Source organism: Amblyomma maculatum, chromosome 2 (assembly GCF_055883805.1).
Source record: "Amblyomma maculatum isolate TAMU_Amacu chromosome 2, ASM5588380v1, whole genome shotgun sequence".
Lineage (NCBI taxonomy): Eukaryota > Metazoa > Arthropoda > Arachnida > Ixodida > Ixodidae > Amblyomma > Amblyomma maculatum.
The window spans coordinates 86,338,171-86,482,349 of record NC_139345.1 but is presented as its reverse complement, the minus strand read 5'-3'; the positions used below and the strand labels follow the sequence as shown (position 1 = coordinate 86,482,349).

The following is a 144,179-nucleotide window of genomic DNA, read 5'->3' as shown; positions in this document are numbered from 1 at the left end:
CCGCGAAGCAGCCACTACATCACAAATAGTGCGGTGAAGCTCTCGAGATGCGGCGCGTTTCGGTGTTTATAGCCAAATTAAGCTTCTCAGGCACGCAGTTTCTTCCCCCGTTGGAATGCAGCTCGAATATCAGTGAATGTAACCTGCTCTTTGGTTAGTTTTGCGCCTTCTCTGTTCGCAAAAAGGAGTGTCGTAACCTCACCCTAACTTTAATTGCTGAAATAATTAGTTTTAATTAGTGCGAAAGTCAAAGCTTTGATTGACATTGACAAATTTACCATGTTTGTGACACTATCCATAGAGCATTCAAACGTGCTGCCGTGAGGAAACATGATTTAATACTTGAAAGCACCCAAAATATGTGAGCATTCCAGCGCCTACACGCGCAGCCCGACATCTGCAAATATTTATGTTTCTTTTCAAGAAAATAAGCTAAGAAATGTAGACTCCGTATAACGGAACACGCGAAACAAGTATCAACCCACAACGTTCAGACCAGGCACGCAAACTGAGATATATGACCCGCGTTGAATGGTCGGGAGCATGCCTCCGCGGGGCACACACGGAGAGTTCGTTGAACAGGCTCTCGCCCGCCACACGAACACGTGCTTGTAATGCCGCAGCGATAATGGGCGGCTTCGAGAAATATGCTCGCGTCAATTGTCCGCTAGTCTTGTCAAGAAGACGCATCTTCTTTTCTCCGCGAAGGGATGGCGTGGTTTCTCTCTTTCCACCTCGTCTTCCTCCTTCCCTTCTTCCTCGTCCTCACCGGTTCCGTGCCGTCACACCCTCTTCTCGGCTACGGCGTACACGCGCGCTCTCCGTTCGCGCTTTTGCGCCGCTCCAGAATGTCTCATCGACACAACTCTTTTTATAACTCCTGTGTAATTGTAATCGCTCGTTCCAGATCTGCGCACGCCTTCATTGTGCGAGCGACACGACTGCCCTGCGCTTTTTATTCCGAAGGTTATTATTTTTGTTATTCCCCTCGAGGAACCTCCTTACAACAGGACACCGCAATGTGTCAGTCAGCCTTGTGATTGAAACTTTCTCTTAGAGCCTGTCTCGCGCCATTGTCCGCAATTTCTTTCTCGCTAGAAAGAAGCCTCGAGCGTTTGTCCGTGCCCTTTCGAGAGTGTCACTCGGAGTATTTCGTTTCTTTATTGCCGCTTTGATTCGGCTGAATAAGCGCTTATACGCGCACGCACGAAGTATTTGCATGCGTCGCATGCTGGATAGAAAGAAAGGGGGGAGGATGCGCCACTTCGTCGACGCTACTCATAGACGCCTCGCGGAGCGCTCGTCCCAATTCTCGACCGGCGAGTGGAGGGCGCGCATCCTTTTACAGATTGTGTTAAGCGTCGCGCACGTGTTTTGGACCCGTTTGTTCGCGGAACAGCTCCCGCGCATCAGATGCGCAGGCGGTTCCGACAAGAGATATATCATCTCGCGCCGCTTTTCAATGGCTTCGAAATGCGAGCGACGTTATTGGTTTCACTTCGTTTGAGCTGCGCCCGAAGTGACGTCGCATCCCATGTTTAATAAACCGATGTATTATAGATATGGGTTGTACGGGGTATTTGTATAGACGAGGCTCTAAGAATAGACAGTTCCGTTTTCTTTTGTTATTGTTGTTGTAGTTGTAGATGCGCAGAAAGTTTTTCTTTCACGCATACGTGCTTGATGCTTTCACACGTGCCATAAATATGCAGCTTCTGAATATGTTCCTCACAAGATTAACCGCGCAACTTGCAAGAACTGCAATTGACTAAAGCTATCTGGCCTAACAATCATGTTGACCACCGCAAAGTGGAACACCTAATATTAAAGTATGTAAAAATTGACGTGCTTATACTTTCAACAAAACGGCTGTAAATTCAATGCCATTTCTGTGCATTTTCCATTTCATTATCGTTTGTTAGCGCCGTTGAACAGTTATAAATCGTTACCAACTTGAATAATCTGCTACCCTTCTTCACTTCTCTTCTTTAAGAATTATTCAATCGTTGCGAAAGTTTCTTCTAGAGTTTCTACGATAACAAATTGTAGTTATGTGCTTACGTTCTGCAGAACACGCGCCTAGCTTTCGGAAGACGAGGAATACTTAAGAGGGATTTCACAAAGCATTTTCAGATTTCAGAGAATAAACTCTGAAGTCGTTGATCTCCACTGGCTTCGTGCGTACTTAAGTGAACTATAATCATGAAAGGTCTTTCAAAGTTGTGAAATTCAAAATGCTTGCAGGCGTGTGATGGGCGCGTGTGGACGGGGTGGGGCAGTTAACAGCTGTCAGCCAGATTTGAGTTGTCATCCTGAACTAGCTATTGGCTTGGAAGAGAGGAGGAGGGGGGGGGGGGGAAATGACAGATGAGCTGGTGGTGCTGGAAATCATTAGCTCTAGTTTAGCGTGTACATAAACTGGATGCTGATAGTCCAACACTGCTTTTGGAAGCTTTCTCACTTATCGCGAAGACTAAAATTCATTCTCAACGTTAGTAAATTACCGTGCTCTGAGAAACACTTCTTTTTTTTCATAAATTTAGTTCTTCTCACATGATGCCTATTCATTATGAAATGGCAGCTTGTATGCAAAAATGATTTTAATGCAGGACAGTTTTAGGCGAATGTGTTTGTCCGGGTTGCGCAGCGCATAAAAGCTTCATGGCGATCAAACAGTGTGCACTCAGAAATCTGAGCCAGACCAGATGATGCTTAGCTTGGAAGAACGAGTAAGAAAGCATGAGCCTCTAACGAGCACACGAAGGGATGCTCTTAAAGCCAGAAATACTTAATTAGAAATTTAGTGCAAGAAAGCTGAAGCACAATTGTCGTAGATGCCAGATGCGGCCGCATGGCATTTGCGATGCTGGGTGGTGGGGCCACTGTACATTCGCAGCAGGCATGTGCGACAGTCCGGTGCAAGTTGCCGCTATATAAATGCTTGGGAAATTGGGGCGGGTGAGATGAAGAGAAAGCCATCGGCTTCATTTATATGGCAAGAATATTATTACGCTGCGTAGCGGCTTACTGAGGAGTTCGAGGAAGAAGAGGCGCGCGCAGACTGATCTGGGCTCCAAACCGTTTGCGACCAGCATTCATCCGTCGAGCTTCCACCTGTATTAAAACCATTTCATCCGCTACGTTTGGTGGAAGTGTTGAGTAGCCAACTCCTCGCCTACAATCCTCCTGACCATAGAAACGATGTCTTCGGGCTGTGGGATGTCAATGCTGGCGACGGTCGTCACATTCTAAAGGCGACCGAATTTGGGCGCTATCCGGCGTACGTTAAGCGCCTCAAAAATGGACTGCTTTATGACATCTACAGCCGTAGCAAGGGTGTCTCGCGAAATAAGAACGTTGCACACGCCCTTGATAAGGTGTCCTATTGGTCAAATATTTAGGGGAATCCCCCAAAGCTGAGTAGATTTGTAATAAGGAAGTAAGTACTTATTGACATCCACCCAATTGCACCCATACGTCAACAAAGGAATGATATACAGCTTTCTCAGAAAATTTGTAGTTAAAGAAATATTTGTCGTGGCCCGTGGATCGAACCCGGGATCCCCTCCTTTCCGGAGCAGTCGCTCTACCAACTGAGCTAACCAGGACGGTAAGCAGAACAGATGGTAAGGCGAGAGCGAATTGAACTACAACTCGAAGTGGAAATGGTGTTGGTCACAAATTCAGAGCGTCCTATCTTAATTGTCATCAAGCATCTTCCGGTTGACAAAGTTTCAATACTTCCTCGGTGTATCGCTTTTGTGTCCCATCGGGCAGCTGCAGAGCACTCTAGGAAAGCGGATGCTCAGCACGTTGCTTCTTCGCGAGAGTATCTCCAAAGGACTTATTGACTTCTTAAGCAAGCAGGTTCAAGGTCGTAAGGATTTTCTTGTGGTTTTTAATCCAAGCCAGAGTCGTGTCATCAAGGAAGAAAACAACTTTGTACAAGCGAACGATAGACTTCATACAGCTGTACTTGGTACACCTTTCATATTGTAGGAACAATTAATCAACGTCTTTTTCGGGCTCGCCATGAAATGTACGCAGCTTTTGCTGATAGAGCAAGGTCGTCTCTCCTTCAGCTCGCTGTTCTTGGGTCTGTGCCGCTTCGTTGGTAACCATTGGAAGGAACTGTTGAAGTCCTATGACAACCTGCTACATGGCGGGTGTGACGGAGTACTGAATATGCTTTTACCGAGCCCCTAGCACCAAACGAGGCATAACAATATAATCACGCATAATAAATCTCCTCTCACTAAAGAAACTGCTGTTTTCTTTCATTTTTTTTTTTTTTTTCGAGCGAACATGTCCTTCCTTTTTTGTTATCGCCGCTCGCACAGCTACGAATTAACCGCACAATGAGTGTTGTGCCGATGGGTGTCTCATAACAGAAAAAGAAAACAGTGAAGCCCGCATGGCTATCCGCACACAAATGCATAGTGACCATGTGTTTCCCTGCAACCTGAGACTGAGCAACAGTCGTGGTGCTTTGTGCAAAGCTTACGCAATTCGTTTCAAAAGACCTGACATATATGTTATGACGATGCCAAAAGTCGCAAATGACATCCGCCTAGGCCGCGATTTCAATGATGAAGCCAAATAAAGGTGGTGTGTAGGAAAATAAGCCTAAAGAAACATGTAAAATGAATAACATTTCAGTTCTGTTCGCAGTGAAGTTTGAAGGACGCAGGACGTCGGCGCCAAAGCTGGCGTAAGTAATAGCACATATCTGTTTCTTTGTTTGTTTGTTTTTTGCTCTGTTGTACAGACTAAATGGTACTGGAAGTGGCGATAGTTCTGACTGTGCTCCTATGGGTCGCTAAATGTCTAAGAATTGTGCAGTAGTGTACGCGGGCACCTGAATTGAGTAACCACCAAAGTTGGTTTGTCTACACACTTGCACTGCTTCTAGTGGCCAAACAACTCAGCGTTTCTCGCACATCCCGCTTTTATTCACAATTTTGACGACAAATAACTTTTGTGCAGTGACCTAAAGGCGTTGGTGTATGTTTTTTAAGACGTATAGATCGCACAGAAATATCACAGGGAAATAACTCGTTGTCGTAAGGTGCGATTTCTTCAGCCTGTTCATGAGAACATCCGAGCTTAATATATATATATATGGTTTTATGAGAATATTAAGGCCCGCTTTTTTGACCTAGCTAAACCACGCCATAGCAATGTCGCGCGCGCGCCCTGCCTATCCGCTTACTTGCATATGTTTGCGCGTACTCCTCAAACAGCGGTCGAGACACGCGGGAGGCTGAAAAGGACACGAAGGAAGGGAGAAGCCCAGCGGGGGAAGCCCCCCGTGCTCTTGCCCGCTTAATTTGACGTGACCCGACGACCCGGTGCTGTCTACAAGTTGTTTACGTGCGTCGGCTGGACGGCTTCGGTCGCCGGCGTGTCACCGGGGGGTCTTTCCCCCCGCAGAAAAGAGAGCTGCCGGCCACAGTGAGCGGTGGCGAGTCTGGAGACATGAAGATACCCGCCGCGTGGCTCACGTCTCTCTTGGGTCGGGGTAGTGCGGTTCTGCTTGGTTTGTTTTTTTGGGGTTTAACGTCCCAAAACAGTGTGTTATACTTGGAAGCAGTACGAGAGTGTGCGTTGCTAGCAGGGTTGCTCAACGACAATTGGGCGTGCTGTAAAAATGAGATGGAGAGGATCTTAAGTTCCAGAATTCAGAGTCACACACACACACACACACACACACACACACACACACACACACACACACACACACACACACACACACACACACACACACACACACACACACACACACACACACACACACACACACACACACACACACACACACACACACACACACACACACACACACACACACACACACACACACACACACACACACACACACACACACACACACACACACACACACACACACACACACACACACACACACACACACACACACACACACACACACACACACACACACACACACACACACACACACACACACACACACACACACACACACACACACACACACACACACACACACACACACACACACACACACACACACACACACACACACACACACACACACACACACACACACACACACACACACACACACACACACACACACACACACACGCGCACACACACACACACACACACACGCACACACACACACACACACACACACACACGCACACACGCACACACGCACACACGCACACACACACACACACACGCACACACGCACACACGCGCACACACACACACACACACACACACACACACACACACACACACACACACACACACACACGCACACACACACACACACACACACACACACGCACACACACACACACGCACACACGCACACACGCACACACACACACACACACACACACACACACACACACACACACGCACACACGCACACACGCACACACACACACACACACACACACACGCGCGCGCGCGCACGCGCGCGCACGCGCGTACACATGAGGAGAGGAAGACTAGATCACGACCTTTGGTAGTTAAAAAGTTCGTGTACGAATTCATAATGTAAACAGAGCAAAATAGGAGAGATCAGAGAAAAAGACAACACAGGACGAGTGCCGACTCGGAAGACTTACTGGCGTACGAAGCCAGTAGAGTAAGTATGGATAAAAGTGCTTGCTCTCAGCTCGAGGCTGATGCAATAGGTAATATGCTCACGCAGTGTGGGATTACGCTTCTTAATAGTTATCAGCTTTACAGGGCTAAAGCGATCTTATGAAGACCAAGGTGTAAGACGTAGCTTACAGAGATAAGGAATAGGAAGGAATGTGAAGGATACTGCAGTGAAGGGAGGCACAGGGTCGCAAAACGCGCCAACTTTCTACGCTCCGGCACGTCTGGGTTTGCACTGGGTCCTCCCAGCGCTGCATCGAACTCGCCGGCGATGGCGGGAGTTCCGCGACGACCACCGGGCCGCTTTTAATTATGCCTGTTAGCCGGCCGGCCGCAAGGGGAGAAGACGCCAGGCGCGCATCACGGGGAAGCAGGGCGTCTAGATCGAGCTGTTCCTTTGATTGATCCGACGAGTTCAATGGCCGCCAAAAAAACAACGGGAACTTCTCTACATCTTTCAAGAGTGCACAACTTTCATGTTTTGCAACGTGTCTTGCTGGTTGTAAACGTTTATTTACTGCCATTCCGCATAGCAGAAATGTTTTAGCGTGTACGCATGCTCAGGAAGCCGGGTGTCTTTTGCTTATGTGCTGTGGTAGATAAACGTTTTCACTGCTGCACTGCTCCACTGCTCATACGGAGCAGGTAACGTTATGATCTTGTTCACGTGTAGACTAGTATGTCTCCGACATGCCAATACTCTCAAATGACGAAGTCTCATTGAGTGAACGCCGGCGCATTGAAAAAAGTAACAAGCTTGTTTGATACCATGCATCACAGATTAATGCAATAAAGTTTGCAAGAATTAGAAGCATGTCTTAGGCGAAAGAAACCAATTGAAGTCTTTGAAAACTGTTAAGTAGAGAACAAGTGCGTTGATACAGTTATTAGTTCTTCAAGGAGAAACCGCTGCTGTTTCATAATAATAACTCCAGAAGTGCACCAGCCACATACCTGTACACACTCACCATGCTTTGGGAGACTAAGTAGTGTGCATCTGTCTCAGTTCGTTTTGGCTTAATATCTGCATTTAAGATTAAAACATCACTTGGCAATTGTCGGCAGATTTGTACCCATAGATGCACTTTTGCGACCAACGACCGCTGTCCTTGACGCAAGATAACACTTCACTGCAGTCATATGGGCCCAATTAAAGGAAAGCTGAAACTCTTTTTCGAGAATTTAACCAGATGCAAGGATCATAGGTTAAGCTCAGCAAGTAGTTTTGCAGTGCCATTTAAAGATGTCATGTAATCCACTACTGAAGTCGCGACAAGCTTCAGGCTTCTCACAGCAGAAAAGTGATGCGGAGAACCTTAGTAATGACGTCATTATTTGTGAGGTTTTAAATTTCAACTGCTTCACCGAATTCCTTTTGTGAGTCGCCCAATGCGGCCAAACAACGCCTCGTGGCCTTTACCTTCGTTGGCGTTGGTTTTCCTCAATGTAGGCAATTATGCCTTGGAAATGCGTCACCTCCCCAGATGACGTCCTCATCGATGTGCCTACTCCACACCATGTGCAGCGGAGCAACCTGAACGTGCAAACAAATTTATTTAATGATTACAGCGTCAATTTAAATGCTAGCGCAAGACGACTTTGCATGATTTAACATGTCTTCACAGATTTCACTCCTTTGACTTAGCTCTAAAACTGCTTCAGCTATCTTGCTCCTGCCGAAAGGAAAGAGAAAAACATGGCGCTTAGTTTCGAGGTGCAAATTTATAATGAAAATTAGCCAATATAAGTGTCATGAACTGCACTCGAATATTCATAGGAGGACAAACAAAGGAGGGCATTTAAGGCCGCTTACCTGATGTGAAGGGGGAAGCATGAATGTCTAATTGTGAACTTGCATGTTGTCGGTTGTAATCCCTTTTCCGAGCAAGCCATAACTTGGCTAGCCGCGCTGTATCCTATATGTTCAACGAGAAGTCGTTTGGCGCCGCCTAGAACGCACTGCGACGAACGAGGTTGCGTCAAAGTTGTGGGTGGTACGAAAGTCGGGAAAAGGTGCATATAGCCTCGGTTGAAATCGTTATCGCGAACTAGCCTACAATTTGAAAAAGAGACGCATGCTATGCGCAACGATAAATCCTATGACGCAACACTTTATGACGAACTTGTGCGTCTTAATTTTGTTACATAGGTCAGGAAATTAGTCCCACTACACATACATATCTGTTATATATACACATACTTTCAGGGGTTATGACTCTAATTAGAAATAACATGTGTAATAGTGTATTAATAAATGACAATGTAGTGAGATATCGTAAAAAACGGACTATCACACTAACTTTTAGGCCTATTTTTCAGTGTTCGTTGCAAAGTATCGCAGATGATTATTGCTTCTTTGCAACTGAACAAACGGCATTTGAAAGGCATCCGTCTAGCGAAGAAACAGAATGTCCCTTTCTTCTCTGGCCCTATGTCATAACAGTGAACGTTTTTGGTGTTGAAGCGCATAGAAAAAGGCGCTTGTACACGGTGAGAAAGACATTCTTATATTCTTAGGGGTACGTGTTGTCTGGGCAAACTAAAATAGACAGAGGGGCACATGAGCGGAGGGAACATGCTAATTAAAGTATTTTACGACTGTTTCCTCGACACTGAGAACAGGAACTAAGGGAAGAACCGTGCAACCAGAAAATGAACAGCCAAATACATCTTTTCTATTACCTTGCATGAACAAGGATGACCGGAAGTATTATACGACATAATTAGGATTGCTATAACATTATCTGAGCAGGCTTGTGGAAATACACGTACTGCCGAGAACAAAATTTTAAGAGCCAACACAAAAGGTGAAACAACCTGTCGGAGATACTGGTGGAATGTGCCGAAGGCTGGCACAGCACTAACAAGCGGAACAAATCACTATATACGCCTCATATACCATTAAAGAAACCCGCACAAAAAGCAGTGAAAACTCTGGAAATGCTTTATATATTGTTTAATTCGATTTAATCGAATTAGTAATTTGGTGTATAACTTTTAGGCTGGCGGGGGGAAGGGGGGGGGGGGGGGTTGATTAAGAGAATTTTACTCGCAGTCAACCTGCCGGAAACGAAGGAAGCACAGGGACCAAAGTCTGAGCGTAAAGAAATGTATTTTCTTCTTAAAGGCACTGAAAGGGACTACAAACTACTTCGGTTGCCTGTTTGCCTATGCCACACTAGCATATTCAGCAGGTGTTATGTACAAACCGAAAACAACTCTTTGAACGATTGATCAGAACACAACACACGACCGATGTCCGCCGTTAAAAAAATAATATCATCGATGCTTGACGCGTTAATACCATCAGTTTGTTACCTGTAATACAATAAGCAGGTACAGATCTAGCGCCTAAAACAGGTAAGCACAGTAGCTCCAAGTTGAAGCAAACAGGAGCGGGAATCGTGAACAGCCGTGTTTTACAAAGGGCTGAATATGGACTGCCTATGAGAAACAGCCATTATACAACCGTGTGGAAGAGATTCTGTGATAAGGGCAACACGAGTTAAAAGGGTTGAAACAAGATTGACGTCGTTAAAAAAAAATGTATAAATGACATGCTCGGTCAGATAACTTCGCAAGATCATTTTGCAGGATGGCTAACTGCTCATGATTGTCATTGCAATACTGCAAAGCTTACGCACGCTAGGCGCCACGTGCCGGTGGGCAAATTTTAGATTAGGTCTAAGCCTCAGGGACAGAGAGCGGGTGCAAGCTGTAGCCGATTTGAGAAAACTTCAGCTCAATTCCTATAATCAAGATTAAAAGCGTTGTAGTTTTCTAGCCATCGACAAATCGGAGTTTTTCTCGTCATCAATGCGACACTATATTCTTTGGTAAACTGCTGTGGTAAAAACCCAACATCAGCAATGATCTAAAAGTTTAAAGTAGGACGGGAGCAAAATAATTTGCCATGGTTTACCTCTGGTTAACCCTAGTTGAATTACGAAAGCAATGGAAGCTTCTTTTGCCTGGTATACATCATTTCCCTGTCACGCCCTATCAGTGTAAGGTGCTACATTATTGAGGACCCTTGAGCTCATACTTTAAGGGTATGACGCGACAGTGCAAGCTACCAGCCCACATATGAAGTCACGCTTCAACCAAGCCGTATGGACGTGCCTGCGTTTCGTAGGGGTAACGAGAATGCAAACGGTTCTGGTAGGCTGATTCTGATACCATCGTCCGCACATGAAAGGAGCGACCCGAGTTGGCAGCTTCTGTCCGTGGCATAGGGGTAACGTGAATTCAAATGTCATGGCGGGCTGATTTTTTTATGAGGGTACCGTAGTTACGCCTCTTCACGGCGTAACTGCGGCCACCCAAGGTCTCGCTTTGGCAGTCGTAGTATTGCTTTCGCTACAAAACAGACTTAAATCTCTTATAAAGTGCCTTTGAGAGGCCATTATGTCCCGGGGTTTTCAAATCCGCCAATTTATTGCTTGTGTCATCCAATTCATTAAGGTTAACTGACCGCTCAAGACCATGCACTCCTCCTCGAAAGAGCACCTGCCAACGTTGCTTGACGGAATATTCTAATGCAAGAAATCCATAGAGGTGGTCTTTACGAATATTCAAACGAAATTTAAAATCTTTGCGAGGAACTGTAAAAAAAAAAAAAAAAAAAAAACACACAATTTTAAAAAGTGCTCCTTGCGGTTGGTCGTAACCGATTTGGGCGGTACATCTCCGCCCTCAAAGGTCCCCGATGATGTCATCGGGGTCCCACGCGGATGGGACCGGATGTTGTGGGGCACCGTTGCGACATGTTCTCTTTATTTGTGTGTGTATGTGCGTGCCGACGTGTGCTGAATGTACAGCGGAGAGAAAAAGCAGCATTTTCGATTGCCTATATGACCGGTGCTAATAAAGTTATCTTAAAATTTGCCGTTTGGGAAAGGGCTGATGATACTAATTGCTCGTGCGAGGTTTTTTTTTTTTTTTTCGTTTTAGTTTGAGTAAATAGCTTTCCTTAAGACATTTTGCTCAAAGCGTGCTACATGAACAGCAACAGCGGTGCATAAGTGGCACCAAAAAGATCGATGCAGTGCACGGTTTGTAAACTCGGTAACTATTGCACCTCTATTTGTTACCAGGACACGACCCACGTAGAGCTCAGAGACTAGCTTCACAGCCACGTGGCAACATTAATCATGCAAAACCTTTCGATCTGGTTTCTTATAGTGCACATTACGACTGCTGAGAGATCGTCTTTTCTTATGAATCTTGTTATTAATTCGGCTCGGTTCTCCTTCCTGGGACGGAACTAACACTGTGAACGATCCGTGTTATTACACGTCTCTAGAACTCTGTTGCGTGTGAACCTCTCGCACAGGGCAGGCTTTGGTCTTTGAAATTCCAGCATTGAACTACCTATAAGTCTGTCCACAGGGTAACATTCCTAAGGCCCGGACTATAGCCTCGAGGCGGAGCTCTGTATCTACTGCACCAGAGCTCCTCGAACCCAGTAGTCCCGACATGGTTTCTTGTTCCGGCAGCATTTCTGTCTCTGGGAACGGTTGATCCTGATATTCTGCTATCTGGAGGCCTTTCTGTGTGTACGCTGATGCTGGGATAAGTGGCTTCGATCTGGTCGCCATCACAGTTCTCCCAACGCTTCTTACAAGATGCCGTCAAGATGAATGCGAAGGCTTTGTATCTCCATGTCCAATTTCTCGGTCTCCGCTACCTTAGTTTCGACCAAGCGACTTGCGTTGAGAAAGCAGTATGATTTGAAGTAAAGGCGCGTATAATGTTAGAAAAATTATTTATGAAACATTGCATCTGTCTGTTAATGTCCTACTGCGATGTCAACGAACGGAAACGGTCATGTCATCGCAAAGCACGTTGGTAGAAGAAAAGTACACACGAATACCGTGAACGCCTTAATTAAGCACGCTCTTTTCTTTAGCGTATGTATAAGTACTTGTTAATTGAGAATATTCTTCATTTCGTATAACAAGCTCTCAGCATAGCGCCACAGCCCCTGTATATTGAAAGACTACATGGCAGTATCAGTTGTAAATGAATGATACAAGCTTCCAATAATGATTCCGAGAAATCAGAACCGCGAGTCTATTGGAACCCCTTTGCAGCCATAGTTCTGGGAAAAGAGAGACTCTGAACAAAAGAGTAACAGAGAGAGAAATCTGTCCGTGCAAGCGAGCTCTCGCCCCGTACCAGCCGTCCTTCGAACAAAAGGGGCGTGGAACCAAGCGAAAGAGCAATTACGGCCGTGTCAATCGCCCTGTCACTCGCTCCTTTGTGCTCGCCCTTTCAAGCATTAACAGCTGTTATTCGCTGCCCTGGCTTATTTCCCCGAGATAAAGGCCGCGACACGTTTCGTTCCGTGTTCCAACACCGTGGGGTTTCTTCGTAACGATGAAATGACAGCTTTGAGAGTTTTATAGTATACTTGCGAGGGCCGTGGACTTAACCCGGAAGGAGGCCGCGGTTTCAGGCGTACGCTATGGCACTTGCGTTTCACCCCGGCATGCTTGCTTCCGGTCTGATGCCTTTGCGGACATGAAGGGGATGTCCAGCATCAGGCGCATTTAGGCCGTCTGAAGGGCTTAACCTGATTACGTCACAACGAAAAGTACTCCACCGTCAAAGCCTGGAATTCGGTGCTAGGTTAGCAACTGGGTTTAGTGCCCGTAACACTGTAGACGTGTCGTTGTTCAGTAGCGAAATCGGCCGATAGTGGCAGCCCCTCCATTTCACCTTTGGCTCTTTCCAATTAGAAAAACTCTGTTTTCAGGAAAGGTAGTCTAGTTGTCGTTGAACGTGGCAATCATCTTAGTTGCAAAGTTTGGTTCCTCCTCAATGTCCTTTAAGTGCCTATAGTGTTTGTTACTGCTCTCTCCTGCAATGGAAGCCGATTCCTCGTAAGACTTCAAGCCTCTTTTTTCTGCTTCATGCTCTCTTCGGAACAGAAGCGAACTGCACGAATGCAACTTTGAAATGCTAGGCGCAAAAAAAAAAAAATTAAAAAATTGCTTGTATATATTTCTTCAGCTCACACTGTTCTCCAGCAGTCGGCATGTGTAAGGGTGCGTGAAAAAACAAAGCAGAATCATTGATATATGCGCTACGCGAAAATGCTAATTAAACCAGGGCGCGTTTTCGAGAAAGAAAACAATGAGTTCATAAGCACCTAATGGGTCAGACACGGCTGATAAACGAATGAGAGCACAACTGTTTCCAATAACCAGAGCAGATATTTATTGGAACCAGCCTCGACGACATTATTGTTGAGTTCGATAACCCGTCCCTTCAGCTATGGCACAGTTTCCCTCAATAGTAGTCATGCATGGGGACACCACTTACAGATCACACATGTCATTTCGCAAGCATGGTTCGGGCGAGAAGCAAAAAGAACGGTTACCACGTATCGAGGCCAGAAATGAACTGCCCTATATGTATACCGTAGCACTAAGCACGGCCTGGCGCCTTATTATTATTATTATTATTTTTTTCTCTTCTTCATTCGGTCATGCTTTCGACGCAGCTTAAGGAGCCGAGCATTGCATATATATTGCTCACGGGCACTGCTTAGAATGAATAGTTTAGAAACTGCGTGAATGAACACTCCTCGCTGGCGGCATGGGTTATTTTTTTTTTTTTCTCGTGGATGTCGGGATTATTATATCACCAAAATGTTTGTCACGTTTTAGTTGCATGTCGGACGAATATGCATTTTTCTAATGTCTGAGGTTGATTCTGACTGATACCTCTTTCAAAGTTCGCCAGTCTACAAAGTGCGAAGGCACTAATTAAGCACGCAGAAACATCCGTGCAATTAGGTCACATTTAGAGCGCTACATGCGGTTGATACCTTGCAGTCACACGCGTTATGGATGACTGTTAATGTGGTGCCCGGCAATTCAGGGCAACTTGATGGATGGATGCTAAATGCTTCCCCTTTTGTTGCAGCAGTGTAGAGGGCCGCCTTGCCTTCTGCCTTAAAGTGATCATTTTATTTACATCGTACATTTTAAATGAGATTTTAGACCTATGTTGGTTCCTTCTCATTCTAAGCTATTTTTTCATATGCTCCAATAAGCTATATCAACTCGGCAGACAACAAGGATAACCAAACTTCTGACCTCAAAAATCTAAACCTGTGCACACGTCGAACGCGGGCGGAAGCACAGGCCACTTTGCGTCATGGAGACGTGCAGAGAAATGCGTCCAGCGTCTGGAAACTGAAGCAGGCTGTCGTGAGTAACAACTCACCCATAAAAGGTGGAATGTCTGCTGCCATCGTTTCGGCACAGGGACCAACTAGGTAGGGCCTCTGTCTGACTTCCAAAGGTCTGGAAATGGGGCGGTAGATCGAAGATCGTAGAGAGATTATTCAGCTCGTATTATGAAGGAATTTGCAGAACAGGCAGCAGTCATTTCCTTCACCACTCATGCGTAACCATGAAAAAAGGTGCATTTCACAAAACGGTGATAACGTCGGTTTTTAGCAAAGTGAAGTTGCGGTTTGCTTTAGAAGAAACCACGAAAGAACAACCCAAGGACACGAGAATGTATCACATGCGGTCTTTATAATTTCTGTCGCCTCTAACCGTTTGAATATAGGAACTGGCTTCTCTTCCGTCTTTGTACATACTTCTATAACACTGTCATACAGAGAACGACTGGACTCGTTCCATGCTTTCCTCTTTATAGAGGCGAGCCTCTTTACCCATGCATATCATGCTTCCCTATCACCCTGATATATTTGAGCCCACGAAGCATTCTCAAGCAGCCGCGTACGCTGAAGAACGCTGCCAGGTTTTCCAATCTTTGACGCATGGGCTAGTGCCACCAGAGGTATACTTTCACATTCCCGCAAATCCTACTCTGTGCTGTACCCCAGACTGATAAGGGTGGCTTTGGGTTCCTTCAATGAGCTCCGGACTCTCCAAGAAATCCAGCTCACATATCACGGCCCTATGATCTTGCCCACCAGACCTCTCCTATACGTTACTGTACCGCTTTCTCTGCCCCAGGATATGCGTTTTTTTTTTTTTTTTTTTTGGGGGGGGGGGGGGGGGGGGGGGTGAAACAGAGCACGTCAACCGTCTCAGTGTGCACTACGATACTCCTGTTACATTCATTCTATAACTGCAGAAAACTTCCTATTTCACCAGGAGATAAGGCCCACTCGAGCTGTAACGCTCGTTGGGAGAAAACGATGACACCGACGCACAAGGATCGCTTGCAGATTGAAAGCGCTGTCTGAACGTTTCAGACGTCACAAGACCCGTATATCCGTAACAGCCAAAACTTGCTGATACAAATTATACTAATTGTGCACTAAAAAACACTTACATACACAACTGGATGTTTCCGAATAAAATCCGAACTTTCTGCATATCATGAACATTTTAAAGGTAGCATTGACAAATGTGTCGAGAATCTGTGAACACTACAATTCTTATTCGCACTAAATAAAACAAAAACTAAGGCGCTGTGCTTGAACGCGCATGCCCTTAATCTTGCTCTTGCAGGGAGCTGGGCGCGGTACAATCGCTTCAATGTTTCTTTTTCCAATTTCGAATCTAAAGCCTAACTTATCTCTCTTGCTGACTGAAATGCGTAATATGAGTGTTGAAGCATTTTTCAGGTTTCATTCAGAGATTGCCTGTTGCTGATATGCTCACAAAATACGACTGAACACACCGCATGCGGATCTCGACTTTCTATATCTGTAAGAAAAACTGGCAGCGGAATAACTAAATGTAACGAAAAAGCGAGTTAGATGAACGCCCTGTTTCGAAACACCGCAGCTCTGCTATGTAGTGCGAGGCTCGATGCATATAAGCTAAGTAATCGCGTTAAAGGATGATACCGCCAAGCACGCAGAACGGCCTAATCTCTCAGGAACGACGTCTGCCAAGCCTGAGGCGAGCGACGAGAAAACACCGATCGCAGCACGCGCATAAATTGAGCAGTCATAAAGAGAGAGCATCTCGTCCATTTTAAGGGTTTAGCACGTCTCCCGAGCATGATGCAGCCACGCACGCTCGTCTTAGACGTCGCGACAGTGCCATGAGGAAGAACGAGGGAGAAACACGAGAAACAGAAAGGAGGAGATGTGAAAGAGGAGCGCCACGAGCAACCGCAAGAAATTCGTGCGGACAGACATTAACCCCGGGCTCGTCAAAGAACCACGCTGCGAAGCAAATCCGCACCTTTGACCCCGGAGACACGGAATCGAAGACGGGCCGTCGTGCCTGTGAGCACGCGAAGGCGTGCGCGCCGAAGGGAACCGGCAGCGGAGGGGCACGTGAGCAGCTCAGCGTGAGCGCTCTCGTCCGGCATGTCTTCGGAAGACGCACTATGGGAGGGTTGGTTGCGCACAGCTTGGTAAGTTGCGTGCATTGGTGTTAAGCGTTCACACGATCCGGATCAGATAGCAAAACAAGAAACACTGTATCACTCCGTGTCTTGCCCTATCTGGCTTCCTGTTCATCGCCGAAGTTTTGGCTTCGAAGCGGTTTGTACTTTGGTTCTAATATGCCAGTTATCTATCTCAATGCTGCACCTGAATGTAGGTGCTACCCCCTTCATACCAAAGGAGCAGCAGATATGAAAAGAAATAAATTAGGAACGGAAGCGAGGTGGACATCTAACTGTCCTGATACTTTCATCCATTTACGCTGTTTCACTGAGTAGGCCTCCACTTTCCATCTTTCCAATCTCATTGACGCGAAAAGAAAAATGTGGACATTGTAGTACCTTATTTTCTCTCTCTCAGGAGAGAAAGATAAATAGCTAAAGCCCGTTCACAGGGCTCACACCTATACGCCACTATCGAGATCAATTTCGAATACCTGCTTTGGCTCAGTAGCATTGCAGCACCAAAATGGCACTTCATTATGTTGAATACAGTCGATGAACATAACACTGATTCAAGGCAGTCTACACGCACTGAATTTCGCTTGTGCGCTATCTAGCATGCGCACGTTTTCACGGTCCGACAACCTGTCTACAACTGCTGCGAGGAAATCCAGCATGGTAGTAGACCCTTGCTGAGATGAGCATTCGCTTGTGGTTATTTTTCCGGTGATACGCGCCTATGCCCCGACAGACTGCTCCCCTCCCCCTCCTTTTCTCTCTCAATTTACGACGTAAAATCTCTCCGAGACGGAACAATCGACAAGCCTGCGTGTGCGCAGTGACCGGCACCTGCAGTGAAAGGCGCGCAGAAAAGAGCAGCAGCAGGACTCCGCGGAACGGCGCCGGCGGTATTCGTGACCTGTTACTTAGTCGAGCGAAGGAAACGAGGCTGCTAATTGGACTTTAATTTATCGAGCCAGACCCGAGGAACGACATTCGCGTGTGCTTTCCGCAGTGTATCGAGGGGGCCCTGTTTCACCCTGCACTGGTCCGGTGATTGATCGATCGATTTTCGATGACCCCCTCCGCTCTTCCTCAACAACCTTTCTTTCGTTTCTCTTTTGTTTTTCTCTGCTGCTTGTAGACTGCGCGTATACATCAGGACTGAGGATGAGGGAGCTGCCTTTCTGCCTTCCTTCCGTGATCAAGGCCCTGCGGGCATAGATGGGAGGAACGGTTAAACGACCTCACGAATGACACGCTGCACTCGACACACGGCCAAAAGAAAGTGGATAGGACCCACCGCGGCGATGTTTTCTCCTTTGCCTCAACGGAGTAGGAGGGCATGTTTCTTGTCAGTTTTGGAACCCTGCAAAAAAATAACACGGGGGATTTCTAAAAATCATGGTATTTAAAGAGCTTAACTTTGCTTTAGAGCAGTGAATGATCGACGCTTGACTGATTTGTTTTCACTATGAAAACAACAGCTTTAGTAGCAAGATTTTATTTGATTAAGGTAGCGTAGGTATTATTTAATCAGCGTTCATTGAAAATAATATCAACCAAGTGTTACATACTATTCAGAATGATTGCTGTCAAGCTCTTCAGTTTCTGTTAAAAGCCTCGGTTCAGTTTGTGGGGTTTAACATCCCAAAGCGTCTCGGGCTATAAGAGACGCCTTAGTGGAGGGCTCCGGAAATTTTGACCACCCGGCATTCTTTAACGTGTACTAACATCGCAAAGCAGACGGGCGTCCAGCTTTTCGCCCCCATCGAAAAAGGGCCGCTGAGGCCAGTATTGGATCCCGCATCCTTGGGCACAGTAGTCGAGCGCCCTAATCACTGTGCCACCCCAATACCAATGGAGTTCTGATTTTATTTCATTCGCACTAAAAACAAGATTAGCGCTGTGAAGCTAGTTTAGAATTTGAGAAGTCATTAGGCCTTTGTCAGGGCTTCAGCACGTGATGGCACGATTGTATAGCAATGTGTCATGTACTGGACGCCTGTTTAACATTGATCAGAGAATGAAGCTTTCTAAAATAATATAACCACGCGAATGGAAATGTTTCCGTAAACATAATATTCGTCGTGGACTTCGCATGTAGCTGTTCATGGCTTAATATATTATTGGAGTACCAAACCATTTTTTTGACAGATCTTTTCACCTTACTGTATTTGTACACATGGTATTATTACACCACCGGGATTATTTTTGTAGTGGGCACACTTAATAGAATGGTCGATGTCACAAATGCGTCTGTTTCGCATTGCGTTAAAAATTAGTTTTTCGTGTACTTGTTACCTAGTTCCGATGACAAAAGTCTCCACTTTTTACTCATCCCTATTTGTCGTTTCCCTAGAAAATCCCTTGAACACTGGACCTTTCGTATAAAGCTGCCGGTCCACAGAAATTTTAAAAACCTCAGTAAGTTACTTTGCCTCATCTAAAACCGCAAATGGGATGTACTACAAATTCGTGGGACCATGTTATTTTTATTTTCGCAGTAGTCTTAAGGAGACACAATTTCGTTTCACAATATATGTGTGCGGCCCGTGGAGTCGTCATAAACTGATATGCATACAGCTTTGATGTAAAGTAAACAGTTATGATCCTGAACAACTCTGGGCATTTCTTGTCACCTTTTCTTTTCCATTCTTGCGTATGTCTGGGCTTGGATGACCCGTCTGTGAGGCCTGAGACCGACCATGTTGTGATAGCTAGCAGCAAGCAGCAAAACAAGAAACAGGAAATTTAATCGCTGTAATCTGTTTCCTAGTTTTTATTCAACACATACTTAATGAATTACTACTTCTGCATTCCCCATTGATCTGACCTTATCGCAAGAAGTCTGTTCATTTTCAATGACTTGAGCATTTTCCTAAATGAGTTAATAGCTATGAAGAATGTATGCTTCCATATGAGCATGAATTGGGTTGGGCTAATGCTTGGTTTGGTTTGTGGTGTTTAACATCCCAAAGGGACTCAGGCTATGAGAGACGCCGTAGTGGAGGACTCCGGAAATTTCGACCACCTGGAGGTATTTAACGTGCACTGATCGACATCGCATAGCACACGGGCGCCTTACTGTTAATGCTTACCTGGACGCATTTAACCTGTATCTAGTGCTGTGTCACCGGAGAAAAGTGAAACGAAAGGTGCAAAAGAAACTCACACAACAGAATGGGGAAGTATTACTTGTGGGAAATAAAATACATGACATTTTAGTGTTAAGAGCGCGTTGTGACTATTTCTAGAAAGTCTTAACAAACACCGGTTATACGTATTTTTTTTATATATATGTATACTTCCCTTTTTGCATTTGTCTTTCTCTTTGAAAGGTAGCGTTTGATTATCTTCTATCTTTCTTGTATAAGCTTGGCGTCCCCAAAACATACTGACCACCCACCAGCATTCAGGCGTACCCAAATGCTGATCGCCAAAGTAAAGCCATATTCTCACTGCTAACGTATGCGCATATTTTGCTAAACTACAAGACAAGCAGCAAGGTTTTGGCAAATAAATATTTATTGTTCTGTAAGCGATGAATAATGTGCACTGACTTAAAACTAAAACCAAAGAAGCCTGCTTTAACAAAAAAGAATAGTGAGGAGGCTGTGAACAAAGAAGTCCAGCATTCTTCTACGTAGTATTTAGTGATGAGGCGACTGTGGAGTATTACAAGCTATTGTTACGAACATTTTGATGATAATGGTTTAGTTCTCCACGGAATGCGTACAGCAAAATATTTCTTTTTAAAGTTTAAATTGCCCCGCGCTCGTTCCGAGGGTAGTGAAGAATGTCGTAGAAAATCTATGAATGATGCTTTTGACTGTACTCGCGACGCAGGTGTGAGGTATTTTAAGACACTGAAATTAACATATACTGTTTCCCCATAGAAAACTAAACTAACGGGGAGTGTTTCTGACAACCGCAAGAAACCTGAAGCAGTCGACCAGATGGTATCAGCCCGATAGCATCAGACCTTCTGTTTAAAAGGAAACCAGGACGACAATTTTCAGTGGCTGAAATCGTCCCCAACGTCACGCCCCTCGATGCCCGCACCAACAGAACATTGCGACATACAGGGAAATAATATAAATTACCGCGCTATAAAGAAAATTGGTTAATTGGTGAAAGGAGGAGATCAAATTTTCTGTCCCTTATATCCCGAAGTGAGTGCTTCAGCTCTACATAACGTTGGTACATGGTTGCAGCAGCGATTAAGGAAAATAGTGGGGTTGCCGGCCCAACGAATTTAACGAAAAATGAATATCTTCGCTTCTGGCGAAGCGCCTGCGCCGCGCTACTGCAATAAGAGGAAATGACATGTCACTGGGAGGGTAAGAGGCTCCAGAGGATGGCTCGCAAACGCTCACCGCTAGAATTTTCAGTCAGAGGGATTCCTGAGTGATGTGGCGTTCAGTTTTCATTTTCATTTGAGTTAGCAATGTATTCTCATTTTGTTTTTTGTTTTTATAATGCAGTCGTACAATACACACAGAAAATGGGTCCATAGATTTACCCGTTGAAAAAATGCCCTTTTCTAGAATTTCTGAATATAAACTGACGAACAAACAAACAAGCAAACAAAAATCATGCGTCTGTATCGACCCCGGCACAGTCCTTCTGCCTTGAAAATATTGAGAAACATGGCGACTGACCTGAAGTTTTAGTTTTCCACATATGGTGGGCCTGAACACGACGAGCTTACTTGCTGAAAATCCGCTAGTGCTCCCAGGTCACTCTCTATGCGCACTGCACTTGTACTTGGCTACTTCACCGCGTCTTTCGTAATTCTGCTAATCCGCTAAGGCGACAAATGGCACTGAGGGGCATCTACAATTTCTTTTGTAACATAGAAGTCACGAAAGGACTGAATTTCCTCGCTGCTTTGAGGCGTGGCCTGATACTGAGTGGCGCACTAGGTTGGCCACGCAAAAGAGTGAAGAATACATACTTCATTCAAGGTCTGCATCCCTAGGTTGTTAGGCATTTCTTTTCTACTGCCTTATCACCAAAGTTTTTTGAGTATACCTACACGTTTTAACACTCCTCAACACATTATAGGCCGTCCTATTGAAGCAACATAAATCTGCCAAGTGCGAACTTATTGACGACGATGTTAAACCTAACAGCAAGACTGCAGGGACTTCTGCATTTGGGGGCCAGATTTAAAAACATTTCTGCGAGCAAACTACCGGCCTATTCAAAAGCAAATGTCACTCACAATGTAGCATATTATGGTACACGATCTTTGAGAATCGATTTAACTTTCGCACTCTTCTAAATTTTCTCTAATTAGCGAAAAGCTTGTAGTTGCCCCCCAGTGCATTTTCCCTAAAGAATGAGTGAGCAGCCAAAACAATGGGCCGCGCCCACTGCTTATCGGAGATGTTACCGACAGCTTGGCTCGACGGATGGGTAGGTTGTGCAATTCTTTCAATATTTTATTTCACTTTTTAGTTAAAATTGAACGCAAGGGAAAGAGTCATTCCTCCTCTATTTAAAACACAGCAAAAATATGACATTATCCTTCAAAAGATGCTCCCAACTCAGTTCTTTTCTTGGTTCTTCATCAGATAACTGGGGCAGCCTGTCAAATTCTGCTTGGCTCAGGTCTGTGGCAACTGTATCCGGCGGTGGCAGCGTTTCTCTTCAATTCTAGACAATGCAGGCAAGTACTTGTATTAAGTTACCTCAGCAATATGATGGGCTATGGTGTTCTACCCTGCGAGCGATGTGTGCGCGCTGCGCTAAGCCGGTAGTTTACACGCAGGAAGTTTTTAAAGTTGGGCCCCCAAATTCGGAAGTACCTGTACATTCAGTTTGTCAACGTAAAACTGCTGAGCAGGATTACATTTCTTAAAGAACAGTCTTATTATTTCACATGTGTCCGCAAATATTGCAAGAGCGCTGCTCGATCACAGGCGTCTTTTATTTCGATATGCACGCGCAGCGCACCTTTCATTTCTTTGCTTAATAAATACGCATAGTTCACTGCTGTTTCCCAAACGGAGGATGAGCACTCTACCTAACCTAACAATTCTTATGCGGTCCTTTCGAATTTATTTGTTTCTGGGGAAAACATGCGAAGCTAAGCTAGTGCTACAGTAGCCCTAACTAAGCATTCTAGCACTACCTGCTATCATATAAAATCGCGCCTTAGACATTTCTCAGTTACAACGCCTGTGGTGCCATCTTTTGAGCTGTGTAGAAACTCAATCACCCTCTTTGAGATCCACGGCGCACCGCGTGGCTTGTTTACACCAGCGCCCTCCCTATAAGAAAAATGAAAGTTCACTAGCTGCTCTTTAATCCACGAGATGGCAGAACCATACATGTGCGTCTAGAAAAGCGCGGGCATGGTGGTGGTACAGTGAACTAGAATTTATTGCGGGAACCAGGGTACAATCATTAGAAGGTTTGAGGTGGTTCCTGATCCCGGCTGGTGTCTGTCAGGCTGTGCCTGGCAGCGACCGCTTCAGCACAGTCAACCAGCATCTTTTGCGCTGCTGGGTCCGAGATGGAGACCGCGATCTCCCAACCCTCTTGGTCCGTGAGGCCCCATTGGGGCGGTGGCTTCAAATCTTCGCATAGAAACATTATGTGATTGAAGGTGGCTCTAGGTGCGCCACATAGAGAGCATGTGGTGAGAGAGCACACCGGCCCGGGTGTGCTCTCTCATTACACCTAATGAGAGAGCAGATATTTTAGCAAATCCGCCCTTGGTGCACCTATTCTCGTGCATCCCAAATAGTGTCTACTGAACTATAGCACGCTTTCAATGTCTCCACTACCTGAGCCATAAGCCTCTCCTTGATGCAGTGGATTACCAGCACCTAAATGTCCGTGGAGTGTGCGGATGTGTAGTTCAAGGCAATGTGAGGGGTATGTGACCCTCTTGCACTGCAGAATACCGCAACTAAAGCTTTATTTATGTCGTTCAGGCCTTTTGCCAACCATTGTGAGTCTTATGGCGAAATTGAGTTCATAGATTTTTTTTGCTTCTTTTGCCGGCGGTTCGATTCTCTCCATAGAATTTACTTGGAGACACTCCTCTTTATATTAGGACTTCCTCTAACTATTCATATTCTTCTTTCCTTCGGGGCAAGCGCCAAAGAATAAACTTTGAAACCAGAGTGCGATTCTTTTCACAACTAATAACTTCATCAGGTAGATTCCTCTGCTCGAAAGAGAATTCATAGCTTTTTCTTTTCCTTTTGATTTTGTTTAAATTCTAGTTTATCACTCATAGTTATCCGAATACTCCACTCCTTGTGCACAAATCTTTGGTATCTGCAATTCACCCTGGCCATTTCCCCGCCGTGGGTATGTGTGTCATGATGATTCAGGATATCATCATCATCATCACTAGACGAAATCGGCTGCCGAGATGGCGCAGGAAAAAAAGACGAAAACTGAGTTTCGATTGGCCGCATTTTGATGTTCTCCGCTGAAACGGACTAATGAGCCATGTGCCGAAGTATTCTAGCGGGGCTTGCTGCCAGTAATGCCTGCCATACTGTTGCGAACGACAGCTCATTTCGACAAACGGAGACGCCAGGCTTTGCTTGTGAAACGTCTTATTTTCTGCATCAAATGTATAGAAAACAAGGCAAATGAGGCAGGGTCTCCAACCCGAGCCACCTGAAAGCGCAGAGAGCGATGAAGAGAGAATATGAGGAGTACGCGCGCCCGCGCACTGGACCAGAACACAGGACACATGGTGTACGTCGGACACGGACGAGGTAAGATCGTCTGTTTTCTTGCTAACAGTTCTTTTTAATCATAAGTGCAATAAGCACGGTTTAATTTGTTTTTGCCCAACACTGTCCTTTTCTGTCTGCCAGCTAGCAGACCCGATTTCGGAACGCAGCTTTCAGGCGACAGTTCTAGCTTGAGCGACAACGCCGTCGTTGTGAGGGTAACCATTGTGCAGCACCAGGGCGGCGTCATGTCACAGTTTGCTCTGGCTAAATTAGGGCGCAATATTCTGTTCGGTGAACTGCTACTCGCCATTATCGCCCTGAACACAGACGTGTCTCGGGCAGACTCGTGCATGACGGCGTTGCGATCCTGAGGTACCGCTTAAAGCTATCACTTCCATCACTTTAAGGGGAATCTTAAGCGTGCCCGTGTTGGGTTGTCACGTGTGGCCACCCTATTGCAAGTGGCAAAGGCCAAAGTTTCCGTTCAGCCTAGAGCAAATTTCCATGGTTGCACCTGCCAGCCATGACAGCTAACAGCAGAGCGACACACCAGCAGTCACTTGTCATCTTCTATCGGCTAGCAGCTGTAAAAATGGAGAGTTGAAAATCTCTTCCCCCAATTTAGGCGAGAGGGAGAGAGTTTGTGAGGCAACAGGTAGCTTTGCTATGGTACGGCGCAAACGGAGGCATACGCCACTGGAGGGTGGCTGCCACGCGAGAAGCGCCTGTAGAGCGGCTACGGTGAAAAGAAGAGAATGTGATAGCGAATAGAGCGTAACCTCAAGATGAAATGGGAGGGAACAAAAGGGGAGAGTCACGTAAAAGAAGACGTTTATGATGAGAACGGAGGACTGGCACAGTACGAGGGAGAAAATGAAAGGCAGGGGAAGGGGTGCGTCTGGAGAGAGATGAGAGCAGTGGCGGAAGAGGGAAAGATCGACGCGTAAGGTGTAAAGAGGAGAAAAGGAGCACGGCGAGCCAGGAGGAAGGAAGCGCGCTCAGTTTTCGCCGTCTGGTGCCTAATAGTAATAAGCCGTGGCTAATATGGGGGCGCTGAAGGGAAGCGTACTCACGCCGTCCAGAAGTCTCTTGAGACGAGGTCGAACAGGCGCGCAGACTCCTCCCACTGCCATGAAGACATGGATTAACTATTGGATAGACCTGGCCTTTCATAAAGGGCGTTGGTCCAACAATCTGAAAAGCGTCTGCCACTACTCAGATCAGAGCCCCGCTTTTGCAACTATCCAGAACTAAAACATAAGTGCCAGCTGAAGGATGATTACTTGTGGGAAACTGAATGAAAGTACTTAAGAGCGCACATATTGCATATCTATCTCAAATTTTTTTCCCTCAGAATATGACGAAACCTAAACACTTGGAAATGCACTCAAATTTTGCATTACCGAATAACGTAATCGTCGTTCAAATTGTAACTCCGTTTTTTTATAATCCGTCCTTGCCAGCGTCCCTATGTGACGGAATCGACGTTAGCGAAAACAGTTCCACCAGACTGTTCCCATCTGTTCCCATCAGACTGATTTCCCATGTGTGGATGGTAACATATGCAAAACATCGTAAGATAAAGACGAGCTCGTGCGCTCCGAAGAGCTATAAGGTTGATAGTCATCGGTGTCTTGTTATTGACCAGGAAATCAAGATTAGAACTGAAGCTTATTTGGCTTGACGGACGTATAGAAGATTCTTACGTCCGTGATGCCTTTCCTGTTTGTGCGAAAGGTGCCTCCATCACAGTGAAGCACTGCAATTTTGAAAATGGAGGGGATAGGTACTTAGAATCTAGACATTACTCTGGCTCTTGCACACGGCGTCACTGTCAACGACGTCGCCCATCTCCTGACAGTTCGTGGTCCGCAGCGTCTGAATTTAGGTCCAGGAAGGGCATATATGTTGGCACTGCCATAACCCTCGGTATGATGAATGCCAGCGATTCGACCATACTACGAAGAGTTTGTAGTGTCGTATGCTGGTGAACTGCGCAGTGGCAGCCATGTAATGGAAGACACTTTGAAGCACTTTGAGCATTTGAAGGATGCAGCAGAAGTTGTGGATGGTGCTGGTGGCATGTGAGCAGGGCAATCTACTGGATCAGCGACTACCGACTTAGCACCACTTGATGAAATACCAGCGTGTGCTGCCGTTACAGCTGTGCAGCATGAGCCCGCCCAGCCTTCACAAATAGGTCAGCTCTCAGCAGATGTCGAGTGTCAGATGCTGGTGAACCGGACGCAAGTAATACACTGCGATAATACAATAATCGCACAGTAATACATACACAGTAATACACAAAGTAATACATTACAATCTTGGTGCCCGCCTGCACTGCGCACGAGCCGGAAGAAAACAAGAGTGAGGTTATGGCTGCAGCGTCGAGTTCCTGCACTGCTGTAATTCCTGATGTCACCATCAGGTGTGCAATACAGGCACCTAGCGGCCAGCCTGGCAGATCAGTTCTTGCCGGCAGCTGCGGCTCGGATGTACTAAGTCCTAGTGTGGCCTCGAAGTGCGGCGTATCGCCCAGTTCCGCCTCATCGGAGAGCACCGGCTCTGCCAAACACAAATCCCACCGTCGGAAGTCGAAGGGTAAGAAATCTCCTCCTCCTCAAGATCGAAGAGAAAATCTGCCAGCTCCAGGGAAGCCTTCCCTTGCGTATGAGCGTCAGACATCGCGAAATTTATATTAATCATAAATTATGGAGGATACTGAAGCTCCGATTTTAAGGGTATGGCGCGATAGCGTAGGTTACTAGCACGAACATAAAGCCCCGCTTTAACCACGTGGCCTTATAGGGGTAACGTGCATGCATGAGTTCTGGCAGGCTGATTCTTCGGAAGGTTTAAACCATTCAGAAGGTTTAAACAGTCCCTTTGTTTCTTACTGTGCGCCAGGTTGACACAAAGGGCATCTTATATGTTTGGACTTTCGAGTACATGGCGAATTGTGGAGTTTCATCACGCCATTTTGCAGTTTCATCAATGTGCGGACTTCGAAAATGTTAAAGCATAAAATGTGTGCCATCGAGATCAGCCACATATAGGCTCTTATATTAAACATGTTCAGGGAAAGCAGTTGCTTCCGATTCTTAATAATTTACACAGGCTTGAAAGTGATGATCCAGGTTTGCATTCGGATGAAGTCGATGCCATAAGGACCATCTTCAAATGACTGACGTAAAACGCTATCGGGCGGTTCGTGTGCGATCCCGCAGTAATCGTATTTTCCACTTTGAGAAGCCAAGTAGATGGGCCTTGTTTAATCAGCGTCACCACGTGACTGCCAAGAGGGTCTCTGCGCTGTACTGTGGTGATGTCCTGGTGACAAGATACAGATGCAAAAGTTTCCGAGTGTGCAAACCACGGCACCTCCTTTTTCTTGCTGGCACTCTAAGTACTACTGATGCTACTAATATAGCGTGCGTTGCGTCTCTAATTAAGCCGCATTCCTACGATAAGTTAATCGTAATAAGTAGCTTCCTTAACCATACGTGAATTAGATGACAGAATTGATCAACTGCTGCTTTCAAAAAATTTGCTGAGGTTTAGCTTTAGTTAAACCCGGTACGTTGCGTAAGAAAAACCGACGTAGCTTCTCTTTCGGTTCTTTCTGCTTCTTCTTCTTATGCGGCACGGCGCGGCTACCGACCGGGTTTACCCGACGGATTGAAGAGGGGCCCCACCTGCGGTCGCTCTGAAGGTCAAACGTGGCTACCGGCCGGGTTTACGCGACTGGCTGAAACCTGGCGTAGTATTGCTCAGGAAATAAAACTCTGGGACCTGACGCGTCGTCTCAAGGGAACTTCAAAAGACATTTTACCCTATCTTCTCCATGTCCTTCTCCAAGTTCTTGAAGCCAGTATTGAATGTATCAGCGCCATTTACAAAACGACCTATTTTTTTAATACCAATACTGATAAGAAAAACGTTCAATCTGTATGCGGCTACTAGGCCTATCACGCTTTCTGATATTATCAGATTTTCATAAAGTCCTGCCAAATTTGATACAGCTTGCAATGCCTACTTTGATAGGTCTCGCCAAGGAGGCGGTTAATACAGTATAATCTACATGTGGCGTGCACAGGTTTACAGTGTTGTAGTGACGCTCACGAGCAACTGGCACTGTTACAAACTGACCTGACAGAGACGGTTGAATGGGTGTCGCATTCCCATTTTTTTTTCTCTTATATAATGTGCATCTTGGTTCAATTCTTTCTACTGAGATATGCCTTTCTTACAAAGGCTTCTACAAAGCTTCATTATTATTGGCTGTCGCTCTGGGCTCTTTATAAACACCCTGCTGTGCCACCGGCGCTCAAGCACTTTAATCCTTCTTTTGATAGCCACTGCTCGTCCTGTGGAGAGGTGGCCGACACCTAGCTTCCACTTTTCTTGGGCATGCAGAGAAATCGTTCTCTCAACACCATCCCCCCTTACCCTACCCGAGAGGACTGGGAGGCGGCCCTGCTCGGCGGCCAGGAAATATCGGCGCAACAGGCCTTGGGGTCGGCGGACTTGCGCAGCGGTCAAGATAACGAGATCCCGGAATGAGGGACTCCGCCTGGTATTGTAAGGAGGCGAGACCCACGTAGTGACCTTGCTCCGAGCACCTCTCTCTAAACAGACGCATACATGATTTTCAACACTACCAACAAAAACGGTCACCATACACGTGTCTGTGAATCAAGGGTGCCCACGGTCCTCGCTCCTTTTCCTCTGTACTTGGAGCCACTTTACACAAGTTTTATAACGAGCAGATAAGTTCGTGATTTTAATGTTAAGGGTCACGAGCTGAAGGTATTAACTTACACACATAAAATCACTTTTTTTCTGCGCTGACAAGACGGGGTTATTCGTTTAAAGGAAAACTTTGGCTCAATACCCCGTGCTGGCATTAATCTATATAAGAGCTGCGCTCTCAGGGTTTGGTTTGCAAGGTCGACATCAGTAACGTATACGTACGTGGCATGGACATAGTGTGTATTACTTGAAAGCCCACGTGCCATATCTTCACCACTACGCTGAAGCATTGGTTTCCTATGGTCTCTTTTAATTTTCTTTTTGGCGGACCAATCTTTTTCACGCCCATAAATTTTATTATATAATCGAAATGATTCATTGACGCAAGACTTTGTAACTGCGTTTTGTAAATTTTCACATCTTTTGTTTTGGAGGGGGGATTCGTCATTTCAATGTATGAAACGCGTTAAACATCTCCGGGGTGTCAGCGCTGGCGGCCTTGCTTTAGTCCACCTGTATGTCCAACAGACAGTCTCCCGTTTCATGTTTTATTGCTAAAGCAATACTGCTCGCAGTTTGAGCCGTCAGCGTGGCCCGGCGGTGACCACCAAGTTGGCTGGAGCTGCCAACTTGTGTCTCTCGTGGCATTCACGTTACTCCTACAGCCCAATAAGGCACGTTCATACGGCTTGGTTAAAGAGGGGCTTTATATATGGGCTGGCAGGAGCTGCCAGCCCATATATAAAGCCCCTCACTCTTAGTGGTGTGCTCTGCATTGTCACTTGTCTTGAGCTTTGTTACCTATATATTTGTGCCGTATCAAGCAACGTGTTGATGTGAAAAGTATTTCCAAATTATCGGTGGGTGGTTTATGTACATAGAACACTGTTTCACTGTAATAAATACCACGTTAACAAAAAATCTAGAATTTCTTTTTTCTTAACGTGTATTTAGTACACGCACTAGCCAGAAAGCGCGGTCTCTTTGCCTCGGCCTACGTTCGGAAACCAGAGGCGTCAATTTCTTTCTTTTTTAATTTTTTTTTCGAGCGGTTGCTGGAAGCAGGCTTCATAGCTAACCAGGCAAAATTCAAGAATGAGAGTAATAATGCTTCGCCATTGAAAGAAGAACGAAAATAATACAGCAATAAAATTTACAGTTTTCCACGGTAACTTCAACCTGACTTCACGCTTAATAATTTGTTAATGTTTGCGCTACCTTGCATCGCGCATATCTGACCATGCGCCACACATCTCGTATGCCCTTGATTGTTATGCCTCGTTTACCTCTTGCTGACCTGCATTCGGCGGCATTTGGGAGAAGGCCACAAACAAACAAACAAATAAGTAAACAGATCAACATCAACAAGGGAAAGAAGGAAGCTTGCAACGAAAGCATGAGACCTGAATGCTCACGAATGACCAGAACACTAAAGCTGTGGCGAACAACATAAGCAACCGACAGCTCACTCGAGGCACGGAAAGGAATTTCGGCCGAGAAACTGACCCCAAAGCGCCTTTATTTGCCGAAAACGATGCTGGAAACGTACCGGCGCCCCACTCCCTTGCATTACGCGTACAGCCACCCCGGATCCCTTGGAAAGCGTTTCTTGTCACCCTTCGCTATGCTCTCGGGGCGGTGGCGGTAGAAGCTAAAGCAGCATCGCGCTACGTTGAGAGCCACGCCAAAATTGAAGCGCGCGCCGTGGACACGTTCTTCTCCGGTGGTTATGTGACCGATAGCGGGTGCGGGTGAAACGCGCGTTCCGCAGTCACCTCAGCGTGGCGGTAACACGAAGGTGCCATGGCGTCACATCCCTCCCACCTCTCCCTTGCCTTCTTATTCAGATCTCATGAAAATGGAGACGCACGGCTTGTTGCTGGTGCCCGGTTGGAAGGAGAAGCGCAGTGCGCACAATGCGCTTGCTCGGCAGCATCAGGACGCCCCCGATAACTGCCTCCAGCGGAGCAGCACGCGCGTGAGCGGATGCGAGAGTTGATCCGCAACGGTTGAGCCCTCGACGGCGACTGCCGCCAGCGTTACGCTCTCGCAGGCGTCTTTCCCTCCGAGAGTAGCCCGCGACTGCTTCTCGGTGCCAGTCTCGTGAGTGCTCGGTGACGAATGCGTGTGCGCGGGCGCGCGCGCTTCTGTTTGTTCTGCATGGGGCGACTTCCTCGTGGCAGCCTGGTCCTCTGGCTGGCGACGCTCCTGGAAACGACAGCCGTCTTTGCCATGGTGATGCCGGGAACCTGCCCGACGCTTAAAGAGAAGGACGAATTTAATCTCCACAGGGTGAGGCCCAATTAGCTTTTGACCGGTAACCTCTGCTATTCGACACCTTTTGATGTAATTACAGCAGCACTGCACATTTGCTTCGCTATTTTTAGCAATGATGTCCCTTAAGGGCACCTCTTTTGCAACGTATGCGGCGAATTAGATGTTTAGAATATGTCGTTTGCCCTGCAGATACTTTGCTAATGCTACAGGTGTGATCATAAACGAAAATGTATGACACTAGATTCTGCTTCACTCGTGGTTTTCGGTTACCACTGAGTGATTCGTTGGCCGATGAGCTTGGCGACTGGGCGCAACAGTGAGTGAATAAACTGCACGTTTAATAATAATGGCGGAGGAATTTCGAAGGCGAAGGAAAAAGAAATGAGTACAAGAACCACATGACGAAGGAAAAACATGCAATTATACCGTTTTTGTGTTGTGACGACAACGTTTTGCGAATTTGCACGAGTGACAGCGTCGAATGGGTGATTCATTGGACTCATCATCATCCACGGCTACAAATGGCGCATTTGACTTTTGTAGCGTACCTTTCTGGGTACTTAGGTGCTTGAAATAAAAGAAGAAGAAGAAGGAGGCGCTAAAAAGCAATCCGAAGTTGTCCACAGAATAAGTGTGAGAGATACTCTAGAGATACTGCGCCTTTCCTTTCCTTGAACCAATTATTAAGTTGAGCTAGATGCCGGGTCGCGTATAGCTAAAGCGCATAAAGGCGTCTGTGAGAAAGAACGACGCAACAACTCCCGTATCAGAGGTCTTTTTTTTTTTTCCAAACACTCAAGTATTTTACTACCCGTAGCAGCATATAGGGACTTCAATTAGAGCGAGAAAACCGTTTTTTTTTCTTTTTTTTCATCGTCTCAAGTCAGAATGTGCACAGGCGCAGCGCGAGCGGTGGGGGCCGGAACGCGCGCGTCGGCATGGCACCCGAGATGAGCAGTTTTTGCCAAACTAATGCACCTGAATCTTCTTGAATGCGACCCTGAGCTCGGAATTGCCAGTGGTTCAATCTGTCGTTCCTTTAGCTGCTTCGCACGTCGCCGGCACTGAGTTTCGGCAAGCCCATGATTAAATGGAAGTTTCTCATCCGGCGAGCGAACACGCTACGCCGGTAGAATCCTGTGTATTGCTTTTCATCAACTCGTGCACTGGGCTTTGTTTTGTTTGTTATTGTATGACGATGATGATGATGATGATGATGGAAAACATTTATTTCAGCCATAAGACGTTTGCCCATTTCGGGAAGGGCCCTCAGCCCAGGGACCATGCATACTGCTGTCCTTAAATGAACCTGATCATGTCCCGGCTTGTTACATTGCGCATAGCTTATTCAGCTCGTTCGGTCGAAAAGACATCGTCGTAATCCAGAGTTGAAAAAAAAAAAAAACTATCGGAGAAACTACTACGTACCTGATTTCGCATCGATATTGTGACGCAACCGTACTTTGTGCGGCATTCAGGGAGACGTCATACAATTTTGCTTCCTATTTAATACCCATCTATTCCATTAAGTTGAAGTAGGAGCTATCGCGTCTACTCGCAAGGCGAAGGTTGAGCTCTATAGTTGAGCTTTACTCTAACCTTTATTTTTTTATAACGGCCCAAAGAAAAACTCCACCTTGATGAACACAATATCTGAACTCTTTATCATGGATAACGCCAGCAAGCTGGCCAAACCATTAGTGAATTTACGCCAAATTGCTGGGCTCCTGCGAATTAGGACAGAGAAAACACGTGGAAAAGTAGATTAAGCATGAACTCACGGAGCCCGAATGCTTAGATATGGTCTTGCAGTAAGCTTGCCTTTTTTATTGTTCTGCCAGGCGCAGGAGCACAAAATGGTGGTCATCGCTCAAGCTAGGTATAGAGATTCAGCCCGCTGTAAATTGATCTACTAAGAAATCAAGGAATCATTGCAACAATTCAATTTTCCGATACAAACACCGTTTTTATGGCTCACCATAAGCGCACGTCGCCGTGACAGAAAAACGTAATTTATTGTTTTTGCCCTCTGTTACCTCAAGATAAATTATAAGCAACCTTCTCTGTATACGATTTCTCTGAGAAGAACTTCCGCTTCGTCATCTGCTAAAAGCTGTCTAAAACACACCCAGCAGGTTATGCCAGGAAATTGTGGCACATTGGATTCTTTAAAGCAATCAAAATTTCACACCTCCCTCGAATTCATCTTAAATAATCTTCTGCGTTTGGTGCAGACACAGGGTAAAGGGTTCGAACTTGACTATAGTTTTGATTTGTGAATATGACGCAGATTACAGTACCATAGAAGCAGGGAGCTATATTTATAGGAATTATATTAACAAAACGAATTGATCCTATAATATATAAAGTTTATTGGTTTGTTCTTTGTAATAAAATTTCATCGGGATAAACCCACTCCAATTAAAAAAATAATCTGTATTAATTCGCCTACCTAGTAAATCTTTTCCTGTATTCTATTCACACTAGCTTTTAAATTTCTAAGAAAGTTCTGCTTCTCTCTTTGGGGCTTTATTTCATGTTCCAGACTCTAGAAAGCATGCCTAAGTTTATAGTGGTGTATTCGGGTAGTGTTTACAGGGAATTTTTTCTTGCGCTCTGTAACGCTCGCTTACGATGGCCATACACTTTGATGTTTGCTCCTATTTGTTCATCTTTTCGTCTGACTCTCATGATATTAAAGAAATTACCTAACGCAGCATACTGATTGCAGCGAAAGTACTGATTCCTTAACTAACATGTAATCAGTACCGATTTGATTCTGTAACTGACTATTCTTCCCTATTGCAGTTTATGGGGACGTGGTACGAGGTCCTACGAACACCTTTTATCATTGAATACATGGTGAAATGCGTTAGGTTCCATTGTCTAGACAAAGGCGAAGAAAACAGCGTGGGGCTCAAGGTACTTGGAGAAAGGTCGCCGTAAGTTGTCTTTCATTCTTCGCAGCTGAGCACTCATCACGCGTAGTATGCTGCTGGGTGACTGACCTTAGATTTGTGATGTCTCTCATTTAACAGGGTAGCCGCAGTGTTTACAAGTGGCGACAGGTAAGGAAGGAGAAAAACGTTTGCTGAGGGTTGATTTATGGTATTTGATATCAATGCAAATTAGATGTAACGAACAAGGGGCACCAAAACATTCTTTTTTTATTCGCATGTGATGAGCATGTTAGAATAAATCGGCATGGCCGGAGGTGGAGAAGTTGTATAAGCACTTTTAGGTTTATCAAGAATATGCAAGAGAAGTAACAATTTCATAATAAATGGCACTCTGTGGCTTAGCTTATTTCGTATGTACGCATGATATTTCTGCAGTGTTACTACAGGGCTTAATTCCTGATGACAACATTGAGTCAGCAAAGGCTGCGCCTCATAGGCAAGGTGTAAATTTAAATCCGTATAAAGAGTCTTTTAGGGCGTGCTTTCGCACCTGAGTTTTGAATACTTGTTCCTTAACCTATTTTGTGGGTGTTTAGGGCGGACGGCCTTTCTATTGATGGAGAAATCCTCACAAGGGATGCCAACAGTCCATATGGAATCAGGTTGAAGGGCGGTACGTACACTTCCTTTACAAGCATTTGTTGAAATATGACTGCAAGCATATCGTGTTTGCTGTGTGGAAGTTGGAATTGACAAGCCAGAGAAAAAAAAAAAAAAAACTGCTCGTTCAAGAGTTCACCATCATCTTTGCTTTAGAAGTGAACGCCTACTTGATGTTGGGATTGAGTGCACTGTGCTGACAGAAGAAACAGAATCAAGCACTAAATGGCCGTTGTAGAATGACGAGCCAAGCTCGATTTTGAATTTTAGAGGCAGTTTAAGAACGGCTTTATTGGTTGGTTTTAAAACCTTTTCCAAACATTTCGCTATCATCCAAACGAAATCACTATGAGCATTCACATTATTGACGTTCGATTTGAGACGCAGGCTCATTTCTCACGCTTCATATTGATTCGCACAGCACCTATTGCTGATTTTGTTTTTTTTTTTTTTTTCTGATTGCGCAGCATCGTTCCAGTACTCTTCTCCAATGATGGTTCTTGACTCAGACTACGATACGTATGCCGTGCTCTGGGCTTGCGAGAACAATATCATCAGTGGAATCGTCAGGAGAGGTATGCTGCACTGCATTATGCACTCTGCGCAAAAAGACGCTGTGTATGATATGCTAGCGTGGTAACGCATTCACGTAATCTATTCCGTACAGCACCTTAGCTCCATTAATATCAGTGAGAGAGAGGGTGACGCATAAGCATCCAATGAGGCTGCGCAGACAACTGCGTCGCTCGATGGCAGTGATGAATCTCGGAGTTGTGCTGTTGAATTAAGCAATTAACAAATAATGTCGTGCAGTGAACACCTTTTGTTCTTGTTTTTGGTGGGAAAACGTCCTATCTGGCCCGAAGGAACATTACCTCATTCTTGTTTGGTTTTAACAAATGTCCTATGCAGCTCTGCCTCTGCGCTTTTAAGATTGTGCATGTACCAACGAGTACAGCTCACGAACTGAAGGCTCTAAAATGCGCAAAATTTTAGTGGTCAGGAGCCACTGCTACTTGAGATGCGTTCCAACAATCTGATGGACGGTCTAGAAAGAAATCGTTGGGAGGAGGTAACTTAGATGACCAAAATAGAAGCCTGGGCGAGTTGGTATGTATACATTCTAAAACAGCGCAAAAGAACAGGGACGAGAGAACAGCGCTCGTGTTGTACGTTTCGTTCTCTCGTCCCTGTTCTTTTGCGCTGTTTTAGAATGTTTAGATGACCAGCCTGATACTTGAAATAGAGATCCGTACCATCCGTATTTTAACAAGGTGCCTCGGTGAAACATTGCCAGAGAAAATAGCTAAATCCCCTACTTGTAATTCACCACTTCAGCTGGCTTCTCTAGCTAAATGCCACTGAAATCTTGTACATCAGTGAGTTATCCTCTTTATGACAGGTGTGGCCACGTGAGAAATTTTTGTAAACTAGGGAAAAGGAGGTTGTGTTGGCGGTTGCTCGTTATGCATGTTTTAATAAAAGAAAAAAACATAAGATTACTATATCTGTCAACGCATAGTTTCTCCCTCAGAAAGAAAGAGGGAGGCTGCCCCACCCCCCCTCCCCGCACCCCCTTTAAATACGCGTTCCCCACAAATATGCACTTTCAGCACCATATCTATAATCTCAGTATACCCTGTTTTGGCTTCATGTTCTGTGGACCCTGCCTGCAGCGCTTCTTTGCTTACTGAAATTCGGGTAACGAAGACCATTTAGTGCAACACTCAGATTTGATACTAGCGGAGGAGGTACGTCGTATTTTGTGGTTTGTATAATCAGCGTGAAACTCTCACGTTAGAAAAGCCGTAAGACGAGGAGCGCACAAGAGTCGACTTAAGTAAAATGATTATATGTATCATACGTATTGCTCGAAGTCTTTGAATTACTTATCGATGATCAGATTTTTTGTCCAATTTAGTATTACGTAATGAAATTGTCTAAAAGGAATGAATGCGCAACTATCTGCGTATTCCGCGTATAGTTAATAAATGAGAAAAACTATGCAGGGTGCGATGTTCTAACTAAAATTTGCTCAAAAGCAGAGTCGTGAACTCCATGTCTATTCATATCTTTTGCAGAAAATATATGGGTTCTTTCGAGGACGCCGGCGTTGAATACAACCATGCAGAACTTGATCATGGACCACCTGAAGAAGTTGACCTACAGTTCTTATTTTCTGATGCCGACCGATCAAAAGGCATGTAAAGGCCACCCTCTTCAGAAGGACGCTACTCCCAAAAGAGCCAAAAAAGAATAAACTGTGACACGCGTGTAATTGAAAGATTTATTTTTTAACATCTCAGACCATAATTCGATAATTTATGCTTGGTCTGCCTCGCCGTGGTGGTGCAGTGGTTAGATGCCCGACTACTGTGCCGGAGTACCCGGGTTCGATCCCGACCGCCGGCGGCTACGTTTCGATGGAGGCGAAACGAGGAGGCGTCCGTGTTGTTGTGGCTGTAGGAAGAAGGAAAAGAAAATTCACCTGCTGTGCGATGTCACTGCACGTCAAAGATCCTCAGGTGGTCGAAATTACTCCGGAGCTCTCCACTACGGCACCCTTTTCTCTCTTTCTCCTTCCGCTCTCACCTTCATCCCTTCGCTCACGGCGTGGTGCAGGGGTCTAGAGAAAAAAGTGCGACAGATACTGCTCCTTTCCTTTCCTTAAATTATTCGTCTCTGAACAGTCGTACGGGGTCTCCTATACTCCGTTTCATACATCAGGTGCAACGCAGCGAAAGCTACGCAAATAGTCCGCAAGAAAAAAAACAGGAGGCGTATCACTACGCGCTCGTTCTGTAGGCGAGTGGTTCCTGCCGAAATGGGCTCTATTCCGAGCATACACGTTTGCAATAACATGCCTCGCATGCTTAGACATCTTCACAGAGCGGATCTTATAGAAAAATGCGCACCAAAGAACCATTTTCTCAAAAAGAGATGCGCAGCGCGGAGGGCACAGCCAGCGCCATCTGGTGGCACAGCTGGCAAGGTTGCGGGGCAGCAAAACGCGGCACGAACAAAAACGACATAAAAAAACATACAAATTACCCGAATCCGACCTTTTCTCCTCAAAAAAGGTGCTTTTTATGAAGTTAATGGCAAATGTAAAATGTATTAAGCTTGCAGACAAAGCAACTATTATTTTCTCTCGTCAAGAGCAGGCACTATTTTTTATCGCGGATGCGGAGAGCGCAAACAAGAGCTGTAGCTTTGGTAGTGTTGCACTTGATGTATGAAACGGAGTATAGCAAGCAGTAGAGGAGCAAATTGAAAATAATGATTTTTAAAGCATGGAATGATTATAACCGCCGTTGTCAGAAGCCCTGGTGTGTCTTGGAGCCGGGCACTGAAACGGGAACATCCGGAAACCGAACGAGATTTAACAAGACCAGTTCTCCACCCTCATACAGGACTTGCATACAAACGATGTAGCTGCCTAATCGGGTTACAAGAATCATTGCTTCCAATCTCTTCTCACTGGTCGTTACTCAAGCTATCAAGCTCACTTAAACTATGAATTCAAAAGCATTAAATTTTAATTGGTCGCATCTAATAATGCCATACAGAAAGTAGGTTCGTGACACCATATGCACAATTTTAATCCGTTGGTTGTGAGGGCTTTTTAGAAATGACCGCTCCAGGGTAAAAGGGGAGCTCCAGGTTGGGAGGGGCGCTGCGCTACGTGGCTTCGTGCCGTCCAGGATATCGCCACGGTCCCATGTCCATAACAATTTCATACTTACATCTATCCCAATTTGCCTCCAGAGGCACTAACTTTTGTATCCTCCTTAGTACCAAAAATAATTTCATTCACGTTTGGTGTTAAGGCATTTTTGGGCACCTGTTTACCAAGCTTGTGAATTACATTTTTGTGCTCATTACTAAGAATAGATAACTTTTAGTTTAGCTCTACCGCTTACCCCTACTGCCTATCGCTACCGCGCGAGCGTCAGTACGCATGCGCAGGTCACCCCAATGGCGACAGATGACGCCAAATTCCTGTCAAATTAAATTTCGGCGGACGCCGCACGTGGGGACTAATAAGCGCGTGCTGTTCTGACGGTGCGCGGTAGCGGTAGACTGCCGCGGTAAGCGGCAGCGCTAAACTAAAAGTCTCTAATAACTTCAAAGGCAGTTGCGGTTTTAGTAATTTTCGGGCGTTATCCATTTACAAGGTTGGTGGATGACGATCTCAGAAGTGCGAACAAGAAAGGTCTGCGTTCTACATCCTTGAAGTCACCGTAATTGACTGCCTTAATTAACTACTTTAGGCTTTGGTACCTCCAAATTGCGCGCCAATCACTTCCTATGCCATTTTTTGGCTCGCCTTCAGGTTGCGTGACGTCGCATCCTTGGCTGCATCTTAATTGGCTGATTTAATTAACTATTTTAGTATTTGATACACTCAAATGTGGCGCCAAGCCACTGACTAATAAGACTATTTTCGCTTTTTGTGCATTTTTCTGCCTCTAAATTATTACTTAATTAACTTATTGGCCTAATTATATTTTCGGACACAACATTACGTCACCTTCTATCGATTAACACCACTCATTAACCTCTACCACTTCTGAATTACTCGAAACTGCTGCGGATACGATTTTGCGCGTTTTGCTTCTAATTAATTAGCTTATTAACTTACCGGCCTAATTATTTTTTCGGACACAACATTATGTCACCTCCTATTGATTGACACCACTCATTAACCTTTATCACTTCTCAAATATTCACAACTGCTGCGGACACGATTTTGCGGACGCGTTCTGCGGACAGAAACATGTGAACATAACTAATGCTTTCGAATTAAAAAAATAAGCTCCTACAGCGACCACCACCTTCTGACGTTTCCGATGCCTCTAAACCAAAACAAGCAAGCATCCCTTACATCCCACAGATCAGTGAAGCGCTTGGTAGGGTATTTCGAAAGTACGGCGTGCAAGTTGCCCACGTTCCAAAAAGCAAGCTTAGACACGAGTTCGTCAATGTGAAAGACCCGCTTCCCCTTGAAGGCCCACGGTCCATCCTCCGGTCGAAAATATTTTCTTCCCGGGTGACTGTGAGGCTTCGCCCCCAGAACGCAAGGGCGCAAAATGTTCTTGAAAATAATAATTAATAACGCAGTTACAGCCACCGCAATCACCCGAGTCTGTCGTGCTTCTCTCCTCCCGTTCTCTCGCAAAGGTTTTTTACTCTCTTACCCGGTCGTCTAGCCTCCGCAAGAGAAATTTACCTTCCTCCTCCGCGTTTGGTGGGAGGTGTGGCGTGGTACTCCGCGTGCGAGAAAACGAAACGGGCGAGGGAGCGCGCACTGCTGCATTTACTGCATTCAGTCCGGCCGTGGCGAGGAAAAAGCGCGCGTAGAGCTGCGCACACAATTAGTTGTGTGCGCCCATCCTTCACCCGTAAGTTAGCAAGACGGAGCGTTGGTGGTAGTCGCTACTCTGACGTCAGCCTAGCGGCTCGTAGAGAACGGGGAAGCTGGTTTCCCGGAGGGGAGGATGAGAGAGCTTTGATTCTTATTTTTGCTGCTTTGCAGCGCGCGTATCGCTGTAGTATTTTGCACAGACTATCTCCGGTACCTGATCGAAACATTGCTCTCCTTTTCTTAAAAAGTCATACCCTGGGCAGTGGCCCTTTAACAGATATCCAGGGGTCGTGTACAAGATTCTGTGCGCAGATTGCAACAGCAGTTATGTCGGAGAATCTGGAAACTGGTAAAAACGGATCCAGCAGCACAAAATTGACGTGGCTAAAAGACACAGTGCTGCTAACGCTCTGGCCGAAGACGCGCGAGAAACTGGACACGCCAACTGGGACGGGGCACGTTTGCTGGCAAGAGAACGGATCACTTCTAAACACTTGTATCTAGGGTCTTTGTTGATTCAGACCACTCCCGGCACAAAAAATCGGACGCAAGGAAATCTGCCATCTGATTATGCAAGGTAATTACGATGCATTTTGAAGAAGCTATGAACCCATGCTTTTTGTCTGGTTCCAACATTGTGAACAAGGAAGCCGTAGGGCTTCCGAAACATCAGTACGTTTTTCAGTAAAATTTGTCTTGGACAGAGACCCTATATTATTTTTCTTTATACAATTCTTTTTGTGCGTATCCAAGAAGTTGACGTATAGGAGGTATTCAAGAGACATCATAGGCGGCATTTTGTGGCGCGAAGCACAGCTTCAGCCGTGCAAGCCGGAGCCGGCGATGATATGGCGATTAGATATGATTAGACATGCACCACAAAATGGCCGCCACTGTGAAGTAGGTGCATGATCCTTAAAGTAGCGATTGACTTGCAAACAGGGATTGCGGAGTATTTTCCGATTTTGACGTCACGAGTTAAATCAAGTTGCGGGAATTTTTAATTCTAATTTTCTAGGCAATATTCATGCAGGACAAAATCGAGTGGAGCTCGTCTTGGTGTTCCTTTAATGAAGACAGTGGCAACAGTTTTAAATGCTGCCGCGAAATAATATTCGACAGACAGACATACATATGATAAATTTGGCGTTATGTACCTTTTTTGTCAATAGCCGGCAGTGAGATGCAAATTGTTAAGTTTGAACATATGCAGAGCAAGAGCCAGAAAGTGCAAGAAAGATCAGATATAAAAAAAATGCACATGACTCGTCAACCGTGAAAGAAATACGTTAACTTTATTTAGCGATGCGCGCTCGCGAACAGATGAGAACTTATGGGGCGACACATCACAATTACATTTGAGTTGAGGCCCGTGCCATACAGGCTCAACCCCATGCACAGGCTAAAATAAAAGCACAAATTGACTAGCACACCAACCTAGAAACGAGGCTTCACAAGATGCTTTCAACTCTTCTCACATCACGGACTTGTCAGTCACAAAGCAAAATGGGGCGCTTACAACATTTTCACTTCAGTACACTGACCAACGTTTACAAAAAGAAATGACCGTAATAGAGAACACACGTTTACTCAAACAATGCGAAATGTCGAGCCCTGACTAGCGTTGCATCGAAAGTGAACGGACGCCGTGAGCCACGGAGGGTTTTAAGGAACTAAGAAGGTCGCTGAACGTTTGCTCTTAACTTCTCTCGAAATCCGCCTTTTTCACAAAATGTGGCGCCCTCTGGGAGTGGTTGAAAATTCGTCCGCTACTGGTTGAAAACGTCCTTGGGAGATGATGCAGCCGCCAGTGAAATGACGGTGTTCTTGACAGCTATCGCCATCTATCGCATACGCCTGTCACGAATAGTAACTGCACGTGGCCTCCGAGATCAGCTATGACTGCGCTGATCGCGGAGGCCAAGAACTGCGCATGCGCAGCTGGGATTGGTGGTTTGTTTTCAACCAGGGCAGAAGCGCGCATGCGTAGAGCGGTCTTGTGAAAAAGGCGTATTGCTACGCCTGCCAAAAAGATGGAACGCATTTTACTTGACGCAGGGACACAAAAAAGATCTGCTGAACAATGAATCACTCAGCATCGTAGAAAATACTATCATTCATTTTCAAAGCATCACATTCACTGTTACTAAAAGTGGTTTGTCCAGCATGCACGCTTTCACGGGAATCTTTGGAACACCATTTTATATGGATCGAGGATGGATGTTTTCGCAACGTCCACATATGCTACGTAAGGTGAAAAACAAAAACAAAATACATAAGCCATGCGATAACTAGAAAGCAGGACTCATTGAACAAGCATGACTCCACAGAGTAAAATAATTAGGTTTCATTTGATCGAGGCTCACACGTATGCAATGTGTTGTAGGAACATAACGAGGGGAAACGACGCTTTGAACCTCGTCTCATACCCTGAATGTGCGTCTGGGGGTCATCGTCCACGCCTGTAGTAGCTGCGCTCCCGTTTACTGTAGAAACAAGTCACTTGGCTGCTCATTATTTTTTTTTTTTTTTGCGCTTCATTCCTCGCTCAACACTGAAGTCATCAAAGTCAACAAGACCACAATGTAAACATTTGAAGAATTTTCCAAGCCAAATCTACCACGCCGCCGCCACTACTACCGCCGCTGTAACATTCATTGAGACACATTAACGTAGGTAAATGGCACATTAAAGTTGAATATTTTTATGCCTGTTTGCTGCCGCGCGCGCTTAAAACATCGCCTCTCTGCGAACGAAGAGCGCGAAGGAGCCAGTGCTGCGGATGAAACAAAATCGCCTCTAGAAATTTAGGTGCAATACTGCAAGTGATCCCGAACCCAAGCATGGAGTTGCAATAATATGACCAATTAGTTATATTCGATACTCTTCAAGATTAGCTCTGCGGCGGCCTCATTGTCTACACCACCGAGGAGTACCTACAGCATGAGAAGTCAGAGAATACAGGAATGAATGTAGCCAATCGAAGTAATGCTTAACTGTTATAACAATTACAGAGAAGCCGTTTCTCTTGTCACCCTGAGTTGTTATTATGCGTAATCTGACATCTGAATTCTGAGATGGTAATCCGTTCGGCACTTTTCCTTGCGGGCACATATTGCTCTGCAAAAGCATTACATCCCCGATGTCAACAGAGGCAACAACGGTGTCTGTAGGCGTCAAATGATCACCAGGCCGCCAAAACTAAAATGATGCGCACTCTAACTTCTTGCTCATTTTGAATTTATCACAGAATGTTTGCTGCACCACGTGCTACTTTAAATTCAGGTACGATGTCCATGCCGGATATCTTTCCCTCAAAAATTGCGTTTTAAGTAATGTCTCTCCCTTTACCGCTTTCAAGGTTGTCAGTGGCAGTGAAGGCAAGCCAAAAAGTGTCCTCCATATCTTAATCAAGCATAACTTAATCTTATCTTAAATTTAGCTAGATCACCAGTGTGTGTGGTTCAAATTTGAGAGAAGTTCACAGTAGGACCAATTTAAAGCTTCTCGCGCACAGCGTCTGGCTGACACTTTCGCTGCAAAAAGACATGTCTCTTGAGATTTAATAGGAGGCGAGAAGGTAGGCTTTGCAAAGTGCTCCATCGTAGAGCCTTTCATTTACTTTAGTCAAATTGTTCTTGCTTGGTTCAAACCGAAGAAATCTGAGCACCATACCCCCAGTCAGACAGAAGACTGACAAGAACGACGTGTAACGAGCTAGCGCGCACATCAATATCGTGGGTGGTGGCGGCTGAACATCAAGCGACGTTGATAATGGATTACCGTTTTAAAAAATCTTATGCGCGCCTCATGTAATGCTATATTCTCAATAATGGTTTCAGACGCGCAGCACAAGAATAGGGTGGAGTAACGATTGGATGAGCATGTGCAGATGAATGAGGCTTTTTTCGCTCGGCAGCAGTAGGTCAAAGGTCTTACATGATCTTGAGTGAAAAAATTTGCTATTGTCTTGAGTATACTAGCTTTTAACATTGTGATTTAGACGCAGCATGGAAATCTTAACACAGATGGTCACTTAATGTAGATGGCGTCGCAATGAACGGCGACTAAACTGGAAACCCGTGGTCACTACCAAGTTCAAGGAAACAACAGGCGTCTGGCTTCAGCACGTGTCCAAGAAATCAGTCACGCAAGATCCACTAGACACATCAGTGGAGCTCCAGTAAGCAGGTCACATGCAGTAGGACAGGCAGCCGCAACATCAACAGGGCAGGAACGGCTCCCCAGAGGGCGCTGTGCGGCGTCCGTCACTCAGCGATGCTTCTGATTCTGCGGAACGTTGGGAGGGTCGGCTGGGCATCCGCGTCTGAGTCGGCCAGCAGAGCTCCGCTTCGCGTCGGCCTGGCGCCACCGTCCTCGTTCAGCCGCAGGTTGTACCTGAAGCGGGTTCCGGGCCACCACTGGAGGCTCGTACACGACGTGCTTTCAAGGTCGAACGACTGCGAGTGTTGTTGGGCATCGGTTGAGGGGATGCCCTTCGAGGAGGACGAGGAGTGGGAGGTAGAGTTCGATGATAAGGAGATTGGGTACCAGGTGGTCTTGGTGGAAGAGGATCCGGAGCCTGATGGACGCGACGACATCTGCAGATGGGCGCAGGTATTAGGGAAAGTCATTATGCATCGCACTAGAGAAACAAAGGCGCCGCGCATGCACATCCACCACACCCGTAAAGTGAAACCTTGTCTTACGTGTTTGTGTTTCCAGTTGTCCGCTGCGTGCGTTGAGAGAGAAACAGAGCACATTTTCGTGCGTAGAGAGGGGGCACATCTTTGTGAACACACTGCCAATGTTAAAATCACTCGCGCCATCAATTGAGTGGGCAGCGGCCATCGCACTCGTCAAGAGTTCCCGTGAAGCAAAAGTCAGATTAGTAGTCAAACGCCTAACTGGCCAGAGTATGCAGGTTCCATTGTGAAACCAACGTATTCTATATGGGCTCGGATATGGCAGTTTCTTTTTCTTATGAAATTAAATATCACGATGCACAGACAATCTGGAACAAGTCAGAGGAATATCTACAATAAGTGTCTTTCTGACATAACACCTAAATGTAGGAAAGAAATAATCGGAAAAATATTGGTCTCCCACTCTAACTTTGCTTAATCTTGCAAGCAGTGACGGATGAGGCTTGGTTTCTCTCTGAACTCCGACATTGAACATACATAGGTCAGATCGGTAGGAATAAAACATGTTCAGGTTTTGAAAGGCTTGTTCGTCGTTCTGGCGTAATAAACAAAAAAAAAATATTTTTCTTCGTCAGTCACCGAGTTTAACTGTAAGCAGTCAAATGAAAAGCTGCCTGACAATATGATTTGTAGCCCAGCATCTATTTGTCACGTGCCATTCGATTTAGGCATTTCGGAGTCAACTTTTTTCAGTGATCATAGCTTTGAAGTTACTGTAACAGTCGCAGTCCCACCCCATATGACAAAACAGAATAAACACATAGAAATTACCTTTTTTAGATATTTACAGCCCTATTCAGACTAAAATGATTTCCGATGGGACCGTTCAGTTCTTTTTTCTCCTTTCGTCAGTGTTCTTTTTTTACATCAAGAGGCAGGCTGCATTCAGTCATCCTATCTTTTACTCTAAAATGTGATCACACATTAATTATCTACAGTCGTAAACAGTTGGTTTAACGATGTAAAGAAGTGCGTGCTGAAAAAAAAAAAAAAAAAAAAACAACGGTTTCTTACCGAGCCTTTCACCAGGCTGCCCGTGGAAACCACGCTCCTGAATATAGCTTCTCTCGTTTTCTTGCTCATGAACACATGGCAAATAAATATTCCTAAGCCCTGCAAAGAAACAAAAGAAGTTCATGTGAAATTTTTTTTTAACGTATATGAAGCAAATAAATATTCTCAAAAGCAGCAATAAAAGGGAGGAGGGGGGGGGGGGAGGACTGCATATCGCAACTTTGCCCGCTGTGTCTGAGGTAAAACTGAACACTGACAAATTAAAATGTTCTATAACCGAATAATGTCTGTCTGCGCAGTTGGACCGATTACAGAAATACGCAATATCCCAATAAAAAAATATACCACATGGCGCATGGTATAGGCGGATCACAATGCCTTAAACACTCGTTGAAATGGGTTCTTACACCCGCCAAAACCTTAAAGAGCAGCTGCATCACTTTTCGAGAATTTCGCGATATTCAAGGATTCATCTCTACATTGGTCGTAGGTAATGCATGCAAAATGTTTTTGCGCTAGCATTCAAACTGATGGAGATATCGACGATTAAACCTCGAACTTCTCTTCACAGCACTAAAGTTTTGCGGAGAAGCTCGGTGATGACGTCACGGACGGTACTATTTCTAATGTTCGTTGCCTTCGCCCACGTCCTGCTGCGTCTTTTCTGGCAGTGCTAATCAACGTTTCTAGGGCTTTGTTTTCAGTAGCCTTGTTTTTATTTATTTAAACCAAGTGTGACTGTGCAGAACACGTACCGTTACCGTCAATGACGTCATCATGCGTCCCCCACCCGTCGCTGTGCAGTGAGGTGAAGCCTGATAGCCGTCGCGGTTTCAATCGCTAATCGTGGCATTTTTTCAAATGCTAGAGCCAAGATATTTCGCATGCTTTAGGTGGAAGCTATAATCATTCAACCGCTGGACACTCAACGAAATCTAAAACCGGTGCAGCTTTCCTTTAATGATAAGACTGAAAGCAAGGTCTTGGTGGCAAGCGTATGTATAAAACTTTCGAGCAAACAGGTGGCTTCGACCACTTAGGATGACAAAACTTACGGATCATGCGTTAGCGTATCGTTCTGTTAAATTTATCTTTGGTCTGTAGCAGACCACGTTTATTTTGTCCCATTACTATACTGCCGAGCACACTATAGCCTTGTAGTTCTTTCACAATAGGCTTGAATCACGTAATACATTAAGTGCCCTTGATGTCTCTCTGGCAGGTGTTCACTTTTCTCTACCGGCGTTGAGCGCGCCATATATGCATCTAATTTGTTTCTTTTTAAAATAAGTTAAAAAGCTTAAAACTGTACACGTTCGTTTGCAAAAGCCGTAAATGCTACCTAGTTGCAGCTATTGTACGCCAGTGGGCCTACCTGCTACAGTGTATAGCGAACACAGTTTGACCAGTGTTTAGTGGGACACCAAAATGCGTTGTGGAAGCTTTAGGCACGCGCACAGAATGTCCAGTATGATATAAACGAAAATCATCCGAAAATGCGAGCCTTGCGAACGCGTGTCAGCGTCTTCCACAGCCTACATGATCATCACAGACTAGAAAACGAGTTATGGAGATATAATGGCGTAGAGGACCGAAAAAAACCCAATTTAGAATATTTTCCACCGTTTCCTGGGTGCTTTAACGGTCGTAAGTAACTGTAAAAGAGGGCGCTCTAAACAGAACGATTTCTGAGCGAGTGTCTATTTGGGTAGGTTCTGCCACCCAGCTCGCGAGCGCGCGGGTAATTGCGGTTCTTCACATGAATGAACTGTATCGTGGAAAAGGTACTCCATGGTAAAGGTACGCCATGCCAAATGCTTCGATAAGAACCGCTTTCTAGTCGTTGGAAGTTGTGGAATCGGAATCCTGGTAGACCGTCTGCCTCGCATTCGGGACGTTTTTAAATAGGTGAAAGATTTCCCCCGACCTGGTGCGCGGCTTTTCTGGGATGAAATGCTTGCGAAAAAGGGTCGCGTACCCAAACGTTCCGCTTCGGCTTTTCGTAATTCGGACCCATGAAACCAGCTTGACGCCCATACTACCAAGCACATGAAATGCGCTCCAAAGCATTTTATATAAGCCATGCGCCCATGCTGAAATTACGGCAAATGAACTGCACCAAATAAGCTGAGGGCGACCGCAATGCTGTGTCCAGCAAGGAGGTTTGAGAACGGGCGAGCTTCTGGTTGCTACAGCGGATTGGTATTGCAGTGTTGGCCACTATTACAAACTGGCATGCACAACAAATGCATACATAATTGGCATAATGTCCATTGGAGTTAATTGAGGGTTCGTTACGTCTCGTTGTAGGAAAATATCATTTTGTACAAGCGGGATATCAAGCTTCGTGGGCCTCTACGACAGCTTTCAATAGTAATGACTATTTGTTTTTCAATATCTCTATTATTTCCTTATAAACCATTTCGTAATCGTAGGAATGGATTACATATTTCTGTTTAAAGGGGAGAAAAGACAGAGATATTAGAGCGTCCGCTATATGATTTCGCGTGGGGTGTATACGACAAGAAAAATTTAAGAAACAAAAAACAAAAGCAAAGCAAGGAAAGCGGTGGCTTTGAAAACCAATGAAGTAAGAACGAAACAAACTAATCGATATGCGACGTTGTGGTGTTAAGCATCGAAACAAGCAGAATATTTGCCGTTTAGTAAGCGGAAGATGTTATCTAGATAATATCTATCTGCGATCGCAGTGCACTGCCTACCAAAAACAGGAATCAGCTACCTTTAAACATGGTGTTCTTTCAATTTGTCTGCGTGGTGCGCAAGATAGAACTGTTTTCTATTCGCCTTGAGAGACAACGTTTCCACTTTGAAAACGCGAACCAATGCCAGGTTACTTGTCGCAGACACGCTAAGCAATGTCGTGGCAATCGAATGGGTTGATCTTGACTTCGCAAGAAGCAATAATAAGCGCAAAAATGATAATAAATAAAATAATAAGCACGACAATATGATTTTACATTTTGGACTTCGGGTTTGAGTTTACATGCAACACGAGTGATTTTTTATACGTTTAAAAGTTCACAATATCAGAAAGCTCGCTATAAAGCAGCGACGTATCCTTAATTGTTCAACCAGCGTCGCTGAGCCACGATGGCACAAGGCGAAAGCGAATTACACTTTTGATTTGGAGTGAAACAAGAAAATAGGGAGAATGACTTGGACGACTTCTTTCGAGCTCTCCCGTGAAAGAGCGCCATCATATTCCTCCCGCAAAGGAATTTCTATGCAGCAAGGTATATCCTTCCTTTATTACGATACTGAGCAAAACGGTGGTGTTACGTCATGCACATAAGCACTGTTTGCTGAGGAAAGCCATGTATTCACGATAGTAAACTAGATTCATCACGAAGAACTTCGTCGGCAGGTTGGTAATACACTGGGCCCAAGAATGAATAGCGCTATCATCATTCAAGTATGTTATTCTTCTTTGTAATTTTCGACTATGCAGTCTTCTCGCGCACGTACTTCAGCCTCATGGGCACAGAAATTGCAAAGAGACTGACTCTGTTCCCTAGCTAAAGAACTGGCGCAATCGTTTTTTTTTTTTTTTTTTTTTTTTTTTTTTTTGTTGTCAGGCACATCCTGAATACTCCATATTCTGATTTCAGCTTTCATTTCGAAGCGTAATTTAAGGCTACCTGGTATTATTGGGAGCTCAAAAGTAAGTGCGGTTGTTACCTGAAGGCAATTGAAGATTGTGAATAAATAAGCTCCGGTCTTGCGCAAATTCATATCTCCAAGCATGAGGAAGCCGAACAGCCAAGTCACGCCAAGAATAGGCAGTAAGATTAGCGTTCCTCTAATCCAGTTCCTGAAAAAAACAAATGAAAACGAATGAAATTCGCATATATTTTGACAAACTTTGACAATGATCTAAATTCAAGCGTTGATACTCACTGCACCTTATCTGCCGTTGACTTTTCAACCACGAGACGCACGTGTGACATCTTCCACAGGACGAGACAAAGTGCGCCCAAATTGAGCTGCAAATAATCGTAGCACATGGAGCCAGCTTGTCAAACATTGCAAAGCGCTATACCCGTGAAAAAGCAAGCAAAAAAATTAACCAGATTACAAATGTGTTTCTCCTCTTGAACAGTTCATATTGACAAGACGAAAAAGAGAGACGTGATTAGTATTGCCCTTAATACAAACATCACTACAAAAGTTGCGTAGACGGACTGACCGATGAATTTTTTTTTTCTCACAGTACAGCAACGTTATGTCATAAATTAAAGCTTAGTGTTTCGATGAGTCAATGCTGGGTGCCGCAGCAACTGTAACCTCACGGGGGTCTGTAACAAGCGTCAAAGTCAAAGCACCTTACCGCTTTTATATTTCTTGTCTACGCAAGTGGAGCTGCCTCGGCCTGTCTCTCAGTAGCGGCACTGACGAAAGATGCCGAACGCTTTAGTGATTGAGCCAATGAAGGAGGATGAAACAGTAAAGACCGCCGGAAATGTAAATAGTTTATAACTACTGGTACTCAACTTGTACTCACCACAAATAAGCTATACTTCCACCATAAAAACTGCGCTTAAAAATGTCCTTGTTTCAGCTGTGTTTTATACCTGCTCAGGCCTGCTTCGACTGATGCATGTTAATGAGTTTTGCGTTATTTATTCTATCGATTCTTCAATTATGTCTGTGAGTATATTGTTATCAAATACAAACCAGGATGACAGAAATGGCCCAGCTGTAGATAGCAGTATTTCTAACCTGTGCAGGCAATGGCTGGCTCAAGTCACCAAGACATACGAATGCAGGTATATGCTCCTGTCTCTCGATCTAAGGCGTAAGAAAGCTTTGATTGCAAACTAAGGACCGGCCACAGTCTTCCTTTTAGTAGAATTTTCCTAAAGAGGTTTCAGACTTATTTCTGTCATTTAAATTGCATAAATAGAGTATCCTGTTAACAACTTAAGGGAGCAATATCTACAGAAAAGGGATTATAGAACGTATTGTATACTCACGGCTATAACCGCTGCAACAGGTCCGATAAAGCTGTACCGGACGCCCTTATTAATGGGAAGCCAACAACTGTTGGAGAAGGCAGAAAATTATTATTTTGCCTACAAAATGATTTGCGGAAAAAAAGAAAGACGCACTTTCTTGATATATTTGACAGACACCGCCACATTAATACTTACAACTCTATTTTTGGCTCCTCTTCCTCAAGCGTCATGGCGTCAGTTGAGTTGCTCATGCTGTTTTTTTCTGGGGCATAGTATTCGTGACGACAAGCAAGTGTGATGCCTGCGATTATAAGTGGAATGCCTGCGAGGAAAATCGAAGGTTTTTTCCAGTTAAATGTAGTTAGAAGGGCAAAATTCTAGGGAACACAACGCCACTTAACACTTCATAATAAACACCTTGGTTTTCTTGGATGGACGTTGAAGAGCCGTGCCATACACTACGTAGCAGACGAGTAGGTAGGGTAAGTTAGTGTGCCGGTATCACAAAACAAGTCATTATTAGCACTATATTTGTAGATGTCATTGCACACTTCCATTACTGTTGCCAATGTATAGAAGGTCTGGACCGATTTTCTCGAATAAATTAGACCACCTCTTGCTGCCTCGGATGAACTGGACTCGTTCTCTTGTTTACTGGCGAGAATACAGTGTCCGATTTTTTTCAAACGACTTTTAAAGCTCAAGCAAAAATGTAGGAAGCCATGACAGCGTTCTCAGCATTTAAGATCTCGATTACCCTGCACATTCTCTGCCAGTTAAGAAACTTCAGACTTTACGTTGACTGAGCCCATTTGGTTAGATAAAGTCGGATGTGTTTCGGTACTTCTTCTAAACACAATTCGGATTTTATGAGGCATATTTTTGCGATAGAGCGCAAGAACTTGGCACATTAATGTAAACAGCGACCAATGATCCAGCAAATGTAGTGCCTATGCGTGCTTCATGCCTGAAAATTGTCCCCCCAAGGCAGATGAATTCGCTTGAATGCCTCACAGACTCTGGGTAACAGTTTGATCTATGCTGTGTTCTCTGTGTGCTGGAAGGGAAGATCATATCTATACAGCTCCCCCGAAGTAACCTTTTGTACTCCGAGCACGTGAACCGTTCCACCGGCGCTCACCGTATCCGGCGAAGTAGTACCTCTCGTAGTAAGTGCGCTTCTGGTTGAACACTTTCCAGAGGAGGACGATGATGTGGCATCCTTCGAGCGCCATCCACGCGAAAGCAGCCAGGAAAAAATAGTGCAGGCAGAACGCCACCGCGATGCAGGAAACCTGTAGCGCAACACGCATCACGTATACAAAAAAGTATTACTCACAGTAGCAGAAGTTCCTGTTTAAAATAACAGCCGGATCTAGAACAGGAAAAGTGTTCTGCAGACTTTTGTGCACGGCCGTGCTCGCTACTTTGCGCCTGCAGAGCTCAAGCCCCGCAGGAGTGGAAAATAATACTTGCTGCGGCTGAATAACCGCAGCTCTGATGGCGTCCGCATTATTAAAATGAAAGCGCACCGTAAATGTCACCTATGATGCGTATAATTGGAGCAATGCATTGCTGAAACGAGTAATATCTTGATCCGTCTCTGCTCGTATCCGCACGCTTAGCATAGACGCTAAGCTCACCTCAACCTTCGCGATTTCCGCTGTAATACAAAGGAAGGAACAGAATCTACCCAAATAGTAATGTGATCTGTAACTTGAAAAGCTTGGAGAGCTGCTACTATGGCAACGGGCTGTCAGCGGCGTGGGACGATAGCGATGCTTGCAAGGCGTGCTGCTCAAAACACTCATTGGTGCACATTTCACATCATTTGGTCGTTATGCACATTTGAAGAAACCCATAAATATTAACGTCATCACACGTCATAGCTGAAGAACGAACCTACAAGTATTACAAAGCCCTTTTTTTTTTGGTACTATTCGTCACCTAACATTTTCCTACCACCTTGGAACTTCACTACAGAAAACTTTTGCAATGTTTTTACAGCAAGCCATTCGCTTTAACTGCGAAGTTTACTACAAGCGATTCGACTTAGAGTTTATTAAAAAAAAAAGCAATTCATTTCTAGGTACAACGATATTTGAAGCAGAATTGTTTTGGTCTTTATCCGTACTCTTACGCATCTGAATTCAGTGCGAAAGCATTCAGACGGCCGTCTGAACCGAAGAACGAAATTTGATCTCGTGTCACCTAGTTGCGATAACAACAGCGTCGTTGTTATAACACTGTCATCACAACAATGCGGTTGCCATAGCAATGGGCGACAACTGAAGCACATGACCAACGAGAAGACGCTGCGACACGAAGACGTGTAGCTTCTGAGCCCGAGGAACAGCATGAAGCGAGACTTGCGGCTGAGCGCGTACGAAATCAAGCGGCTAAGGAGAGGCATTTCGCTGAGGCGGCGACCCGAGCACCGACTGAGCTGCAGGGCGCCCTCGTTAGTAGCGATGCGAGCCGAGGTGTTCGCTCAGAGAGTGGCGGTTGCAGGGTCTGCTACAGCTTCGGCATATACCTAACGTCTGGCTTAGTTGTTTAAGGTACATGACAAACGAAAACTGGCACTTTCAAACACTAACTTCCTTAAAAATAAATCTATAATTACTGCATATTTTTTTGTTAAGTACTTATTTGGCTAGTAGAAGGGACAGAAACGGCTGGAAACTTACGCGACTTTGGTCATTTCTCTCCATTCCGGCCAAGAGGAGAATTTCAGCGATGAGGAGACACAAACATAGATTTCGATGAATGGTATTCCTTATGCCTCTGAGTTGCCTGATATGGAGAGAGAAACGAACGCATTTGTCATAAGAATACGACTAGTATGCCGGCCACGTAGTACATGTATTCGCGCATCTTGTTGCCTTGAATGACGATTTTCTCCGTTTTTATATGTTAGCGCTTGTGAATAACTTGGTCTAAACCGAATTCTGCAAAAACAGATTATATCTGCTGCTGAATAAATGATCATTCAAAGGTCAAGCAACTCTTAGCGTACGATAGCTTTAGTTGCTTATGCGCCATAAAAAAAAAGAAAGAAAAAAAGACATACGAAGCACACGACACAAAAGTCAAGTAACAGAATCTCGAGAGCGAACCGAACACTTCAAAAAAAAAGAATCAAGTGTGAATCCGATTGTTTGTATTACAGCGGGAGCGCCGGTGTTTTCCAATTCTATCGTAATTTGTCTACCTGTGCCTTCGAAAGTCGAACAATATATACGCTAGGGTAGTGCTTCTGACCGCTACTTCCCATCGTGCAAGTTCGCGCGTTTCTTTCCACGGATTCATGTTTTCGAGACCTGGCGGTTTTGATCCCCACTGGAAAATTTGCATAGAGACTTTAATTGTGCGGTGAGAGACAATATCCAGTACGTGTCTTTCGCCGCAGCATGCACTATGGACCACATTGAAAACAAATTGTACTGCTGAGAGAGAGCACACGCTCGTCTCATTTAATCTAAACTAGGACGCTGCAAATCTGGGGGAGTGGAAATTAAACGAGCATTTTAATGCATCTCCGGTCATGCAGCGCAACACAAGGAAAATTGCGACGGCTGCGTGATGTATCTCGGGCAGTCATATTGAAGTATCAGTGGCGTACCCCTATAGCCCCATGCAATTTACAAATAGCAGAAGCTGCGATAAAACTAGCCACACTTTGGGGATGAACTGAGCGAGCAGGGCGTCTTTACCTGTACACAGAGAATATGATGATGCAGGCAATGAGGCAGACGATTGAGATGCCGCATCCAATTTTAGTGATCCACTCGAGTGGAATGATATCAGAATCGGCGATGTCCACGGGACTCATGAGGATGGCAAAGATTGTCAGGTGATCACAAGAGCATATGATCTTGTCTTTGGTGTCGTTCACTAGGGTACAACCTTTGCTGCTCCAGTCGTTGCCACTGCCGTTCCTGCAAATCGGCAATTGGATCAAGATAAGGCGAACCAAGCAATGCACATTGTTTCGCCGAGGCACATAGTAGGAGAGTGAAAGGTGATGCAGGCATCGATGGAATTATTGTGTAGCTGTGTTTCACTGAATGCGTTCATTAAGTTAAAATGTATAATGCTCATGAGAACAAGGAGGCCTTCACTTCATTTTTCTATTGCTTTGATCTTCTGCTAGTCCTCGTCATTACTAATATGCAAATAAAAATCTCTGGAATCATTCAGGTACTGAAGCACTTTATATCGGAAACAGCGGCAGCCAGCACATCATGCATTGATTACGGTGAACTTACAGAAGTGGATGCTCGGCACATAACTGGCATAAAAAATGAGAGTTAAACTGCAAAGACTTATAGTTTGTAGGAATTACCATACTTTACCATGAATTACCATGGGGCCTTTAGGGGTAACCTGAATAAATAAACTTGCCATCGCACATCGCTACAGAAACTAGCATAAAAAAATTCCAAGAGCTACTTCGCTGTGACGGAAATGTGTAGAATATTTTGGTGTTGTTTTTCTTTCCTCTTTTGATGTTATATTTAATGGTTCTTATTGTAATTGTTGATAATTGCATTGTGTTTTTTTACAATTGTATCCCCCCCCCCCCCCACCCACTCTATGTAATACCCCCCTTTGGAGGGCCTTTAAGGGAAACCTGAATAAAAAAAAATTGAAAAAAAAATAAACTAACGTGAACAACACTCTCTGGACAAAAATGTCTAACAATAAGGGAACAAGTATTTAGGCAGCCAATAAATGTTTTAAAATGTTACCGCGTAGCTTACATTGTGTCAATGAAAGAGCAGCTGGGCTTTAAGGCATGACATTTGTAGTCGAAGGAAAGTGTCACATTGCCGTTGATACTAGCAGTACGATTGCCGTCCACCACAACCGAAGCAGTGAGAAACGATGTGACTGGAATGCGGGAACTGAGAGACCTGCACGGGGAGAGAATTCACTATTAAAGCGAAGCAAGCACGCAGTATTCTAATGTGGGTAGCAAGTCACAAAATACACTGTAGCCGGGCAGCAATTCATAGAAAACAACTGAGCATAAAGAGCGTTTCACATTACTTGAACCAGGGCAATAAAAAAAACAAACTACTACGGCTCTAGCGGTACTTGAACCAAATGAGATAGCGTTCTCCGTAATATGACAATTTCAGATGATTACTTTCTAAAATCTGCTCAACCAGATATTAAACCATAATTATGACAATTGTGAAACATTCAATTTAGGCCCGATCGTGTTTCTTTATGTTTGAAAAGAGTTCAGGAACCGTGGCATCAGTATTCTAGCGCAACGCAGATTTGCACGGCCATTTTACCAGAATTTGAAGAGAGCTCACCAGATGTGAAAGACACACAACACGATGAACATGCCGAAGTGGCCAGCCGACGCCACTGTCAGCATCAGTCTGAAGTGCTTCAGGAGCTTCATCTCAAATCCATGAAAGTTCGCGCCGCTGTCTCCGACTAGAGCTAGGCATGGTGCCAAAAGCCATTGGAGAAGGACTTTTTAATCTCTATCATCAAATCTCTATCTCCTCTCACGTGTTTAAATGCAGGATTCGTTTTTATTTATGTTCCGCGAATATTTTATTACACTGAAGGCAGTGTTGGCCACTCTGGTGCAGCCAATACATATATTTCTAACAAAACTAGACTCCACAATACCGCAGCGGGGTATCTTTAAACTCCAGAAAAGGAAAAAAATACAGTTCACTCTGAAATAGCGCACATGCATCGTTCAAAACCACGGTGTTCAAAACTATTCTCCACAATACCAGCGCGGGTGTTCTTTAAACGCTAAAAACAAAATTCGTCCCAGACGAAAAAAAAAATACTTATTTGGTTGTTACTGGATCACCGCTGCAACTAAACCAAAATACTTCACACTCAAATTATCTACCTCGGAGCTAGCGCAGTTTTACGTGTGTAATTAGCTAACTAGGCAGAATTTTTAACCAGTATGAGTTGCACCACATGATTCCAAACAATATATAGCTTGTTTCACGCGCATGCTACGCACCACTTTGTTCAGAGCCCATACACTCAATTTACGTTGAGCACTCGTTGAATAAACACCAAAGCAAGTCAACGTTTCCACCGCAGCAACTGTGAGTCCGTTTTGTGCGTCTGTAATTTATTTTTATACAACCATCCCTGCTGACTGGCGTTCCGAACGACACCAATTTTAACAGTGTGTATAGCGAACTACCATTGAAGTAGATAGTGGTAGTAGAAGTGGGGTTTAAAGTGAGGTTTTAAATCTCTCTTTAAGAGCGCTGGGGCATTTTGAACCGCTGTAATTTTGAGTACACCACTTAAATGTATCAAGCGGTGCAGAATTTGAAATTATGGCAGAAACCATCAGTTAATTTTGCACCATGGTTGGCTGGTTGGTTCATAGGAAGGGAAAGGCGCAGTATCTGTCACACTTGCTCTGTGGACACCTGAACCACGGCGTAAGGGAAGGGATGAAGGTGGGAGTGAAAGTGGATAGAGAAAAAGGGGAGCCGTAGTGGAGGGCTACGAAGTAATTTCGACCACCTGGGGATCTTTAACGTGCGCTGACATCGCACAGCACACGGACGCCACTTCGTTTCGCCTCCATCGAAACGAAGTGGCGTCCGTGTGCTGTGCGATGTCAGCGCACGTTAATTTTGCACCATAAAACGCAATGTCTATTCGAACCAATATAACAATATATATATATATATATATATATATATATATATATATATATATTGTAGTGAACTCTGCGAAGATATTATGAAGACGAGGATGAACTAGGCGAGGATATCACGAAGACGAGGAGAAGAACGACGAAGTGCAGCTGCGCTCTAGGTGCGTGGCGAAGTCGGTAGAAAAGACAACAATGTCGTCCAGGTAGCAGAGGCAGATGTGCCACTTGAACTTCCGCAAGATGTTATCCATCATCCTTTCGAATGTGGCGGGCGCGTTGCGCAAACCGAAGGGCATTACATTAAATTCATAGAGGCCATCCGGGGTCACAAATGCGGTCTTCTGTCACAGGCGGCCATTGGTACTTGCCAGTAACCGGAACGTAAATCAAGAGACGAAAAGTACTCGGCACCTTGGAGGCAATCAAGAGCGTCGTCTATACGCGGCAGGGGGTAATTGTCCTTGTGGGTAATTTTGTTCAGGCGCCGCTAATCAACACAAAAGCGAACTGAGCCATCTTTTTTCTTTACTAGCACCACTGGTGAAGACCAGGGGCTTTGAGATGGACTGATCACACCACGTTTTAGCATGTCCTCAACTTGCTCATTGATCACGCGACGCTCTGCCGCTGACACACGACAGGGGCGCTGTCGAAAAGGCGTGTTAGAGCCGATCTGAATGTGATGCGCGACTGTGGAAGTGCGGCCGAGAGGTGTGTGGGCGGCGTCGAACGCGGAGCGAAACGTCTGTAAAAGGGCCACAAGCTGCGTCCGGTAGGTGGAAGGAAGGGCGTCATCGATGGCGGTTCGGAAGAAGTAGTCTGGCAACGAATCAGGCGTCGGATCGGACTGCAGAGCATCGATGTAGTTACCACGGTTGGTCTCGGAGGCATCCAGGTCAGAGAGAAGGTGGGCTGGTTCAATAGAACCGGGAGATTCCCCACGTAGTAAAGTAATCGGGCGCGGAGACGGATTGTAGAAGAGTAGCTTCGTGAAGCCACCGTGAACATCGAGAACAGCAGACGGCAGCGGCAGGTGCTTGCGGTGGATGAAGGATGCAGACGGCGTAAATAGAACACTAACGGCTGACACGGCAGGACACGAAAGAGGCACAAGGGCACAAGCTTCTGGAGCTACGTCGACATCTTCAGCGATGGTGAGCTTTTGAGGACAGTCTGAACGGTTGTCGTCGTGCAGTACGTCGCACAGTGCAGAAAATTCCACTTCAGCTCGGGCGCAATCGATCACGGCGTTATTTTTAGACAAGAAGTCCCATCCAAGGATCACATCGTAAGAACAAGACGACAAAACTACGAACTCTACACTGTATAAAAGACCTTCAATGACGACACGGGCTGTACATGCTGCTAAAGGTGCAATCCTCTCTTCGCTGGCAGTGCGGAGCGAGAAACCGTTAAATGGCGTTGTAACTTTTCGTAATCGTCGGCAAAGTCGCTCATGAATCACAGACACTGCAGCACCTGTATCGACCAGCGCTTGTACAGACAGACCATCGATGGAGATTACTATAACGTTCGTGGGCAAAATATGAGGCCTTGAGCTTTTCGCAGAGCACGCAGTTCTCGCCTCATGAACCGCGGAACTTAGTTTCCCTCATCAGCAGGGGGTGGTCGCCGGCGCATTGGTGACAGTGACCTGCGACGTGGAGAAGGAGAACGATTGGTCGTGTACGAACGCTGTTCGGTGGCGTATGCAGGCGAAGACGGAGCAGAATGAAGCAGCGGTGGGGAGTACTCCGAAGACGCAGGCTCGGGACGCGCAGCCATGCGGCGACGGCACCGACGGGCCACGTGTCCAGGGCAACCACAGTAGTAACAAACTGGGCGATTGTCAAAAGTGCGCCACGGGTTGTAATAGCGCGGAGTCGCAGGATGAAGCGGAGCCGTTTGAGGAAGCGGTGCATGGCGTAGGAGAGGCTGCACGGGTGGTAACGGCTCAGGCGGAGGCCGCGCAGCCACTGCCCCGTAGGTCAAAGGGGCTGGGACAGATGGTTGGCTATATTGCAGTGGTGCTCCGACGTATGTCAACGGAGCGACGGCAGGAGCTTCAGGAAGCGTGGGAAGTGCTTCTGCGACTTGTTCGCGGATGACTTGCTGACCCTTTGGCGCCAAAGGAGAGGAAGCGTCAGGACGATGGGTAACGAGGGACAGTTGACGGGCAACTTCTTCTCGAACGAACTGCTTGATTTGTTGCAGCAAGGGGGACTGTTCTGCGTCAGCTGTTAAAGCTGCAAGAGGCTCCTGGTGTGAGAGCGAAGAACGAGTGATTTGACGGCGCTTGCGTAATTCCTCAAAGTTTTGGCATGCATTGATGACGTCGACCACGGTTGCTGGGTTTCTGGCCAGAAGCATCTGGCACGCGTCATCGTCGATTCCTTGTAAAATATGACCAATCTTGGCTTGTTCTGTCATTGAAGAGTCCACGCGCTTGCACAGGTCTACAACATCTTCAATATAACTCGTAAAATTTTCGCCGGGTAGCTGTGCACGGCGGCGCAAGCGTTGCTCAGCGCGCAGCTTGTGCACTGCAGGCCTTCCGAAGATATCGGAAAAAGTAGTCTTGAAAGCAGACCACGAGGAGATATCGGCCTCGTGGTTGCGGAACCACAGGTTGGCAACGTCCGTCAGGTAGAATATCACGTTATTTAATTTGAGACCGTCGCTCCATTTGTTGTGCGTATTGACCCGCTCATATGATGACAGCCAATCTTCCACGTCTTGGTCGCCGGTTCCGCTGAAGATAGGAGGGTCCCGTTGGCGCAAAGCTCCAGCGCAGAAGACGGGGGACGAGGAGGCGGTTGAACTAGGAGTGGTAGCATCGGTCATAGCTGTTGTCGGGAGTGTGCGGCTTCGAAGCTCCAGGACGGCAGGAAATCCTGACCTCCACCTTTCAATATATATATATATATATATATATATTCGCCTACTACTTCCAGTGCTTCGCTACCTAACGTAAACTGCTGTTCCTTCCCGAGGCTGTTGAACATAACCTTAGTCTTCTGCAAATTGATGTTTAAGCCTACCTTTCTACTTTTCCTGTTTAGGTCACCAATCATTCTTTGCAGTTCATCTCCTGAGTTGCTTAGCAAGTCAATGTCATCAGCAAATCACAGGTTACTGAAGTATTCTCCATCTACCCTTATCGCTAACTGGTCCCATGAGGTTAAGAAGTTCGCAGGGGTCAAGTGGATGGAGCTAGCACAAAAACGGGTTAATTGGAGAAATATGAGAGAGGCCTTCGCTCTGCAGTGGGCATAGTCAGACTGATGATGATGACGATTATATATATATATATATATATATATATATATATATATATATATATATATATATATATATATATATATATATATATATATATTGCAAGCGGACTATCGCTGTGATTCATTCTTAGCCCTAATTAGGGTGCCAGGAAACACAGCACCGAGGCCACCACGCTTCATTATTCCTCGAAATTACCTGTCGCAGGCGGAAAGTACCGCAATAAAGCGAATACCTTTTTTGTATAACTTTAAAGAAAACACTGTTTTAATTATTCGTCTAAAGACCTGCGCGTGAGGCCCTGAGTAGTCCACGGTGGCGGCGGAGGAGGAGGAGGAGGAGGAGGAAGATGAGAAGGAAAGGCAGGGAAGTTAACCGGTAAAGAACTGGTTTGCACGTGGCGGAGATAGCAGTTTGCAAGGAGGTCAGTGGCTCTCTTCTTGCGTACTTACTTTTTCCATGAAGGGCCGACAGGGCAGCTGAATATCTCCTTTACGAGTGAGTTTTCTGAGAATATTACGCTTGCATTCTTGGCTCCATTCGGCAGGAAGTTAGGAGGAAGCTGAACGGCAGTAGATGAGGGGTCTCCAAACGTGGTGGAGTTACCCAAACTTTCTTCCGTCACTGGCTTCACGGTGATGACTATGGAAAGAGTAAGAGAGGCAACTTTTATATGACTACCGTAACTAAAGCGTTAAACAAGTGTTTCAGATTAGCTGCCCTACTGGTTCACGCGATACACGCCGAGTACAGGATGCCCACATTTGAACACACTACAGCCTATGAGGAAGTTCGATTAGCAAAGTATTGTACAAAAGCTACATTAGTAGGACTATCACACCTGGTAAAATTTAGATGCCATGACAGCTTTGCACCCTTGCATGAATCTGTTGGTTAGTTTGCAGATACAGAACGCATGGCGTATACGTGCCTACACTATAAGCGGATGGCCGCGCACATATCAGGTAAAATATCTCCTCCGACGAAAACATTTGGAAACCTTTTTATTACATTATTGAGAAGACTCAAACATTTGTCAGGAGGAGGAGGAGGAAGATGAGGAGGAAAGGCAGGGAGGTTAACCCGTAAGAGAAACCGGTTTGCTACCCTGCAATGGGGGAAAGGGGTGAGTGGATATAAAAGTTGTGAGAGAGGGATGGGTGAAGTTAGTGCAGTCACATTACAGACATGTCACATCACATCACGTCACAGTCATATCACGTAACATAACAGCAAAATCATAGTGTTTTGATTAGGCCTGTGCTTTTCATAAAGCGCAGCAGTGCCCGAAAGGCCTTCACCGCAGACGATCGCCGTGGCCAGGGACTTAAAATCTTAATTTCAGTCAATGGGCGTCCATCTAGATGCTCCAGCGCACGGCACATAGACACTGTCTATCCTCACTGTATATGGGGCACTCCAAAAGAATGTGGCCTATAGACTCGTCGCACCCGCAGTTTCTACATGCAGGGCTGTTTGCCACACCTATCACAAAAGAATACGAGTTTGTGAATGCTGCACCGACCCACAGGCGGCGCAGCAAAGTTTCTTCGCGTCGGGGTAGGCCAGGTGGAAGCCGGAGCTTCAGGTCAGGGTCCAGGGATTTTAAGAGGCAGTTCAATATTTCATAATAGGCTAATACACCTTACAGCAGCACATCCTGAGAGAAATTATGGGCACAATTAAGCTCCGCATTCAGAGCTATGACATGATAGCGTGGGCTGCCAGCAGGCATATAAGTCCCGCTTTAACCCAGCCGCATAAATATGCCAACGTGGCCTAGGGGTAACCGTGTGTGTTTCAGAATACAAGGCTCCTGGCAAGCTGATTCTAATATTATCCTCCCGTATGAAAGGAGAGACCAGAGTTGACAGCTCGCAACGACAGGCACGTCAACTGTGAGCGGCCATGTCAGCTGTTAGCTACGCCTGGCAGCGCCATGCTCGTAACGTTTCACTCACAACGCACACGCCGGCGCCGACGTCTGATTTTCAATGATAATGATATTGCGCTAACTAAATAACAGCTTTGGCACCGGCGCCGGATGAAACGTTATGCCATGCAAAGTAGGTTGACAGGTATAGTGAAATTATAGGAAATGACCCCGAAATTTGCTTAGGTGCCACTGTTTTGCTCATAGTTATATAGATCAGTTCAGATGACAGCTCTGCGAAGCTGACGTCATGATATACGCTTAAGTCGAGTATATCAGCACTGGGCATGAAAACATAACACGGTAATTGCACGAAAACTTTGCCAGCGCTGCGACAGGGAACAAAGAAGAGAAGGAAGGACAAGCGCTACTAACAACTGAAGTTTATTTGAAAAATACGCAGATAAAAATATACTCACAAAATACAACCAAAAGCACATGCGCTCTGCTCAACTTAAAGAAAAAAGAAAAAAAACTGGAGTTAAAGTTTAATCCAGATGCGAAATTTCGCAGTCATGTATATTTACTGAATGGGTGCTTACGCAGGTGTTGCTGTTCTTGTGAATGTAATAGGTTTCATACAATTGACTTGTCAATTGATCTTGATGTCTGAACATAACTTTTGCCCTATTAAAAAGAAGAGTACATGTTTTTTTTTTATTTGACATATTAGACACACTTGGATTGTTAAGATGACAGTCTGCGTAATTTAGGGTCAACACAAACCGTCTTTGTGTTTCGTTTTGGCCCTACTTTATAGCGACTGTCGTCTCAACAATCAAGTGCGTCTAATATGTCAAATAAAAAAGAACGCACTCGCCTTGTTAATAATAATAATAATAATAATAATAATAATAATAATAATAATAATAATAATAATAATAATAATAATAATAATAATAATAATAATAATAATAATAATAATAATAATTCGTTCACAGGAAAGGAAAGAGCACTGACACGCGTGCAAGCGCCCCTTCAGTAAATATACATTACTGTGGAATTTCGTATCTGGATTCCTAACATCAGTTTTTCTTTAAAAGAGGGAGGGAAAGGGAGCGCGCTTGTGGTTGTCTTTTGTGAGTATATTACCTGTGTATTTTTAAAATAAACTGCAGTCGTTAGTAGCGCTTGTCCTTCCTTCTCTTCTTTGTTACCTATAGAGCGCTGGTAAAGGTTTCTAAGATGTACAAATTAGCTCAAATATCTGTTTTGCTACAGGTCATTCTGCGCAGTGATTTATTTATTTTGGAAACGTGGGCGAACATGAATACCAAAGTCAAATTTGGAGAAGTTTACGGGGAATGTGCATCAGTGCCAACGACAACTCATCTTGCATTTAAGGAATGAAAACCTCCGAGAATAATCGCCCAAGATAATCCATGCACTTCCGCTTTCCAGCTGAGGTCACCGCTACGGAGATCACGAAGAAAAACGTCAATGCAGTATTGCTACAGATTGCCTTCGAATGAAAGGGCGTACACTGTTGACGCAGAGAACATTCTGCGATCGTAATCCTGCAGCCTTAACCATGTCAGCTTCATTTTCCTCCGAAGCATTTAAATATTTTGTTACGACCTGATAATTACACAACAGAAGTGGATCTTCAAAATCTTTTCACCGCTTGACAAAATGTCCGTCGATAAAATAAGAAGTTTAAAATAAAAAGGCGATAACTCACTCAGTTTATCAGTGCCCAATGTGTAGCCGTCAGTGTTATGAGGTTGGTATTGAATCATCTTCGTAACAAAACTTTCGACTTTGGTCGTCAAATCTGCCGCAGTGCGAAGTCTGTCGTCCTGAAGTATAGATACTACGTCATTTCCGTGTTTGAGGAGCACAAGCAAATATTGAATGGCTTCAAAATTTCACTCCAAGAGGCTTACCTGCGGTATAAGCGCCCAAACACGTCCATTGTTCATAGCCGCGCTGGTAAGATCGACGACTGTCGTTGTGACATACAGTGTTACGTTTGCCTTTTCGGCGTCGCTTAGGTTTCCGATCAGAGCATCAAAATTGCTGAGTATGCTTTGTATGGCACCAGGTAGGCTCCTGACGTTATCAGGCTGCTGAACGTTCCCTTTCAAACCCTCTAAGCCCTGAGCAATCTTCCCCCAGTCTCCACTCTGATAAAAAATAAAAATCGTAAAGGCAGTACAATATTAGTTCAATGCGAGACACAAAGAAAAAAAAATGCTTGAAGCAACTAGGATCTTTCACTCACTTTGAGTTTTTCAACACATTTATTGAACTCCTGGGACACACAACGGCTACTGTCGATTTCCTTTGACCACTGCCCATTCATCTTGCACTTCCTTGTCATTTCTGTACAAGCCAGTACAAGAAAAGAAAAGAAATGAATAGGACTCACAATGAGCAGGTTTCGCTCGTTAACAAAATAAATTTAGTAGTATGCGCGGGCTCAGGCAGTAAAGTATTTAGCCATCTCAAATTTCTATGAAGAGTTAATGTATCGTATGTTTTCGGCTCATTAACTTCGTGAAATAACCGTTTGGTATGAAACAAATACCCTTCATTGAGAAGAAAACAGCTTAAAATGATGTAGGAAACTGAACACTATTTTAATTTGCATGGGTATAGATTTTGAATGGTACATAACAAGAGCGTTAGCAAAATATAATAAAACTCCTTAGTATATTGGCTCGGTTTTCTCTCCCCCAGCTCTAAGGACTCCATAAGGGTCTCCATGACCACGTTTACATAATCCTGAAAAAAAAATAATAATAAAACAGTCTTTTTAATGTGGGAAGTTGGGCGTGTTGGTACGTAGTTGTCAGAAAATTGCAGCTCGAAAAAGACGGGGACAAGGTGCGAGATGACAACGACGGGAGCGCCCGTCCTTGTCATCTCGTCCTTGTTCCCGTCTGTTTTTTTTTTTTTTTTTTTGCGCTGCTATTTTCTGAGAAGAGTCTATAGTTTGAGCCATTTTCCTCTGCTGATACTAACAGGGAACATACGTTACTATCAAATATTTACAGATTTAATTTGTCACGCAATATCCATTACACATTTCATTTTTTTTTCCGGTATTGGGGACCTAAGTGACGAGCATAACTTTACAAGTAGCTTCACGTCACCTTTATCCCTGCGCTGAAGACAGGGCCTATTTGCTATTGACCCTGCAGCAGTTCGAGGCCAGCCTTCAGAATATTCACACTGATGCGCAGGAACAGCAGTTGACCAGACAGCTGAGGCAGTGGAAGATGTTGGATGACGTGTTCGAGGATCAACTGAAAGAGAATACCTTCAATCACGACAAGTAGAAACGGAGTAACTCAGTAATCTTTTTCTGTTTCTGTTTGGTGTTAGCCCCCACTAAAGAAAGTATACCATGATGGCTAGTATAGAACTCATTGAAAATAAGAAATGATAGAAAGAGAATTCTGCTTTAGGCGACAAAAGCAATTCAAATTCGCTCCTGGGAGCACTAATGACGCCTCCCGGAGGCGAACGAATAATTTGCGCGACCAAAATAAGCCTTTAATGGTTCCAGTAACTAATCATCTACATCAGTGAAATGCGTCTCTCAGTTACATCTTATTAGCATGCTATCTTAAATAATTATGAATCTGCAGTGTTTCCAGATCGTTTTAAGAGAGTTTTCAAGCAATCATTTTAAACAGATTTTCTTTAGGTAGGTGAAAGCATAGCGCTGACCGGCAACCTATTTCAGCTCTCATGGCCATGTCCAAACTTCTCGACAAAGCCAGCCAGCTGTTCAGCCTCTTTCGGTTCTGGCGGCTTTGTCCAAACTTCTGGATGAATCGATCAGCGCCTGATTTCAGAAGCTTTTTTTTTTCTTAACCAATTCGGTGATAGACAACAAGCATTCAGCTTAATTCACAGAATTAGTATTAGCATAAGTAGCAAGGTAGCAGATTCTAACGGAAGGTTGTGCATTTGCACTATTTTTGAGTCTATTAGAACTTTTCCGTTTGAGTGTTATGATTTCCTCCTCGTAAATGTGAAAATGCATGGTACCCACAGAATTAAATAGCAAAAAACTGTTTATCAAACGATTCCAGAATTCTAGTGCCGAGAATTACGCATTCCAAATTAAAGTAAACATATCTCCCAAGAGAATTTTTTTCTTGCACTTCTGTTGCTACTAACATAGACAAGTAACCTCTAGGGTTCTCGAAACAACGGGAAAATATCAATGTCAATGACACCAAAAACTTCCGCCCGTGTTGTCTTGTTTGTGTTCCTTCGCCTATTGTCGCGTTTTTTTCGCGCAGTTTACATTTTGATTTGCAATGAACCAACTCGCCCGCAAAAATATTCTAATACCAAAAACTTTTCTATGGGACAACTGCCAATAATTATCAACTATACCTGCCCATCGGTTTCATGCAATATGGTTACTGTTGAATGCTAGTAAAAGAAAATCCGTATTTTTCGCGCCAATAATTAACGCCTCATCGAAGAAATTTTGTTCGATGATAAAAAGCTATCTTAAGTTATCAAATAACGTTAGAGAAGTAATAAAATGCATCTGTGCTTTGAAATATTGATGTCAACGTGGAGCCTCTCAAATGGCGTAAGTTAGAGTGTTACATTTTTAAACATTGTTCACTCGGCGATTCTGAAGTGCCTTTTGGTACTTACTTTTCGATTCATAGCTTTCCCATATTACATTCATGCGCGTCTTCAAAAATGCAAAGTCAGAACTCAGTTATCTAAAAAAAGCGTGCTAAGAATATTGGAGCAGTATCATGGCCAAATACAAAAACTGCCGATTTTTCATGATGTATTCAGTTTCGAATGTCGATGAAACATTAAATACAATATGCTTTACAGTAAATTATACAAAATCCCATTATCGCGCCATGCACAGATACTGCACATAAACTAAAGGACCACTGAAAACAAGAATTATGAACGGGAACATGTTCAATAATGGATACCTTGCTTTCTTAACCGCATACACGGTATAATGGACGCCGCTTCGAATTTGTACCGCAGAGCTATAGAGCAGTGCTGACAAGTGTACCATGCAATAAATTTAGGTTTGTTACAGGCACTCCCTTAATTCGTGCGTTTATTTTGAGTGTGCAGGTTACGAACATATTTCCTTCAGCTGATCTCTGCTTTCTTTTGAATTCTGTCTGTCTCGGTCTCCGGTGCTATGTCGCTGGTAAATTAATAGCCATCCTGACCAGGCATGGCGGATTTTTTAAGATAGTACATATTGTTTATCGTGTGGCATTTCACTGCTTCCTTTCCCCTTGAGGGGTTCATTTTCTGGAATCATGAGCCTTCACTTCTATTTTTCCTTCCTGCGGTGTGTTGTATCAACTCCTAGTGTGGATAATCATGTGCACCTATAAGGAAATGATTATTTGTCCAACTGTGAACAGGACAAATATAATCGCCGCCAGCCACAATACCTTTGCTTTCGTTTCTATTTTTGCCATGAAAAAAACAACGAAGGATTGAACTTAAATACGATATCCACTCAAGCCACCAGGCAGCGAAGTCCTTTGTATTCACTTTTCATTTCGTTCTTCATTTCATTCTTCATTTCATTCTTCATTTCTTTACTTCATTCTAACATTTTCCATCTAAACGACAATTTGCGCATGCGCTATTCATGCGTTTGTTTGTGCTACTGAGAAGATGGTCGTCCAAAATATGTAGAGCCAAAGCGACCCGTGCTCAGGAGTCTTCTTTGTAACTTTAGGCATTTCTACTTAACTTCTTACAGTAAAAGCGTTGGATAAAACGTACCACCTTGTTCTCGTATCAATTGTGCAGGATGTGTATGCCGGTGACACAACGCATTTATGTATAACTAAATAGTTTTCCAGTGACTGCACAGAAATCATACTTCTCTAAAAACAAAGCAATAAAATTTCCATAAAGAATGGTGTTGAGCACGGAGACACGATCTCCCCAGTACTATTCACAGTTCGATTAGAGTAAGCATTCAGACTTGGAATGGGAACAGTTAGGGATAAGGGTTGATGGAGAATACAACACCAATCTGCGCTTCGCTGATGACATTGCCTCGCTAAGTAATTCAGGAAACGTATTGCAAATTATAATCGACGACCTAGACAGAAAAAGAAGAAAAGTAAATCTAACATTTAATTTGCAGAAGTCTAAAGTACTTTTCAATACCCTCGGACAGGAACAGCAGTTTACAGTACGCAACGAAGCACTGGAAGTGGTAGGAGAATATGTCTACTTAGGACAGGTAGTGATCGCAAATCCAGACTATGAAAGGGAAATAACTACGAAGATCAGATCGGGATTGAGCGCATTTGGCAAGTGCTTACATCTTATGATTAGCAGGTTACCGATATCGTTCAAGAGGAAAGTATATAACATTTGCATCTTGCCAGTGCTCACCTAAGGGGCTGGAACGTGGAGGCTAACGAAAAGGATTCAACTTAAGCTGAGGGCAACGCAGAAAACCTTGGAAAGGAAAATGGTAGGTGTAACGTTAAGATATAGGACGCGTGCAGAATGGGCCAGGGAAATAGTTTGAATTAAGCATTCTAGTGGAAATCAAGAAGACGCAATGGGCATGGGCAGGACATGTAGCTCGAAGAGAGGGTAATCGATGGTCGCTTATGGTAACAAACTGGATACCAAGGGAAGGAAAGCGTAGCAAGGGGGCGACAGAAATTCAGCTGGACGGATGAGGTTAGGAAGGTAGCAGGGGTAAAAAGGATGTAGTTAGTACAGGACCGGGTTCATTATAAATGATTATGGGAGAGGCATTCGCCCTGCAGTGGTTATAGTCCGGCTGATGCTGCTGTTGCTGCTGCTGACGAAACAAATATTTTTCTCATGCGAGCTCACACTCATTAAACTGGCAAAAGATTACTTAGAGCTTTACATGTTCTGACGTAGAAAAGCGTATACAAGAGCCCTTCGACCTAGATGTTGATATTTTTAAATATCACATTCGGAGGTTATGGAAAGCGGGGCGAAGGAGAGGCAAAAATTGGACTCATAATTCTTAACATGTTTGGCGTGTCTGCTACTTGCCTACAATTCGATTTTCAGGCTACATTTGCAATGGAGAAAAATAATCATAGACAACTGTTTTGTGGCAACGGTGGCAGTTTTCTTGGAGTCTCATGAGAGTTGTTGCGCACGCCATCTGTGCGACAAGTATTTATGTACCTTTTCGACGACTTATATAAAACTGTTTTCTTCCTCCACACCGACTGTACTGTCCGTCTATCACTGCATGCGCTGGAAAATCTGTCTGTTATGATGTCAGCCTTCAGATTATGCTTGGAGCAAAGAAAAAAAAAATGAAAAGAGCCGCGATTAATCCCCTGAGACCTCATTGTGAGCAAACTTGTCAGGAGAAGAAAGTCAGCTGTGGCTGCAAGCAATCCAGCTTAGAGGCCAATTTTATTGTTGCTTCATTTTGTGGTCGGCTTCTTTACGGGCAGGAAAAGGGAAAAGCGACGGGGTGCCCCGCCATTGTGAGCGCGCAGGAGCTCTTGCCTAGCAAGCAGAGCGATGTGCGCTTGCCAAGCGATGAAAACCCGCAATGCCTGGAAAGAGCTGTATTTGGGAGCGCAGTGAGCTCAAACCGTGAATACTGCCAAGAAGTTGTAACTTGTAAAGCCTTCAGGCGATTGGCGTAGGTGACGGACCGGTGTACTGAGCGCAGGTTGTTTTTACTGCTTTCGAGTGCGTGTACAGGGCGTGATGTACAGGGTAACTGAGTCGAGACAATATGTAATAGCCTGCTGTTCAGTTTGCGTGTTATAGACCGCATAGGAATTAATGTTGTGGTGACAACCTTGCAGACCAGTGGTTTGGTTGAGCCAGGTCGTGGTCTAACTCTTAATAAAATGTTCCTAGCTAGTGTTGAAAACAAAGAGTGCGCCGTGGAAGTGGGGATATAGGCTCGTGGATTAATGCCTAAGACGGCCGTGGGTGCCTCAATTAATCTATCTAGAGCGAAGCCACCCTTATTACACGAGTCGATGAGCCTCAGCAAGACCAGAAAAATAGGTGAAGTCGCAGCCATTGAACCCCTTGCGATGAGGAAAACGAGGGAAGCTTGCGATTGGGTGACGTGGTTTTTGGAGCCCTCGTTCGAGAGCACGTGTTCCGGTGTAACTTACATAATTATAGTAGTTACATAAAGCACGGGGACAGATGGCTAGTGCGCATCATGACATACCTTCTAGGCTGACCTCTAACTTTTAATAAAATGTTCTTCCCAGAACATAAAGAATTTTTAAATGACGTAATAGCCGTCAATAAAAACCAAGTGGTGGCGGGGCGATCTTATCCACTGTATGTCTAGCATACTGCGGGGCCAATTTTGTTTCGATTTGTAGGCGGTAAGCTTGCATCAGCTTCTTCTGCTGGAGTGTTTACGACATACAGTCTCGAATTCACCCTGAAACATGACACACTGAACTCCAGACTTGACCAGAAAGCGGGGCTCCGGGGCGCATGTGCACAACCTTTCGTTCGTTTTGCAGTGGCTGCGAGTGCTGGAATCTCGATGCTGCAACCTGTGACAGTGTTAGGTTATATATGGGCTTTTGCGAATCATGGGCTTCAAAGTGATCGCAATCGAGGGCTCCGCTCCTGTCTTTGAAAGTTGCTTAAAGAGAAGCTTTTAAATGTAACATACATTTGAAAGCTTCTCTTTGTTCTCACTCTAAGGGAGCGGCTTAAATTGTAGCCGCGAAGATGGAGTTTCCATCCTTGCTTGTGTGGACAAGGTGCTGCAAAGCAACCATTAAGCGAACTCAAATGCTATTACTGGAAACTTTACGGCTTTATTATGCGCTTAAAGTATACGCACGCGTCGTCTCTGTATTGTTCTTTCTGAGTCGCTGAGTCAAACAGTCACATGACTTCAAACAGTTGTTCCAAAATAATAAGTTGGCCCTTCATCGTTTAGTGCGCACGGCCATAGAAGACTAACTTGGCGTCGAATACGCAAAAGCAGCAAGCATGAGAGCAGTATCAAGTGGATGCAACAGGAGATAATTGCGTTGACTTAGGAAAAAGCCATATTTTACTTCTGCGCTGCCTGTATAGTGGCACAACCTGAGGCAGGCTGCCTAGCTGCGGTGTTATAGACATGCGCTCGGGTGAGCAGCTGTCGCGTTCCACCAGCCGTTACCACAATTACCGACCTTCGCGGCCGCGCTCAGACGTTGAAGTCCTCGTTTGTCACTCACATCGTAGCAGCACAAAATGGGTGGCCTCGTTTAAAAGCCGCCACGTTCGCGAAGTTGCGGCTGTCTGAAGAAATTTTCTCACAGTGGACAATTTCAATTCCAACACGCTCCGATGTGCGGAGTAGAAGGGCGCAACAAAGGTCAATTATGAATTGGAGCTGAGCTTGATCTTAGTCAAATAGGCTTGATTAACCCAGTGGTTCAAATCCTGTTGAATTTTTCTATGAACACTGACATTATGCGCCAGTGTTACATGAACTTTGATTTTAATAGGCGGGTCATACAGAATAATCGGCAACAGACAACCAAGGCTTACCCTTAGAACTTTAAAAACGCCGCCACTTAGCCCCGCGGCAGCCTAGCCGGCAACGAGCATAAAATATTCGCATATATGCTTGAAAGATATTTTCTTGTGATAACGATTGCGAAGGCAGTACTGGATATTTTGACCAGCATTCTTATTTTGAACAGCTACAGGAAACCGTACAAGGGTGAGCAATGGAAGCTCCCAATTATGTTAAAACTTTATGATTCTAGCGCTCGTTCGGCAACGCTGGTTCTAGTTAATACACTAACACTTAATGACGAGGGCTCGATGCTGCGGGAGGTGGTCAGTTCGAAACCCGCCGCCGGACACCCACCGGTAAAATTGGGTACAAGCGTCCCCCGGCCCGGCGCCCGGCTCTTTCAGGGGTGTGCGTTTGGGAGAGGCTCTGCTAACCCTGCTGTGCTCCTTCGGGGGCTTAGTTTCGAACAACCATGGTCTGCAAAGGCCGTGCCATATCGTAATTTTTGCTAGAACCAGTCCAGCTTTTTTTTTAACATCCGTTTTAATCGTTGGGAAATGGTAGGATATGACACGATATTGCTGTAAATGTTTCGAAGGCGATGATCCAGTGTTTCCAGGCGCAGCCAGGATATACAAAGCGAAAGCAGTAGTAGTCGGGGATGAGACGGAATTGTTTCTCTGTTGTTCTTGTCGCACCTTCACCGCCGCCTTGCGTCGTCACTTTGCAGGTCCCTCTTCTCGCTCTTCGAGAGCTTCCATCACTCGTTGATCTCTCTCAGCTTCAGTTTTTCTACGTGCCGCTGCTTCAAGGCGAGTGATGTCGGCAAGATGAGTAGGTTCGGCTTGTAATCGAACGTAGCGAGCGCTCGCACTAAGCGTTGATGCCTCGTTCATGACGTAGCAGCTACAGACTCGCCGAAATTCTCAGCGTATATATACACCCTCGAAAGCGAGCGGCTGCTCCACGTCTTATATCCCCCGATGCGGCGCAGCAGCTGAAAAGCACCGCGCATGTGCAATGAGGGTGCCAGGTGTGCAGTGCCAGGCGTGCAGAGAAGAAGCAGGTGTGCGATGTAGAAGAACAAGCGAAGCAGCAGCCGAAGAAGAATGGAGTGCCTTGCACCACACGTGCGAAGAAGCGGACGGCGAGCAAACCGCGCGCCGCTATGCACGCGGCTCAAGGTCGTCTGAAGGTCAAACTGCGGCACATGCGAAAGGCGCCCTAGCTAACACACTGAAAATTTCGCTTCAAAATCTTTCTTTTAAAGTTTGTTCTTGTACTTCGCTCACACCGAGGTGTTTGGCTGCCATAGAAAACGAATGAAGAACGTTTTGACGATAGCAGAAAAGTCGATAAAAAAGATATACGAGCCTCTCGAATTCCACCGAATAAAAGCAAGATCACCATGTCATATGGATTCCCGGACACCAAGAATTCGAGGGAAATAAAGTGGCGGGCGACCTAGCCCGAGAATCAGCAGGGGCACCACCATGCAGCCTCACACAAACCGCATTTCTCTACCCAATGTAGGCTATACGGGGATCATCTCGAGCATCCGAGTCTGGAGAGACATAAGTCAATATCTAGCTCCACTGCACAAGTACCGGGAACAGCCGAGATCATTTTTACTGGCACCTCATCCAAATTAATACATATCCCAACTTACATGTCATGGGTAAGACATACCCCACCCACTGAAGTTCTTTTTTCCCCTGGCGTGGCACCTGCCCCAATCTATTCCACATATTCCGGGGATGTACAGTAATACATCGAACTTGCCTCATATAGTACACACATACGAGCAGAGGCACGCGGTGCTGTCATGTGAGGCCTTGGACGTCCAGCTAATGACAGTTCACCTGGTTTGTGAAACAGCAAAAGCCAGTGTAGCCCGCGACTGAGGGAGCTGACCAGCCTGCTTGTCACTTCCCCATTTCCCATCCCCTTTCCCTTCATCCCCTTCTCCCTTCACCTCACCTCCCGAAGGGACGTCTGCGGATTTAATAATTGTTATAGCAGAATTCCATGATATGCGAAAAAATTGAGTTGATAAACATCCCATTGAATAATGTGCTTGTCCCAAATGTTTATGGAAGACAACTCCGACGCCTTAATTTTTACCTCTATACATAGTCACCGTTTCTGGCATGATTTAGCTACGGTTCTTCATCATATCGCTCAATGTTTCCAGAAAGATCGACTGATACTATATGCTACCATCGGCATCAAGGCTCTCGTCAAAGCAGTTGCGGGTACCTGCGATAAATATCACCAGTCTTACTGAAACTATTTTTAGCGCTACCTTAGGACCCTCAAATTTAGTTTTAATAAAACGTACGCATCTCAGTTTCTGTCTCGATTATTGTTGCCACTGCATGATGCCGCGTTTCAGTCATCGAGACCAGGAGCCAGCTACCACGAGAAAGACAAATTAAAATTAAAAAAGACAAATATTTCTAATGTGTTTTCCTGTCTCACAGATGGTTTTTAGGTTATTTAAGAAGGGCCATTTGATTTGCAAAGAAAGAAATATAGCCGATTAGCAGACGATTCTTCCTTTGAAAGTGTACGTTCTCTTCCACACATCATTAGACCATTGGACATGCTTCAGAATGCAGTCGTGTAGATAACGCTTTCTGCACTTTGCGTAATCGCCAGTAAGTGAGACGCACTAATGTGAGTGCTTGACACTTAGCGAATTATGTGCTGCGGTGGTTGGTAACAATAAAAGACGATTGTCTTAAAGCCGCCTCAAGAAACACCACGCAACACGTAATTGCCGCTGTATACACTTACATCACTGCGTTTTACTTGCCAGCTACTGCGCCTGAAGCCCATAAAGCTTCTCATTTATTTCCAGTCAAGACCTATGACTGAGATGATGAAGACTATTTCAAATGTCTTTGTTGTCATAAAAATAAATGGTAAGAATAGAAACTAAGTGTATAAAAATTCAATTAAACTGAGTGTCCTGGTGGTGCTGCCGACCGATTTGGGAATAAGTAAAGTAACGTTTCCGAGAGGTTTGTAAATGTATAAGAAACCAACTAGGGAAGAAATATTTGCTGGATATGTCTTGAGTTTTGCGCCACAGTACGCATACGACTGCCGGTGCTTGTATCGGAGCAGGGAAGTAAAGGAAAACAAAGTGAAGATGCGACAACAAAGCTGCAGTGCCTGCTCTCGTATGTGCTTAGCAGGAGCTGTCACTGCCATCACTGCATGCTTCCTGCTCTGCCGTATTACTTGGAGTGACATAGACCGAGTTGCGCAAGGAATGAAATAAGGCAGGCGCTTTAAAGCACTCTTATATGTGCAGACCTGGAATTACACAAGCCTTGCTCCTGACTATGGCGAATGCTCATGTTGGATCAAATGTCCTCCACCGGCGGCAAGGTATCTTGTGGTTCGTTTATGTTTGCGCTAGTAAAAATGAGTAATGTGGGCGGGCAATGGTCGGAGTACTGTAGTAGGTTCTTCAAACTTGCCTTGGATACTAGTTAGATGCTCCGAGGGCGTTGTAATTGGAATGATGAGCGTCTGGAGTAACGCGCTCGGGTGAGAACTGTTGTCTTCCGGTGCCCCCGTAGACGTCCGGCGTTTTATCCACTCTGTCCATATTTGTGGTTCTTCACTGGTCGGCGCTTCCACATACTTCGAAGGGGCGATCGCTGATGATAGTTCGGTATTGTCTGAAGTAGTCATGGCTTTTGTCGACATCGGCAGCGAGGACTTAGAGCTCACGTCACTGGTGGTAGGCGTCGTACCATTCCAGGCTGCAGTAATAAGCGTTAATAGGAATGCACGAACATACCGGTAAGTATAAGCCGGCATGGTTTACTAGCTGCACACACAATTTGACATCATGTGACTCTTTGACGCATGCCTTTAACATCTCTTATTTCTAAATTTCGCCGCATCACATGAATCTAAATCGCCAAACCAGTTTGTGCCTGTTTGAGCCTGTGTGTTTCTTACGTCCCGTCTTTTTCGCGCAGTTTTACTCATTCAATTAATATGAACCAACTAGCCCTTCAGAGTGTATTACTTCGATAAATATGCCTATACCTTCCTTCCATCTTCGAAGCTTTAACGCCGTTATCAAGGCAGGTTATCTAGTTGGGCAGTTCCACTGACCAGGGATCAGCAATTCCGGTTTAATTGAGCCTTTTATACGGCATTACCGGGACAAGAACTTGGGTCGTGACAATTTGTGAATTGCGTATTCTTTATTCTGCTAATTCATCCCCCTAAGGCGCTGTGTTACATCGATATGAGCGACCTCTTGCCATTGTCACTCTCTTGCATGCAATACGCAGTCCACAAATGTGGACGGTATAATAACTGGCCAGTCGCATATGCTGCTGGGCTAGTTGATCTTCAATATTTAAACTGAATACAAAGTACTGGCGCTACATTTGGTGTGTGTATACATGTATCATCAGGTCTCTTCTTTTTTAAGTTTAAAAGGTGGTCAAATGTGCGATATTTTCGGTACAACCACTTCGAGCTACGTATGCAACACAAGCGCTATAACTCGTTTTATAGATGGCCCCCTCCGCCTTTTATGGCATTTTTTGTGCAGCTGCTGTGAGAATTTTCTTCTTTTGTTTTGCAAGCATGCTTGCTTTCAAATGTCTGAAATACGCTCATTCCTTTGCATAACTACTTCTTATGACAAGGGGGATTCAGAATAATATAACTAAGTCAGGCATCGCAAAGATGGTATACTTTTTTTTTCTATGCAGCACTGTCCTTCTCCTCAAAACATTTTAAAGATAACTTATTATGCCTGGGAACAAATGATTTTTCTGGAGTCTTGTGTAGCGCCCATTTTTTAGACCACAACAGACCACGCATTCGAAAACGCCATTTTAGGCTTTAGCACGAACTCACGTGGTGAATTTGATGCATTCTGAGTGGAAATGTCAAGGCTGAAAGTCATTTCAATTACGAGCAAAGCGCATAGCGCACAACACTCACGCGCTACAAGCGCGCATTGTTTACTATTCCTCATGTAGAACGAGTACGGGAATAAATTGGCGCCACCGAGCGGCTGTCTAGTGATGTTGTTTCGCGATCGGGTTACAATGAGAACGGGCACGAACCAGCAGCAGGGGGCGGTGGAAGCACTGCAACAACTACTGGAGGGACTGAAGTCACTTAGTTAAACTAAATCAACGTACCTAATTTCTGTCAGTTTTCCCGAGCAAGTTGCTTTAAAGGGAAAGCTTATTTCTCATAGACACGAATTGAAAAGAACTGGACCGCTACATATGGAAAACACGTATTTCACATAATTTAGGCCGATAACTCTTAGTCCTACACAATAAATAGACATGCAGATAAGCATCGCTAAGTGTATATCACTTGTGCAGTGCATAATATAATAAACCATGCCGTATCACTGCAAACATGATAAAACATTCGTTCTTCACGTTTTCTCATTACTGTAAGAACCCGGCTCCGAGAAGCCGCAATGAACTAAAGCCGAAAGCAGATGCAGAAGCGTATAGCATAACTATGTTTTACTCACACAAGCAGACCACACGTAGCCTTTCCGCACAGTCCTTTCCCATTAACCGAATCGTAGGGCCAGGACTCTGAAGAGCCACACATCTTCTGCTAAAGCTAAGGAAAAAAAAAGAAAGTCCGGAGAGATCGATGAGCATGCAACAGTAGCGAAAGCGATGTCATATTTATTTCCTTCCTTTTACTTGACTAATGAGACATAATTAGCAAAGAAGAAGTTCCTCTCTCTGTAATAATCCAGGTTCTTTTACTCGGCTCCAAAACGTGCTGCATGACGCTATTGAAGATTTTAAGTCACAAATTCAATGAAGATGGCGACTTTTTCCTTTTATTTGCTGCTTGCTTAATTGAGGAACACGAACGAGGTAAAAGGAGCAGCAAACTAAGAGGAACTCTTCATATTCGTCAGCCGCCACAGTCCGCACATTTTCCTCTGCTTTCCAAATCGATACCTTGATATTTTAGTAATTTTATGGGATCTCGATGTGGGGTCGTCAACGGCTTAGAGCTCGTTAAGTTCGGGTTACAAAACATTATACATAATTATCTGCTAACTGGTATGCGCACACGGATAAAATGTTGATACGAATGCTTGAGAGCTTTTATAAACAAGTCCAGGTTTTGGAACATGCGCCGTGAGGGGCGAGCACAGGAAGATCGCAGCAGTCCAGTGTCAGACTTCTTGCGCCAGGAGATAGCGTCACAATAAGCGCTATAATTGTCAAGAAAACAACCCCGATCAAAGTGGAGAACAAGTTTAAGCGGTGGTTTGGCTAGACTAAGCACGGTTACGCCCGCAGAAGCAATGTATAGCACTGGGTTAGCTACTTTCTGCATCGTTTATTTGTTTCACTTCTCCTCTCACAGCACCATCTTCACCACAATCACCAGTTGTACAGAGGCAGCACAGCGACGACGACGTGACTGGCTAGGCAGGAAATTGAAACACGCTTGATATTGATGAAACTACTTTGCATTTTCCCCTCGCGCTATGTTTAGCTAAGTATTTAACAGATGCTTCAAACTTTTAGGAGGATCAACGAAGCCTACTTAAGATCTTTAGTGCAAGTTTGGTAGAGGAGATGAATACGCTAAAGACGACGATATCTGAAGCGCGGTGTGAATGACTAGCTGGTTAATACGTGAGGGAACCGGCCATCGAGATGGTGCCGTAGAGCACATCACTGAGAAAGAGTACCAGTCAGGTTCGAATAAGGTCTGGGCATACACTTCCTTTAAGTTATTTCAATGAACAGTCACACTAAAGAAGTGGTCTTTTGGGGAAACAACAGATTCGCAATTTTAGCCCCTCATGCGCGTTTTTTGTAGGCTGTGTAATACAATTAGAAACTACGTGTCTAAACGTTGTAAAGGCAGGAGAAGCCATAGTGCCAGAAAAAGATTTTCCGCACTGCTCCTCGCGTGATTTAATTCAACAGTTTGGATCCAACCTTCTTGGCAGTCTAACGCGCCGTTAAGGGGTGGGGTTGAGGAGAAGCCGCCTGAATGCTGCGTGAGACACGTGCAGTCAAATCCTCCTCGAATTCGTAGACTGCTCTTCCGACCTACCCTTTCTGTCCCGTTCCTGCTACGGAGGCGACGCTTGCTCAATACCTTAACAACTTGCCCTGGACATTGGTACATCTTCAAAGCCCATCTGATACAAGGCTTTGGACACATGGACCCCACCATCGAGAGATGGCATTTATAGGTGACACAGGCCTGCATCTTAATATTTAGATTTCTTATGCCGAATAGCATATTTGCGCATTTAGAAGTAAAAAAATATGTGTCTAAAGGCTCACCAACAAATGGCAGTGGTGTGAGATTTCTTACAGAATGTAGGGTCAGATGAAGTATACTTTACTAATATTCGTTGCATAATATCATAGAACAATATCGCATCTTTTCAATCGATTAAACAATGCGCAATTGCTTCTGGAGCATCACAAAGGCGGCTATTTTTGCCTAGGTGCTTCGCTCTGTGCACCGCGTTAGTTTGACACCGTTTTCCTAATTATCTAATTATCTGCGCACAGTTGATTTACAAGAATATTGTTTCACTGCAATAAATACCGTGTTAATAGAAAACTTGGAAAGCGCATTGGCATAACTCAGTGGCCAGCGAAGCTGACCTCTTTGTCTCGAGCTCGGTTCGAAACCTACTGGCGGCGAGATTTCATCTTTTTTCTTCTCTAGCGAGTGCCCGAAAGAAGCCTCAAAGCCAGTCCGGCGAAATTTAAAAAAATGCGCTTAATATTGCTTCTGCAGTAAATATCTAAAATTGAGCCCTGCTTCAGGAATGATTTTTTCACTTTAACACCTGTCTGACATATTCGTGACCTGAGAAGTAAAAATACGGCAGAATGTTGGCGTCTGTTATTATTAAAGCATGAATTTTCCCCACACAGGCAGCAACGTCAACAACAGTCAGGCAGCGGGGACGACTTAAGAGCAGATGAATTGCGAGATGCGGCAATGAAGACGCATGTCTCATTGGTGTCTCTGTGACAGCTGAGAAGCAAGGAAAAATAGAGGGAACAGAGGGTACGAAAATAAAACTAGAAAAAACTGCGTCCCAAAGGGTATACGCACCAGAACAGCGCACAAGAAACACCGGTAGCAAAGAAAAGAAACTGAAGGACAGTTAAACTCAGCCTCGAAGACATAACGCAAAAGCATTAATAAATCTCGTCTCTGGATCTTCGCTCGCATACGTGCTCTTACCTACTCGTTTAATCCTCAATCCTTCCATGCATGTGTCGATTACCCCCCACCTACTATCGCGTTAGAACAGCGCAGCGCAGTACGATGCAGCGCTACGGGACTGATGACCATCATAATTATTACCACGAAAGGTAAAGCACAACCCATACGGCAGTTAGGCTTCCCTGTTAAGTAATATCAGGCTTTACGGTGCAGCAACCAGGAAAGCACGTTTTGTAGGGCGTGTCCACGATTTACTTTAAATCAACTTTAGCTTTACAGACGTTCTATAAACTGATTTTCTGAAGTACGGCAGCGGATCCTTACATTTAGGTATCATCTAGTGGCTCATGCCGTAGGGCTGAGTCAGCATTACACTTCATAACAATTCAGCGTACTCGACAACACTTAAGTGACTGCGCTGCCATCTGATTGAAAATTAGCTGCCCAAAATATATCCAGTTGTAGTAGTTGTAATTGTAATTGTAATTGTAATTGTAGTTGTAATTATGTATTTATTCCAGATACCCAAGTGTCCTTGGGGCAAATATAAAGGAAGGGGGGGGGGGGGATGCTGCTGAGAATTACGATTAAACGCCAATTACAGAAGTATTGTCATGAAACAGCAAGTGCCAAAATATGAGTCTCGTGACACTGAATTCAGGTGCCGACGACCTTACGTGCACTTAATCACTATTCATTTCCCTTATGTCATTTCTGGTGGAAACAACTACAAGAAACAACGAATGCATTTGCGTAATGGTATGAGCAAAAGCGGGAGTTTCCAAAGGAAAACAGGAATGACGCACTTAAAAGTCACGGAACATATCATATGAGCAAGTTTTCAAAACACATAACGATCGCTACAGCAAAGCATTAACTTTCAAAGTACGTAATGGCCAAGCGGCAGACCGAATTACGCACATTTCACGTAGCACCTTTTAGGAACACCGAAAATGAACGCATTCTTTCTGCCGGTCAAGGTAATTTTAGAGTCAGTTATTCCCAAACTACAAATTAAGACATTAAAGGTACTCAGCTACAATTCCGTCGCAAACAACTACAATTCTTAAAGTGAGAGCTTTGTTAGTCCCATTGATTGAGAGCAGTCGGCGAGGTTGCCATTTTCAGGGTTACAAAACCCAGTTGTTCGACTGCAGCAGTGCGAAGAAAGCGGGTGCATGTGGAAAGAGAGAGATGCTGCTTTTTGAAGCATGCGGAAAAGGAGAGTAGTCGCGAGAGTGTAACGTCATCGTCGGGCATTCGCATCAAGGACGCCCTCTAGCCACCCTTTTGTGCATTCCTCCTTGTCTTCACGTGTCAACGAACGCTTGGAGATCTGACCATGTTTATCAGCTTGCTCTGCGGGCAGGCGTATTCCCCATAATCTCTGCAGGCTGCTGCGTTTCCGCGCACGGTGCATCCCCTACAGCGGCAACACATGATCGACATGTGTGATGTTTGAAAGATACGCGTGTGTTCTTAGTGTAAGTCTAGATTTCGTCGGCAACGCGGCGGCAACCTATGAAGTCCGGCTTGAAACATCTCTGAGTACGTGACCCGATTGTTACGCGCCGAGGAACGAGCTTTGCGACGGGATTACAGCATTTTATAACTTGCATAATCACCGGAGTGGCGGCCGTACACAGGCGCTATAGGGCGCAATGTGAAGAGGCTCCTCTGGCCTTTGCGGTCATTTTCATGCTTTCGCATTACCATACCGAAGCAGTCTGAAGTGTTGCTACCGAATTTTTGTAAGGGATAAACGGAAGATTTGCCTCTTGAATTTTGTTGCATCTTTGGGCAACTTGCTGGCTCATCCCGTGGCATGACCGTGTTTCCATCATTAGGTCAGCCCTATGAGGCCAAGCCCCTTTCTAGTGAGCAGAGTGTTAACAATGAATTCACAGAGACAAGATAAAGCTTCTCCGTACGCACGACGCTGGCGTGTTGCTTTCAATAAATCGTAAGAGTTGGAAGTTTTGCCTCACTCAATGTGGGAACTTGCACTCTGCTGTCTCTATAATTTTTTGTCCTACAAATTGTTATTGTGCCAAACGAGCAAATAGGTGTTTTTAACAAAGCTCTAACCGTAATTCTCCTTCTAACTTATTGAAAAATGAAACAATCGACGCCACGGTGCCGTAGTACCGCGAAATGTCGGCGTCGTCTCTGTGGGACCACGGTATGCGAAGCGTCGCCTTCCAGAAGCGCTACAAACCTTCACACCACAACTCCGCCCTCCACAAGAGCATCCAATATCACACATACCTCCAATATCACACCTGCCTCAACCCTTCACCAGGCCTCCACTTTCCAGAAGCCTAAGCCGGCTGCCCTGTCGAAGCCGTGCACACTCGCCTACCTTCTCGCCCCACCTTTATACTCAAGAAATCCCATCCAACCGACAGCCTCCGCCAGCCTTCACAGTCCAGAAAACTTCTGTCACTGCCATTAGGAGTGAATTTAGAGCAAAATGAACGTAATCAGATGTATGGTAGATGAATGCTAAATGGGAATTGAAATGGTGCGTAACCACCCTGAATGCTACACAAGGAGCGATTGCGCCCAAAGTTTGATTCGAGATCACGTGCGCATTTTTCTTGTCTGTTTTCTTTTTTTATTATTTTTTTTTAGCTATCGCTTCACTGAGACAGCCAACTCGAGCCTTAAGCGTCAGTCAGTCAACTTTCTTGACAGTAACAACTTCTTTCATCCCTCACAGCACGGGTTTCGCAAGGGTCTGTCATGTGAAACTCAAATGGCCATCTTTCTTCATGACGTTCACTCCAGCCTCGACCTAAACTTACAAACTGACGCTATTTTTCTAGACTTCGCTAAAGCATTTGACAAAGTTCCCCACAGGCGTTTACTGCTGAAACTAACCATGCTAAATCTGCATCCTAACGTCTTATTATGGATCGAAGAATTCCTTTCTAACCGCTCTCAGTTTGTTCTCGTTAATGGACACAGTTCTAACCCTCTTCCAGTAACATCAGGCGTACCCCAAGGTTCTGTATTAGCTCCCCTCCTATTCTTAATCTATATAAACGACTTACCCTCAAACCTGGTTTGCAATGTTCGTCTGTTTGCCGATGATTGCGTTATTTACCGCACTATTTCCAACACCTCTGACCAATCACAGCTCCAAAACGACATTAACGCAATACATGCCTGGTGCGATGACTGGCTAATGTCGCTTAATCCTAATAAATGTAAACTCGTATCTTTTCACCGCCGGCGTAACCCCAAAATTTTCACTTACTCGGTTACTAACACTCCACTAGAATCTGCATGCTCATACAAGTACTTAGGCGTCACCTTGTGCCAGGATCTCTCCTGGCGCTCACATGTAACGAACATCGTCGCATCAGCTAACCGATCATAAGGTTTTTTGAAACGCCATTTACGGCACGCCCCTCAAAGTATTAAACTTCTCGCCTACCAATCGCTCATCCGACCTAAACTAGAATACGCATCTGCTATCTGGAGCCCGCAACAAGCATATCTCATCAGTTCACTAGAATCTGTCCAAAATCGCGCCACGAGGTTCATTCATTCTTCCTATTCATATGACATCAGTGTATCGTCACTTAAACGGCAATCAGGTTTATCAACTCTTGCCCATCGTCGTCGCATTGCTTCTCTTAATCTGTTCCATAAGTTTTTTTACAGCTCCCTCGGCCAACCACCCTACATCACACCGCCAGCTCGCATATCTCATCGCACCGGCCATCCACTAGTAGTCTCATGCCAGCGCGCCCGCACCGTCACTTTTTCTTCATCATTCTTTCTTCGCACTGCAAAAGACTGGAATGGCCTTCCCCACGATGTTGACGCCATCACCTGCCCATCAAGTTTTGTAAACAGTTTAAATATGCACTTCATAAATACCACGTAGGCAATCATATTCAATCTATGTTTGTACTCCCACCCCTTATGTAATACCCCCAATGTGGGGTCTTTAAGGTAATAAAGTGAAGTGTCGGTGGATGCCTGAAAGAACGCCAACTCGGGTCTCTCCTTTTCTGTGGGAAGCAGACATTAGAATAAGCCCGCCATGGCATTTGAATTCACGTTACCCCTAAGACACGCAGCCACGTACATACGGCTAGGCTAAAGCGGGACCTTACGTGTGGGCTGGTAGCTTGCTCTCGCGTCATACCTTTAAAAGCTGAGCTTAAGTGTCCCCAATAATGTAGCACCTTACACTGATAGGGCGTGACAGGGAAATGATGTATACTAGGCAAAAGAAGCTTCCGCTTCTATCGAGGCTTAACCAGAGCTAAACGACAGCTAATTGTTGTTTTTTTAATTCCGGGTTTCGGGTACGGCGATGCCGTTTCGACAGAACGAGCTATATGCGCTGTCACATAAAATCAGCTTATGACGCGTCTTTAGTTTGTAAAAACAAAAAATAAAGAACAGTACAATGAGCCCGTACAGTGGACGGACATGCTGGTGGTTCAGAACTATCGCAGAATTACGTGCAAATGTATTGCTGAGAAGTGTCGGACGGCGCAAGAAGGAACGCTCTATGTTCCTTCCGAACTATGGCCCGGAACCCGACAAAGAATGATGGTCCTGTAACGTGCACAGTACGAGCGCGGTACCAATGGAAACGGGCACAACCATCGCAAGAATAAAATGTGCAGGGACCACATGTGACGAAATGAGCTTTAAGCGTGTGCAAAATGGGCGTCCTAACAAAAGCAATGTATTCCACTCACCTATATTTACTCTCCAGCCAATACAAGGACGATTGCTTGCTCTCTTGGTATTTGTGCAAGTACTCCTCGTATTCTTTCGCGCTTTTTCCGTCGGGCAGGAGTCTCATGCCGAGTCGACGACAATAGAGGAAGCTCTCTTCGTAACTCATATAATAGAGGCTCATGCAGGTGTCCGGCCGGCTGGAAGATGGCCAGTCAACACCTTCTACTGCCAAGAACAAAACGAAGTGAAAGAGACGAAAAAAAGAGAGATATAAAGTGCTCGCACTCGACATCACTTGGGTATGCACCAGGCTGTACGATATTCGGAGCATCTACATACCGCAGCTGTCAGGTGTCAACGTTGGAGGCGAATACGTGCTTGTTGTTATCTTGTGTTGCTTACCTGAAACCGGGAGAGAGTAGCACCAGGTTGTAACTTAGAGTTGGTCAACGCTAACCATGCTATCAAATGATATCATGAGGTTAATATGACAGTGGTATTTTTAATCTATCCATTTTCTTTTCTTCCTTGTGAATGACTACGCCGCCACTACAACCCACTTATTGGAGGGGTCAACCTGTCCGGATGTAGCACACTAGTTGATTTGATCATGCTATGATATCGATACTGTGTTTAACCGTAAATATTCATCAGTAATCGACGCTCATATAATTGATACCAGAATGGGAACAAAGAATGCATGAAATCAAGAATTGCTTTACTGCGAATCTTAAGAATATGTGGCAGGCGACGGTAATTCTTTTGCTATAAACTTTCGCCACAGCAATAGTTTAGGACCTAAACTAATGATCTCGAGAATCTCACGTGTGAGCGCGAAACTCCAGCGCCGTGCAGCAGTCACATTGAGAAACGGCGAGTAACAAATAGTAATAAAAAAGGCAGAAAAAATTCCAAATGTGCTGTTACGACTTTGAAATAAAAAGCTAGCGGTTGTATGTTATGCTATCATGACCAGCTAACTCAGCTACTCATGGTTTGACCCCCAGCGCGAGAGTATAGGCGTTCGAGAAATATCGCAGATTACGAAGCACATGACAGCCACGGCGATGGGGCTAGTAGACGAAGTTATAGGTACACAGGAATCTGCAATACGGTGGTAGAGCTTCACAAACCATGCGAATTGCACTTGCTTTGCTCTATCCCAGTGAAATCGATTCAAGCAGATCTGACGCGTTGTCAGCGCGAAATCGAAGCGTGACGAGAACATCGGAGTTCCATTCCCGCTCCTACAGGAAGAAGCGAACACCTGCTCGCTGTGTGTTCATCCTTCTGATGTGGCACCCAAATAGAAAAGCGGGTATTAAAATATGTTCTCATGGTTACTGCTATAAAGCAGCCTACCTGTCATGCAAGGGGTCGTAATTGATTTCTTGTTTCTTAACCTCAACTGTTTCAACAACGCCTAATAACAACAGTGCTACGCAGCATATTCATTACGGAGCCACCAAAGGCTACACATAGCGCCAGGTATTGGCCGAGAAATGCTGTTTGAAAGGTGTGTTCTCGAAATTTTCAAGAAATTGAAAACTTACGCGCACTTACATATGTATCCAAGTTTTTGAGAGCAACTCCGAGGATGCTGTGAAACTGGCATGTCTACCAAGAGCGTTGCCAAGCATGTATTGCTAGTCCGTGACCTGAAACATAGCCAGAAGTAAAACATGAAATTATATGTTGGTCTGTTGCGTCAAAAAGATGGATTATAACGATCATCATCATTAGCGGAAGCAGTATATAATTTTGAAATGTACGGTTTGATGACAACAAGCCTGGTTGGGTACATTAATAAAAAAAGCTGAGAGCATCGACCAATCGTTTAGTAACAAAGATGGTTCCCTCACTTGAACAAGACCTCCTTATCGGGGGTGAAACATCTCTGTTATCAAAGCATTGGTGGGCGCTCAAAGCTTTCCTGGTATAGCATGCAGTGGGTAGATCTAGCGTTGCAAAGTTGTCCAGATTTCAGGCCCGCGGAGTGCTTTCTCTAAGAATAAATGTATTTCCCAGAGTGGAAAAGGCGCAGTACTTCAGAATGCCTGGCGATGCTGGCGTAAGGAGGGCGATGAAGGTTTATTAATATATTGAGAACTTTCCTCGAAATACACGTCTCACCATCCTCAGCCTCTAGTGCAGCCTGTGCACCTTAGCAAGCTCTCGTTCATGAGGTCGACGTTTTGAACAAAGGTGAAGAACAGCCTAGTAACGGCTATTTTCTCAGCCTAATGTCCTTGAAGAAGCGCAGTGTCATTAACAGTATCATGCCTTCAACCCGAGTTAATAGAGAGTTTTAGTGCACAGCGATCCACCACCGCGCATTCCACTGCGCATGCCGAGATCCCCTTGACAACGACAGATGTCGCCACATGCTGTAAGTCGCAACATAGGCCTGCCTCGTAGGGACCAATCAGCGCGTGCGCACCGCCCCGCGCGGTAGTGGGTCACGATGGCGGATTGCGGATCACGTTATACTAAATCAGAGATATTTAGCCTACCGTGATCCGCGATCCGCCTCCGTGACTCTCTACCACGCGTGGGCGGGCGCTCAAGCTGATTGGTCCCGACGCGGCAGGTCTGTGCGCCTACATCCAGTATGTGGCGCCATCTGTCGGCGTCAAGGGGGGTCAGGGCATGCGCAGTGGAACGCGCGGTGGCGGATCACGGTAGCGGATCGCGGATCACGGTAAGGTAAAACTCTCTATTATATAACACGACGCTTCGAAGCTAGTTTAGGGCAGTCGACTAACCAAGTTTCCTGTCACCCCCGTGCAACACTTGAGGCTCTAGCGGCGTCAACCACACCATATGTGCGTGGCCAAAAGTATCAGTCGAATGAAGGCCACTTTGTTAAATTGTATCTGCAATAGGCAAGCCCAGATTGCACTGTGGCGCGAAAGCCAGGACAGCCTGCGCCACCATTCCGAGCCCAGTTTAGTACAGAGGCCTGCTGCTGTACCCATGAATGGTCGCTGTCCCGTCGAAACCAAGGCCACCTTCCCTGACCGCCACCTATTACATTTTTGCTTGTCATTTAGTTGCCCCTGATTTTGTTCTCCTTGTCATGGCATATACTCTGATGCCTTAAAAGGTCATTTATTGCCAAATATCTCGCCCAGGTCTCGTTTATCGTTCTGATTTCCTCAACGAAATAATTAGCTTTATTTTGTTCCCTTTATCACACTATACGCTTTTCCCTCTCATAAGCCCACCTTTGCGATCTGAATAACATGATCTGCATAAGTTCTCAGTTCGCTTTTAGCTTTTTTTGTTAGCATGGTTCGGCCCCATAAGTAGGATAAGTAACGTCAAAAGCACGACATTTACATATCTGAGAATGATATTGACGCAGCTTGTAATATATTTCAGGACAGCGGCCTGAAATGAATCCTGGGCTTCCGTAAAAAAAAAAAAAAAACACAACTGTCAAGTGCTCTAATATTCACTCCGCTACAAACTAGAGTAACACCTGAAGACAAATAATGTGATTAAACTTTCTCGCGCGTGCAAAGCTAACGTCCTTGAGGAAAAATGTTCCCAAGAAGCTTAAGCTTGATTGCGTTTTGTCTGAAGCTATCGAACTTTAAAAAGAAAAAAAAGACGCTTGAATATGGTTGCCGGCTAAAGTCACGCAGCGTTGTAAGAAGCTTATCGTAAGTTTCCTGCCCATAGGCTTCGCATGAGCGATTCTAAAGCGCCCGGACAAGATTAGTCAGAGTCCAGCAGCCAATGCCAATACAGAGCCCGGAGTGATGCAGTCTAGCGATGCAGCAGACTTGGTTTTTAGTGCGAGAACTTTTTGTTACCGCCATATTGATTTGCGAGCTCCCCTTTTCTAGATTTTGGTTCCTCGCTCGAATAAATACACTCATGGCTGTAAAGTATTTGCCGTTGGACAGGACTGTCCCTTTTCGAACGACTGGAGTAATTTCACAAGTTTTGAAATTTCGCCGAGGCGGGCGGAGAACTTCGTCCCTGTTCACACCCAGATCCAGGTAATACTAGGCTAAATAATATGTTTACACTGTTCGTCCCTAGCATTGCGTGGGTACTCTATCTGAATAGCCTCGTGGGAAACAAGTTGGAGCAATGTAGTAAAAAAATAATTATCAACGTGCATAGAACCAAAAAACCCTGCAGGCTTCGTTCCAGCAACATTGTGACTAACTGGGCTATCGTTGTATTAACGTAGCCATTGACAAACACAGTCTTTTTTTTCTTTTTTCTTTTTACCAGAGCAGAAAAGAAAAGAACAGGCGCTTGCCATGAGCCGTTGTATCGTGCGTCCCAGATGAGAAACCGGTCGTAATCTTGCCTCGGCCGGCCGTGGACGTGCGTATAGACGTAGAAGAGTTCGTCGAGGGTACTGCCACGCAGCAGGGACATGGAATGGTTATAGCAGAACTCCGAACCGGTGGCCATGTCGAACGTGTGGCCCTCCGGAAAGCAATAATCGAACATCCACGAATGTGATCTGTGGTAAACTGTGCGCGAGGGCAAGAAATAAAACAAGGGAAAAAAAAAGACGCATTTTACAAAACGCAAGTGTGAAGTTTCAAAGAAGCTTGGATTGGCTACGAGGGTATATATGTAGCCTTCACTGCAGCCCTGCAAAAAGTTGCACAAACCTCTCTCACTCACTGCATGGTGCAATTTCGGATACATTCTCTCCCTAACTCCAGAGAAAGTGCTAAGCACTGGTTAAACTACAGATGGAAGCGGAAGCTTCTATATTCCCTATCACGCCGTATCAGTGTAGGCCGCTACATTATTGGGGCACTTAAGCTCAGCCTTAAGGGGTATGACGCGAGAGCATATGCTACCAGCCCACATATAAAGTCCCGCTTTAACCAAGTCGTATGGATGCTGCGTGTCCTAGGGATAGCGTGAATGCAGAGGGTTCCGGCAGGCTGATTCTGATATTATCCTTCCATATGAAAGGAGCGGCCCGAGTTGGCAGCTCCTGCCCGTGGCATAGGGGCAACGTGAATTCAAACGTGATGGCAGGCTGATTCTAATGTCACTTTCCCAGATGAAAGGAGAGACCCCTAGTTAGAGCTCTTTCAGGTACTCAACGACGCTGAAGGCTCGAGTTGGCTGGCGTAGTGATGGTTCCGCTTCAAAAGTGTTCCTTGTAAACTCTGCAAACCTATGACTCAAAACGGTAGAGACCTACTACTCCCGTTTTATGTGGACTGCGCTGAAAGCGGAAGCGGGCCTGCCGACGTATGTCTACTATCATTCTTATAGCTTCGAAGCCTACTCGAAGAACAGATATGGAAAGAACACGGAATATTGGTTGGTTGGTTTGTGGGGCTTTAACGTCCCAAAGCAGCTCAGGCTTTGAGAGACGCCGTAGTGGAGGACTCCGGAAATTTCGACCACCTGGGGTTCTTTAACGTGCACTGACATCGCACAGCACACGGACGCCTTGCTTTTCGCCTCCATTGAAAAGCGGCCGCCGAGGCCGGGATTCGATCCCGCATCCTTAGGAACACTAGCCGAGCGCCGTAATCACTGCGCCACCTCGGCGAATCATTACATGATAGCCACGCGCACTACCTGAAGCATGACTAACCAGTTTTTGTCCAGAGTGACGTCAGCATGGTTTTGTTGATAAATATGAAAGAAGCACAAAGACGTCAAATTTAATGTAGGAAACAAATATATTGCTTTCAGGGCACATAACTACTTCTCATATACGGCCATGAACCACTCAGGCAGTTGTCTACCTAGAAGATAAGCTATAGGATGAATAAATTTTATTATAAAAAATATCGGCCTCGCAAAGCTTCATTTGTCAAGCATCGCATTAGACTGTTTTAAGTATAAAAGGCTTAGTAATTGTACTTACGACAGTCAGGAAAACGGTAGTTTTTGGAATAATCTGTAAGAAATGCGATGACGTCATTATATTTAACTTCAGTGAATCGCGATATATGAATGCAAATTTATAAGCCAGATATTCAGAATTTAGTCGACACCGTAAGGCTTGAACCTTCGCCGGTGGAGACTTACACTGTTTGTTTGTTGTGTCTTCACAAACAATGGGGAAATAATCACTGCAGTTCCGTTTAAAGAACCACGGCACGTCACGACCAAACCAAACCGTGACACATGAAGTATTCCAGTCGTTGTTTGTTGTGTCGAATGCAATGACGCCACTCAGGTTCCTGGCATGGAAGAAATAGAACTTTCAACTCGTACGTTACACGGTCTTCAAGCATGGCATAAATCAAAACGCAAAAACCATCGAACCAGCCAACAAATAAACAAAAATATATACTAAAGGGGAGCTCATTTGATTGCAACAACTCAACGCGGCTCTGCCCTAGTGAAAAATACCCTATGAGTCACAATAACCTCATATTCATTTTCATACTGAACTCATCTGAAACTAAAACAAATCCCCTACCATCTCATACAAATCTCCTACAAATCTCATTCAACATATGAGAAACATACGAGATTGTATGACATTTGTATTAGTTTAATATGAGAAATCTGTATGAGGTTATTGCGACTCATACGGCTTTTTTCACTAGGGTGACGGTGCGTTGTAATAATCAGGTGCATCACAACGACTCAGAGCTTAAGTGTACATAAATTCATAGTTACACATATATTATTTGTCGCAATTCATCGTATCCGACGCATTTAAAGCGGTGTAATTTCGCACAATGCAGCATGGTGTATACTGTTTGTAGATACCGTATGCATACCTGACGTCTTCTTCCCTCAGGTCGACCCAGAACTCCAAGTCTGTGCGTACCAGCGGCTTCACGTACTTCAGCAGCGTATCGTTCAACTCCCATATATCCAGTGGCCACGCGGACTTTTCTAAACACCCGTAGGCAGCCTCTGAAGCGATGACCCTGTCTTTGTAATAGCAGTACTCGACTTCCTCCGGACCTTCGTCAACCGTGACTGCAATACACAAGCGGTCGGTAAAAGATGTAGCCCCTGCACTTTCTTGCGGAGGCCTGCATTTAACGCTAAGAGGATGCTTTTTATCTCTAGCGGTGGATCCACTGTCCCACGTAGGAGATGTTACAAGCAAATATTGTAGGCTACTAACCCCGCCTGACCTGTATTTCGTTTGCTTTCTAGCGTCGGCTTCTTTCATTAAAGACTATACGCCTCCCATCTTGATTTAACTTGAGAACAATGCGATCCGCACATAATGTCAGATGTCAACAGTACAATGGTCTTCGTTTATGCAACCTGCCAATTTCAAAGTTTCTATTTTTCTAATAAAGAAGAAAAGCCTCGTATCTATGATGTACGTACATTACGCAGTGAACATGATAAAAAGTGCAGTTTATTTTATTTTTTTTTTTTCAACTTGCAATCAAGCATTTATTTTTCCCTCGAGGTATACGACGACCTTGGGTTGGCAGCGCATTGTTTAAGTATAGTACAACGCAAAGGGCCTATTGATCACATTGCACTGAACTACACGATACAGTAAGTTTTAGCGCATGGTCTTACTCTTCCAAAATGGCGAGTGTGTCTTCGATAATTTAGCGTGGGTGGCAGATATTGCTGGAGGCGCTTCGTAATAACACGAAGTTTTCTTGCTGGCGCCACGAGCGAACGAAGACATCAAACGCTAGCAAACATACGTCCCGTGCACACGGAGCCCCTTTAGGTAGCCAGGTCTCTAAAATATGTTGTTCAGGAGTGAAAAGCACGTGAATTTTTTCGGTCAGATGTACAAGGTCGTCACGCTTTGTTTCAACATTGGTCGCTCTCTAAAGTGGCCTTGCGCTACGCGGTCGCATATCGAAGAAAAGTGACTCAAGCACAGAGGGACCTGAAGGTAACGCTTCGCATGGCTACTGTTCGATCACGCCTGTATTCATTGGCCAACTATCATATTCAATATCTGCTTCCTCCGTTCCTTGCACATCACTCCATGCCAAAAGTACCAGAGCTTGGACTCAACCCCCTCCGATCCTGTCCATATAATTCGTGGTAGTTTGTTGAACCGGCTAGAGTGAATAACCTTAATAACTACAGCGAAAAGAATTTTCTGGTCATGTGACAGCCCTCTGAATTTTACAGAAGAGTGCAAATAATGGCTTCAATAAAAACTTTACAAAAAAATCAAACAGTTCACTTTGCGCATAACATTTTTTACAGATGACTATGCTTTGCGGTTTCTATTTGCCCTATAGAGGTACATTCAAAAGGAGAGTGTTACGGTCTTTCAAAGATCTAGATATAGGTTACAGAAAAATGGCTTAAGGGGCCAGAGCCACGAAACCCGAGTATCTGGTGAGCTTCCTTTCATTACGCGAGCGACTTCAAGGAGGTCAATACAGAGCGTGATTCAACTCACCACAACTTGGTCCATTCGAATGGTAGAACCCAGCTGAAAAAAAAAAAAAAAGAAAGAAAGAAAGAAAAAAAGATAAAAGAAACGTTTTTTTTTTTTAATTTTTCATTCTTTAATAAAAAAGTCGGCACAAAAAGCGGTAAGACGCTAATTAAAGTGCGAGTTTACGAAAAGAAAGGTAGCCTGTGTATTTTAGCAGTCAAAATCAAATGTAATGGTTCGAAAACCTATGCGAATAATATCACAACAGCATGATCTCTTCACATTAGCAGTCAAAATCAAATGTAATGGTTCGAAAACCTATGCGAATAATATCACAACAGCATGATCTCTTCACATGAGACCCAAAAGGGTGAGCGCAGCAGCCTGTTTTCAACCGGGATCATAGCGCAATATAAGTTTACAGTGCGCTATGTTTATGTGCTAATTTGCACACGCCTGCTGTCCTAGTACTCGAATCCGCACAGACACGTTCGGCTGTTCTGAAACGTAATACTCTCATCATGAAAACAGGACCGAAACACCAGACGTAAACTGCGCTCAGAGCATGCAACTTTCATGTCAGGTTTATCTTCACCTAAAGGCTCGAATACTGTTTTCTTTTCTTCTTTTTTCTGACACTATCGCGGATTTGCATCATGCATATGTATTTGAGGTCGAACACGTTCATGACCGTGCCTCCCCTACTGCTGCATAACGTACTATAATATCGGCCGGCCTTATTTGCTCCACCTGGGAATGCGTGTCTGTGTTGCCACTCATAATCATCACTGGCAGCAAACTTGTAGTCCCTCCGCCATATTGAGGTAGACTGTTCTGAGTGGTGTCAAACGAAACGGCAATATATGAAGCACAGGATTGTTTTCCAGCTGAGTCTTAACATGTGTGAGGGATTTGCACATACGACCTCGAAACCGTGATAGAGTGCGACCTTCGGGGCGCCGTGGCGGGCGAACTAATGGCCGTACAGAGGTGCGGGTGGTACCAAACGAATTGTTGTTTCGTGATATACACATTGTACCCGAATTCTGTAAAATTTGAGCCAGCGCTCTTAGTCGTACGCCTGGGGCGGTCGATCTTTCCTTTTCTCTCTCTCTCTCTTATTGGCGGCGATCTTCAAATGAAAGCGCGATCATTGCATTTGAGGAGAGATCGCTGTAACCGGCCCTAGCAATCACACGAAATGTGTTGTTTTTATTTTTTTTTTTTGCACGCGTCATCCTGGACGCTTGCTCGCCTGATGGGCAGGCTTATCGGTCTTTGAACCCGCACTTACCGTCACACACTACAGCGATGTTGCAGATAGTGCAGTTCGATGGATTCAATGGAGGCCTCGTCGAGGTGGCGTTCAGAACTTCCACTTTGCACTTTTCCCACGTATGCGGCTTCTTCTGATCGAATCTACGCAAACAGTGCAATAAGCGCAAACAATGAGTATATTTCCATCTGTGGATCTGTGTCTATGAACGCAGACATCAGTAATCGTGCGAAGCTGCCTGAGCGCGTAGAAAGCAGAATCGTGGTCCTTCTTATTCTTCTTATTCAATCATCAAGCGCCGTAATAGAAACCACGAAAGGGCATGCAAACGGGTCGGATGCGAGTAACTCTCGAGCTCGAGCGTCCCGGTAAACATTGACATCTCCGGTCGACCTCTGCCAATTTCCGGGTATACACTCCCCGAGACCACAACGTCCTGTTACCGAAAAGCAGAGGATGCACTTTTTGTAGTGACTGTTCATGAATGGCAAGGATCGATGAGCTCACATGGACAAAGATAGAGCAGTGATGAAATATTTTCTGTTTGCGGGTGGTTCTCAGTGTTTGTTTGTGTAAGGTTAAATTTGCAACAGCATAACCAAAGGCTTGGTCCGGGTAAAAGTTTGCGATTTTTTTACATTTTTGTAAAGGTATACTCCCTCAATAACTCCCAAATTCTCCCCAAGCATGCCGATTTCGTCGTGTCTGCGTCGTGATCTCGACCAACAGGGTCAGCCGCGCCACGTGCAAACCTCTCTCACTCTTTGCTAATCTGTTTTTCATATGTGTTGCTTTGAGTGCTCTATAGAGCTACAGCATGCATTAGGAGAAAAATAATATCGATTGGCTGCTCTACTTCTATAAGCCTCAAAGCAGGAGGTGCGAATGGGGAGAATGAATTGCTTGCTTTGTGGTAAACACAATAAGAATTAATTTCATGGTGAAATAATTCCTAAGCGAAGTGACGTTGTTCGAGCTATATGCTAAAAATTACATAATGCTTCCCTAATGCTGCACATGCCACTGTCTTCAATTCATGCAATATATGCACGCTTGCATAAAGTAAAAACGTAAACCAAATTAAAGGTGACCACACATTCTGCTTAAAAGCTTTTATAGTTAGGAAAAATTAAACATGGCTTTCTATAACTAAACGCGCCATGACTAACAACAATTTCAATGCATAGTTATATTTAGGTTTCTAAAGCGTACATTACAGTCATCGCTGTCGTCGCCCAAATTATATATGTCACAATCGCAAACTAAGTGACGTTCAGTCATTGGCCAATGAATTTCTTTAAGGGAAGAATTTCATGGCAGTCAGACTGTGTCATCTGAACTGGCCTCTTCAGTGAGCTACTAAGGATGTGGTAGCGCCACCTAGTCAGATTTGGCCGGGCCCTGTAATACTGTTCACTGATTATTAAGCGTTTTCAGAGAGTGCGAGTGACGTCACTATGCAACAACTACAGTGCCATATTCGGACCACTAAGCATGGCTCACGTCACTGAGGTCATGAGTGACGTCAGAATAAAGACCAGTCAGCGTGGCGTGGGTTGTGTTACATACTCAAAGACCACACAATCCGAGAAACGTACCCATAGCATCTATCGCTCTAAACCTGGCCCGTTAGTCGCATACGCTACTAAAACTGCGCTGCCATCTAAAAAACACACACGCGCCATTTTGAGCGCATTTTTACTCGCTCGGCAACAACTGAAAGCAACGTGTCCCGGTAGGAGCTGCAAAGGGTGGCTCTCACTCACACGTCGGCGAGCCACAGCTTGTGCTCCTCGAGACCGAACCGACGCATGAGTTCGCAGAGACGGTCTTCGCTTGTAGTGCTCATGCTCAGCATGTCCATGGAGATGGCCTGGCACTCTTTCTCCGCCTGGTCTGCCTCGATGGGGCCCGTCAAGCCGAGAATGTGGCAGTAGGTGCGGGCGGGCCATGTTTCGAAGAGATCTACACACACACACACACGGTGAGGAGGAAAGCGGAGCATATTCATATCGGCCATGAGTGCATCAAATGTTCTACAAAGCATTCGCTATGCTCTAATTGCACTGGTGCAGCCTAAACTGCAAACATTTTTTTTGTAGAAGAAGGATTTCTTACAAGAAGGTTTAAAGCAATCGTAATGATGGGGTTCTGGGCAGAAATGACTCGCTATTCTCAGAGTAATAATACCAAAGTTGCACAGAGCAACTGTCTGAGGGGAAAAAATACTCAAATCATGGGTATCCAACAAGTGCGGTGAGCCAGATGATCATGCCAACTCTACAATACACATCGATACTAAGGAGCCGTTGCTTGGGGGAGGAGGGGGGGGGGGGGGGGAACCGTATATCCGCTAATTTGTCGATAGTGTACGATTGTTATCGGGAACTGCAACGGCCATGTTCTTATGTTATCTTTTACATCCGTATATAGCATCATCTCTTGAACTAGAGAATGGCCCGCTTGCTGGAGTGATGACTATTAGACGCCCAGCGGTCAGCGTATATAGTCCACGCTGCGTGACTGTTGTCAAATTAAAGCTTCCGCACTAGCGCCAGTACTGAAAAGTCAGAAACGCTGTGCCAGATGTACATGTTGTGACCGAGCCTTATGATCCATGATAATCAGCTGTAGTTCTGTGAAATGAAAAACATGAATGCGGAAGTTTTCGATTGTACAGCTTTTAAAGTGGTAACGATAACAATATGATCAAGCGATCATCCTGAACCTGCGCGAAGTTCAAAAACTAATACTGCGAGTCCGAATTTTTCATTTTAAGGAACGAAATTTTGTTGCCTCCTGCAATACAGCATACCACTTGCTTATAACGGATTCAATTCGCTGTCTCATTAAGATAGTATAGTTACTCGGCAAGCATAGTTATAGATTTATTTACCTAGTGAAGCAGCGCAACGGCACAAGGCCAAGGGAAGAAAGGGCAGACAGAAGAGTTCCCTTGGCTTTGTGCCGTTGCGCTGCTTTACTAGGTGAATATGTCATACTAACTAGACCATCAGTTCATGTTGTACAGTTATAGACGTGCTGTCAGAGTGCGGGCACCGCGTGAGTATGTTTACTAACATTCTCCTACTTATTTCGTACACTTTTCACAACAAAACGCTCAATTTAATGATTAAGGAAAAGAGGGTGTTTTCTAGATCGGTTCAACAAAATATCCATGGATCTGAGATTTCATCGAGGCCAAAAGGGTGCAAATGAGAGCATCCAAACTCAGTGGAAGAAATAAGAGGAACATGCGACGACAACGAAAAGATCAATCTTAATTAGGATGGAGCAGAGCCTAGTGCGCATCATCGACATGGATTCTGAGATGCTATACTAGCGCCAACTTCTGTTGACCACATATTCGACGGAGGCGAAATGTAAAAGCACTGGTGTCCTGTACCACGTCTGTACAAGTTAAAAAATGTCACGTGGTCGAAAATAACCCGAGGCCGTCCACTACGTCATTCTCATAGCGCAAGTGCAGTTTGGTTAATTAAACCTTAATGAAATAACATACCATGGTCTGACATGAAACGATATAACAAGCCGTATAGCGTATAGCGTAGAATCAGGAATTGGAAATCTGATAGCGCCTAATTAGACAAGTACAAGGCGTTATGATAGGAGTACATATATATTTACAGAATCAAAACTAAGATTCAAAGCCATTTTAAAGTTTCTAGAAACCACTTGATAGGACGGACGGTTTGCTGCGAAGGCAATGTGCATCTCTGTCGGAATATTCCTTTCGGCGACTGAAATGGCCGAAGATGGTCAACAGCAAAAAAAAAAAAAAAAAAAAAAAAAAAAAAAAAAAAAAAAAAAAAAAAAAAACTACTCTTGCTTATTATAATGCACAAGATGACCTACATCTTCTTTAATACCTTGCAGAAAAACTGAATTGACTGTTGTATTCTCACGTGTAAAGGAAGCACAGTGGGCTATGAGGATAAGTGTTTTTGCATTTCACCTTCATGAATATGCACCCACCTCGGTTGGAGCTAAACCTCTGATTGTCCGCCAGGCGGGCACATAAGCATTGTGGCATGGCAGTATAAGAAAAAAGGGGCTAAATATTATTAGATAAATGTGCATATGGAAAGAAAATAGAAAATAAACTAACCTGCCTTTTACGAATTTACACATTTTCTTGTAAGCTTCAAAAATTAGCACGTATGGATCTTGAGATAAGAAATACATAGTACTTATAAACTATGTCGAGGTCGAGGTGCCGCTCTCTTATGCACATCAAGGCGTTAAAAAAAAAAAAAAAAAAAAAGCTGATGCTGACGACTCCACTTCATCGTGCGTTTTTCACTAAAAGTGGTCGACGTAAGCTGAAAAGTGATTACAGCGCTCTGAAAATCAGAAATCATTTCCAGTTAGGAACTTGTTCGCGATGGCCAGGGCGTATAACTAAATCAGGAGATTAAAGCGCGGTGCGCAGGAAGTTCAATGTTATAGTTGTTTTTTTCCTTCCCACTTGTATTTTGGGTACGATTACTTTATAGAGGAGGTGATTCGAACGACAATGCATGATTCTCCTCAGTTGGGCTATCAGTACACAAAGAGCAAACCACTGTTTAATAATCAGAAGCAATAAAGAATTAGTTCCGAATTCATACTCACAGCACTTCACCCTCTTTGGCACTGGTTTCGATTGGGTTGTCGGAGCCAACGGGTACGTGGAAGGAATCGTCGACGTAAGCAGCTGAACTAAAAGGAAGAGACCCAAGATAAGAAGCAACATCTCAACCACTGTTTACTGCGTGAGCACACGTGACAATCCGCACGCGAGCACTGTTTTCGAAGAGCCAGGCAGCAGAATCCCGAGTCACGACGTCCTGCTGCACGTAGCGTGTAAAGCCCGATGCACCATCACAAACCCACAGCTGCCACAGTTCTTTGGCCGCTCTGCACAGTGGGGTGCAGAAATTTCTATTCTGTGCAATTCTGCCAACTCGGCGAGTTAGTGCGGCCAATGAGGATAGTGGTGTCCAGGCTCGCTGGCAAGGCTGCGCACGTTTCTGGGAAAGCGTACCGTTATGGGGACGAGCTGTTGAAAAGGGGCCGCCACGTAAGCTTTGGCCGAAGGGCGTGCTGACGGTTTACGATCGCCCGGCTGACGCACTTCCGTGCGGCAGCACGCGGCAAGCGTGTTGTGTTTTTCAGCACACGCCGCTTCATCAACAGCGGTGTGAGGTTTCCGGACAGCCAGCGCAGTACCTTCGTGTAGTGCAGTGAAAGTCGAGACGGGCCCTGCGGAGGTGACGGTTCTGAAGTAGTCACCTTTAACGACGTGTTAATATCTATATATACATTTCCTTGGGCGTCTACAACAGGTGAAGGAAGATGGACTTCCTAAATGTGGCCACTGTGTTCGAAGGAAGCACCTACTTGCGGGGCAATGATTAGACAATAAGGCGTGTCATGGTCACGTACTGAGCTTAACAAGGAAGAGAGTGAAAATTTAATTGTTGACCAGCTCCCGGTTAGTGTGCAGTGACTGGCCTGCGTGACATGAAAGGAAAGTTCAGCCTAGTTAGAATATGTCAAATAAGCTGGCCGACATTTTGGAACTAGAGTTTATAGCTGCAGTCTACAATGTGTTCTTTTTTTGTCCATTCTCCCGCCACAAGTTGGCCAGCACACTAAAATACGCAGCAAAGAAAATTTAGGTAGTATGCGACAAAATAATAATTTCATGAATAGATACGTCTTTTAATCGCATGACGCTTTGAAGCAAAGCAAATTCAGTGCAGTAGATATGCCCAGTATTCTTACCCTTAAGCACGTGCTATATGTAAATACGCATACTTAAGAAACAATTTCGAACTGTGGCTCACTAACGTCGGCATAATTCTACAATTTTTACCTCATTTGTAACATTATTCGTTACCTGGGACTAAAAAACTTGGTACACAACCGATATATTTATATTGAGAGTGAATTGCTATATAGAAATCATGCCGGCATTCACATGGACACCGTGGACACCGATAGTTTGGACATGCAACTCGAAAAATGGCTTGCCTCAAGCATGTATTCACGGCCCTACAAACCTTACTTAAGTGTCCTCAGGTTTGGTGACAACTCAGACGTAGGCTACGTACGCATATAGAATTTAACCACTGATATCGCAAGTGACCAAAAAAGCTATGACTCTGAGCTGAAATGCAAAGAGGCACATAAATTCAAAATTATCTGGCAAATCATCAAGTATTCGATTTACATAATGGTTTTATAAAGAACGAACACGATAACTAGTCCATCAACAGCTTTCATGGCTCTAATACACACCACTCTTATATATTAGTCTTTTCAGCAGCTATATATAAACAGAAAGTAATGCAAACTCGAAGGCACACAGGCTTAAAGTTCAGAAAAGCTTTATCGTTTTCAGCCTCGCCCAGAAAAAAATTACTGCTGCATAATATATGGTCATGCATTTAACTGCGACAAGAAAAACACTTCTCTTTCGCGAACTGAAAGCCGAGGACTGAGCGGAATGCAGAGTGACGTAAGCCGTGGCCAAGCGCTCTGTTTAGGTCGGCACACATTCAGGATCTGGTTTGCAGAGCGTGAAGCGTGGAAAAACATAAGGGCTTCATTTCCATGTAACGCATTACGTATACGCCGATAGGCTCCTATGCTGACATATTAGCATAAAATCCGCTTCTTTCCTTAAAAGGCATCACTGAGTTTGTCTAAGTAAAGTTGATCTTATGCATTCACTCTGGACACGCATGGAATAGTCGGATTAGTTCTCCTTACTGACTTTTTATTTTCCGGTTAACAGGTACAATTGAATTGGCAAGTATCTGCGCCATTTTTGACAGTTTTTCAAGACTCGCTGATGGTTCTGAGCAGAGCAGGTAAGTCCTTTGGGTGACTCATAGGTGGCTTCTCCAGCTTGCGATTAACGATAAAACGGAAATCTGGCTAGTGCGTTAAACTGCATTACGTCCTTGATAAGAGATTAATCTCGTTCCATTAACATTCCATTCTTTTTTATAGCCGATCGCAGTGCAGTGATGTATTCAAACGCTGGCAGCGTTCTTGACGCGAGTGTGACTCACTATGAAGCAAGCCGCACTTTCGAACAATCGCGCTCGCAGGGTGTATCTATAGATCCTAATAAATAATGCAGGCCTGGTTCTCCGTCGCGCACCAGCCCCACACTTCCCCGCATTGTTTGGCTTCGGAATGCCGCGAAGCAACGGTCGAATTCCGTTTCGGCGACCGGCGAGCCATCCCGCCGTTCTGGCGTCGCAGCTAGTTCACATGCTAGCGGCAGTGTCCGGCGACCGGGTGGAAACAACGTTAATCATACCCGTCGGGATCTTTCGCTAAAGAGAGTGGGAGAGAAGAGAGACATGCGCCAACCGCACCTCCGGCACAGGCGCCGAATTAAGCATTCGAGTCTCATATTCGCGTGATGCCACGTGCAGAAACTCGTTTAAAATCTTCGAGCTAGTCTCACAACGTGGGGCGCTACGTGGTTCCTGCTACGGCCGAACCGCGGCGCATGGAGGCTATGTCTACATTAACCCGGAGCGAACCGTAAATACTCTGCTTAGCGAGGGCATTTGCCAACCGCCGGGCGTTAGTCACCGCGAGGGACTGAGAGCGTGCGCTCCCGGCTCTTACGTCACCCCCTGGACGAGGAAAAGTATGTCAGAGGTCGTAGGAAGGCACGTAAGGCGGGAAAGTATTCAGGCCGCGCTACCTGGCGCAGCAGTCTGCGCTTTCAATGTCAGCTTCCAGTTAGTGAGCAGCTGAGCGAGACGCCTTAGATGCAGTGGAGCATATAACCGCAGGTGTTATGAAATACAAAAAAGGGTATGAGAAGCACACGGACCTGTGGTGCAGGTTCCCTTTATTAACTCAATAAGGGTATTATAAATGGGGGCTCCGTTGCACTTCATCTATTTTGATAAAGTTGCCAATTAATTCAGTGAACGCCTCGTGAGGTGAAAGCCATTATTCGTTACACTTCTCTACTAGGAGCTGTGGCGCAACAAGAACAGCCAGAATGTTTTAATGTTGCTGCGACGAAGGTGAGAATATTGGTAGTCTACGAAATATGGCGTGGATAGCTTCGACCGGTCGATATAGGTGACCGGCGTCCTTTGCTCAATTTTTGTAATAAAAGAGACTTTCCTTCTCTGTGTACGTGCGCAGTCGACTGACTGATTCCAGGTGGCACTCGGCTCGCCACCGCACGGTCTTTTAGTATGTGCGCCATGCTCATTGAATAATTCTTCGTCACAATGCGTGCTACTTGAGTTTCCGCATTTCATCGCATTCCGTTTGATCTTTTTTTTTTATTACAGGCTTATAGCTTACCAACAGCAGAGGCACCTGTAAACGCTGATGTGCATTTGGATAGGCTGTCGCAGAACACGTACAGCCTACTTTGCATTCATACGTATACGAACTAAAACTAAGCAATTAATTAAAAAAAAAGCGGAATACCGTAGCCCAGTAGATCAACTGACAACTGCTGACATCCGCATTCAGGGGCGTTGTCAGAATGGGGGGGGGGGTCTGACATCTTTCTCTTTTCACGAAATTATCTGAGCGTTGCATCTCCCCCCCCCCTTTCTCCGCCCCCTTTCGGCCTGCCTTGCCCCCCCCCCCCCCCCCCCCCCCGCATTTGTTTGCGACCTGTACCGCATGTCCTAGTGTACAGCATCTGGTCGAGATGAACTCAGTAATATAGATAATATATCTTAAATTTTATACACGAGCTCTCAGAATAGAGTGTAAATTCAGAATTTTTAGGTCAGCTCGAAAAGCATTTGACTGAGATATTTGCTTCAGTGGGCCATTTACGCTCCTTTATTTCTCAGACTGGAAAGAACTCTCTACCATGTAACGCCTATCGCCCATTTGGGACATTGTTCCCGAGAAAAGCGGATTTCGGTTTTTCTCAGAAATGCAGAAGCAGCGCTGCTGACTCCTTAGAAGCTTTTGTAATGTGCGAGTGGTCTTTTATAGCCGGTAAAAGCGATAAATGGCAACCTGGCGCGAACATTTTTATCAGCTGTTTTAAAAGACATTCTGCAACTTCAGAAGCTCAACATTATAGATGAAACCAATAAACATATATGAAAATAGTCTCTGTTAATAATATAATCTTAAAAAAACGAAACATATACTGCCGACTAGGCCACGCGACTTTCACTTACAATCAGTTAGTTTCACTGGACTAAGGCCCACCACCTTCCCTGAAAACCTTTTTACTTGGAGGCATATTCACTGTAGTGCACGGGAAATTCACGCAGAGTCTAAGTCCTCGATGAAAGGCTTCGTTTGTTTTCAGCGAATAGGGCACTACATGCGTTCGACCCCTCCCAACAAGGAAAAATCTTAGATGCCTCGAGTGGCGAGAAATCCTAGTACTACATAAGTGCGCAAGCTGCCAGCAGCACGTGCGTTAAATAAATTCCGGCTTTAACCAGGGTCACGTACGACAAGGTTTTTATTTTTTAATGGTAGGTCTCACAACACGCTAGAGCCTAAATAAATAGCCTAAATAGAAAGCAAAATAAATTTCTACCGCGTCCCCAGCACGTAATTTTTAGTGAGCTAATGCACGCTTCTGAGCTGTGTCCACACTCTGCACATTCATTCCATTCCTTTTCTCGCTCTGAATATACAAGTCCTCTGAAAGTGCTTACGCAGTGCCTGATCACCTCAAAAAGAAGTGCTTTTTTTTTTGTTTTTTCAAGCATGAAATGGAGTAGATATATATATCACACTGTTTCCCACAAGCTCGCCGACAACCTTTTGCAAACCGTGGGGATCGTAAAAATTTCGTAAGCGCAAATGCATTAGGAGAGTTGTTTGTACCAGGAGATGGCAATTTGTTCTCTGTTAACGCATTCTAGAGAGGCTGCCAGTGAAAAGCCTTGAACCGTTAAATTATAACTATTGCTGCATAAGGCATTTCTCAGCGTTAAACAAGCTAATGGGGTGTGCCACAGTCGAGGTCGTGCACTATGGTACAGTGGAACGAGATGCACAACTAATGCAATCCGGCACATTCTGATGGCCAGCGAGGGTAAAATCATGGAAAGGATGCAACCAGACCAATTCTATATCCGCGGTGTGTGTGTGTGTGTGTGTGTGTGTGTGTGTGTGTGTGTGTGTGTGTGTGTGTGTGTGTGTGTGTGTGTGTGTGTGTGTGTGTGTGTGTGTGTGTGTGTGTGCGTGTGCGTGTGCGTGTGCGTGTGTGTGTGTGTGTGTGTGTGTGTGTGTGTGTGTGTGTGTGTGTGTGTGTGTGTGTGTGTGTGTGTGTGTGTGTGTGTGTTGATGATTCGCACGCGCACGCATTTATGCTTCTGCGTGTTTCATCCCTACTGATATGAAAAAAGCCCTTAAGAAGGTATACACAACAAATGGCGCTTAACGTGGCAGCGTTAAAGGCACCGTTTCCCGGAAAATCCGGCGTAGGTGTTTTTAGAGAAAAATCATGGGCATGCATCTGGCAGATGACAGTTTGTGCAAGCAACATTCCCGGGGCACTAAATGGCCGTCTGGTTGTGTGATGTCATGAGTACCATTAGATATGGCCGAAATGTCACATAAGCTGCAAACAAGGGTAACTCATATGAGAAGGAAAGATGAGAATGAACGGAACCTTCCAGAGGACCCTTTATTCAGCAGTCTGAAGCGCTGCCCCTATAGGTACTGTCGTGACGCTGGGACTAAGTCGACCCGGCCTTCACTTGGTAGCGTGCAGAGACTCGGGGTTGAAGAAGGACTGAATCTTCGAAGTTGGTAAAATATGTACAAGCAGGTTTACTGGCACTTTGAGAAAACGTATTTACAAGAATATTTACATGAAAAAGAAGGGTACATCAGCAAAATGACAAGCGTTAAGAGTTCATAGCGAGAAGCGACTGGATGAGCCGTTTACCCAGGGCCCAGAGCGACATTTCGTGCTCTGCAGCGTCCTTAAAAACCCCCTATGTCCAGCCCCTCTCTGAAGATGCTGACCAACCAAATCCAGGGCACGCCCCTCAGGTATCGGCATCCAATCGAACACATCACTGCACTGATGGTCTGAAGCACTGACTGGTCCGGCATTCATTCGTTGGGCGTGATCACTTGTTGGCGGGAAAAGCTTGGGAACGGCGAGGAGAGGAGGTACATTTCTATTCTTCAGCAAAGAAACCACAGGCTGGTTCTGGGGGTTTTACTTCTCAGAAACCCGAGTGCACGTGGCGCCGCATAGGGCTCCCAACATGGTCCCTTTTCGACAATTGCAAATCTTTCCTGCATTCCCGGGAAATCACTTAATGGCCGTATGAGTCATGCTCTTCTCTTGTCCTGCACGTCAGCGGACATGTCACTCTGTCGTCTCCTTTGGATAGGAGGCATTCATCACTGGAGGATAGCACTTCTCGACTGGAAGGGTGAACAAAAGAAAGCACTTCCTGCTATTTCCCGCAGGGGGACGTTTCTTTGTGTTTTTCCAGACGTTCTCTTGACAGGGCCAATTTTGGCATTTGCAGGTTGTCCACAAAGCAAAACATGCTTACAAAACAGGATTCCTGGAAACAGGCTCACTTAGAGCCAATGGACCATCACCACATATTCACAAAACTTTTCCATGCCCACAGGCGAACAATAGAGCGCGCAAATGCGGATGCTTGGTCGTAACAGCCTCCTCCCCCGCCAGAAGAGACTCGGAGGGCAGCAGCCGCAGCTGCTGCATGAAGAGACGACTTAATGGCCTGCACGTGAACGCTTGAAGCTCGCTGTTGCATGTCGCGTTGTCTTGATTGTTGTAGGCCAAATTGCTTGAGCTATCTGAAACTCAACCACATGTCGAAGCAAGCACTCGGCTCCCGTCTGAAGAGACCAGGTCAAAAGAAAACTGCCATTGTTGTTCGAGAAAAGCCCACTCTCAAGACGTTCAGGACCCACGTATGCCTCGAAAACCAAACGTGCTGCTTTACATAGTCATCTATATTCAAGCGCACGAAAAAAAAAAAAAAACCTGATTATCAATTTGGATACATGGTGAGGAACATCTCGGACCGCTTAGAAAGAGCGGCTAAGCGCGTCCGCATTCCCATTTAACTTCCCCTTTTTGTATCTTATTTCAAAATTGTACTGCTGTAAAATCAAGCTCCACCTAAGAAGGCGACTGTTCTTCGATGTCGCAGTTTGCAGCCAAGCCAGGGGACAATGGTCCGTCTCTACGGTGAATTTGGCCCCTCCAAGATAGCACTGCAATTTTTGAATGGCCCATACAATGCAAGCGCATTCCTTCTCTGACGCGCAATAAGCCCTCTCTCTAGAACTCAGTTTTCTGCTCAAGTAGAGCACGGGGTGCTCATTACCGTCGTCATCTCTCTGGCAGAGAACAGCACCTAACCCTCGATCACTGGCATCACACTGGACCGTGAATTCTCGGCCATAGTCTGGAGCTCGCAATACCGGACGGCTAATCAGCACAGCCTTCAGGTTTACGAAGGAGGCTTCCTTTTGTTCGTCCCAGACTACATTTGTCGGTTCTGTCTTGCGGAGAGCGTCGGTCAGAGGGCTAGCCAAAGCTGAATAGTTAGGGATGTAGTGATTGTAGTACCCAGTCAGACCCAGGAATGCTCGAATTTCCGTCTTCGTGCTCGGCCGCGGGTAGTCTGCTACCGCAGAAATCTTAATCTCGCTGGGTTTCCTGAAACCTTGACCTACATTGTGACCCAAGTAGTCCACGGTCGCCCTTGCCAGGCAACATTTCTCGGCCTTTACGGTTAGTCCAGCTTGACGCAAAAGGCTCAGTACAGCTCTTAGATGTACCATATGGTCCGCCCATGAGTCGGAAAAAACCGCAATGTCGTCTAAATAAGGCACCGCGAATGTTTCACACCCCTTTAAAACCCTATCCATGAGTCGGGAAAAACAAAATGGAGCATTTTTGAGCCCGAAACTCATCATTGTTGGCTGGTAGCTGCCCGTCGGAGTGACGAAAGCCGCGTATCTGCTGGCGCGTTCAGTGAGCGGTACTTGCCAGTATCCTCGAGTAAGGTCCAGCGTAGTCACATATGCCGCTCTACTGACCTGTTCTACTCTCTCCTCAATATTCGGAATAGGATACACTTGATCCCTGGTGAGAGAATTTAGCTTTCGGTAGTCTACCACAGGCCTAGGGTCTTTACCTGGAGCTTCTACTAAGATCATAGGCGAAGCATAATCGCTTTCCGAGGGTTTTATTACTCCCAATTCCAGCATGCGAGTTACTTCCCTATCCAGAATTTCTCTTTGCCTTGGAGAAAATCGGTAGCACCTTGATCGCACTGGCACGTCTGAAGTCAGCTCAATATCGTGCTCAGTCAAATCAGTCCTGCCTGGCCTGTCCACGAAGCAGGCCTCAAACTCTGTTATTAGCTCGCCCAGATCGGACAGCTGGGATTTCTTTAGTTCTCCTCTCTGCTCCGTCTTTTTGTGAAGCTCCTGAGCGTTGCTTCCTTTTCCGCTGAGGCAAATCAAGTTATCCCCCATCTCCTCGGGAAGGTTTAACGTTAGATTTACCACGGCTTCCTTCTGCACATAGGGCTTCATAAGATTGCAATGATAAATGCGCACTGCTTTACGCCTATCGGGGATTTTCACTGCGTAGTTAGTGTCAGAAAGCTTTGCAACGACTTCAGCAGGTCCTTCCCACTGTACTTCGAGCTTATTCTTGGGATCATTGGCTTGCTCCATAGCTAAGTCCTCTCGGGTTCCACTTAAAAGTCTCGTGAGATTACTAGACACTGGCGGCAAGAGGTTACTTTCAAGAACGTCCTCATTCCGTGTCTTATCAAGCTCACTTTCATGTTGACTTATCTGAGATGCCTCGCTCTCAAAGTTTTCTGGCCCGCTATTTTCCGCATTTACCACTGTTTTAACTGCCGTTTCCTCCGCTGTTGATTTTTCTGAAATGAGCAGTGTAGCTAGTTCTCGCGCCTTTGAACGTGTTAAGGCCTGCACATCTCTGTCTCCGAAAATCAGAAGGCAAGCTTTGACCTTCTCGTAGTTGTCCGCGTCCTCCTTGTTTAGCCGCGCGACAACCTCCGCTGCCTCGCAGGGCAGAACCGTCAATAATCTCTGAGACCACGTGTCTCGCTGGAAGGACAGTTCTTCGCAAGTTCGCTCAAAGTTACCCAGATACAGACCGATATCCCCTGATATCACATATGGCTGCATGTACTTTGACATCTTGAAATCTGCCTCCTTGTTGAGAAGAGGTACCGCTAGCTGGGGACAATTGCCCGACCTCTTGCTCAACTCTACTTCTAATTTCCGGAGCTCAATTTCTAGCTCCCGCTTTTTTGCTTCTCTCTCAAGTTCACGCTCCCTTTCCTCTTTTTCCCTCTGACGTTCGCGCTCTCTTTCCTCTTTTTCCCTCTGACGTTCGCGCTCCCTTTCCTCTTTTTCCCTCTTTTCCTCTTTTTCCCGCTCTTTCTGCTGTCTGAGCTGTTCCTCCTTTTTTTGGGCGATGAGGTTCCATGCTTCACTGAGCTCCTCATCATCGGCTCCCAAATCTGTGATTGCCTTTATAATCAAAGGTTTTCGTGCCAAACCACTTGTATCAATTCCCAATTCCTCACACAATAGCAACAGGTCCGGTTTCTGCAGCTTTTGTAGGTCCATGATCGCTCCGAGTGTCGGCTACTTCCAAAACAACAGTGCAAACTACCAAACCTAAAGGCGTTTCCACACTCTCTTTACCAGTTCTAAAATCTAACCCTGTTCTAGAACCTGGTCCACATCAGAAGAAAAGCCAAGCACTCACCCACACATGCGATCGATGTTCCGAGCTGCCCTCTTGTTGGCCGATTGTTGCTCCTGCTTGTTGCTTGAGATGCCACCTCCGATCACAAGGTGTTGTGGCTTGTAGCTTCAGATCCACCTCCAATCACCAGATGTTGTGGCTTGTAGATTCAGATCCACCTCCAATCACCAGATGTTGTGGCTTGTAGATTCAGATCCCAACGCTGGGCACCAGTCGTTGTGCTTGCAGATTCAGATCCCACCGCTGATCACCAGTTGTCGTGACGCTGGGACTAAGTCGACCCGGCCTTCACTTGGTAGCGTGCAGAGACTCGGGGTTGAAGAAGGACTGAATCTTCGAAGTTGGTAAAATATGTACAAGCAGGTTTACTGGCACTTTGAGAAAACGTATTTACAAGAATATTTACATGAAAAAGAAGGGTACATCAGCAAAATGACAAGCGTTAAGAGTTCATAGCGAGAAGCGACTGGATGAGCCGTTTACCCAGGGCCCAGAGCGACATTTCGTGCTCTGCAGCGTCCTTAAAAACCCCCTATGTCCAGCCCCTCTCTGAAGATGCTGACCAACCAAATCCAGGGCACGCCCCTCAGGTATCGGCATCCAATCGAACACATCACTGCACTGATGGTCTGAAGCACTGACTGGTCCGGCATTCATTCGTTGGGCGTGATCACTTGTTGGCGGGAAAAGCTTGGGAACGGCGAGGAGAGGAGGTACATTTCTATTCTTCAGCAAAGAAACCACAGGCTGGTTCTGGGGGTTTTACTTCTCAGAAACCCGAGTGCACGTGGCGCCGCATAGGGCTCCCAACATGGTCCCTTTTCGACAATTGCAAATCTTTCCTGCATTCCCGGGAAATCACTTAATGGCCGTATGAGTCATGCTCTTCTCTTGTCCTGCACATCAGCGGACATGTCACTCTGTCGTCTCCTTTGGATAGGAGGCATTCATCACTGGAGGATAGCACTTCTCGACTGGAAGGGTGAACAAAAGAAAGCACTTCCTGCTATTTCCCGCAGGGGGACGTTTCTTTGTGTTTTTCCAGACGTTCTCTTGACAGGGCCAATTTTGGCATTTGCAGGTTGTCCACAAAGCAAAACATGCTTACAAAACAGGATTCCTGGAAACAGGCTCACTTAGAGCCAATGGACCATCACCACATATTCACAAAACTTTTCCATGCCCACAGGCGAACAATAGAGCGCGCAAATGCGGATGCTTGGTCGTAACAGTACGCAGGCACGTTCGTACAATTTGGCTAAAGCGGGAATGTTTATCTATGTGGCGCGATTTTCCACAGAATATGGTAGCTGGCAACGTTATGCGATTTAATGTTGCTGTGCGTTCCGCCGTGCTGTCGGGATTCATTTCATGGTTACGGCGCTCGACTACTAGCTGCTCCCAAGGACGGGGGATAGAATCCCGGCCTCGGCGGCCGCTTTTCGATGGAGGCGAAAGGCAAGGCGCCCGTGTGCTGTGCCATGTCAGTGCACGTTAAAGAACCCCAGGTGGTCACAATTTCCGGAGTCCTTCACTACGGCGTCTCTCATAGCCTGAGTCGCTTTGGGACGTTGAACCCCCCAAACCAAACCAAACCAATCATACTTTTTTATCCTCAGGGGTTTCGCGTTACATAAAAGGGGGGGGGGGGGGGGGAGAACAAATTCAACTACAAGGAGAAGCGTGATACAAAACTATGCTGTTAAAAATATCTCAACACGAAACTCAATACAAAAGGCATACATGTATGCAGGAGTTAATAAAGCATCCAAACATTAATATCCCACATAATCAGTGCGTAAGAGACCAAGAACTTCTGATTAGTCGGATTTAAACAGGGCGATTAATTTGGCTCTAAAACTCTCAGGGCGATTGATTCAAGTAAATGTCTGGGAAAGATGCTTCCAATCATGGCATATTTAAGGAAAGAATGAATTAGAGCAGGTTGTTGTCTTAGAGTGGTGAACAACGGCTCTTTGAATGTGGTCGACGCAAGGTGAGAAGAAATATTGTTATTTTATGCAAGTAGTCTTCAAGAGCAAGGTATGGCAATATACTTGTGGAAAACATATATGCGTGAAATTGAGGATAGATTTCTTACGCGTAACGCTGGGTGTCCGATGATCATTTCTAACACGGGGGCTTCGTTCTGCTCAGCATCTAGTTCATTACCGAGGTCCCAGTTAGAGGATGCATACTCAAGTTGAACCCGCCGAGGTGGCGCACAGGTTATGCCGTTCGACTACTGTGCCCAAGGATACGGTTCGAATCCCGGCCGCGGCTACCGCGTTTTGATGGAGACGAAAAGCAAGGCCCTTTGCAATGTGAGTGCACGTTAAAGAACCCCAGGTGGCCTAAATTTCCGGAGCCCTCCACTGCGGCGTCTCTCAGCCTGAACCGCCAGGGAAGTTAAACCACCACAAACCAAATCAAACCATACTCAAGTTGCGGGCCGATAGACGTGTGTACAATAGAACTTTCAATCAAGATGTTACTTTTTGCTTTTAGTGCGAAAACCCTCATCCAGCCATCCCACTCCTGAAGTTTCGGTAATGGCTCCACGTTTGGTTACTACAGCAACTGCGACGCCAGCTGTTGTCGAGCCACCGAAGCGGCGAGTGGGACGACGGAACGTACAACCGATACCTATGTGGCAGGTCCCCTTCCCTTACTGCTTCTTGCGTGACATTTGCTCATGCGGTATCATTAATGTACTTTCATGTGACACAAGATTTCCCCTCTTTGGTATTAAAACTGTGCCGGAACGACGTACGTGCCTCCAATTGTAGGGCGTGATAAACAAAACGTTTGCCAAGATCTTTTCCCGTCTCTCAATCCTAAACTGTCAAGCAACGTCGTCAAGCACAGTATACAGATCCTGAAGATACAACCAAAAGACAATAACTACCCAGGTGGCACAATCAATCATCCTAATATTGATGCTGCGTTGGGAATGCACAGTTCCAGTGTTGGCCCAGCGGTTTGTGCTGCCTAGGGGAAGAGAAAACGTAAGAGGCAGGAGATTGCCCGAGTTGCTGCCACACCAAAAGTACGGACTGCGAGGCTGGAGGCTGACCGTAATCAAAGCCGCGTTAAACCCGCTGTTCAGCCGTAAAGTCGTACCCCTTACGAACGACCATTGATTTAACCATGATTGAACCTGCCTCTTTCTTTCATTTTTCGCCAACTCTAACATACGTCTACTGATGAATACGTGAGATATAATAAAGACACAAATTAAACGATTAGTGACTATGCTACCGTCAAAGTACATGCACGCTAACGAGGGTCCGCAAGGGTAGCCGGAAGACGGTAGCCATTAACGCTGTCAAGTCATATCTTTTACAGGCGGAGTCTAAGGCCCCCATTTTTAGCGCACGGGTTCAGCATCAATTTCTGACGCGAATGTAATAAGTACTGAATGGTGTGAAACCGTAGATGACAACGGCTAACCATCGCGCCATAATTTTCGCCCATGTTAAGAGGAAATCAGTAGCCTAGAATTGAAGAGAAATTTTGCTAGTTAAATGTACCTTTCGTGAAGTCAAGTTGTCGGTGGTTTTTACAATTTGGCGAAAATATCTTGTTTGCAATTAAACGCTTTCTCTTCCTTCCTGTCTCTAACATGAGCTGTGCATGGGGCAGATGCAAGCGGGAGGGACGGCTGACCTCGCTGAATGCTCACCCCTTTGAAAGGACGGAGGTACCATAGCCGGAAGCCTTTTAATTTAGCCTTTTCATATTTGCTACGACATCCTAATGCCAGCGAACATTTTTTGTGAGTTGGCGGGGGCGCATCATTACTTACCCAGGCGAAATCTGTATACGAACTACCTTATGGAAGCTGTTTAGTATCTCACTCGGCTCCCTCACCTGGCCGAGGAGTATATATATGCTCCCCAAGTAGGCAGAGCAGTCGAACATTTTATGAGATGCTTGAGAAAAGAAAAAAAAAAACATTATTGCTGCGTCATATCGAAATTGTTTGCTTAAAACAGCTGTCAATACGAGCGGACGCACACGCTCCACGTGTTTGTATCATAGCAGGCTTATGGGCCGTGAGGCGGCGCTAAGGTCAGTACGTTCGTTCCCGAGCACATACACCCCGCGAACTATTACCGCCAACAGTACATGGTGGGGTTACGTAGAATGGGTGGATGGGGCGAAAGGGGGAGCTCTTGAGAACAAGCCTTCTGTGGTCACGTGGCCTATAATTGCCTTAAAGTGGGGCACGCACGTTGGTAACAAGGTATGGTTACACTATGCATACTTGGCTGTACATCCCCAGCCTAGCCGCCTGCCCTAAACAACGCTTTTTTGCCTTCATATCCACGACAAAGCAATATAACGGCTACACAGATGCTGATCCGACCCCTGTTGTCCCAACTGCCCTGAATGCGAATCATCCGCAGCCACCAGGTACCGCCACTTTCCCAAGTCTCCGCTTAGCGTGCATGGCTGATGCCGCATCAGCCGTACGAATCAAAATGCACCTTTCGAAAGGCAAGCTATGAACGCATCGGATGCTTACTATGCGTCCTAAACAAACGAGTCCATTCTGCACAATACAGCTCTAAGCCATCCACCGCGTTAAAAGACTCAATTTTCCTTCCTATTTTCCTACTCATATTTTCCTTTTTCTTATTTTTTGAAAAGGGGAGTATGTCAGGTCTCGGAACGAAGTTATGATCATTTCGGCACACGAATCAGCACAGTGTTGTGTACCACCTATGGCAGCAAGTACTATGTTGACATATGTGAGTGACCTAGCTTGTGTAAAGAAAAAGTTCGTGCTCTGCATATCTACTGCTACCACATATGCTCCACCCCTTCTTGCTTTTTCTATCTTCTTTCCTAACCGCAGTGACCTTTGATCTCCGTGCGCTTCTACACTAGTTTGCAATGCTGACTCAACATACAAATTTTATTCATTTGAAAGGCATCGCTGTCAAAACTGGCATGAGTATTTGACTTGTGGGTGGCGTAAAATCGCGTCAGCATGGTGTGAGCACACATGTTTTTATGATTTTTCTTGACACCAACATCAACTATCAATGGCCGCCCGAGTACACTAATACTTTCTATTCGTTGCAGCCTGCTTGTTTTTTTTTTTGTTTGTTTTTTTGCCAAGAGCACTGCAATCTTTATGCACTGGCTCTTTTTTAATCCATTAATAGCTTACTTATCGTTATCATTATAACCGTGGTAAACGCTCTGCTAGCTAGGCTTTGGCGCACTAGCGTGGATGATACAAAACGCGTGAACTTACACCTGTGGCACTCTAACCAATGCTACAGGAGTAATGCATGAGTTGACATGCTCGTGTAGGTGCAATCAATAATCTTCTATTCTCCCAGTACCCATAGTGAGCTTGGGAGGGAAGATTTTCTAATGTTGGTTCACTCGGTGAAATATGTGCATGCTGTTCCAAAAAAAAAAGCAATCTATAGGCAGAACATGGGAGTTAAACCACCAGTAGAGTGGCGTCGATCTCCGCAGTGCTTTAAACGTGCAAAACGGTGAATGTCGACGACCGAAGCGGGGAATGCTTAAGAAGAGACTACCCATGTATACATATAGACGATCTTCATGTACCATGAACTACTATGGCAGGGTGTATGCTCAAATGAACATTTTTCATGTAGGTGATATATGGACAAGCTGATGGGCCAATCAGGTACACCCAGTCTGAGAGATCGAAATGCACCTTTCCGCACAGCTGCGCATATTAAGCTTTTCAGCAAGCAGGCCAAAATCTCTAACGCAACTGCAATTATAATGCTTGGCTTCCACTAGATACGTTTCGAGCGTTCTACGCAACAGGTGTCCGTAACGGTCAAGTATCGAGACCATAATTTCCTCCTTCATTGCAAAGCAGTGAGTAGCAGCCGTACCTTTTCCCCTCATTGTCCATCCTTTCCACGAGATCACTCCCTCTAATATCGACGCATGCAGGGCAGGTTTGAGTCACGTTATCCTCGTTCCTGTTCACTAGACTCAATTAGCTTGCGCGGCTTCGTCGCTTAAAACAATCTGAAGTCTGTTTCAACGGTTAGATGTATTGCCAAACAATTCTGTACTCAGAAATGTTTTTTTTTTTATGCTATACTTGACCCCATCAAATAAAACTCTTCACCTTTCTAGGACTATGCCTACTTCGACGCTCGGGCATTTCATCTGGTATGCAAGTCGTGTCTCATCTGGGACACAAGAAGCTACGACTACCTTTGGCATGTGGTGCACAACAGCCTTAGCTAACAATTCGGCTAGATGAAGCACATAAATAAAAGACGCAGTCTGAGGCAAATTTGATTTGGCAGAGAAAGCCGTACATGGAGACTGCCCTTCCTTGGTTGTTTATGCCTGCTCTGTACTGTTCACTGCATGCTTACTGAGCAACAAGGTAAACTGTAACTCTGAACTATCTTTTTATCCAATAGGCGTGCAGAATAAACGAAACAACCAAACAAGCAAAAATAAAAACAATAATGAATGCAGCCACTGCCACAACGGTGGGTTCCTAAAGTAACGTTAACGCTCCAACGAATAACACCGCACAGACCAATTCTGCTCATGTCGGTTTTCAGTCCTTCCCCATTTAGACAACCACATCTTTTCGCTTTGAACGAAGCCTAAGGGTACAGCATACAGGTGGAATTCATTACTCCTGAGTTTTATTATAATCGACATCGGATGTTCAGATGGAGTGGTAAACATGGTTATAAGCCATTTAGAGGAAATTAATACAACGTCATGAGAACCTGATTTTTATTCTTATTATTTGCCAGTAACTTAGATGACAAGTAGTAATGACAAAAAAGTCTGCCTCTTTGCGAGTTCTTTGGAATGTCTTACATTACTACTACTAAGCATATTCAACATGCGATGTGTAAGTTGGGGTTGAACCATTTTAAAGCTTGCTTCCTTCTTATGGTTGGAAGCATTCTACTTAAATCTTTGGAGACCAATGTTTACCCTTCGAAATTTATGCGCCTCCGACCGCCTTCACACATTCCTGTAAGGTTGTCACGGCCGCCGGGGAGGCTACAAGTATTTATTACTAATTAACTAAGAAACCGTACCGGTTGAAGGAGAGCAACGCAGTGAATTCCTCAAGCAGCAGCGATGAAAAACATTTGGAGATTTTCCCTGAGAGGGAACTGAGCGGATAAGCCAAGCTAACCAGCTGAAGAATGCCAGCCTCGCGAAGTGCTTCACGTTCAATTAAACGGCTAATGAACTGACGCTTCGCGTCGTCCGCGACGTTTTGATAACATTATCTAGGCATCGAATCTCAGCCCTTTGCTCTGCTCTTCCTTGCTTGTGACTCAACTCAATAAATTTTATTATGCTACTAACGCAAGGGCTCGCACAGGGAAGCCAACCACGTATACGTGCCTAAATTCAAGAATAAGCTTGGCGGTCTTGAAACCCTTCGCACACACTGGCTGTCTCAGTGCTTTCGCTATGGCAAAAGCTACACGTAACGTCGGACCCGTCGAACGTTGAATATTTTGCTCTACATGGCCGACACTTTTTCTAAGTCCAGAAGCCATGTTTCGCCACAGGAAGGGCAATGACAGGCTGACAGGGAAATCGATCTTGAAAGAGTAAAAAAAAATAAAAAAAATAGATCGAATGGAGACTACTATGGAAAGTACATTTCTTTTTTTGCAAAAAAAAAAAAAAAAAGATTGTTGTTTGTATCACTGCTGATTATGCACTTTGACATTGTGTGTTCCGTACCGTGATAAAGTTCCGCCGAATGTTCCTATTACCCACAGCTGATGTGAATGCGTTTATTCTTAAGAGAAAACTGGGCCCACGGTATACTCGCGCGCTTGACGCTATTTTTAGCCTTAAACGAGAAAACAGGTACTCTGGGTGAATTCTGGAAAGTGTGCAAAAATGCGGTACAGCAGTCCGCCTTTTTTTTTTTTTTTTTGCAGTGTCTGCGTTGCGATAAGAGTTACGTCGGAGAAAAGCCGTGTCGCCAACCGGTTTCAGCAGTTTGCTTACAGACGAAGAGAATCGATCTTAGGTATTCTTAAATGTAAGCCCTTTTATTTTATTTCTGATATTTTGCGAAGAAGAAAAAAACGCGACTTCAGACAAGGACGTAAAACCGGGTGCGAGCTCGGCAAGCGGTGTGTCATAAATTCTGACCAGGAGACTTGTGACCGCCTTAAGTGCATTTTGTAAAGCTCAAGTTTCAGCTCTACTTTTACCAAATTCGGGGTTAAGGCTGACTACGAGGCTTGACACCACCTATGGCAGATCACCTTGTGCATACGGCGTGCCCATTAAGAGCTCTCCATCAGTGTTCCTCTACTGCAGCAGTCAGCTGAAGGCGTTGCTTGTCACGGAAACATGCAACACTAAGCCATCCTATCATCTTTATGGATGTCGGCGGCGGTAAACTGCCTACATTGCGCACAGCAGCGGCTCGTTGCAGTGACACATCCCCGTGCCACAGAGATAAACCGGCCCCGAACATAGGACGCGCAAGCAACCTACCTGCTTTGTCGGTGACGGCTAGCTGTCTCCGAAAGTGTCTCCTCAACCCACCAACCGCGGCAGCAGGCTCAAACGCGCACATAAGCACAATTCCACACAAGGCGACGCACCAGAAGAGCACGGCCCACCGGCCTCGGACTCTGTCGGTCACGGACGAAAGCGGACGAGCAACGCCATTGATTGCACCTCGCGCACTCATAGCGTCCTTGTGGCTCGGCGTCGACTTCACTCACACCCACGCACGCACACACACCGCACCGCGGCTTTCGAAAGCAGTCTTGTCCGCGCTCCCGACTTCAGGAGACCTCACTTTAACCGAAGAATCAACCCAATTTCCTCCGCTCTGCTTTCCTTTTGCTTGTCTCCATCCACGGCGATCACGTCATCGGTCACAGTCACGCCGCGATGACCAACTTGCGATCGGCGATTTCCGCTTCTGGGAGCCGTCTCACGGCATGGCATGGGGGCGAACCGGTGTGCTCTGCGCAGCGGCGGCGACGGCGACTGCGAGACGCGAGGGCAAGCGCGTAAGCATTCCGCGGTGGGACGGCACCTTTCTTTCTGGAAAGCCAAGCGACCGCTAGCCAGGTTGTGTGCGCTTGTGAGAGGGCTGCCCCTTCCCTCCTTCTCCACGACCCTCTGTTTCGCGCCGCCTCGTCCTCCGCCCTTAACGCCTTAGCGCGGTTGGCTGACGCTCTCGAGCTTAGATAAGCTATCGGTACGTATACCAAGTGTGTGCTCGCGCGACGTTTCCTACGAAGCGAATGCCACGATGTGTAATCTATACGGGCGCCAGCTCCCTTATTTCAGGAAGCACCCCAGTGACCGCCGACGCCATCCGGACCTCGTCTAACGTGTCTCATTTCCCTGCGAGAAATTAGAGCAAAATTCAAGCGTACACGCGACAAATTTGATGGCGGTGCCCCTCTTCGAGCCTGCCCACTTTCATACTCATCATCTACCTGCCAACACCTACCACAGGGCAGAGATTTTTCCTACATCGCTGCATCTTATCCGCTACGGTGCCAGCTGCATCCACCTGATCCCCGTAAAGTTATTAATTTCACCCGCCCACCCTACTTGCTGCCGTCTCATGCTACACTTGCCTTCTGTTGAAATCCAGACCAACCACCACGGTTAGGTGTTTGCTTTCAAATCTCATGTCTTGGTCATGTGCCCATTTTTTCTGCTTGATTTCTACTAGGATCCCAGTGACTCCTGTGTTTTTCCTTGGTACACTCCCGTTAATGCTACAGCTATCATTTTCCGTTCCATACAGCTTGCTGCTTTGTCCTCAGTTTAAGCGAAATCCCTTCGTTAGATTTCTCATTTCTGCTCCAAAGGTGAGTGCCGGTAAGAGAGTCTTGTTCTATTTTTTCTTTTGATCGATGCTCGTGAGCTGTCATTAATGACCTCAGAGAACTTGCTAAGCGCGCGTCACTCTATTCTTATCCTTTTAGTTTCAGTTCCGTGGTACGGATATGCGGCCACCAAATTCTTAAGTAAATGAATGATTTCTCATACCACTTTCAGCGGCTAGCTGTCTATCGTAATTTGTTGTTTCCTTCCGAGACTACTGAAAGTTAGTTTAACGCAAGTTAATTATCTGCAGCCATGTTCTTGTTTTGCCTGTCTAGGTAACCGTGCTTCATAATTCTGTTGTCAGCGAACCCCAGATAACTAAGGTATTATCTGCTTAATGTTACCTCCAGCTTTTCCTGATTCATGCCGTTGAATATCTCCTGTAAATGTGCATAAAATAGCATTAAGGAGGTCATGTCTCGTTTCTAGACATATTTCTTTACAGGGACTGTATTGCTGCTTTATGAGGGCTACGATTATTGTGCAGCCTTTGTATTTATATCTGTATGCCTCTTCTAAATCTTCATTCCATAATGCTTACCTGGCTCCCAGGGTTTCGACCGAATCAGTTTTGTTTCTCGCAATCCATAGAAGCTGACATAGCGTCTTGGTTATATTCTGCTCATTTCTCTGTTACCTGACTGGCAGTGTGAAGGGCGTCTGTTGTTAGTGTCTTTTACGGAAAACTGCCTGTTAATATGGTCGATGAAATTAGAACGTTATTTTGCTTGTATAACTGATTTTGTTTTAATAAATTTACCTTATAAGCAATGGAGAGGCAGTTTATCGGTCTGTACCTTTTCAAGTCCTTAGCCTCCTCTGTCTTATAGATCAAGATGGCGTTAGCGCTGTTCCAAGATTCCTGCACGTTCGAGATCATAGGCATTCCGTATATAACGTGTCCAGTTTGTTTTTTCTTTTTTTTTTTTTAGCATTATCTCCACAACGTGTTTTCACAGATCCGACGTCACCTGATTCTCCCCAATTGTTCTAGCTTTTTGCACGGCTCTCTTTAATTAATCTCATGTTGCTGACGGGATGTGCGATTGCTCTGCACGATTCGTTGTCTAATTATCATCCTGACAACACTGGCCGTTGCACAGATCGGCGTATAAGTACCCTGTTGCTCTATTTAGCCCATTTCGTAATAAAGAGTTAGTCAATGCTTGCCTGTGTTTTCAATAGGCGGGCGTGCCTAAGCTAAGGCGAATCATCTAGCAGCGAGTCCGACGTATTCACTGAACTCCAATGTCTCTGCTATCTTGATGTTCTCTCATAGAAGAGATAGACCACGATGAAAAGAGGGTGTCGAGCAATGGTCGATAACGAACGTACCGCTGTTACAATGAAAAAAATAACCGATAGGCTTCCTCCTTCACGAGTGGCGTTAATCTCACCTACGAGTATGGCAGCAACGCATGTAACAGGTGTTCACGTAACTATTAAATGCATCGAATGTCATTTCATGTCTACAACGAGAATAGAAAAGCCAGTGGTGTGAAATTCCCCGAATGACAACGTTTACTAAAGCAATCAACAAACAAAAAAAAATGAAAAGAGTTACATGACATTTCACATTTAAAGAAAATCATCACAAGCAGATGAAAGTGCATCAGGCAGTCCACGGAAACCCAATGAAGGAGAATGGAAACGGTCCGATTGGTACTTGTCAGGAATGATGCCGATGAGGAGTGTCCCTAGGAGGGATCACACTATGGGTACTCTACACCACAGCCGAAGGAACATCTCGATGGTCCGAAGCTTGGCCAGGATACATTGGCACATAAGTGTCGTCCCGCCGCTTCCTAACACAGGCGTCAAAACTCGAGTACGCTGCCGGCCGCAAAAGAGCGGACGTATAGTCACATACCGCGTCTTCCTCGTCTCGCAGGGTGAGTTGTGTACGGTGTTTTCGTTAGCTTGCGATTCCCGAAGCCGCATATCTGACACCTGGCTTTTATTGGGTTTCGGGTGTCGATGTGCGTCCACGCCTAAAACGGGCGCGGTTGAGGCTGTCTGTTACTCTGCTTCGTATGTTGCCTGCCATCGCCTTGTTTCTCAGCTTCTTTTCTTGAAGCTTGCTTTCTTTCTTTACTTCTTGAAGTGGCTTCCACAAAACACTAGTGTCTCTGTCATATTTCGAATAAGAACAAGGATAATTTCATATGAAAGCACTTGCAACAAAACCGATGTGTGGAAGATGAAACGGGAAGGAGGAGGGGCGGCAACGGGAGAACAGCAGATTGCTTTAGTTTGCAATACCTATGCGGTGTGTGATTCTATATTCATCATGAATACCTATTCTATTAGCAGACGAGCCAGAAATAGTGGGTTTCCCGAAAAAACGAAAAAATATTTATTCCTCACCCTGTGCCATTGAGCCTATACGCTCTTCATGAAGTCAATATTGCGATTTCAATGTCAATAACAAAATTTGGGAGGGAAAATAATTATGTGCATGTGTTAGGTTGGGTTTAGTTTGGTTTATAGGATTTAATTATCCGAAGAAATTCATGCTAGGGGGAGGCATTAGCGCAGGTCTCCGGGTAGTTTCGACAACCTTCTGTTGTTTAACGTGCAATGACGGGGCATCTTGCTTTTCTATTTCATCAAGAAATGGCCGCCGGAACCAGGATCGAAACCGGGTCTCCCGGCTCGCAAGTCGGGTACCCTATAACCAATCAGCCCCGCGGCGGGGCTCGGGACAATGAAACAAAAAAACGCACCCTCAAATACTTGCTACGTTTAAAGAATGAAATTTGTGGGCAGAAGCACGAGGATTGCGTCTGTATAGTGCGTGCGAATAAATCTTTGAGCAGATTGATCACTTGTCAGTTGACAGCTTGCATAAGAAATGAGGCAGCGCATGGTATCAACCTGAAAATGATTTCGGTAAAATAATACTGAAGGTGACGACATGGCAACGAATGTTACTAGCGGACAAGAATACGTTGATGGTACGAGATACCTCGAAGATAATGAGCACATTCTACACATGCAGGTAATAATACAACGAGCTGATTACGGAGGAAGGAAAGGCACAGTAACTGTCGCACCCAGTGTTGACTCTCGAACTATGTCGCTAGAGAAGATATACGACAAAATGACTCAAAAGGAGGGGGACAGGAAGACTCACCTTAGTGGGAGACAGAAATATTTTAACCCCTTATGCTCTTTCGTGTGCAGAAACATGGCACAACACACAGGCCTAATTTGCATCTCGCTTCTATCGAAATGTAGCCACCGCAGCCGAATTGTATTTCTTGGCTTCAAGACGACGCAATATTCAGTTTGAAGCAGTGTGCGAGCTCCTGCTACAGGGATGTGTGCAAAGGCATGCAGGAGTAGGATGGAAAAATAAAGTTTTTTTAGACACTGAAAAGAGTTTGAAAACGAAAGCGGGGATGATTGTGGAGCTGGGCGGCAGTCCCTACTTCCCGACAGCGTTGGCAGCCATCGCTGTCCCGGCTCTCTGGACCAGGCCCCGCCAGACCTCCAAGTCCGAGCTGGACAAGACCGCTTCACATGCAGCCCTCCCTAGTTGACCGGCTTATAGTTTAGTTTGCGAGGTTAAACATCGCAAAACGACTTAGGCTATGAGGGGCACCGTAGTGGAAGACTCTGGAAGTTTCGGCCACCTGGGAGTTTCTTTAATGTGCACTGACATCGCACAACACATCGGCCGCCTTGCTTATTGCCTCCATCGAAAAGCGGCCACCGTGGCCGGGATTCGATCCTCCAACCTTGGATTCAGCTGTCGAGCGCCCAGCACTGAGCCAATACCGCGGGATTGTTGACATAATTTTATATGTATGTTACGCTGGCAGGTCATCATACTGCCCGCACAATTTCCAACTACTCGTGAATAACGGGCTCATGTGTTTTAATATGGCAGGATTTAGGAAAGACCCTGTTTGTATCTGCCTAAGATGGCACTCCTCCGATCTGTTCAGTCCCTTGGCAGGTTCCTCCTGGAGAGGCGTAAATGGTTTGTAATCTCCGAATAAGGGATTAGCTGGATTGGCGTGATTTCTTCGGCAAAACCGGATGATTGAGTGGAACACCGAGGGAGGAACGCTCAGGCGGCCGTGTGAATGGCCTCGTTCCCCCCACCGCCGGTGGACGGGCAACCATATTATCTGTTAATCTGTTCAGGCACGGAGGGGTTTAACAGGCAAGGAAAGCAAACCACCACTGCTGAAAAACAATATTCGAAGCAAAACAACCATTGTTGGTTAAATGACTCACAGGACAGCTATTGGACACTGTGTAGAGTGAGCTTTGGCGTCACTTGTTTGCAATAGTTGATAGAACATCATTTATTGCTTACTATTTTTTCTCCTTTGGTGGAGTCCATGTGATATCATTATGATTTAATTTTAACTTCTAAAACCACTGCTTTTGTCCTCTCTAAGGCCTCTGATTCTTCGTAAAAACTACAAATTACAGCTTTTACTTTATAGCTTTACCTGTATACCTTAAATACCTTTAATAACACAGCTGCATATATAACAGAAGGGAACTGCTTTTCTATTTCGCAAAATCATGACTTAATATGTGTTGCCTGGTTTTGTGCACCTATGCATTATTTCTCGACCTATTGTGTATTCTTTTTTCTAGTAGCTGTACTGCTCTTCATCTACTTGATTTCCATCACCACAGAATCTTCATTTTGCTTTTATCTACGTTATTTTCAGCGTTGTTACTTTTGTATAAAAATGCTTTTTATTCTTCTGTTTCTTCCTTATTTTTCTCCATTGATGCATATTACAATTTTGTTTGTGTTCCTATGTATTCGTGATTGCATCTTGTTGCCACGCTTGCTGCCACGCTTGCTGCATACACCACGCCTTGCAACAGTTCCCTGACCTTTCCAAGCTGCTCTAGCAACTTTTATCCAGCAAACTTTGTAGCATAAACTGGAAAATAAAAAATACATCGATTTAATAGTTGAGTTGTCAACTTAGCGTGGCATGCCATCATAGCGCAACTTGGGAGTTCATGTGTGGGTCTCCGTATGCTGGCCAATTAGCGTTGCGCGGTCTCTCAACGTCGACGCGGCAAAACCGGAGCAACGTGCTATTGTGTTAACAAAGATAACAAAAACTCTAAATTTTACCAAAACCACACAGAAAAACAAACAAGAGGCACTAGCCCAGCAAGAGGTACTTTTTACCGAACTTTCTTCTACGCAGGGCCCTTTCTTTTGTGCCTCATCTGTTATGGCCGACCCTTTGAAGATCGTGAGCGCCATCGCCTTGTCCACCTGCAGAGCAAGATGCATCGCGTCTATTCTCAAGAAAGGACTTGTACCAGTGGAAGTGAGGACCCTTTTTGGATGTGGTAAACCTTATTTTGGACACGCAAGACGAGTTAGCAAAATTTTACGGGCAGCAATATTTGGAAGCAGGTGCGATTGTTGCATGACTGGTTCAACTTGGTTTGCTTAAGTGAAGACCTCAGCGCCCATCCTGTTCGTCTTTCTGTGTGGTGTATGTAAAATTTAGCACTTTTTTTATCGTTGTTAACACAATGTCATGCCAACTAGCCCAGCAAGAAGTACTGTTGTTCAGAGTGCTATTAACCACCGTCGCTGTTACACATAAGTTTTACTCTCTACCTGCATGATACATTGTTTAATGTCTACATAATAAAAAACAGTTCGCGGTACATCCGAAGTTTGTAAAACCAGGGCCGGCTTGCACGATAAAGTCCGAGCTAAGTCCAGACTTAAATGGTGTCTTTAGAAAGACCAAGCTTATTTAGGACGGCTCGTGTTCCGAACGTCGAACGCTTCGGGTTCATGTTCACCAGAGTGGCTTCCCAGAACGGCCTCAGCAACCACTTGGGGCATTTCTCCTCGTAACACAATCTTAGGCCGCAAAAAGCAACGGCACGGATTTTACACAACGCAAAATTAACGGAATGTATACATCTTACAGCAGGGACAGTGCCAGCGCATCCCTGTATTTCCCTAATTTATCTACTTAGACACCTGGCGTCCTTGTGTCCTAACCAAGACAGCACTAGAGTCGTAATCATACAAGCGACTTATTCAAGTCAGGACTGAAGCCCAGTCTTGACTCCAGTCTTAAGCGGCCATGCTAGTAGCCTATTCTTTAGACTCCAGTTAAGTCTGGACTTAGCTAAGACAGTCTTAAGATCGTTTGTGCAAGCGGGCCCAGGCTTCGAGCGTATCTTGGCCGACTGAAGCGTGTACAAGAACAGCCCAGCAGATTGTCCCTGACACTGTCACCCGCAGCCAGCATTCCTGAATTTTAAGATTTAATACTGCCGGTTCCTGTTCTTTGCTTCCACCTCAGGCTCTTGCCCAAACATGAGAGCAATGCAATCGCGGAAATGACTTCCGCTTATAATAATGGTCTGTTCAGGCTCTATAGACTTGCTATAGACTCTGCTGTTATCATTACATCTGTTGTATTTGACTGCAGGCAATCTTTAGATTACATATAAAGTTCCGTAGTTCTTTTCATATTCTTTCGCCTACAGACAATCCAAGACTTTAATAGATTATAGTCTAGTAACAGTTGTATTTCGTTTTGCCTATAGATAATCTGCACATTCTCTATAATAAGTCTGAAATTTGTTTATATAGGTCAATAGACAAAAGTCTCAAAAGTGTGTATGGCACCAAAAATCTGCACGTAGATATGCAGAAAATGTATGGAGACCTTCAGGAGTTTTTCTAAATGTTATTCAAAACAGAAAATAGAGCACTCATTACCATGTGGTGTTTGCTTCGATTTTGACTTCTTTTTCGAAAGTAATCGCTGCGAAATCGCGCAAATGACCCCATTCGAAACAGGAAGGAGAGCACCAGCAGTCGTGGGGTGCAAACGAGATAGGCAGACGTGCAGGTGCAATCTGGAGGCGGTCGCTGTGTTTGCGTCGATAAGCAAATGGCCACGGCGGAAGTGCCCTCCAACAATAAACTGCACCTCTTGCCTCTATTGCGTGCTTTCCGTTCATCGGTAAAGCAGCACGATATGGATAGCGGATGTCGCCTCTCAGCTTTCCCTATAGCCCTACAAGTGCTTTAGCCTTGTCGTTCTGCAAAGGAGTATCTGGTGGGTGCAACATTGACGCGTCGCGCTATCAGATATTTCGCTATTGATATTGAAAATATCTTGCACAATTTCAGTGGAAGTATTTAGGCATCTCGAGCGTTGACCCTCGTGAGGGCTTAATTGCTGCGAGGTGGCAAATCTCGACTGCGGAGGCCGCTTTTATAGACATCGGAAAAATGTGAAAACATCTCGGTATCGCGCGATTCCTCGCCCGTTAGGGAACGCTCAATTAGTATAAATTAATTCGAAGCCATCGATTACGGTGCCACTCATAAACTGTGTGTCATTTCGAGACGCTCAACCTGACACGTACCGGGATAAGTAGAGGCCCGACCTGATTCTTACTTTGTATCGCTGTTAAACATTTGCTACTCATGCCTTCCAACACCGACATATAATAAGCTGAATGAAAAATATTTGGCCTTGGCAGAAAAATATTTTCAGCATCAAAATATGAAAAATAAGCGAAAGAATACTTTGCTCCAATTGGAAATAAGTTTTGGCCCCTATGTCACTCACAGCTCAAAAAAAAAAAAAAAAAAGAAAGAGAATCGCGGAGAAGAATAATTAGTGGTGAAAGTAACGCAGTAGAAAATCAACGAAGACAACAAAGAACATGCATGACTTCGCCCTGGCTTGTACGAGACGCGCAGGCGAATTAAACCCCGAACACGTATGAGTGAGTGCGCTCGATCATCTGTCGAGGTCAAGGCGTTGCTTTCCGCTTCAGAGTCATTGACGCTTTGCAACGAGTGCGGGACATGACAATTCGGCCTATGCGAGAAAGCGGCTGCAGTTGCCGCGATGCGTCAGGGAAGTCTTCGAGGACGCACCTTACGAGGTCGTCGACGCTCGTTTCGATGCCCCAAACCGCATCCTAATCGCCGAAGTAATGCAGCTGTGTTGTGTATGCACGTCGTTAGTCAGCTTCACTAGACTCTCTCTATGGTACACTGTAAATAATGCGTGTGAAATTACAGGTGTTTTTAACGAAAACTTCTATCCCCGTACAGAGAATATCTGTTCTACTTCATTGACCGAAATACGTTCTAAAAAAAAGGCAGTAATTTTCTGTTTTCCAGTCGAAACCTCTTTGGAAGGCTAACAATTCGATTTAGCTTTGTTTTCTGTTCTATTTTCTACCGCAAAATGATTTTTACTTTAGTAGTAGGTAAATGCTGAACACAAAGCGAAATGGTATGACAACCCCGAAGGCGCTGTCCGACGATCAGCTGCGTAACAATTTCGATTCGAAAGTAGATACCTAGTAGCGCTACATTGAGGTGCTGGCTGGCTCTCTGCTACAGTGGTCACCACCGCTTGCGGTGGAGTTTTTGCTGCCACCGAATTTTTATCTGTTGTAGGCCGTCATTGTACCCGCCACAGCTTCGGTGGTGGACGACGACTGTTGCGGCGCGCGTCTTTCTCACCCTCTTCTTTTTCTTCTCTACTTTCTCTCCTGTCCGCACGAGGCAGCGGAGGTGACTCAGCTAGAGCCAGTAGCAGGCCCGTGTATTTTCTTTTCCTCCTTCCTACAGCCACAACAACAACAAAGTAGCCACCGACACCAAGGAAAGCATAAGTGATCAATATACAGGAAAAATATCATCTATGCATTCGTTGGTATCGGTGGTTGTTTGCTCCCATCGTATGAACAGGTTAGTATGGCAGTGCCCGATTTTCATTGGTATAAAACTTTGGAATGAGGGCGGGGCGTCATCAATTTCGTTCACCGATGGGCAGGCCACTGCCTACTACTGGACTGCTCCACCCTACTACTACTACTTCTACTGCTACTACTATGATAACTATAGAACTCCTGCTACTATACTACTCATAAAAAACTCCTTTTTTTTTTTGTCGAATTCAACACCTATCGAGGTAAGAATAAAACATCAACGAGGCTACAGTTGTTGAACTTGCAGAAAGGGGAGACAGAGAGCAGAGCTTTTAAAGAGCTGCTTTATTAATGCGTAAGCATCGTATGGCTATCCAGGCTGGTTTCACAAGGGCGTGATCTTGTCGGAAATGTAAAAGGAGAATTAGTTTGTATATCGAAAACACAATGGCAATATCGGATGGACCATCACAGAGAGGTGTGCACACTGCAAGCCCAAGCAGCTCGATAACCACGATATTAACGTATGTCACTGCTGCTTGGATGACACTTCAATGATTGCTATACCTAGAGGCAGCTGGGACTACAATATCACTGATAACACTGCCCGACTCTAAGTGAACATGTGGGGAAACAGATAATTTTCCATAAAGTACTGTATCTCAACAACGTCTCCCATTATTCACAGCACGAGTATACTCTCTGTGAATCTAAATTGAACCTGTGAGTGCTGTCAACAGCAGCGGCACCTACACTGAACAACACTGCTTCGTTTCTTGACAGCCATCAAGAAATTAGCGAAGACACAGCAGCAAGCTATGAAATGAAGGTCGAGATATGTTCTTGCGTCTATACGTATCAACGTTACTGGGCTATCAGAAGTTGAACGTTTAAGAGGGCGATGTGAAACTTGGTACAACGCTTTCGGCCCTGAAGACAACGTACAAGCAGAACTGCGGGTTATCCCCGCATTGACGCTTCCGATCTGAGCACCATGCTGAAAATAACTGACATCAGTTTAGTGTTTCCTTCTGCTACACAACGTTCGGCGATGAATTACTAAGTTCGTGCAGACAGACCTCAATTCTCAGACACATATCTGACAATAAAGTTTGCAATTCCCAATTACGCGAAGCCCAGTCGCGCAAGTTTTGAATTCAGAATTCGCTTTTTTGTTGTTGCTGTTTTTTGTTTTTTAGCGGCAAGCACGCCTCACCGACCGCTCAGTCAGTCTCGACGACGACAGAAATTTGAGAGAGCGCTAAGACGGCTTTTGCTTCTCTAATATATGTACAGTAAATGTTTTCGGAACTGCAAGCCGGGCATCATATAAGGATCGCATACAGAGGCATACCATCCTTGCTCAAGTCGATGCCAACTTTAGCTGCTCTCCCTCTCTCTCTCTCTCTCTCTCTCTCTCTCTCTCTCTCTCTCTCTCTCTCTCTCTCTCTCTCTCTCTCTCTCTCTCTCTCTCTCTCTCTCTCTCTTTACCGTAAGCATGTATCGTCGGCTACGTTCGACATATTTATGGTCAAAAGGTTTACCGAACGTTACAGGTTATCGCCCGCAAGTTGCCCCGCAAAACATTTAATAGCGATTATACCTGACGTAATGCCGATGAGGAGCACCAGCTGGTCCACATTACGCTTTGTTTATTTTTAAGATCGTATTTCGGAGAAAATACAACGAGTTCTTTATAGCATGACACGTGTGCGTCATGTGCTCGCCAGCATCATGACATCGCGTTGTGCAGAGTGCTTCCAGTCGGCGTACCGGCAGCATTCGTTCCACCTTTCGTCCACGTCTGTCACGTGTACGCGTGGCGTTCAGAGAAAGTCCATAAATGCTGTATAGAAAAACTCTGGCATTACATTCCGCCTCCGCTGTACATCGATGGCCTTTACGCAACGCGAATAATGTGGCACCACGTGATCGCGGACGCTTTCGATTCGTCGCCGCTGCTGGGCGCGGAGGTATACGGGAAACTTGCTTTATGAGCTAGCACTGTATATGACACGCAAGACGCATGTAGTTTTTCATGAGCACTCGCACACTAAAGCGCAGTACATACAAAACTGCGCTATTGTAATTAGACTTTCTGAGCCTCAGCGCCCCTCAGGCATCACAGAACTGAAGCGTAGATGGAATCGAAGCAACGTAAAACTAATTCGGCTCTGAAGGATTCATTCCGAGCTTGCTCGTAGAACGTTGTCCAGGCGTTTTACCTGAGCACTTAGTAAAACGTTCATCTTGCGAAAGAACCGGCAATCTGAAATTATGAAAAATGGAGTAGCTAGATTAATAAGCATTGATGGGGAACCATTGAGCGTTCATTAAATATAGGCCATATACTCTGTCAGGACGGATAAAAACACTCCGTGATAAACCTCAACAGGCTAACGCTACTGGAATGTGAATTGCCGTGGCCAAGGCCTTGTGCCCCGATCAATAAGCCAGAATTTATCGGTACTATCAGCGTTATGCGTGCAAGGCTCCATTGGGGCGATTCATAGCGGCTTACGGGCTGCTGCATTTGGCTTACAACAGCCTTCGACGCCGCCAAAGGCCACGACAGCACCGGAGAAACCCAGTGTTTATGTGCGAACACCGCACCATACAATCCAGTAATGTATACGGTTCAGATGACACTTGCATGTCTACGCTGCCTCAGTGAGAGGAAGGCCCTGTCTACTGCCTAACGCAGCGAAGGCCACCCACACGTGTGTGTAGGCGGTTCCTAATGTTTCTGGAACGCGCTCGGAATAGTAAAGAAGGAGGCTAAACGACATAGCCTCGCTTAATTACGTTAAAGCGGAGCGCTTAAAAACGTGGTAACATATTATGCTGTCAGCAAGACAAACTTCTGCATGGGGAAATATCAACACGCTCTCTGCCAAGCACAAACCCACCTCCGCCCAACGATGCTACGGCTACACCAACGTTCTCACACTGCGCATAGTAAACAATGGAAATGCACGGCTGAACTTGTTTGCATTGCCCGTTGATTGCAAAAAAATCTCACATACGTAGATAGTAATGTATGTAGCCGTGAATGTTTACGAGTTTCCATTGATACATATGGCCTTATCTTAGCTGCCGACTGCCAAGACAAGTTTAAGAAACCAGCGTCAGTAAAAAAAAAAAAAAAAAAAAAAAAAAAAAAAAAAAAAAAAACATACTGACTGTTCAATTTATGAGCTTTCACAGGGCATACATCTCGCAGTAGGTGACCAACAGCGAACTCCTGTAGGAACTCTGAAGTGCAGATTACAAGAAAGAATCGAAAGGAAACGCGGTCCTCATGGGCGATTCTGGCCACAACTTTTCGCCCGGAGTCAATTGCCGCTAACGTCCTTTAAAAGTAGACGTTAGGATACTATGCCTTTTGGTAATATTTTAGGCTGCCACAAAATATTTCTTTAACCTATTAGCCTATCTTGTAGCACTATTATCGTGTAGCATTGATCGTTTTCTTCAGTTCTGGTAGGACGGGGCAGGTTCGGTTGGTAGCTACAAGGAGTTTTAAAAATGGTGATTGAGACATAGCTACGGATACTTTTTTATTACAAATGAAATAAGCCAAAATATCGGTTAAGAAGCAACTTCGCTGCGGTTATAATGGGTGAGTTAAAAAGGGGGAAAAAAAGTGCCGGTAGACTCCAAGCCATTTTGGAAGGACTGCGTGGCATCATCAGATAAATCCCTGGGGCCGATTAGATTGGCATGTCGTGGAGCTTCTTTTATATGCATAATTTGATTTTAAACCATAACCAAGTTCTAATAAAAATTCATACGTTTTGACCATGCCGTTTTTTCTATTTTGAGATAATGATAAAATCTATCCCAGCGCTGTATTTACATCAAAGCCAAGCGCAATTCAAGCAATAGAAATTTTCAATATTACGGCTGGTAAACTGGGCCGGAAAAACCATCCCCGATTCCAACAACACGATGGAGTAAGTGTCCCGTTCGGCATAAAGTGCACTGGCTATAGTGTGCGGATCCTCATGCGAAGCCTCTTTTGCGTACCGCCACATGTCATCCACATATCCTTTTCTCTTGCTTAATTCATAATAGTTTAAATTGGAGCACTCTTATAATCTCATACATACTCATAAGTAGCACAGTTTCAAACTACCACATTATCTGAAAGACCCCGGCATATAAATATAAAGCTCAACTTAATCAAGAACGCATGATGGGCCGCAAGGTCGAATCTGTTGTTTTCCTAGAAACCAGTTTAGACTGATGATGCTACAGCTCAGTGACGTTTATGATGAAAGAGACTTCTACAGGACTCGGTTCCGCTATTTCTATGGTGTCTAACGCTGCCGCCGTTTAGTCCGACTACTGTTTTTTATCAAGCTAGTCCAGTGCAACCATCTTGAGAGTGTTTTCAAACAACACCTATATATCGTCCCTTCCTGTACTTCCTGTACAACTGCATCCAATAAATAACATGTGAGAGAAAAAAAATGAGTGCTTGCGCGGCCTCAGTGTATGTTGTACATTTTTGTTTCAAGCGCAATTAATTTATATATATATACATATCTCAATAACGTTTGACTCATGTTGCGACCCACGGTGCTGGTGCAGCCTGGATCTGTGCTAAACTTGAGGTTTATTTATTTAGCGTAAAAATCCGGCGTCATCATTGGCACCGTGCTGAGAAGATACTGGGGCCATTTGTTTAACCTACACCAGCTGCACCAGTGTAGCAAATCTCCTATACCTACAATGTATTTTTGCTGCACTGGTGCAGGTAGTGTAGGTTAAAAAAATGGCCCTACTGACTGGTTCAGAAAGGCTTGACGTCACTGTAGCTTAGGAGTCGTCAAAACATTGCATAGAGTGTAAACTGAATGTATTAGCATTACTCAAATATAAATATCACACGTGAATAATTAAAGGCCACTGTGGGGGCCTACAAGAAAAGTGCACAATCAGGCAGATGAATCGGACCTATAACTTCTGAAACGCGAATATTACACAGAACCCCTTAGCATTCGAGGTGTGTTGTTCGCCTTAGTTAACTGGAGGTTTTGTGTGTCACTTTGTAGTGTCACTTGGTGTAATACAAATAGTTATGTATGATAATTAAGATGATAAATAGCAATGACAAGAAACGACATCGATATTTGAGAAAATGTGTGTTAGGGGATCCCTAAGAGTCCGTAGAGATTCTTAAACACTATCGCTTCATGCACTTAATGTGATTTTATACAACCACCAAAATTTCTGCTGTTGATGAAAAAGCAATTTTGCCCTCAGTATTTGTTCTTCTGGTAGAAGCTGCGATGCAAAATTTTCATTTAGAATTTTAAATGTTAGTGTCATTTATAGTTTTTAATGTTGGTGCCACTGCTTGCGTAAAAGCTGCGCCTACTCGGTGACTGATTCATGCCCTGTGATAATACCTCGATTTTCTGCAGCGCTGAGTGCTCAGCAGTGGTAGTCCCAAAGCAGCACGAACTTCTTGCCAAGCTCTATATTTGCGTAATCTTTCTCTTCCCCATGACGTCTTCCTCTTCTTCATATGAAAAATGACCTTACATGACAATGTTATTCTTTTCGTCGAGGTCGAACACGGAAAAAACAAAAACACTGATAAGTATCAGACTCCATATGTAAAATGACGTTATTTGAGCAGCACGAGAAAGAGTAGCGATATGCTTTCTGCGTCACGCGAGGAGTGCCTAGAAAGTCACCGAAGCCTCAGCATGCAAAGGAGCAAAGGAACCTTTTTTTTTTATAAATGTATTGCTTATATTTAGATTTACCTCCATTATGCAGTTCGTACACTGGAGATTGAAGAACCCTGAAAACAGAGCTAATTAACTCAGTGCTTAAAGTTAATAACATAAAATTATTTGAAACTCCCACTATGCAGCTACTGAGTGCTACGATCTGTGCACTGATATCCAAGGCTGCTGCGAAAGTCGTTCGGCGTTCAATACGACGGCATGGCGGCGATTCATTGTCCAGAAACTATACCTTATGTTGCTCAGAATATGCAACTTTGCGATGTCTACCCTAAATTTCAGCGTGTGCCATGTCTAAGACATGCACTTTTAGAACATATATTCAAATTTCTTTCTTACGTACTGCTTCCATTGTTCTTTTTGTTTTTTGTTTGTTTTATGATTCCTGCAACGATAAACTGTCCTGAATACTTAAGAAGCCCGTCTGTTCGCGCGGACGACAGAGTGATATTAACTTTAATAATAATTGTGGACTTGGCACGGTAAATCTCCCAGATAACGCGAAGAAAGCTTTCAATCGCGGCCTTCTGCAGAAATCAGAGCGACAACACTTCGCCATCCACCACGATGTTTTTGTGTTCTTTGTGTTCTACTGGGTCCTACAACGTTGCCAAGCATTTTATTATGCTAGCGATACAGAAGATCGATGCAGGCACTTCTTTCAAGCGTTCGACCCTGGCCTTGTGCCAAGATGTAGCCGATAAAACGCTGCTGAATTGTACGGAGGCATACAAAAAGTAAGCGGCTTGAAATGAGCGCCAGGAAGGCTGACCTTTTTATTCTAATTTATCAAATATCATGAGCGCACAACGCGAGACCGTAATCTGCCTTTCATTTTGTACCCACTTCCAGGTTCTCCGTATGCCCCCCTCCCTCTTCGCTAAGCATCCCTAGTTATCGCGCTTGGGCCGATTTCACAAATCCGTCCTCTATTGCCCTGCAGCCGCTGCCTATCGCCTGCACTCCCCGGTCGCGACGTTTTTATAACCCCGCTAAGCCACCCTCTTCGCAGCTCTCGGCAATCTTCGGGAACCGGATTTTTTTCCTTTCGTTCCTCGGCTGCTGCCAAGCGAAAAACACTCGCGACTCGACCTTGGACTTCACGGCGACGCGCGGAGACGTTGATCCCACGCACGGCGCATGCAGCTATATAGGCGCACAGATGGGCAGCCTTCCGGTATAGAGGCGCAATTTGCCTGTCAGGATCAACACGCAATCTCTATATTTATATAACGGGCTCGTGACTGGCCTACGTTTGCGTGGTACGCTCTACGCTAGGCATACAACGAACGAATGTACAGTACGCCCGTGTGCTGCGCGATGTACGAGAGTGCAATGGAGGTTTATTGCCACGACCGTTAGCGATTATTTCTTTGTTCTACCAAGAGTGTTCCCGCATAACGAAACACAACAACGGATGCGGCACATATTAGGACTTGCCCAGTGGTCGTACGCACGGCTTTTCTTCAGCCAGAAGACCATTACTTCTGACACCCTTTTTTTGTAGCAGGTCATAAGAAACACTATATTAAATAGGCTTTCAAAACAATTCACATTAATTGCATCCATGTCCCCGCCCTGGTGCGAAGTGTGTCGTCTAACGGTCAGTGTTACACCACGACTACACCACATTTCCTTCTTCAGCGTCGGCAGCCCCGCGCCATCTCCCGAATTTCAAAGGATAGGGATTCGTCGTCGCCTCCGCGGCTAATAATACTCGCGTTGATGTCAACGGCCCACCAAAGTGGCTTCATTTGCTGTTTAATTGAAAGGTCAGCCCTTTACGGCGAAGATCGTGGTGGTCAACCATCTCTCGTCTTCTCCTGAGTGAAGATTGGAAGGCCAAGAAGTAGTTCCAAGCTCCGGGTTCAGTCGATGAACGTGACGCACTTGCACACGCATGTATTCTGCAAAAATACTTTTAGGGGATATGACGCATACATATTGGAGTAAAGAAAGTTCCTCCGCACCCCCACCTCTCCCCTCCCCACACATACAAAAGGGAAGGGTTCCTAATAAGATCAACAGGTGACTCTGAGAATAATCTTTCCGAGCTATAAGACACCGGAGCGAACATCATACACCCTCCTGGATTTAAAGGATGCAGACAAATGAACAGCATTCAGAAGATGGCTATTGTAGAATAGTGTGGTCCAGGTGCGAGAAACGGACGCCGATTCTCGCATCAATTACTAGACGCTTCATGGTTGAAGTTCTGGCTGCGAGATAAATAGCAAATATTTAATCACTCTACCTGGTTTCTCCGGGCTCTTCCTGGCCTACATGTGATCTTTTCAAACGTTCTTGCATTTTTATTTCAACACACAATGTTCTCCACACACGCAAACACTGTATTTCTCATATTGCTTATGTAAACCCTGTTTATTGCGCAAAATCCTCAAGTACAAAAGTGATGAACAGTTTCATTAAAAGGGTACCTTACTGCCAAAGTTTTTCTTGCAAGCACTTGCCACAAGGTCTCGCTTTAGTGAAGAAACAAATGAAGAAAACTTATCTTGGCCCACGTCACTAAACTGAAGGGTTGAAATAAGTCGACCAATTTACTGTACATATATGTAATCAACCTTTCTAACGGTTACTGATATAGAGTACGCACGCTCACGCGCCCTCCTCAGATCTATCTAAAACCTTTGATTTTTGCAGAAAACATCGGATAGAGACACTGAAGACCACTTACGTATGTGAATGCGAAAGCATTATAGTCCAGTGGGTGCAGTGATTTCAGTGAGGCCTTCTATACACTTTGAAGTTTTCTCTGCTCGTATTATGTTCGGTGTGCGTGTTTGCGCATTGGACGTAGACTGACCGTGCCTCCCACACTATTTTAGAGCCGTGAACGCTGAAACTTTCTTTTGAAGGCGTACAATTGGAGGTGCATATGTCCACGGTTCGAATCCCTGTCGCGAGCCAGCTTCCACATTGACTATCACATGCATGCTGTATGTAACAAGAACCCGGGACATACGAAGAAAGCTAACAGCCATTGACACAAAGAAAATGACAGGAGATTTTTGGGTTGATCAATGTGAAATACTGAAGTTGTCATGGAAATATTTGATTAGAAAGTAAAAGAAAACCAACCAAGTCGTGGTTCTTGTGCCACCGTCAGAATGTGGTTGTTTTTCTTTTACTCACCAATCAGTTATTTCCACGAATACTTTATCAATTCACGCTCAGCAAACAAAAAAATGTATACTTTATGCTTTCTTTTGCGTCAGTGACCGTTGGCTTCTTTGGTATGTGCCCCGTAACGAAGTTCCTTGTATTTACTTACGTTTTTTTGTTTTTGTTTTTTGTTTTTTTGTGAAGAACCCGGAACGTTTTAATGCGAACGATTGCACCACAATAAAGGATTAACAAAAAGCAACTCATTCCATCGCCACGTGAAAGTCCGCCAGCAACCAGTATATATAGACGAATGGCATGAATAGCATTGTCTGAACTGGTGGTGACCACGGTCGCGGATGAGTCTGGGTGCATACGGACAGAGCTTGATGCCGTCTCCCGAATTTTCTTGCCATTGATATGCTTTAGGCAGGCATCTCGCGAGAGCTCGCCGACAACCTGTTGCGAAGCGTGGGGATCGTAAAAATCCCGTAAGCGCAAATGCATTACGAAACTTGTTTGTACCAAGAGATGGCAACTTGTACCGTGTTAACGTATTTTAGAGAGGCTGCCAGTGAAAAACCCTGAACCGTTAAATTATAACTATTGCTGAATGAAGGCATTTCTCAGCATTAAACAAACAGATGGGGCGTGCCGCGGATGAGGTCGTACAATATGGTACAATATGGTGTGTGTGTGTGTGTGTGTGTGTGTGTGTGTGTGTGTGTGTGTGTGTGTGTGTGTGTGTGTGTGTGTGTGTGTGTGTGTGTGTGTGTGTGTGTGTGTGTGTGTGCGTGCGTGCGTGCGTGCGTGCGTGCGTGCGTGCGTGTGTGTGTGTGTGTGTGTGTGTGTGTGTGTGTGTGTGTGTGTGTGTGTGTGTGTGTGTGTGTGTGTGTGTGTGTGTGTGTGTGTGTGTGTGTGTGTGTGTGTGTGTGTGTGTGTGTGTGTGTGTGTGTGTGTGTGTGTGTGTGTGTGTGTGTGTGTGTGTGTGTGTGTGTGTGTGTGTGTGTGTGTGTGTGTGTGTGTGTGTGTGTGTGTGTGTGTGTGTGTGTGTGTGTGTGTGTGCGTGTGTGTGTGTGTGTGTCGGGGGGAGGGGGGATCAGCTGCGAGCACAAATGCCTAGGCGCAATGCTTTTTCGCTAAGTATGTTTTCACTTATGGCCATTTCTCGGATCCGTTGTGATAGCTATCATTCCGCTTGGTCTTAAGAAGACAACCTTTTATTTCGTGCGTTTGTTTAATAGTTCTATCAGTGGCAAAAAAAAAAAAAGCGTATCGACATTCATTGTTGTGCGTGAAGCCGGAACCGTCCTCGTTTGTAGGTGAAGCATGTTGATATATAACTTCTTTCTTGGCAGTCACATAAGAGCAACTGAAAATGTCAACCACTCTTGGTAGTTCTACGCTTGTGACCGTCGATGAAATTTGTTTTTGCGCATACCAACAGTTTCATTGTGATTGTAATTTTAAGGACAAATGACATATTACTGATTTAACTGGTTAAGTAAGAATTCTTAACTTGCTATGGAGTGAATCAACATGATCAAGAAAAGATGCCGCTAAAAATAATCAGAGAAGAGTGCTACGGCTTAAAAGCAAACGACAAACGTTCACTCGGAAAGTGTTCAGCGAGTGCCAGTAAAGCTTCGTACAGGTCAGCGAAACTAACCTGCGGCCGTTCACACCTGCTGCTATACACTGAATCTCATCACAGCCATACAACGAAAGGCTGATAGAGAGGAGAGAGAGAGAGAGAGAATTTTATTGTCATAAAGGGGGTTGTTGGACAGGTGGGTGCAAGGTCGCGACCGTTCGTGGGCTACCCGGCCCACTTGAGGCAAATGACACCGATACGGAAAACAGCGAGACGTTTGACATGCAGTTTTTTATTCTCCCCTTTTTACATTACCATCCTCGCCTTTTCTGCCACAAACATGAGCAACGCTGACATAGCCGAGTGCAATACGTAATGAGTACCTAGCGCTTAAGCCTTAAGGCGAGAACACTCCAGGAAAAGCAAAATCACGTCGTTCTATGAGATGCTGGCCGACATGAACACTTGGATCGAAATCTGACCGTGAGGTGACTTCTTACATGCCTTTTACGCCTCGTTGTATTGTCATGTTCCTCTATGGGCTAGCTTTCAGGCTTACCGTCTGAAAATCCCCACTAGGCATGTATTGAAACAACTCTGCTGCCCCCTCCCCTCTTCGTCCAGTCGCCTCCACGCTGGTCGCATACAGATGAGCGATGAGTGAAGGAAAGTAACTCCGTGGATTCCAGGGATGCAAAAAGGGCCGCAAATGTCGGCTGTTGCTGGCATTGTCTCGTAGTGAGGACTCCGCTGAGTAAGGCGGGCCGTGAGCCGAGTCAGAACGAGCGATTACGTCAAAAGAAAGAAAGAAAGAAAGAAAGAAAGAAAGAAAGAAAGAAAGAAAGAAAGAAAGAAAGAAAGAAAGAAGGAAGGAAAGAAAGAAAGAAAGAAAGAAAGAAAGAAAGAAAGAAAGAAAGAAAGAAAGAAAGAAAGAAAGAAAGAAAGAAAGAAAGAAAGAAAGAAAGAAAGAAAGAAAGAAAGAAAGTGTGGCGACAGGCTTCAAGCCGTCAAGGGCTATAGAGATGAATGCTGAGTGTGCTGCCTCACCTTGACCTTGACACAAACTTTTTACAGCCCGTGGCTCACAACAAAACTTGAGAAGCATTGTGATGCCTATTGTCCCAATGACCTTACAGAACGCATTTATGGTGCACCCACGCGTTCCGTTCCATTGAATGGGTTTAATAGCCTCAAGTGGATCCTAAAACGCCGAACCGACTGATCTATTTCATCTCCATATCGACATGAAAGGCACGCCTTTTGAAGTATTCTTTAGCCATATCATTTATAGTTGTACTCGTTAACTGATGGCTTAAGGGACAGTAGGCCATACATGGTTGCATAAGCTAGCTTAATAATGCACTCTTACGATTGCCGTTACTCACTTACCATTGCCGCTACCTGTGACATATTATCGGTACTTTCCATGTGCAGGAGTGTTCCAAGAGTGGCATTATTCCCATGTCGATTCCAAGGCACTGCATTCCAGACGTGGGTTCCAGGATTTATAAGTGTGTTGCAGCCTTCTTAACTAACACTATTTTGCTGAATATATCCCGTCTTGATAATTTACAACTGCTGCACTCGCTCAGCCATGAATTGCAACCGTGAATTTCGACCACTTAAAATTTCCTTTGACTGCACGGTCTCGTTCAAGGCAAAGATAAATACACAAGGCCTTACTGCTGCAAAATTCCTTTTTTTTTCAGTTTAATTTTATGTCGTACTGTGTTCGCGCCATCAAACCTTTGTGTGGTGACGTGGGAGCTATCAATAATTACATCTCCTTCTTTCAGAGATATGATCACCAGAGAAGAAATTATTCGGAAATTTCCCTCCATCAATTATGATTGCCGTTTACTATTTGCGTCCTCCTCCCCTTCTGTACAACCTTCAAAGGACTTGCCCAGTCTGTGAGTTACCTTATAGGTATATAATTGAAACCAGGTGATCTTTTCTGTCATTGCTTACCTTGTTCTTAATCTCAAGTTGTATTTAAAAAAAGTATTTTTCTTAATTACTATCCTTACAACTTAGATTTTTTTTTTTTTCAGAACATATTTTATTGACACTGATTCGTAAATCATAATTTATGTACCGTACAACCTTGGTCATGGCGAATTTTTCCCTGTTTATGCTTCAATACAAAACCTTACCAATCCCCCACGGTGAGTACGTGTCATGCCCACTGAGGCAACAACAACGGCGCGGTCAGAGCTCGGGTGTCTATCTTTCCGGCCGAGGCGTCGAGGCAGCCGGGCTGATAATCCCGTGTGACCAGTCCTGGACAGCCCTCCTTTCCTGGATCCTGTGTTCCAAGAGCCTATGTAGTCTGAAACATTCCGTTCAATTCTGTGTGCTACCGCAAACTGTCTGTCCCGGGTCAGCAGCCCGGGCGATCCTAGCAGTCTACCCTGGAATCCGCTTTTCTAGTGCTTTCCTGCCTTCCCGAGAGCATCTCCCTGTCCCGGAGTTCCAGATCTGGAATTCCGCCGCATCTCTGTGACGTGGCTGCATGTGCCTTGCGTCTCTAGGCAGCATTCCAGAGCGCCCACACTTTACCGGTTTCGGCAGCGTCGACCTCTCCGGGTAACGCACCACATCGGCCGGGACTTGTCGGCTACCTTCCATGTGTACCCGCTCATCTGCCGGTTACTTCGTTTTTCTTCCCCTCTACGCCCGTATGTCCAGCCCTATACCCCTTCGTTCCACGTGAGTGATATTTGCGTAGAAAATAAGAAGTATCACTTTGTTTTTTCTATGGAATGTCTGAACACTCTGGACTCGTTTCCTCTATGCCCCATCGAAGTAACTCGCCTGCGGCTACCCTCTTCTTAATAAAGCTTTCCCTCACGATAATACACGACGTGCAAACAAAAAATAAATTCTGTGATTGCATTGCACGCAGATATGGCAATTTCTACTTTGACTCGCAGCCGACTCAGCTGGTATACGTTAGATAACGGAGAATGCACGTTTCCTTCATGCTTAAAATAAACTGCTTAAAATTAACCGCTTAACATGCTTAAAATTAACCGCATAGGAGTAGTTTTATTTTTCCTGAGCCCGTGCTTCTTAAATTCTGTCCATGATTGCTCAGTTCTATGTAGCCGTTAGGACCAAGAAATAAAACTGAGGTGTAACTGCCGTCTCATTGAAAAAAGGAAAAAAAAAAAGAAACACTCGTGCATTTAGGCTTGTGTCCACTGGTCGTATAGAGGCATGCAGAGCGAGTGAATTCTCCCTGCGTGGATTTGTGAAAGAATGCTCTGTCTCAGCTTGCAGCGTGTTGTAACCTCCCCACCATTGTTCGCGGCGTCCACGTAACTGCGACTCTGCGTACTCGCTGCCTCATCATGCGCTTACCGCTCTCCCATTGTCATTGAAACGACGCTCACCACCTGAAATCATCTGAGACCGGGCCATTAGCATAAAGCCGCGGGTGGCATAGAGCATGCATTCACGGAGCAGTGAGGGGGTCCGAGTTGTACGCCTAATAAGAAAGCGGCAAGCAAATAGACAAAGGGCCTAACAGAATCTTTGTCTCTGCTCGAGAAACGTCGTTTGAGCAGCAAAATACGCGCCGGCGTTGAGCAACGCTTCCAAGGTTGAGTTCCGTGTAGGCGCTGGTCGCCACAGGGGTCCACGTTTCTCGGGACTCTCGATGGGTTTCGAATGACGCGCGCCGCGCAGCAAATGTAAACGGTGCGGACTCGCTTGAATCCGTAGACCAGCCACGCGTCGAGGCCTATTCTTTCCTTTTAGCCTGCATTGATCCACGTGATAGAAAAAACAAACTATGGTACCAAGTACAAATGTAGTCGATGTCTCGCCTGTGAAGAGCGCTTGGCAACTGTCCTACATAAAAAGAGGGATACCGTGGTGCAACTACTTCCACCCAAGCAATGCCTGCTAAAAGAAGAACCGCGTAGACATGAAAATGCTTATACCTGTATCATGCCTAGCTTCAGTGCCTGGTTCCATATACGGGAATCGCTTTATAAAGAGCTTTATGAGCAAAAGCTGCAAAAGGAATGCTCGAAAGAAGAGATGTGGGTATGATGGCCTCAACATTCGTGAAAAAAAAGCAACAAAAACAAACGACTTGTATAATGAGCTTGTCCTGCACGGACGTGCTGAAGGGTGAGCTTGATGCTATCAGTGGGCGTTGCCTCGCAGTTTTTGATCTGTCGCCGCAGACGGACGTCATCTCATTAGTCACCTACCTACCTTCTAAACCGCGAAAGAAGCAAAACGGGCGTATCTGTGCGGTTCTGAAGTTTTCCGAAGAAAGCACTGCAGGGTCGGAAAGCAAGCTTTATTTCACGCGCAAACCATACGTCTGTTTGCGCCATCTAAAACAGTGTGGCAGGCTACTGCGGCCTATCTTCGGACTACCAACGCATATTGGTCAGTGAGCTGACAAGGCAGGTGTGAAAGCAGATACTGCCTCAGTGATTAATGTGCTTTTGCTTCCCGGGGACTCGCAGGTATAAAGCAAGGCCATCCGGTTCGCATGTGGATGCGATTAAAAAAATTAATGCTGTTGTAATGCTAGCCTTGCACTACTGTTGCTGCTGCAAGGTAAAGCCAGCACCGTACAGTACACTGCCCTTTGATCACTCGTGTTCATAATTTAGTGGGTGCCAGTATATATTGGCCTGACATGCTTTGTTTTCGAAAGAAAACAATTAAGGCTCAGGCAAATAAAAAGTAAAAGAGCCGGACGATATGCGGCCATGAGTTCGGGATTTTACAGCACCACTTAGTGAAGACAAGCTACGAAATACTGAAAGCAAATTAATGATTTATGTCGCCACCTGAACAGTTAAATTTTCAAAATTTATCTGAAAATATAAAACTAATTAACAATTTACACGTAAGTACTAGCGATGTAATATCTACAACTGAGCCCCTTCTTTATTTAAAAATATGGGGATTGGTGCAGATCACAAAAAAAAAAAAAAAAAAAAAAAAAACTTTAGTTGGGGTTTAGCTCTGGTTAACTCTAT

General features: G+C 45.1%; 2 protein-coding genes across 4 annotated transcripts; one reads left to right on the top strand and one right to left on the bottom strand.

Moving 5' to 3' along the window:
• Positions 1-31,607: 31,607 nt before the first annotated feature.
• LOC146199211 (lopap-like) lies at positions 31,608-37,718 on the top strand. The gene is made up of 6 exons (XM_084592735.1): positions 31,608-31,754; positions 34,548-34,681; positions 34,778-34,807; positions 35,236-35,312; positions 35,767-35,874; positions 37,381-37,718. Exons 1-6 carry the CDS (start codon positions 31,623-31,625, stop codon positions 37,557-37,559), a joined length of 660 nt encoding a protein of 219 aa, XP_084448861.1. The 5' UTR covers positions 31,608-31,622; the 3' UTR covers positions 37,560-37,718.
• A 4,225-nt stretch (positions 37,719-41,943) lies between these two features.
• Positions 41,944-119,215, bottom strand: LOC146199210 (uncharacterized). 3 transcript variants are annotated; one of them, XM_084594688.1, is made up of 29 exons: positions 118,618-119,215; positions 99,936-100,022; positions 97,067-97,265; positions 95,319-95,443; positions 94,046-94,078; positions 92,424-92,628; positions 91,720-91,874; positions 91,556-91,588; positions 89,966-90,185; positions 87,250-87,344; positions 86,026-86,088; positions 85,704-85,911; positions 78,272-78,366; positions 66,347-66,499; positions 65,473-65,573; positions 65,135-65,374; positions 64,930-65,047; positions 61,768-61,957; positions 56,133-56,285; positions 55,083-55,307; positions 54,057-54,162; positions 52,508-52,661; positions 51,562-51,688; positions 51,385-51,451; positions 50,309-50,394; positions 50,090-50,222; positions 46,388-46,486; positions 45,219-45,268; positions 41,944-45,127 (listed from the first exon to the last, which is right to left on the bottom strand). In XM_084594688.1, exons 1-29 carry the CDS (start codon positions 118,814-118,816, stop codon positions 45,049-45,051), a joined length of 3,798 nt encoding a protein of 1,265 aa, XP_084450814.1. In that variant the 5' UTR covers positions 118,817-119,215; the 3' UTR covers positions 41,944-45,048. The 3 variants fall into 3 exon arrangements, with proteins under 3 accessions (XP_084450814.1, XP_084450811.1, XP_084450812.1); XM_084594685.1 differs by having other exon boundaries at positions 41,944-45,268; XM_084594686.1 differs by having other exon boundaries at positions 41,944-45,268; positions 85,704-85,908.
• Positions 119,216-144,179: the final 24,964 nt, after the last annotated feature.

What these genes read in the sequence shown, in the direction of transcription:
- LOC146199211 (XM_084592735.1), top strand. Translation starts at nt 31,623, where the DNA reads ATGGGGCGACTTCCTCGTGGCAGCCTGGTCCTCTGGCTGGCGACGCTC. An exon ending in GTACTTGGAGAAAGGTCGCC is followed by an intron (nt 34,682 to 34,777) that starts GTAAGTTGTCTT and finishes CTCATTTAACAG; the next exon opens with GGTAGCCGCAGTGTTTACAA. An exon ending in CAGTGGAATCGTCAGGAGAG is followed by an intron (nt 35,875 to 37,380) that starts GTATGCTGCACT and finishes TATCTTTTGCAG; the next exon opens with AAAATATATGGGTTCTTTCG.
- LOC146199210 (XM_084594685.1), bottom strand. Translation starts at nt 118,816, where the DNA reads ATGAGTGCGCGAGGTGCAATCAATGGCGTTGCTCGTCCGCTTTCGTCC. An exon ending in GTTGACACCTGACAGCTGCG is followed by an intron (nt 85,912 to 86,025) that starts GTATGTAGATGC and finishes TGTTCTTGGCAG; the next exon opens with TAGAAGGTGTTGACTGGCCA. An exon ending in AGAGAAATGACCAAAGTCGC is followed by an intron (nt 52,662 to 54,056) that starts GTAAGTTTCCAG and finishes GTTGCGCTACAG; the next exon opens with GTTTCCTGCATCGCGGTGGC.